Here is a 121,896-nt window from a genome sequence, read left to right as displayed (position 1 = left end):
CAGTTTGAACTGGACTACCCTGTGGGCACAAAGTCCTTGTGCAGATCTGAAGGTCCTGTTCCCTCATTGTGAGCTACTCAAAAAGTAGCACTATGATGCCAAAGCTATAGGAATGATTCATGAAACACATACAACAGAGGCTAGAATCCTAATACTGGACAGTGTTCTAGAACCTCCTGAGCCACTGTACAAGTAATTGTGAGTTTCTATGACAATTTCATGAAAGTTCTTCCCAAGTCCACATGGAGGGAGAAACCTAAGCCTACCCTGCCAGCATTCCACCTTCTCCTAAAACTCTGCAGTTCTATTACTGAAAGAAAAGTGAGAAGGGCAGCAGAGAGGACAGGGTTTATTCACACATAATTAGGCTTCAAAGGACAAGAAAGGTGAATTGTTTCCTATTTACCTAGTTGGACATTTCACAGCGTCTTCATTTCTGTACAGCTTCTAGTTCTATAGTTAGCTATATTGAGTCTGATTTAATTCAGAAACTCATGTTTTGTCACTATAGAAGAAGGACTGAATCCAGTCTTTTTGCACTTTACTGCAAATTGAGCTTAACGGGATAATTTTAACAAATCATTTTCTCTCTAACCATAAATGCTTTAATATTTCCAAGCTGGTATATTTAAAACTGTTTTCTTAAAATAATGCATTAATGTATTTTCTTTTCAATACAGAACATTAACAACAAAAAGTGTTGCAGAAGATAAAAATCATGGAAAAGGTGTAAAAATGCTATACTCACACAACTGTCGGCTGTCCTATAGTAAACTGCTGTAATTTGCTAGGTAGGGTACACAAGAAAACACAGTTAAGTCCAAACCCACCAAATTCCAAACACAATCTGCTAACATCTGACACTTCATTGTGCAGACTCAGAATTATTTTTATTTAGGACACCATCTGCGTCAGAGAAGTAGCTTTATAACATAGTTGTAAAGCATTTGCGGTCCACAGAAAAACTCTTTGCAAGTCTTCAAAACTCTACCAGACAGTCTAGAATTGCATTGACACGCTGAGCATTTTTTGTGGACTGCTGGTGTGCCAATAGTGAGATGGTTTTACATGGAATTTGGAACTGCTAGGAAGACGTGTGCTTCCCTCAAACTCGACCTGCTGAGAATTCCCTTTAGAAAGCAATAAGCCAAAACTAGCTTTGTTTCTCCTGCATGTTGAATTCCAACATGTATAGCATCAGGGTTATAGGTTATCGTGGAATATTTTACTAGGTTATAGTTTGAAAAGTGAATGGAAAATGGCATCATGGTCTTCTATGTTTAAGGCCTGATCCTTCAATTACTCTTCACACAGGAGTCCTGTTGAAATCAGCGGGAGTTCTATGAGCGCAGTACGGGGCCATTATATCCAGTGGCTTTCACAGCATATCAGCTCAGTTTACAAACCCAAAGAAAAATCATTTTTCTAACATCCAGTGCTGCAAACTGAACCTAGGATCTGCCTCTTCCTGTACATCATTGCCAGTAACAAAAGATTCTGCAGTAGGAACTTAGCTGAGTTGGAGAGGCAGGATAACATTCAGCTCCCTTCTCTGTAACTATACTGGCTCTGAGATGCCAGCTGTAGTTAAAATTTTGCATCTCCCAGCATACCAGAAGATAAAAATCAAAGATGGACAGTTAGCAAAGAGTGTCATTTTTACATTGTCACTGTTCTCTCTGTAACCACATTTTAAAGTGTGTAATACATACATGTAATGTATATGAGGCACATTTAACCCTCTTGGACCTATACAGGAGAGGAAAATTGCAGTTCTTACAGAGAACAGCTGAACCTCCAGGTTTGTTTGGTTAATTCCTTATTTTAAATCTGCAAGTACATTGTTATGCTAATGTTATTTCTTCATTTTTCATTCTTGTCTCCAGCTTGCTGAAGAGCTCTTAGCTTTTGGGTTTCAGGCACCTGTGTCAGTCCAGACCAGGAACTGTTTTAAAATAAATCTCCTGAGTCATAACATATTTAAAAAGGAACGGCAGTAGACAGGGTGGTTCACGACTCAAAGCACAGCAAGTTTCGCTGCTGATACAGAGAAAAGAGAGCCACACAGCTGATGCTTAAAGCACCAAAGAAGCAAGTACAGGCGAAGCTCAGGTGAGCACACAGTGTCCGATGAGTGAGATACCAGCAGGTGCAATAATGACTCTGCAGAAGAAAGAGGTAGAGTGAGCTGTTTTCTAGCAATTCCTTCTTACCATAGTGCTTAGGAGCCCAGGACCTCACTGTGCAAGAAGCTGTACAGACAGAACAGAAAGACAAGAGGCAACAGATAGATACAGACAGGCAGAGAAGAGTACAAGGAAACTATGCAATAATATTGGTCAGCATGAATAGGCAGTGGTCTCAGCACACTGGTGGGCTAACTGCTGTCAATTTTTTGTAAGCATCAAGGCAAAGGAGAGTAATACAGAGTAATTTGAACAGGGATAATGAGGTAGCTTACCTGAGGGCCTGACAGCCCAGTTATTCAAAGTGTCCTACAGATGAGAGCAGTGTAATCTAAAAAGTCCCATTACACCATGTGAGATAGGGAGATATATAGCTAAAGGAATGGAGGCAGAGGGCTAAGTGCACATACTAGTGAATGGGAGTGAAATCCTGGCCCCACTGAAGACAATGGCAAAAGTCCCATTGACTTCACTAAGGACAGGATTTCACCCCTAGTATGTGTACAAGTTTAGGGATAGGCCTATCCATCTAGAACAGAACTGCAGCCTGGGGGATTCTGGGCTCTGCTGAGATACTGGCTAATGAACAACCTGCAGGAGACCTGAGATTTTTATTAAGTTCAAACTCTGACAAGAAAATCTTAGTGGCAAAGACACTGTGAGGGAGGATCCTACAACTGCTGTGGATACAGGATGTGAAGGTCACTAGCAGTGACCAAATAAAACCAGGGTCTGCTTTATAACACTTCTCTGATAGGGGAGAAAACCAGACCCTCTGAAATGTCCGAGGACTCCTTATCCTGGATTCAGGGATTTGCCCTGTCTACTGCATTGAAAAGATTCTTAATATCACAGGCATCAAGTTTCCTGTTCCTATTCTCTAGGGGATTCTCCCTCTGGTAAACACGATGAATCACACTGATGGAAAACACCTACAATTTCCCTTCCAACATCTGTTTTAGTGCCTCAGTACCACCATGCTACTGGTAGCAGCAGACACCCAGATACCAAGAGGTTTCCAAGATACTCCTACTACAGTACTTATATGCTATAACTTCGTCAACACTTGCCCACTGTCCTATATCCATTGTCTCAATTGGTTTGCTTATACATTGGAGCTGACATGCTGGATCGGACTGTTGGTCCAGTGCATTTAGCTGAATATCTTGCCTCCATCAGGGCTAGAACCTGATGCTTCACAAGAATGCACACCCTCACCCCATATTAGCCTATTGGGCATATTTCACCAGCCATTGTGCAGTGCTACCAATGAAGGAGGTCCTCATAGAAAGGTCCACACCTTGATGTCGCCCTGCTCCTCACCATACCATAAACAGGGTAACGGGTATAAGAGAAAATGCATATTAGCAAAACAAGTAGACCACTAAGTTTGAATATGTTAGTATCAATGGCCTAAAGAAGCAGATAAACTAGGTATGTACTATATGAGCAGGCATCCTTTATTCCTGATACAATGCAATCTATAAAACAGCATGTCTCTCAGTTCCATTAACATGGAGACTGGAGTCAGCGGATGAGGCTTCAGGTGTGGTACAATTACAGGGCCAGACTCTTTTCTGCATTTCAGTGAAAAAATTCTCATATAGAATTTTGCTTCTTTAAGAGAATCCTGCTATTAACCTTTCTACTCTCCCTTTAGGCTTTGTAACCAGCTCCCACCATGGGTGACAGTGCTTGGGTGGGCACCTGGAGGCCTCATCGTCCAAGGGGCCCAATAATGGCCCACTTTACCAGCCCAGGACCAAAGTACTCAATACAGGGAACAACAGGTAACAGGACAAAGACACAGAGTTTCAAGAAACACAGATGATAACATGAGTTAAACACACTAAATCCAGATCAGTTTAAACAATTAATTTAGTACAAACTCACATATTTTATTCAAATAATTCCACTTTCTCTGATAAAAGAACAGGAGTTCTTGTGGCACCTTAAAGACTAACAAATTTATTTTAGCATGAGCTTTCGTGAGCTACAGCTCACTTCTTCGGATGCATAGAATGGAACATACAGACAGGAGATATTTATACATACAGAGAACATGAAAAGGTGGAAGTATGCATAACAACAGGAAAAGTCTAATCAATTGAGATGAGCTATCATCAGCAGGAGGAAAAAAAACTTTTGAAGTGATAATTAAGATGGCCCATAGAAGGTGTGAGGAGAACTTAACATAGGGAAATAGATTCAATTAGTGTAATGACCCAACCATTCCCAGTCTCTGTTTAGGCCAGTGTTAATTGTATCTAATTTGCATATTAATTCGAGTTCAGCAGTTTCTCTTTGGAGTCTGTGTTTGAAGTTTTCTCTGATGTGACAGTTAATAAAAACCTCCTATGGGATGTCTGTATTAATTTTCATTATACCCTAGGAAATAAGACAGGGTGAGACTGCTTAGTACAGACTTATGCTGAACCGTTTCAAATAGTGTTTTCTTTACTATCAATCATTATTTTAAATCTCTCTGTGGCGAGTAGATTTTGTCGGTAGGCTGGTAAATTTTCATGACATCACAAAGCTAAACTAGAAACATGTTTCCTTGGAGTAGAAATTACAAAAAGGAGAAGTTTTTGGGAAATTCATAAAGAATATCCCTGCTGTGATTAACCTCACTGCCAACCACCTATGGCTGTAGCTCCCCAGAAAACTGGAGCAAAGTGTTAGATGTCTGACTGTGATGCAAATGACAGTCAGACATTTGTAAGAGTCAAGCTGCCTCTTACATCACCTCTCACTACTGCTGCTGCATACCTTTTGACTTCCTCGTAATAAACTGTCAATATTTAGCTAAGGAATTGTATCACCATCTAAATTATTTGTATTATGCACATTCTAAGGCATCAATTAACTTATCTAAACATCAATAAGAATATAAATTCAGGAGGAATTTTCAATATAGATTTTTAGAAATAATGTCACTAGGAGGTTGTTGTCACTCTCACTGGGAAGCTGCCATTTGAATAACTGTATTGTACTTTCCAGCAGCAGGACACGTGGTAGGTAGCATCCCCATTAGAATTCATTGGAAAACAAGGTTTAAAATTAGTGCTAAGTAAAAAGTGTTCTTTACATTTGAGTTTGGGTGTGGTGGTTTTTTGTTTTTGTTTTTTTGGTTATTTTAACAGCTTGTTGTTAAATAACCCAAGTATTTTGTAGTTCCAGAATTTACTTTACAATAACTTTGACATAGTCCAATCACCAGTGTTTTCACATGGGGAAAAACAATGTTTTCAGTCGTACTAGGAATCCCATTGTCACTATGTTGTCTTGTTTTATCCCAAATTATTTAAAACTAGTATTTCAAACAAATTTTGTTTAGGAGTTATTCTTCTGTGTAATTGGAAGTAATTTTTAGAATCTCTTATATTACAAGGGAGTTTGAAAGAAAATTCTCTTGGCTTTAGGGTATATCTGTGCTGGGAAATGTACCAAAATAGCTATTCCAGAGTAATTATTCCAGGGATAGTTATTTCAGTATAAGCTCCAGAGCATCCACATGAGGGCTTATACTGAAAGAACTATTGGAATAATTATTACCTGAATAGCTATTTTGGTAAGTTTTCTGAGGTAGACAAGCCTTAGTCACTGTCCTAAGAACAGGATAGTACAGCTCACTTTTGCAATCCTTGGGTGAAATCCTGGCCCCACTGAAATCAATTAGTTTTGCCATTAGTTAGTGATTCACCCCTTTTGTCCAGTGACACAACTTCTCAGAAGGTGACAGCTTAGGCTTAGTTACAAGAGAGAAACCTCTGACGTACCCATAAACTGAGATGAATGGGCAATAATAATGACCATATGTCCATCCTACAAACCAACAGTAAAGCCAGCATCTTAGAAATGAATCTCATGGTCCAAAGGCTTTAGCAACAGGACCCAAAGGGGAATTAAAATAAAACTTGACACATGCATATGAAATGTAGCCCTTCTTCCTAGGTTACCTGAAGCACAACCCCACCAAAAGGAAAGCCCCTGCCTACACTTTTAAGGGGGCAAGGCCCTTGCTCCATGAAGCCTGTTCTCCAGGTCCTCGTTACTATGTGGAGCCCTCAATGACCAGGAAGGGAAAGGAAACTGCCCCAGCTTATACCATGTGTGGGCGCCCCAACGTGAAAACTGAGGTCACACCTGGCCCAAGTGAGTAATATTTCTTTCAACCGTTTATTCGAGGTGAGGATAATCTGCCTATGGGTGTCTTATGTTAGGGGAATATAAACCACACCAGAATGAGGTATGGATGTTTTCAAATGGAAAGTAACAGCTCCAGCATTTGAGGGTAGGATGTGGGAGGAACAACAACATGGGTGGTAGGCTCAGGATTCAAGGAAGGGCAGGGCAACAGAGCTGGGAAGAGGGGAACAGCAGTGCAGGGGGTTGAGAGCAGGATGGAGGAGAACTGGCAAAGCAGGACAATGGGGCTGGAATGTAGAGGGAAATGGCAGTGCAGCATGATGTGGTTGGTTGGGACACTGCAATTTTGCACAGACTGAACCTACAGATCAAGCCACCTGTTTGGCATGAAAGGATCACTGTTGTTGCTTTGCTCATCTCTTGTCTAGGCGATTATTCACCAGAGAAGTCAAAAAAGCATGTTTATGAATCTGCTCCTGTGCACTCCATATCATTCAGGACTAGGAGCTTCAGTGTAGACAGCACTCCAGGTAAAAATCCAACAACTAATAAAGGAAATCGATCTAGGAGTCCTGTTGTTGCCACCTGGCCTAAAAGCCAGAAAGAAAGTGAAATTCCTGAGCCTGACTCCACAGCAAAGTATTATAATGAAGGAAGAAAGCTTTGGTAATGGCATATGTAGTTTGAACTTGAGGCTCTTAAAAGCCATGAACTAGAGATGGTCCTGAGCTTAATATGGTTGTCCTCTACCTGGTTACAATAGAGTTCCAATTTGTAGTGCAAATGGAACCTTAACTGTGTTCTGTAACTGGGCTTAAGACTTGCTCACATCCAAAGCTTTCGTTCAGTTGCAACACATGGTTAATCATAGATTATTAGGGTTGAAAGGGACCTCAGGAGATCATCTAGTCCAACTCCCTGCTCAAAGCAGGATCAATCCCCAAATGGCCCCCTTAAGGATTGAGCTCACAACCCTGGGTTTAGCAGGCCAATGCTCAAACCACTGAACCCTGTCTACGCTAAAACAGAAATCATGTCTTAAATGAGTCAATGGACATGCATGTTATAACAAGACTGTATCCCATTTGTATTTGTAGTGGAGATGGGCTCTTAGAGACAATTTAACTGATTCAGTGTCAAAAGATGAAGAAACCAAATTCTTCCTCTCAATTAACAAGGGGTAATGGGGGACAGAAACCAAAAGGAATATTTCCAGGGGAGGGAAAAAAAATACTGAAAAAACACTCAATGCTCATGTGACAACACTCAGAGTTAATAGACACTGATACCACAGCCAGGCAGCTTATGTCTCAAAATTGAGGAGAACTCCTTTGGCACAGAGGTATAAAAACTCACTAGAAGAGAGTGTTACACCCAGACTTTGAGACATACTATCATCAAGATTAGTAGGCCAAAATATGACCTAACTTTATCTTCCTATGTCTGTTTGAAATGCATATGCAATTCCTTTTACCTACACTTTAAATATCAGCAAATAATTAGCAGCACAACTATCAAGAGGGGTCATCACATGACAAACTCCATAATATGTCTTGAAAAAATGTCCCATTATGAGTATAGTTTTAGAAAAATGTTTGTGTTTTTTATGAAAAAATGTCTGAAAAACCCAGGTCGCTACAGATGGTTTAGGTTTACTTCATCAGCAAGAAAAGTATCAAACATGCAGAGATGAGACAGAAGAGATACAGGTTGATCAAAAATAGTAGCCACGGATCAATCATTTAGACAGATCCAAAACATAATGCTTACTGTTGTACCACTTTCAGAGCAATGTCTACATATCATCACTATGCAACTACTACTTTTGGTTCCCTCAGATAGCTAACACCCTGTCTACAATGTTTGTGTGCTAACTGCAAAATAGATGTGCCCAAACCTTGTATAATACACTTTGGTTTTCTTTGCATAGACAGAACCCAAACATTACTGGGTTAGCACCTCGGAGCCCCAGTCCTGGAACAGGACCCCCTTGTGCTGAGTGCTGTAGAAACACAGAAAAAAAGGTTGTCACTTCCCCAAAAAGCTGACAATCTAAGTATAAGATGAAAGACAACACGTGGACACAGACAGAATGAGGAGCAACATTAGTCGGCCTGATAGTCACCACCTCAGCATACCAGCTTTCCATCTGTTATCACATTTTAGTGTGTGGACATCACAGTAAAGGAGAGTTTTAAGGATGGATTTGAAAAAGGACAAAGAGGTGGCTTGGCAGATATTTCCAGGGATCTCCTCAGGCATGATGGGCAGACTGGTAGGAAACACAAAAGTGCTTGATTGAAAATGTAACAAGAGAGCAATAAAAGCTGGTATAAATGGCAGAACAAAGGCGGGCATCGTTAGACATCTCAATAGCGTATGAGAGGTGATGGGTAGCATGGAGAAAAGTCACAAACAGCCTTGAAAGTGAAGACAAGTAGTTTGTGTTTCATGTGATGGAGAAGGGAGAGCAAGAGGACTGATGAAAAGAGAGAGGTGGCATGGACAAAGCCAGGAAAATGATCTGTACAAGGGCAAAACATTATGATCCTGTTACATGAACTATGTTACAACCTTGAAAAGATAAAAATAAGTCCTGTTCAGAGGCAAAAACCAAACCGCATTACAGCCCCATTAAGCCACAGCAGGTTTGTCATTTGCTGCCCCAACATAGGTGGGATTGTTGTATAGATGGGACCTGAGATTTATGATAGAACAATTTATAATGATTGCATAAAATAACACTGAAAAATAATAAACATTATACAATTTAAAGAGAAGTTATGTGAAGTACATCCTCTTATAGCCAGAATAGTTATCAGGGGCAGCTTTAAAAGTGCCGCTCTACTCTCAAAAACCACTATAGCATCCCAAGGATTCCAGTGTAAATTAGATCAGCCCACAATTAAAAGATGTGATTTTTTGTTAAATTGCCAGCCCTACAAACTCAGCCTGGCTTCTAAACTTCAAGCAGTATCCTTGGATGGAGCAGAAGGCTTTTTAATTCCATTGTTCTTTGAGTGATTATCCACATGGATTCTATTCTTGGTGCACATGCACCCTATGTGTACGTTCTCAGATTATTTTGCCCAGCAGTATTTGCTGGAGCTGCACATGCACCCTGAGGTCCCTTGTGCCCCTAACCCCAGGGCATAAATCATAAGTGGTGAACCAGGTCCAAGAGTTTCTCATTTCCTTCTTATCATCTGTGGCAGTGAGAATGAACCTCTCACTGTGTCCACCTGCTTCTCTGCAGCATCGGGTTTGTTTTGTTGCCCACTGGCAACACACAAAAAAGTTCTGATTTCAGTCAGGTTCTGATTTTTAGGCACCCCTGTATTGACTGTTAAAAGAGCACCAATATTAGCCATTAAACCTACAGACAGCATCTCTTGTGGTAATGATCCTTCAGCAACCAGTGCTTCTCTACAGGCAACCTTTAAACTATGTTCCTTAGTGCCCAGCACTGGTCCCTAGAGTGTTGGTACTCAAGGCATATATAATACTGAGTGATTTATCTGTGGCTCGGTACCAGTCTCCTCTCCTTGAGTGGCTGAGGATTCACCAGCTACTGACGCATCAGTACAATAGGTAAAGGAGACAGCTCCAGTACTGACCTCACCCCCTATCCAGCTGAGGAGAGCACAACAGAGCCAGGATGTTCCTGACAGTACAGTCCCTCCTTTGGAAGAAATGTACTCCTTTACTTCATCCCCATCAGGGCATATTAGGGACTCGACTCCTTTGCACTCTCCTTCTCCTGCTTTGGAAATGCCACAGGAGCCACAAAGAAACTCTAAGGAAGTATGTGTAAGGAACAGCAGGAAATGACCTAATGTTCATAGGGAAAATCATTCCTGGTGCCACCTTCCCTAGTACCTATACTCATATCAGCCTGTGTTCTACTGGACACATGGGGTAGGATACATGACTCAGTTCCAGACTTCACTTGTGCTCCATGAAAGAGTATCTACTCAATAGACACTACATGCTCCCACAAAAAGTCCTCTCCCCATTCAACTGGTGATAAGACCCAGTTCAGATATGCAAGGGGATACTCTGTTCTGCACCTCTACCTACCAAGATTTTAGCAATAAAAACCTTCACTTGGGGATGGAGGACTCGTCTAAATCACCCTCAGACTAAGGGCCTATGATCCCCCCAGGGAAACTCATCTTCACATAAACATCCTAGAGCTCAGAGCTATCTGCCTTCATGCAAAGTACACCTACCGCTACTCTAGGAATCTATGATCCAAGTGCTGACAGACAACCCCACAGCTACTATGTTAACAGACAGGGGGAGCAAGACTGTCTCCACTGTGGAGTTGGGTGCATTCCAGATCAAATCACACCAGTGGTGCTGCACCTTCCTGGCCCTCAAAACATCGTGGCAGATTGACTTAGCAGGTAGTTCTCAAACAACCAGGAGTGGTCTATCAAAGACTCAGTTCTGCAGAACATCTTTCACACGTAGCAATTCCCAGAAACAGACGTGTTTGCTACAGACCAGAGCAACAAAACATCAGGCATTTTGCTCCTGAGGTGGTTCAAGCCCAGACTCCTTGACACTGGGATGAACATACCTTTCTGCCAATTCCTAAGATACTGAGGGCTCTGAGAAAATTCGGGCAAGATGCAGTTGATTATGATGACACATCTTGAAGAACTGCAGTTAGTGTAAGGTCAGTAACCATCCTTTTCTGTTTGTTTAATTCAGCATGCCAGCCTCACCACCCGTGAGCATCAGCAGTTCAGACTCCAGATGCCTACCCTTATTCCAGGACAAAAAAGGGCCAGGGAATGTGAAAAACAAATATCCCTCCTTCTCTCCAGCCCCTGTTGAAAACCCTCTCCAATATGATGCTCCCTCTAATCCCTGGGGATTCACACTGTACATAACTATCATGGTTTCCCCCCCACAGGTCCTGGCGCATACACTATTCCTCGGGTGATGGGACCCAACACAGTAGACAAAACTGCTAGCCCTTGTTATTCCATGAAATGGAAGAGTAAGCTTGGTCGCTTTGATGAGGATCTGCATAAGGTAAGCTGCTTTTCCATTTCCTCTTCAGCTGCTCTCATTGACAATCAGTGGTCAGTCACTGCCTCCAAGACCGAAGGCCTCTAAGCACTGGTGGGTTCTTTCCTAGTTCTTGAAGAGATACAAGTGTTCTGCAGCATGAACAGATATAAGCGCTGCAGCTGAAGACTGGCAGCAAATATGGCTGTTCTTAGTAACTGCATCATTGGCAAGTCAGGGCTCTAACTGTATCTGCAGCAAATACCTGTCTAAGGGCTTGATCCAAAACCCAACAAAATCAATGGGAATCTTTCCAATGACTACTATAGTTTTCAGAGTAGGCCTAGTTCTTGTGCTATGCCTAAGCACCATGTTCCCTGAACTCCATCTAGAAAAGGAGTTGTAATTGGGATGAGGACAAGAAATGTGTTAAGTAACAGAAGTTCAGATATGAAATTTCACATCAGGACACACATATTGCAATATATTTTTTGTTCTAGAGGAAAAATCTTTTGCTCCAGTGTTATAATTACTGAGTATTTTGACACCTTATTGTGCATATGCAGTAGCAACATTTCAAACTCAAAGTTCGCTGCCATCTCCAAAGAATTTTTCTTCCTGAAATACCTACAGTGATCCATGTCCCCAGACAACAAGTATGTGTAAAAATTCTTTCTAAAATACCCAGTAATAGTCATTAAAAATGTCAACAATTGCCCACGGTAAACACAGCAGCATCTGAAGGACCACAGCTTTCTTACAATAGGAAATAATTGTTACGTCTCAGATACTGCTGTGTGGTAAGAGTTGGAACATGATTTTTTTTTAAATGATTGTGTTTAACAATGATGGGTGTGAGGAAAAAAATTGACATCTTGCTCAAACTTATTTTCTGGAAATAACGATCCCTTTAGGTAGAAGGCTGTAGCAACATTCCTAGTGCCACCTATCAAACTAATCATCAGATTTCATGCCTATGATAACATCATACTAAGTGAAATAAGACTGTGTAGCTGAATACCATGGAATGTTACATATTTACAAAATGATTATTTTTGTATTAGATGAAAAATGATCATGTACAGATTCTTGCTAATTATCTAAAACCTACTGAAAACACTGGGCTTTTAGACAAATCTCTTACTGTAAGCCATATATAAAAACCAGTGAAGATCACAGGTGCCTAATGCTTGCAGAGAAAGAACAATGGCACTTTCATTTCAGTTTGAGCCACTGTCCCCTTGCAGTCTGTCAAAAGTGAAGTGGCTCAGGCTAATAAGACTTCAGACATCTAATATAAACTTCTAAAGGACATGACACTGTTGAGAGGGAACCCTTCTGCAAAAAAAATAAAAAATTGTTAAAATTAATTAATTGTTGCAGATAAACCTATGCAGCTCTCATAGGAAATTGGGGATATTGAATGTAGCCATTTTCAATGGAAGATTCCATTGACTCTCTTACAGACCCCGGGTCCAGCTGCATATAAAAAGACAGAAGTTGATGTGTACAAAAAGAGAGCCCCCAAGTACAGCATGAGCTCCCGGACTAAGCCTGCAGGAACTGTTAGACATCCTGGACCAGGAGACTATTATCCCGGAAAGGTAAGGCAGAGAGATCTAGAGGGTAATTTACTTGAGTCAGAGGACAAACAGTCGCAGGCTACAGGGCTGGTTTGTATTTAAACTCCTTGAGTTGACACGTCTTGATTTAGAGCTATCACGAAAACTTTTTCCAGCAGAGTTCAACATATAAAAATCCAGATTCATATAGCAAGGACAAGATCCTTCAATATATCAATGCATTAAGATGAGTACTGGTAAGAAGGGACATCAATCTGCATGGAAGAGCTACAATTAATGCTTTACATTACTGCCCCAAAGAGGCCATGTTTGAACAAGTCAAAGTTAAATTTAAAAAAACCCACATCCCACAATATTAATGCATTATTGAGACAGATTAATTGCAGAGAGTCAAGAAACTGGACAGGTTTCTTTGAGAAATCCTTGTGCATATCAATGCCAGCAGGATCTTTCATTCCATCTGTCTAAGTATGTATTCATCAGATATCTGAGCCTACATGAGCACATGTACAAAACCAAAAAATATTATATTTGTGCACCAGGGATTAAAGAAAAAGGTATTGTTTAATCAAATAGAACTCAGTCATTTCACTGTCAGCTGTTGTTGTAGAAGCATAAACTTGTATGATTGATACATGGACTCAAAGACAAACCATAATGATTCTATTGCTGATTGAATTATATCCAAGCACACACTTTGAGGTCTTCTTGGATAACTGCGACCCCATTTTTTCAGATCCTGAGTAGTAAACTGCATATCCATCCACTGTAATGAAACAGCCACAACTATTCCATCACAGATCTGAGATTCCACATATTTCTTATATCTTTTCAATTCTCTGGCCAACATGGAGAGATTCCTTTCACCCATGTGTCTATTCTGATCATTCATTTACAAAGGTTCACGTCACTCTTCCTTGGTGCAAACATCAGGCTCATCCTGAAGGATTTGGTACAGCACTATCATAGCTGCAACTGGTACTCTTAATGGCCAGAACCTCCTCCCCCAGTATAGTTTGTTGTGCTTTCTAACCTTGAAGTCTTGCCATCCAGCACCACGTGGAGATTAATGTTTCGCCTTTGTTCTAGCATGGAAGTACAGAAGGTGGTTTCTTGTTGACTCCCCTCTAGTTTTTAGCTGCTGTTGATTAAATACTTGATTGAACTTTTCCACCTTCTGATGGCACTTCCTCCATCAGGATTCCATTACCCTCCCCAGGGCACTCATCCAGCCAAAACACTGGCACAAAATGTGCCAAGTTACTTGAATGCCACTCTACACCCAGCACCAGCCAGCTGGACTACTTTTTGTCTGGTCCTTACCCTTTGACTTGTCCAGCTTGGGTGGCCCTGTCTGGAGCTAAAGCTCCTGCTGGCATAGTTACCAAGCTCATTGGAATATGCAAGCCTTCCCACCAAGCCAAGGTGCAGTGCCCAGGGAAGGGTTCTATGAATGGTGAAGTTGGAAGTGTAAGCTCTCATGAAGCTTACTGAAACAATGGTTTTGGTTTATAAAATGAGAAAGGAGGCATTTAGTTGAATTCTGCTGCTCTCATCACCTGGTCTTTACAAACACCATCTTCACCCATCACCCTACACATTTAAACACATAGAAGTCACCTGAAAGTATGTCAAAGAACCAAATTGTCTATGTAATAGAGCATCCAATGGATACAGACTGACTCCCAGTCTGCACTTGGGAGACCACCAACCGTTAGCCTCAAACATAAACTGAAGATAAGATGTTCGGCAGGTCCGCTACATTTGGATTGGTCCAGAATCAATAAAAACTACATGACTTCTGTCCAAAATGGGTTTGAGGGGTTGTCACAGGTAAAAGAGAACAACCTGAATAAACTTTGGAATAACATGAAAACTGTCATGCCCAAAGCTGCCAAATTATACATTCTGAAACAGTGCATCACAGATGACTGAGAAATGGCTTGAGCAGGTGGAACAATAATGCAGAATGAAAAAGAATATCTTAGAGACTTAAGAATGAAAGAGAAAGTACAAGGAACTAAACAAATCCAAAGGCAGATTAGATGAGACAACAATGGATACAGCAGGGCAAAATGCATGGAACTTGCGAATCACAAAGAGAGTAATAATACAAAAAATTTGTTCACAGAGATTAGACTTCTTACCAAAAAGTTTTCCCTGCAATTGAACATAACAAAAGATCATGTTGGCAGAATCCTCACTGAAAGGGATATCAAATTCTGAAGGAGAGATTACTTTGCCAATCTTTATGGTTCATTAGAGCCACTCAGAATATAGGGCAGCAGAAAGGAGGGTACAGAGCCAGAGCCATCAATCCCACAAGAGGAAGTGGTGTGTACTATTATGAAAATGAAGCCAGAGAAAACACCCTGGGAAGGTAAAGTACCAGCAGAACTGTTTAAAGTGACTCGTGCCTGCAGTATTGATCTCATGTGGAAAATTTCCAACCATGTATGGACAACTAGAAATTGGCCAGACAACTAGATGAAAGGGAGTCTTTCTGCCATTACTAAAGAAACGAGACATAACAGAGAATAACAATTGTATCCTCAGCCTAATATCACAATTGACCAAAGTTTTGGCCCACATAATCCAGGATCGCATGAAGCAAATGACAGAAGCAGAACTACCACCACCACCAAAAATTGTTTTCAGAGAGGAATAAGACACACGTGATCAGTCGGTCAGTCACATCATTGAAAAATACAGGGAGTACAACCACCCATTGATCATGTGTTTCATGGACTACTCAAAAGTATTCAATACTGTCCAACTTGATCATCTTTGTAGGATAATGGCAGATTTGCCAGTCTCTACCTTCAACAACAGACCACACTGTTGCAGGTAATAGCTAGTGGTTTTCCACTGGGCTGTGCGCAAGACAAGGGTGTATTCTGTCCTAAACTTTTTCAAGAGGTATGCAGAATGAAACAAACCCTGGAAGATTTTGATAAAGTGGAAGGAGCTGGGATTTCCATTGGTGGACCCCCTCTTAACTGACCTTAGATATGCCAATGACAACACCTGTTGCTACAACCAGTGGTGGAATGTAATCAATGCTGGAATCTGTAAAAAGTTAGTGAGGAATATAGACTATCTCTGAATACTGTAAAAATGAAGTGCATGTATGTTGACACGATTAACAAAAACATGATGAAAGTGGACATCATGATTAACAGTCAAATTGTAGAGGCAATAGATGAATTCAGTTACCTGGGATCATACATATCCAACCAAGAAGGCTGTTCAAAAGAAAGTGGAATAAGATTAGGAATGGATTGCTCAGCCATGGCCTCCCTTACTAAAGTTTAGAAAAAGCATGACATAGAACGCTAGGGTTGGAAGGGACCTCAGGATGTCATCTAGTCCAACCCCCTGCTCAAAGCAGGACCCACCCCCAGACAAATTTTTTTGCCCCAGATCCCTAAGTGGCCCCCTCAAGGATTGAGCTCATAACCCTGGGTTTAGTAGGCCAATGCTCAAACCACTGAGCTATCCCTCCCCCATGTATGAAGGTTTGATTGGTGAAAAACTTAATTTTCTCAAGAGCGACCTATAGATCTGAATTATGGGTAACAAATGTTGGAAAGTAGATGAAAACTGAAGCCTTTGTGATGGGATGCTGCCAAAGATTCCTGTACATCTCCTGGATGGAAAATGCAACAAATGCTTAAACTAGCAGCATTAGTAGAGAGAAGCAGACCATGTTGTTGGAAATCAACAGGCGTAAATTTATGTCCTTTGGTCACATCAGGCATAGAGATAGTAATAATCTTGATAAAGTTATCCTGGAAGGAATGGTGGGAAGTCCTCATAACAGGGGACGACTGGGAAGGAGATGGAGGAACGGTATGTGCAGGGCCGGCTCTAGGTTTTTTGCTGCCCCAAGCAAAAAAATTTTTGGCTGCCCCCATCCCAGCCCTGGGCTCCCCCCCGCAACCTCCCTGCTGCCCCAGCCCTGGGCTTCCCTCTTTCCCCCCCCAACAATGCCCTCCCCTCACCCCACTGCCACCCCAGCCCTGGGCTCCCCTCTTCCCCCGCACCAGTGCCACACACACACACCTCCTGCTGCCCCAGTCCAGGGCTCTCTCCCCTGCCACCTGCACCCTCCTTCCGCCACAGCCCTGGGTCACCGGTAACTCGCTCCCAAGGCGGGTCATTCAGCAGGAATTTTGGATGTGCACAAAACACAGACAGGATTGGTTTCCATATGGGTACAGAGCTGCAGTAAAGTGGAACAATTTTCAGCTTGTGTGATTGGAGGATATCTGGATGCATATTATAAGACTGACTTCGATAAATGAGGAAAAGTTGAGGTGCCTTTATTATTCTTTTGTTCCACTCTTTCTTTCTATGGGGAATTTGCCAATGCAATATCACTGTCTTCCTTTTAAACAAACAAACAAACAAACAAACAAACAAAAAGGCAATGGCTGTTGAAAATTGCAATTCCAGTCCTAATAACCACTGGGAAGCATTTCTTGCTCAATTTTCTACAGAAATCCTACTTTTCTACAGAAAGTTACAGTGGATCAGTGTATTTGATTTGGGAGAAACGAACTAACAGCTGCCCAAACTGAGCTTGAGCACTCCTGAATTTTGAGGTGTTCAAATCTGGAAGGCAGGTGCTGGGTGTGTGTGTGTGTGGGGCTGTGGGCTCCTCAGGGGAACACAGCAGCATGTATGCAGCAGCGTGTCTGGTGCTGCGCGGAGCCAGACACGCTGGTCTGAGTGGCATGGTAAGGGGGCTGGAGAAGGGGTAGGGGGTTCCGGAGAGGCAGTCAAGGGACAGGGAGCCGGGAGGGTTGGATGGGTCAGAGGTTCGGGGGGGGGCAGTCAGGGGACAGGCAGTGGTTGGATAGGCATGGGAGTCCCAGGGGTTTATCAGGGGACAGGTAGGGGATGGGGTCTCAGGAGTGGGCAGTTGGGGACAAGGAGAAGGGAGGCTTAGATAGGGGGTGGGGTCCCAAGGGCCAGTTAGGGGCAGGGGTCCTGGGAGGGGGCAGTCAGGGGACAAGGACCAGCAGTGCTTAGATAGGGGGTGGGGTCCTGGGGGGCAGTTAGGGGCAGGGGTCCCGGGAGGGGGTGATCAGGGGACAGGGAGCGGGGGGGGGAGTTGGATGGGTTGGGGTTTCTGTGTGGGGCAGTCGGAGGGAGTGGATGGTGGCAGGGTGGGGCTTCTCTCCCCCTGGAGTGTCCTGTTTTTTGAATGTTAAAATATAGTCTCCCTACCATTCACAGTGCAGCTCTCCACTCACAGCATGCTGCCGCATGAGGTCCCCCTCCTTCCTTTCCAATTGGTAGTGGCCAAGGGAATGCTGGGAAATGTAGTTCTTTCCCTGCTCCAGGGCTGGCTCTATAGGCAGGGAGCTAACCAAGAAACTACAGCTCCCAGAGCCCCCTCTTGGTTCTCAGCTCCTATGCCGCCCCTGCAAATGGGCTACCCCAAGCAGGTGCTTGCTTTGCTGGTGCCTAGAGCCGCCCCTGGGTATGTGGCAGATCAATGAGAGGACAGCTACTCAGTGTTCGAAGGTAGTGATGGATTGAGAAGGCTTCTGAAAAGTCTGCTGTGATGTCACTAATATTCAGACATGAATAAAGAGATTTTATTTACTTAAACAAATGCACAAGTTTATTTACGCAAACACATTTGAAGAGCAGCATCAAAATTAGTGCAGCTTCTTTTACCTGTATTGATTTTTTACAATTATAAATCACATTAGCCTATATATAGAAGTGCCAGAAGTATCCTAAAGTGGCAGCTTTAGAAATTTACAAACTAGTTTGGGGATCATTTTAATCTGCCACTGCTGTCCCCTAATGATGAAATGTGGCAACTATTTTTACAGCATATAATATTGTAACAATTAAAAAAGGAAGTCAGAGATACTGTACCCTATTGAAACTGCAAGGAGGAAGGCAGAATTATCCAAGTTGGAAATGTGGCCAAGATACTGCAAATTGCAAACTGTTTCATAAAGTGCCAGTGGAATTTTTATAACCACACAGAAAAGCCCTAGCTTAAGTTTCACCTGAAAGACACACTTGGCAATTACTATGTCACTCTGCCCTGTTCTGCGTCATAACACACACACCCCTTTCTTTGAGTAATGCACGTTATATGTACAGGGGGACATAATTAAGAATAATTAAAAATATTTCAGTTAGAAGCCTGCTCAAGCTGGCATACAGGATTGGAAGTATTTTGAAATTTGGGCAAGTATCGATACAGACTACAACTTCACAGCTCATCCCTAATGCTAATTGTGGGGGGGGGGGAAGGGGTATTAAATAAAAAAACAAAACTGTTTTTAAAGGGACCATTGAAATAAGAGATATTGAATAGATTTTACACCAATATTCCTAAAATACTCATCTCTGTTCTAAGAAAAAAAGCACAGGAACTTTAAACCCAAATGGCGGCAATGTCAAAAGTTATTATAGAAACAACTGATTAGAGGGTGTTGGAATAAAAATACCAACTTAATGGGAACAGTTAAATGCATTCTAGCAACAATGAAAGGAGAGAGGCATAAAGTGGACAAGGTGGGATCTATAGGCGTATCTGGGTAAGTAAACCTCACAAACTTATCATTTATGAGAACTCTATTTCATAAAGAAACTGATGCAGGGTGTGGTGCATCCAGAAGCAACAAGGCTACTTATCTAAGGGAAGAAGCTGCACTTTCAGACTGCCAACATGAAAGGTCAAACCCCACCACACATCCCTCATCTTATTAGGAAATTTTTGCAACATTTAACCCAGAGTTCAGAGAAACCGATTGCTCTTCAACCATTCTAATCTGGCTGCGTAACAGACAGTCTGTGCACCTTCAGTTACAAACTTCTTTTCACGGATAGGAAACTAGTAAAAGGGGCACGTGTGTGACAATAGGTGACCTGGACTGTCCAGATCTAGTACTTGATTGGGGAGGGCATGTAGCACAGAAAGTAGAAACTAACAAACCTGATGCTAGTTAATAGTGAATATCCTGATTTGTGGTATTTACTTTTCCATCTCCAGGTAACACTGACCAAGCCTTGCGCCCCAGTTGTTAGCTTCGGAATCCGACACTCTGAGTATACAATGCCTTTGATAGTGGATGTCTATTGACCTTCACGCAAGCTGCCTTACAGAAACTACATTTATTTTTCTATATCATGTTGCTTTATATTTTAAAGCTGCCAGTTTTTTATACAAGTTCTTATAATTAACGATCATCTATCTTCAAACAAATACGTTTCTACAAATTCTAGCACTAAAGGATGACAAATATTCAGAAAATGATCACTTGCAATATTTTAACTTGCCTCTGGCTATGAAGGAATTTTTCATATCCCCCCCTTAATGAAGAGGACATGTTGAAGCTAGCAGTATTACCCTGGCGTTTGGATCTTGCTGTATCTACCTGCTGAGAGTCTGAACGCTGGCATTAGCGCATTGAAGCATCTGGATCCTGTGTTTCAGAAACTGGGAATTCACAACTGTATACATAAAGAGTCACTCAGTTTTGTACTACTGAACTATTTTGTTTTACTCCTGTGATGACCCTCACTGTATGTGTCATTTATCCCTTTGATTGTGTTCTATTGCAGTATCAGCATGTAAAGAAAATAAATCAGGGAGTCACTATTTATGTCAAAGTAGCTGAATACTTCACTCTACCTTTAGATGGAGTTACAGAGTAAAATTTAAAGGGATACTGGGGGGTTAAAACAAGTTCTTAGATATGTTACATCTTTAGATTATTAAAACAAAACTTTAAATGGGCTTTTCACCACTCATTCCTAGTTTACATTCTCCTCTTCACTAATCTTGGATAATGGGGCGGGAGGGAAGAGCTGGGGGAGAAGAGAAAATTAAAACCACTTCTGGTTCTCATGCCTTAGCAAAATATTGCCATTTTAGAATTGCTAGAAAATGTTAAAATCCTAAATTAAAAAAACCTTTTCATTAAATTTAAGAACAAAGTTTCATTAGAATTTTTTAAAACAAAGTAAGCCTAGATTACCAAACAACATCCCCTTAACCTAGGAGAAGCGCTGTTCTTGCTCTCTCAGCTGCTGTATGCCAGATGGCTGTGAACATGCAGTGTCTTGCAAGGTCCACATGCAGGCTAACCATAACTGCAGGCTGCACTCAGGAAGCACAGGAATTATTTCAGAGAAGCATACTGCCCTAAAGAGGAGGTGGTGGAGCTATGGACACACTGCAGCTACACATCACCACTTGGAGCAGGCCTGACAGCACAGGGGAGGGAAGTTGCTCCTGTTGAAGTGGTATAGAAGTAGATATTCTCCTCCTGAATTATAGAGGGAAATTGTGTGTCTAAGGCTTACTCCTCAAGCTCCACACAGAAGTGGTGCAACTCTGCACCATCCCTTGCTATGAGCAGTGCTTGAGTGCCACAGCTGAGCCCAAAGGTTAACACAATTATTGGGAAGGACAAATTGTCTGCCCCACTTAACCAAGCTGGGAACCCCAACAGTCCCTTCCCCCATTTATTGTGTTCTCTCGGAGTTTTACTTAGCCTTTCAAAACAGGTTGGTGTGAAGGTTGTGATGGGGAAGCGAACTGTTGGACTCCAGGAGGACAATGCTGACCTTTATTTTAAAAATATTTTTAAACTAACATTTCAAAACAAGAAGTCACTGTGAATCAAAAATCAAATACTTCATTCCAAAAAGGAAAAAAATTGGAACAAAAGTGTCAAACAATCCATTGAAACCCAGGGGAAGTTTTGGTTTTGACAAATCAGGATTTTCCAACAACAAAATTGTTTAAAAGTTCCTGACCAGCTCTATTATTGACTCCTGAGCAAGATGGGTGACTTGTACTTTAGTGGTCATTTTTCCTCTTCATCCCAGAAGTCAGTAGGGGCCAATTTCTCTTCTTCTTTATGGATACATGCAGATCCCATAGGGTGCTATCTTGTCACACCTTCTGGTCTACTGCATCTTAGCGCTTGGATGTAATCTCCACTGTCCCTTATAGTAGTGAGTAATGTATTATTGATGACTGTTCATCAATGCAGGTTCCAAGGCAATAAGTCCTATAAAAAGTTAATCATGTACATGTTTGGAAACTGGCTAGTATAATACAGCTTTGGACCATGATAAGTACATACATATATAATTACTGGTGCAGCATCTTAAGACAGTACAACTTTATTCACACTTCATTCTGGCAAAAATTAGAGTGCTTTGGAGTTTTTTGGTCATGAAAGATTTGCTTAAGGGAAGCAGATGGAATAGTCAAGTGAGCCACCCAAATTTTTTAAGCATGTAAAATGAGCTCAGAACAGCCAAGTCTTACCAAAGACAAGAATCAAACAGGACTGAGTCAACTAGTCAACTGAACCAAGAGCCAGAATGGATCATCACTGCATCCTTTTCCCTCCATCCCTATTGCACATTCTACCTTTGGAACAGGATAAGGACACAAGTTACAGTACATCAACTAGTACATTAGAAGATCAATATTCAAGATAAGAAGCAGATTAAGAAAACTGGATCTAAATCTGCAGAAGGATCAATGTTCTGTGGCTTGTAAGAGAGGAATTTTTCACTGTCATACACAGTGTCATTTGTCAGGATCAGACAATATACACAGGGATTAGGGAATATGAGTTTGTTTAGGGAGAATAACAGTATAGAGGATATGTTCTTTGGTCCTAGACAGGTGGCTACATCAAGAGGAATAAGAGATTTCCTTGCTTGATGATTGGCTTTCTTACAGAAAAATCCAGATCAGCCCTTGGAACAAATAATATACACTACAAAACAATTATGGTAGAGTTGTTTTGTACCATAAAAACCTTTTAAAATAATGTGTAGCGTTTGGGGTATTTTTTTAAAACAATAGCAGTATTTTTAGAATGGTTTATTATAACTGGAGGCAGATATAAATAATTCAGATGGGAGAACATACATGCGTTGGAATGAGAGGGGAAGCGACAAGGTCAATGAAAGGGAGAGAAGGGTGATTTGGGATGAGCATTCTTAACCAGCATACAGTACAGAATAAAGATGTAGTGCTGAAAGATCATAAATGTCCTTCATCCACACAGCATTCTAATGCACAGAATTATGTAGAACAATCACAGAGCAGGGTACATACTGTATCTCAAAGTGCTGCAAGTTCTGGAGTGATGGCTTCACAAACAATAGACAATACTTGCTCAGGTATGTATCCCACACAGTTACCCAGTGACATGTGGCGTACCTACCAAGTGATGTACTGTGGAGGGGACAAAGAATTGGGAATTCTAAGGTGACCTCCTATTTTAAATCATCCCTCTGATCAGACCACTTAAGACGACAGATCTAAACTCCATCTTTACCTATGGAGTGGAAATGTCTTCCCAACAATACCAAAGTGCTGTATTATGGGAATGCTAGTGCCAATTGTTCAAACAACTTCCCCTTCTAGATTATTTAAACAATAGTTTCCAGCCTTTTGTAAAGTAATGTTTTTCCTCCTCTTCAGTTTTTCAACTGTCTCATGTCTTCTACAGTTCCAACTGAGCATGTGTTTACTTGTTACAAGACCCATGATATTCGTGCTACTGCCACCAGCCATCTTTTCACTGCCTTTCCCCATCCTCCGCTATGAGACAAGCAAGTCAGTAGAACCAAGCTATCATGGTGGTAAAATCCTGCTCCGATACCATGAATGGCTGATGGATTTTTGTAACAAGTAGTAACTACTCAACTCAGTAGCTACCACACACAATTTAGTTCTTCAGAGTGTTGTACAACAATTCTAGCCTGAGATGCTGCTGGTATTAATGTATTTCAAAACATAAAATGAGATTAACTGACTTCCCAAGACCACAGAGCTAGCCAATGACAGAGCTGGATTAGAACGCAACAGCTCCTGCCTCCCAGTCCCATATTCAGACTAAACCATGCAGCCCCTCCCAGCTCTGCTCATTTTTGAATGGTGCACAGGCACATTGCTACTATGGGCTGAGTCAGACACTTTCACATTAACAACACAGCACGTCACTAAGGTGGACATGACATGGTTATGAGCCAGGTAATAGATGAAGGCTAAAGGTCATGGACAATAAAGCAATAAATGAAGGCTAAGTGTCAACAAGGAGATCAAGTTGCAGTATACATACATTTAAAAAGATCAAAATGAACTATATTCATTTTATGAAAATATCTGATGAATATGTCCAAGACTGATTAGAAAAGTGACAGTAACCTGGAGTCCAGAGAGGTTATCTGGTCCTCCAGGAATATCCCAACAATCCTTGACAGGGTAGATTGAGGATATCTTTGAGCAAGTCTCTGTTTATCATGGCCACAGTTTTTCTTTCCATAAAAATTCCAACATGAGGACCCCACTCAAGTCCGTGCTTTTGAGATCAGATAATAGAGGATGAAAAAGACAACCACCAGTCCAGCAGAAACGTAACAAAGCAGTTTGCGATTATCCCTTCCCGAGCGTGTCATGGTGGAGAAACGCTTCACACTTCCCGTCAGCAGGCCTGTCACACTCATGAAATCTGAGTCCTGAGGGAGACAGAAAAGTGAAATGGAGAAATTATAAAACAAATGGGGCTTTCCCTAGAGAGTGCTACTTTTTTAAGCAGAACCATTTCAGTCACCAGCTGCCCGGGGAACTGACTAACTGCTAAGTCTAGAATCAAAAAAAGGAAAAACAAAATACAAGCAGCAATCCGTCTTTAAGAAATCACTGTCTGCTACTCTCACACTCAGGCTCCAGGGACAGACTATTACCTTCAGTTCATTCAATGCGGTTAGATATTTGAAGGGCAAGTAAAGTTCTATTAAATGCAATGCCCCCCCACCCCAAATATAACAACCACCTAAGTCAATGCAACTTTAGGTATCTTAATTGCACACAAACCAGAAAATGCAGAATTAAGGGTTCTCAGAGCAACCTTAGTTTTGTCCTACTCTATGTATGCATTATGACAGGGTCCTCAATTATGTCATACAACACACCACATACAGTATAGCTAATAATACAGAATGTTACTTATCTATCTTTAAGGGCTTGTCTATACATGGAATTATTCCTGATTCCAGGTATGGAAACTCTTACTCTGGAACAAGACTTCCCATACATGCAGTTAATCGGGGATAACACCATGCATAGACAAGCCCAAAGGTTTAGAAAAAGGTGCAGTTTCTTTCCATTAGATTATAATGTTATTTGCAGACTGGAACATCATATTGCTTGGTGCTGTGTCATCAGACCCTACTGTAATGCAAATTCTCTCCTCTCAAGCTCCCCTTTTCCTCTCCTAGCTTTTGTTTCTGCCTTCTCACATAATTACCATCATCAGCAGTTCCTTTTCCTTACCCAAATCTCTAAAGTCTACTGCTGTTCACTCTTCTAATTAAAGCTTCTCCTAACCTGCAACCTTTCCTTTCTCAAAGTGCTTGGAGAAAAGGCTATTTTCTCAGTCACTTCTCAGAGAACCATATTCTTGAAGTCCGGCAGTCTAAAGTGCGACTCTGGATGTAGCACAGAATGTACTTTCCCTTGATTAGTTCAATGATAGTCTCCTTTCTCATGATACCTACTTCTGCAGCATCAAGAACCCTCCTATATAGAACTTAGCAGGGCTCAGTTATTGGCCATATACTTTCTTCCTCTCCATTATGATTTTATCGCTCCCATTTTTATCCTTTGCTACAGTTTTTCTGCCACACTCAAATGAACATGTTATCCAATAACTTTAATGCTGCATCCTTCCCTCCAATCTTCCTTAATTACACGCAATTTGTGGCTTCTGCTCAAGTTTCCTCCAAGACATTTATTTGAAATGCTTCTCTTAGGTAAAAGCACAAATTCATCTCCTGAAAATACCTTGTTGATTTAAGAGTTATATGAAGGCCTTTTGCCCATAATCTTGCTGCTAACCTTCACCATCAACCTCCATTCTCCTCTCCTTCCCAATTCTGACTTTGTATGACACTGTATGGATCCCATCCCTGTTGAAGACTTCATATATATCTTCATCCCATCTTGCTTTCAATCCTGCAGTTACCTTCTCTATGGCCTCCATGTCGCAGCTTCTCCAGACTTCAACATGTGCAGAAAAGCCACTGCCTGCTTTCACTCAACAAGTAACAGCAGGACCACCTCAGTCCCATCCTCAAACATCTGCATTGGATTCCTTTCCTTTCAGAATTTTTCCAAAAGCCTCAGTGGGCAAGCTCTGTTACAGATCTTCTCTCTCCGTTGCTACCATACAATTTGTATAACAATTTAAGATACAAATGGGGGGTGAAGTTAAGCTTGTTAAATAAAGGGGAAATCAATTGGACATTAAAAATATGGAGGTTAGAAAGCAAGGTCTTTCTCCCCCAAGAATGATAAATTAGGGCATCTGCTAGCCCACACACTGCACAGTGATTTCAGCCTTTCCTGAAGTTCCTGGATCTTCCATCAGCAGCCAGAGTTTAGAATAGATAACCAGATTTTATTTTTGTTTTATAAATTACATTTGTTTTTCATAATACCTGTAGAAGTGAAGGTGGTAAGTGGAAGGGTAAGATACTTGATAACATGAACAGATACCCATTTGCACAGAGTCCCAGCCTCAGCACTTCCAAAAAGAGTAGTGAATACAAAGCCCTGATTAATTCTATGGGTTTCAGAGATTACGGGAAGTAATCCTGACATATTTATAAGCACTTCCAAAGTTTACAAACTAATGACCAAGAAAGGCCTATATCTGAATATTAGCTTGAGGCAGAGGTTTTAATCCCAATAAGTAGATAATCACCATCTGTATTTCTAAAATACATTGTCCTATTCCAATGGTTTCTGTTACTAGTTGCTAGCTGTGTTAGTCTGATCAGACACAATGATATTAGCAGCTGGTAGGTATCTGTTGGACTATGTACCAAAAAGTCCATATAAAATAGCTTCACATTTATCACCCAGCATTTGAGACATTGCCAAACCCAAATACTAGAATTTAATTTGGTGCCATTTATTGGGCTGCTATGAAACTCAAAAAATTAAGACAACTCTTGAGATTCAGCGCATACATTTTCACCCCTTATGGACTTTTAATCAGTTTCTTACCGTGCCATCCAGATAGCGGTTTTGATCCTCAGCGTCTTTGTCAATATCCAGTGCCAGCTACTCAAGACAGAAGAGAGCAAGTGTCAGCATCTCCAAGTGAAACAATCAACTCTTAACATACCAGAAGCTGGTGAAATTCCAAGCACACAAACAAGAATGGCCATCACTCCTACCACCTTCCACACATACACACAATGTGTTTGTTCAGTCCAATGTACACACCAACAGTTACAGTAGAAATTCCTGAAATCTCCAGAATCAGAAATTCCACTCTACAACCAACCACAGACAGAAACTTTTGCATATGAAGTCACCATGCAAATACTGGAAAAGTGAAAATGGAAAACACAGACTCCAGTATTTTGCTAACACTGTGGTCTCTGCATTAAGAAGTGTATTTAAATCAAGGTTTTTCAAGCCAATGGAACTGATTTAGTCTCAGGAATATTATCCTTAGGGAACACTGCGCACACACGTTTTTCATGAATATTTTTAATATGGCTTTACTGAAACCTTCCAAAGACGGTACCCTTAACAATATATCTCTGCATATCTTGACCTCACCCCCCATTCACTTACCAAACCTAATTCCTTCTCTGGATGACACTAAAACCAGACAATTTTGTACCCAATAATATAGTTAAATCCCAAACAAGGAATGAGGATTTCAATAAAATTCTCCAGGACATTCCAATAGCAAAAGTTAGCTACCTGACCGGTCAGACAGTGATGTACTTTAAAGCTTCTCAAAAGCTGAATAAATAAGACAGCACCATGTAACCTATTATGTACTCTCAACATCCACAATGTAAAACAGTAAAGAAAATGCATGATGTGAAGTTAGCAACTAACCGATTTCAGCCTGGTGACCTTGGTAGCTAGATTGTCCGCCATGCGCTTATTCTCCATATCTAGCATATCGTCCACAGCATTTGGACTCTGACCTGAAAAAGTCCTCTTGGTTATGATACAACAAGTGGCAATGTATTTTACTGGTTAAAATTGAGGAATGGAGTCAGGATTTCTGATTTCTATTTTCAGTTCTACCACCGACTTGCTTTGACACCTTGGGCAAGTCACTTAACTTTTCTATGCCTCCATTTGCAGAGTTGTAAAATGGGGATAATAATGCTTATCTACTTTATGTGGGTATTGTAAAGATCAATGCTTGTGAAAAACTTTGAGATCCTTTGATGAAAAGGTACTACTAAAACCTTATGGAGATTGCAAGAGTAATTTACAAGAAAGTACAGAAAAAACACCATACCACAGCTTTTGGGAAAATGCCTTCTTTTTAAGGCTGCTTTTCAGACAAATGCTAAATGGAAGGTTATGCAACTATGAGCAATAATATTTCAGAAAACTGTTTCTCTCAATCCTGAACTACTGTGCCAGGTATCACTGGTCTGAAATGAATAGCAAATTCATCAACCATTTGACAGACAAACAGACATTTTCTACATCTGAGTCCCTGCTCTAAAAAAAATGATTAATTCTGCCTTTAGCTGCACAGGTGCATATTTTGGAAAAGCTTGGGCTTAAGAGTGTGTGCGTGTACATATGCAATAATAAATAATAGTAGTTTGTTCTTCTGTAATAATTTCAATAGGAGGATGTCTAAGCCAGATATTCATGCCAACTTAAGTAAGGAGTATTACTTAAATGGAGGAACCACTGCTGAAATCTTGGGGTGGCAAGGGAGCCTGTAGTTCATAATGAGCATGCACACACAAGTTCAAAACACCCCTCACCAGTCCTCAGTCCATTACACAGCTACACTTCAACCTATAGGGATCCAGGCAGTATCTGTTTAGCATTAAATACTCTGAACCCCTACTGCCCAAATGGAAGCAAGCAGAGTGGTGCTTGGCAGACCCCCCTGAAACCTGCTCACTCCCCCCCCCCCCGATCTAGAAGAGACAGCCCCATTGGAGTATCCTTCATGGCAGTGGTTGCCGGAGGGAGGTGGAGGAGTAACCCACTTCCTAGAATGTTAACTTTAAAATTTGTTTTATGAAATTACTATTTAGAAAACCCCACATACATAAGATGCTTAAACAAGAAACCAAAGTGACTGCCTGACATACTGTCGTATCCATTGATCGCCTCCTTAAATACAGAACTACCAGCAAACCAAGCCAATCCCATCCACGGCTATTTTGTACTGACATGCCCCTTGCTGCCCCACAGACCCACACCTAAGCAACTACCCACATCTTACCAACATGGGCTGCATTGTCCTCCCACCCCAATATCTTACTGACAAGCCCCTCCCCACCCCACCCCACAGAGCTACCCCAAACCCACCCTCCACCCCATACCTTACTGCCACCGTGCCATGGGACTCATTGTCCCCCCAGCCTCCCCCAAACAAACCCCAGCAACCCCCACCCACTGCCAGGCCCCGCTGCCCCCCACCCCACTGCCAGGGCCCCCACCTCACTCCCAGACCCCCACCAATAGTCAGGCCCCGCCGTTCCCTTTCCCCAGACGGGCGCCCGGGCCCGGACAGATGGCAGCGGCGGCGGCCCCGAGCTCAGAACTGAGCTGGGCCCGGGGTTCCCGGTTGCCCCGGGGGAGGAAGCAGCGCGCGAAACCGAGCCCGGTCTCACCTCGACCCCAATCCGCCATGGCCGCGTCCTGTCTTGGTGCCTCCGTATCCGGCTTCGGCCGCTAGCGGGGGCTCCGATTGGCCGGGGCGGGGAGTGACTCCGCAGTGACTCCGCCTCCCAAGGCGGGGCCTCCCCTGCCACCGAGCCCCGGCTGCAGCGGGGGAGGAGACACCGGCCCGGGAGCGTCCCGCCCAGCAGCCTCCCCGACCGGACAACTGGGCCCCTTCCCCCTTGTCCGGACAGTCCCGTTCCCAGCCGGCCATAAACACTTGGCTCCGATCCAGCCCGCCGGTGCCCCTTGGCTGGCCGGGCAGAGAGGCCGGGCTTGCCCATGCCCGGCAGGGTAGGGGGTCATGCCCCACCGGCTGGGGACCCATGGGCTAGAGGGTGGATGCTAGGTGTGTTAGACCCATTGCAATGGGGCCCCACACCGCCCTGCGTGTGTCTAAGTCAGCAATACACCTGTGTGATGTGTGGGTCCCTGTAGGGCTGTAACCCACCCCGCTCTCTCACCCCTTCGGTCAGTCAAGCTTAGAGTTGCCAGTTTTGGTGCCAGGTGTTCTGGGAGGTTTCATCACATGACATGATGGGCTTTAATTAAATATTAATCTTTAACTCCTGGAGACTCCAGGACAATGCAGGAGGGATTCCAACATCCTGATTGGCTGCTCTCCTTTCCTTAGGGTTTGTAGATTAGGTAGTGTCACGCCTGGTGGTAGGCCTCAGTCCTGCAAACCATCCCCTCAGGGTTTAGTTTTTAAACCTGAGTGATAGTACTGTAATGCTCTTTTGTTTGGGCTTGTTGTAACATCGGAATTTTTACATTTTAAAAAATAAGCTTTGAGTGGAATGGAAAACGTTTCAATAGTTTATTTTAATTAATAAAGCCTAACATCCTGGCCTAAACTTCCTGGGTCTCCTTCTCACACTGACAAAATATTATTTATTTAATCCCTGAGGCTGCAATTTGATCCATGTGACCAGATGCCTGCGCCTGCACAGAGCTCCCAAGAGATGCAAGGTCCCAGTGATGGGGAACAGCTAGTAGGATCTAGGCTTTAGAGAACTCCATTAGTGGGACCACGCAGGGAGGAAGCCACTCCGCCTGGCAGTAAGTATTTACACCATTGGTGTTGCCGGCCCAAAGGGCCCGAGGAGGAGCAACAGTGGGGGTTTGTTGCCTGGTGTGCGTCACACTAATTAACACACCAAGGTGGAGAAACAAACCAAGTTTATTTGAGCTCAAAAAAGGTGCTAGGGAGAAAAAGCATTCTCAAATCCTGCACATCCGCACGCAGGCGGGGTCCCAGCATTTATACCCCCCTTGTTTTTCCCCCTTTTCCCCTCCCCCTTGCAACAGTTACACTTAACACTATAATGTAGCTTGTTAGAACTGTTCTCATTCGCATATTTATCTATGGCCTTCACAGCACAGATGCATGCAGATTTTCCTCCCCCTTCTCCCCCCCCCCCCCCCGTCTTACTGCTGCTTTTTGCTGTTTCGAGCTATCCTGCAGCTGCAAGCTAAGAAAGCTGACAGTTACACATTGTGCTTGCTGTTTATTAGCATCTTAGGCTGGTTAAAGTTCACAGCATGGAAGAACTTTGGTTCACTCAGGCCCAAAGTCACAACTTTGGTTTACTTAGGCCTAGGGACACCAACATTGGGATACCGAGAATGAACAGATAGGGAGATGGGATAGACCAGAAAAACAGCGATTGAGCAGTGATATTTAGCACATGCCTTGTTTGTTCCATAATGTTTGCTATTTTATATTTCATAGCTTTAAATATTACATATTTTTTAAAATAACGAATAGGAGAAAGAACAGGTTTGCCTAGCCCTGCTTCATTAGTTTACGTTAGGGATTTTTTTTCCATCTCTCACTCTCAAACACAATGGGAGAGGAGAGGATTTTTCATTATTTGTCATTAATCCTACCAGGAAAAGGTGTTCAGCGCCTAAAATATTTCCAGATTGCATCCTTTGTTTAACGTTCTTATGGCAGATCCCTGGAAGTTAACTCTGTCCTTCCCCCGATTCCAAACCTCCCTTAACGCAGCTTTTCTTTTGTCTGTGTCTTCTTCCCTACCCGAGCTGCTGCCACCCACCCCTTCTGAATCGGTTCTCGGATGCAGCGTTAACAGCACGGGTCACAACTTCCGTATGAGTCACACACACACAAACCCTCCCTTTCCCGCTCGCCGTGGATAGTGGGGAGGGGGAGGAGAGAAAGATCTCTACCCTGCCCTAGGAACAGCAGCCCAGCCGAGCAAATGACACCGCATTCCACTCTGCCGCTGGCGTCCGAGCTTGAAAGAACAAGTTTTTTAAAAAACAAACAAAGCAGGTGCCCTCACTAAACGCTGCATTGGAGGAACAACTGCTGTGTTCAGGAAATAAGGCAGGAAACCTGAGCAAGGAAAGCTAAAGTAAAGGTAATGTGCTATATATATATATATATATATATATTTAACATATAGTAGTTCCTAAGGTTTGTTTATACCCTTTTTCATTGATCTGGATGGTGGAGTTGTTTCAACTGATTTAGCAACATTTTATCATTTAAAGTAAAGCTAATCTAATAATTATTATAATGGTTATTGTTAATTGTTGCAGACATTTTGCTTCTATGCCCTCTGTCTCAATTGCGGAGTCCCAGTCCCTACTTTTAGTAAAATAGTTATTATTTGCCCCATTCTGTCCCTCCAAAGTGATCAGGATTTCTGAAAAGGTTGATTTATTATGAAAGGTTAAAAAACATGCACATGTGTAGTTTGGCTAAACAAAGACTAAGGCCCTGATTCTGCAAAGACCTTACACATGCTGAACTCTACTACCAGGAGTATTTCCACTGATTTCAAGGGACTGCTCACAGAACTAAAGGTGAGCACGTGTAAATGTTTGCAGAACCAGTACCAGAGGGAGGAGCACAAAGACCAGCTTCTATATATTTATGGTAGGTGTGGGCATCAAAGAGAGAATGGTGCTGGGTGTGGAATTAAGACTAATGGGATGAGTTCCTCATGAGTTAAACAGAAAAATGCAAGATGGAAAACAGGATGAAAATTCCAAATAGTGAGGTCTAAATGCCCTAGTCCCATGGGAAGTGGTGGAAGCTCCATCAGACTGGCCTGGACAAAGAGCTGGAGAATACACTGTAGGGAACAATCCTGCACTGGCCCAAAGAGGGTGGAATTAGATGAGCTGCCTTTTCCAGCTTTAAATCTACAACTGTATAGAATTTCTTTTAGGGTTTTTTTGTTTGTTTGTGGTTTTTTGTTTTTTTGAGGGGGGGGCGGGATTGGGGGGTGGTTGGTGCTTCTTGAGAGCTGTGTTCCTCTCTGTCTTCCTAAATGGCCCTATTAGTAGCTCTCATACTTCAGGATGCACATCATGGTGGATGGTCAGTAGGAACCCTTCAGCTTTATTGTGGTAATGCCATAGCATTGGTGCACACCCTGCAATGAGCTCTGGATGAAGCCCCACTGAAGTCGGAGGTGGGGGACAAGGGTTTGCAGGGGACTCATTGCAGGATCATGGCCTTACTGTGTAATTTTACGCTACCAATATGTAGTGCAGAATTGATATCTAGCTATAGAAAATATAAACATACATAAACTTATGGAATTGTACTCAATGTATTATATTATTTATTAACTATGTCTCTCAGCACCATATATCAACACAAGGCTTTACAAACAACCTTAAACACATGCCTAGCCCCGAAGAATCAATGAGTATTATCTGCATATAAATACACAGCTAATTATTTAATATAATTGTATAACACATTGGTTTCCTGGATGATACAAGCCTACTGTGACTTTGGCCTATAGAGGCCTTTTATCTGTCATCAAGACAGGCGTTTTTATAGTGTGTTTGGTATATCCCCCCATCTTCCTCAATTACAGAGCCTCAGTATTCTAGATTCTTTGTTGAACCAACAAAGCAAAACCCCAGTGCTTTTAATTGAGGAACTTCTTCATGCCACCTTAAAGGACAGCTCCACCTTAACCCAGCCTGGATGGTGCTTGTCTGTGTATTGTGCATCTCTTTTACTCCACAGGGTCATTTCTGGGATTTTGCTGTGTGATAACAGAAATCAGGACAGTGGGCGGAGGAGGAGGGCTGCAGAGAGCTGTAGTTATCTGTTCTGTGTTAATCTTCCGGCTGGGAAAGGGAGGCAGGTTTCCTAAGTGCGTTGGTGGGAGGGCATTTATTAAACATTGGAAAGCAGAGAGAGGAGGAAGAGGATTAAAGGGCGAGAGAAAGAGAGGGAGTTAGTGTCTGATTTTACAGGGGTCATCCATCTGCTCTGCCCTTTGGATATAACAGAGTGAGCCATTTCACTTTTCTCTCTGTGTTCCTCCCCTCTCCCTCCCAGTTGTCTGTGTATCAAGGTCCCCGTGCATCCGTAATTATCCGGGTAATTATCCGGCAACGCTGCAAGGCCGCCCACCCCACCCCATATCGTTCCAATCCATATCCAAGCTGCTGGGGCAATGGAGCTCAAGAATGTGGTAGAGACTGTGGAAAGTGGGGAACAAGACGCGATCCTCAAGGTACTGCAGATCTACAACCAGGAGGTGAGTGCTGTGTTTGTGCTTGGCCTGAGCCAGTCCTCAGCTTTCCCTGTTTACGTGTCTGGGAGCAGGTTGGCTGGAGAAGCCATGCTGTGGGATTTCTGTGCCACCCAGCTGTCCCCGTCTGTCTCCTCTACCTACATCTGTCTGTGCATTGCTTCAATAAAACTGCCATTAACCTGCTTAGCGGGTAAATCTTTTGTTTGTAGCATCAGTGGTTCCTGCATGTTTTGACAGTGACTGTTCCTAAGCATCTAGTAAATATCTCCCCTTCCTGCTTCACTTATGTACTGGAAATAAAGCACTCAGGCTGGATTTTTAGCATCAAGGATGCAAGGGAAGCATGGCAGGGAATTGAATGTTTGTGCAGGGGCTAAATAGTGAGCGATAGAAAGGAGGAGCCCTTTATGGTAAAGGAAGGTTTGGAGGTAACATATGAGGCCTAAGGAGGAAGCTATGAATGGAGTAGAATTATTATGGTTCACAATTAAAGATAATTAAAGAAGCACATTGACAGTAGGGATTTGCCACATATGCTTCATCTGAAAGTTGATAAGATGATAAGAGGAATCAAAAATAGGACGTGAAAAGAACAAACTGGTAGGAATGAGCGATTGCTGCTACCAGCTTGGAAATGTTTCAAAACATTACACGAATAGGCTCACATGATGTTTTCAGCTCAGGAACCAATACGCAAGTGCAGGTGAAATTCACCTCAAAGGAGTCACCTTAGGAATGAATTTGGCCCATCAGATCCTACATGACTCATGCTGCATCACGCAGAAGTAGGTGGAAAGCGAGCAGAGAAAGCTGCAAATATTGTTGCACAAGTGTCATTTTCCAGGGAAAAATTGTGCGTGCTACATCTGTTCCAACCGGGCAATTTTAATCCAGTGAAAGTCTCGACTAAGAAACAGTAGAACCCCATAAAAGTGATTTATAGCAGAAATAACACAAACCGTGGCAGATGAAATATAAGAATTAAGACGTTAAGAGGAAATTTGAAGAGCAAATAGCTAAACATAGCAGAACAAACACCAAGACATTTTTGAGAGTATATCGGACACAGGAAGCCTGGGAGAGAGTTAGCAAGTCAGTGAGACTGTCAGGGAGCAAAAGGAGCAATAAAGGAGGATAAGACATTGCAGAGAAGCTAAGGCAATGTCTTTGTGTTGGTCTTCACCATGGAAGATGATGGGAGATTCCTGCCCCAGATACATTCTTTTCAACAAATAGGCATGAAAGAAAGTTAACATTAGGGTGCCTGAAGAATTCATGTCAGGCTGTTTAATACGTTTATAAAGGATCTGGAAGACATTGCGAACAGTGGAGGAGTCCAAATTTGCAGATGACAGACAATTATGTAAATCTCTGAAGACTGCAAAAGAACGTCAGGAATTCCTGAAGGACCCTACAACAAACCGGATCCCCAAAGCCCATTGAAGTAAATGGCAATACTATCACTGACTTCAGTGGGTGCTGGATCAGATGCCAAAAGGCAGTTGAGCAACATGGGGGCAATAAAAATTCATTGTGTACTGGTGCAAAGTGATGTACATTGGAAGGAACAATTTGAACTATTCATACATGTTGATAGGTTCTAAACTTAAGTATAATCACTCTGGAAAAAATCCTAGAGCCCCATTTGTAGGCAGCACAATAAAAACATCTGGGCAAAACACAATGTTGGTCAAAAATATATTAGGGAGTATTAAGAATGTGATGGAGATTAATAACAAAAATATGATGATACTGTTATGTAAACTGATGACATCCTTGCCTTAAGCAGTGGATCAAATTCTCTGTTGGTGTAAATTGGGATAGTTCTATTAACTGCGATGGAGCTGTGCCAGTTTATCCCGGCAGAGAATTCAGGACCTATTATAATCTGTGCTGGTTACTGCATCGCCAAAGGATATAACAGAAATTTCAAAGGTCCAGAAAAGGACGACAAAAAAGTGATTAGGAGCATGGAAGTGGTTCCATATGAAGAGAGAGAGGACTATTTAGTTTGGAAAGGGGATGTGAGAGAGGTCCTGTATATAAAATAATGAGTGATATAGGACAGATCAGTCAGGAGGTCATCCTTACCTTTTCTTGTCATAAAGGCACAGTCTCTGTGCCTGTTTTATGCAGATCAGACTAGATGATCATAATAGTCCCTTCTGGCCTTAAAATCTATGATTCTATGATCCAGTGAAATTAAAAGGTAATACCGTTAAAACTGGTAAAAGGAAATGCTTTTTATACACCTTGCACAATTAACCTGTGGAACTCACTGCCACAAGGTATAATTCAGACAAGTAGCTGAGGAGGGTACAAGGACTGAACATTTACAAATGTAACAGGGATATCTGCAGTTACATTAGATAGGATAAAAGTCTTTAAACCCTCTTCTGTTGGGGCATAAATCATAACTTCCCCCATGGAAATGCTAGTTTATAATTGTCCATTTTACCCCTTCCTCTGAAGTATCTGGCATTGGGCACTGTTGGAAGCAGGAGCTTCCGGAGCTGTGGTCTGATCCAGTAAGGCAAAGGTGGTGGGGAACAAGGGAAGGCTATGTGCACCCTCCACCCCTTGTGCAGGGTGCAGCCACAGTTGGGTGCTGTAGTGTTTTCCTTTATCTGCTTCAGCAACCCCTGTCTGATTTGAATAGGATAATAAGCTTTGAGAGACCTTGGAGTTACATAAACTGGGCTCATCTTGGTTTCTGGCTCAAACCTTTGAATGACGCATCATGTCGAGGTATGAAAATTGTTTAGTTCTTTAAAAGATTGGATTTGAAATGCCATTCTTTGGATGTTCGAGAGGGATTCCTCGAATCCGTCTGCTATGGTGAGCAATGGGCCAAACCCTCTGATCCTTCCTCACTGTTATTCCTTCCTTATCACTTAACACTCCTATTGATTTCAGCAGAACTCTGCTGGAAAATGACTCAGTAAAATCTGAATAAGACCCTTAGTTTGGCCCTGTATTATTGAGCGACTACGTGAAAGGTACCAAAGACTAGATGAGAACATTTTCTAGCCAATGCACCCAGAAAGTCTGCAGTGCATTATAAAGCTGACATGGTCTACTTGTTGTTAGTTATGTAATTTAAAATGATCTCCATTACAAAGTGACTCAACGGTAGCAAATACAGGCTGTAATAAGCTATAGAGAGGGTGTGTTTACATATGCTAATCAACTGTGTTTAAAGAACACGTGGTAAATAACTGACAAGCTCAGATACTATGGTAACAAGGACCTCATAATACCTAGACAGATAGACTAGAGAGAATGAATGGGTGAAACAGTGCACTAGTGAGCACTATATATCAAGAAGAAAAAATGTATGCACCATATATGCATGATTTGGGGTGTAACTGAGTACTGATCTGCATGGACATACAGCATACCTGGATCAGGAATATCGACTTCTCTGCTTCTGCACTGTAGTCTTTTAAAATGTCAGCTGGTCAGACAGGCAGTTAGGTGTGTGTTATACACAGTACTAGGCTAAAATAACTTACTCATAGACTTGATTTTCAAACTATATACATATGTGGACAACAAGCAACAAGAATAAATCAGAATTTTATAGACATTATTATTATTATTCCTTATTATCGTGCAGCACCATACCTTTACGTGGTCCTTTACAGACAATTAGAAGAAGACCCAATTCTCAGCTCCAGCTTCATCCCCTCTGTACCACTCCTTGAGTGCAAAGAGAACACAGAGTTATGCTAACAGAGTAGCTGAGGGTTCCCTTTGCATAGAGGAAACCTTGGGTGGCAGAAAGTCAGCGTAGGCAGTTCTACCACATCACGTGTTCCTGGGACCACCTTCCGGGTGCAGTGGGTGTGCCGGGGGGAGGAGGCATGGCAATCTTGGACTGACTGAACTGGCCTTAGAGCAGCTCCGGAGCTGCTCCAATTTGCACTGGAGACCAGAACAGTCCCCCTCTGCCTCCAGGAGTAGAGGCAGAGGTGGAAATCCACCTGTGTCATCTCCCCATTTCATAACACCTAGGGATCTGGCCCAGTGCCCTAGCTTCAAAGAGATTAAACATAAATACATGGCTTCCTTGCATGCTTTATAAAAGAGTGAGCTGAGAAGAAAGGAATGTCTTAACTTAGTTTTGAGTAGCGTAGAGGACTTCCCCACCTCTATGGTCCAGTCAACAGTGCCAGTAATTCTAGTTAAGTGTGTCAATGAAGTTAACCTGATTGTGAGGAATCTAGAGACGAATTTCACAGAGCCAGTTGTGGAAGAGAGTGTAAAACTGAGGTTAATTAATAAGGTTGAAGCAATGGAGGAGCAAGACATAACTTGAATGTGATGGAAAGGATCCTGATGGAGAATAAAATGGACAAATTCTGTGTGCCTGCCACTCAAAAAGTAAAAAAAAAAAAAAAAGAAAAAGGAAAAAAAAAGTCCAGTTCAGGAAAGGAACAGAATCATCCGGGGTAAGAAGGAGGAGGCACTTTTGAGCTATAAAATATCAGGGTCAGGAGAGGAATGGAAAGGTTATAGAATGAAATTAGCTGCTTCAATGCTGTCTAACGTACCTGGTTAAAATGCATCAATGAAATTCTGATGTTCCATTGCCAGCTTAGCACTTAAAATAATGCTGCATTTAGCTGCCATACAGAAGTGGCATCAGGGTTCAACAGTGAAGGGGTTAATTGTGCAGTAAAATTGCCATGAAAACCGAAACCAGAGGGATGAAAAGCAGAGGCAAGATAAAACAAATGTTTTCAGAGTGAAGGATGAGAGGCAGATGGAGACTGTGGGGCCTCAGGGATGGCTCTTTGTGTTCCAGAAGAATGGGAAATTCCCTAAATCATAGCATTGAGAACCAAGAGCAAGAGACAGATCTATACGCGTTATTGATCGTATCTGAATTGCCTGGAATCCAAGGGGAGAAGATGACATGCTGAAGGGATGGCTCAGTGATTTAAATAATCCATTTTGAAGTCCTTAGACATCACCCAGCCTCCTCCCACTTTCGTACAGTGTGCTGATTGTTTGCCTGGAATTCTTCTTTAACCCAGCTGTGATGCTGTATATGTTGTTTAGACTGTGGGATGAAGGATACATATAAAATTATATTGAAAATCAAGATCATGTCCAGAATAGCTAATCAGGAATTAGAAGATCTGAAAGCTGAGAAAACCAAAGGGTGGGGACAGGATCAATGTGAGGCTAACAAAGGAAGTGAGACAGGGCAATTTATGCTTCTATATTTTAAACCTTTTGAAAACAAAGGGGCTGGAGAGAAGCTAGTATAACAGCTGTATTAAGGAATTCAGAGCAGATTGAGGAAACTATAGGACGTGGCTGTGGAGGAGGTAATGGAAATAGTCACCAAGGAGAGGGAGTAGGGCCAATACCTAGAATATTTAAGATGCAACAGGGTGTATAAATTCCTAAGTGTCTGGTGTTCACCTTAGGTGCCTTGTTAAGACCAAGAGCCTTCACCTAGCTGCCAAGCAGTCTTCTGTATTAGGTGTTGGGTGTATCTCTTGCTTTCCCAGTCTGGGGAGGTGGTCCTTTGCGTCTTGCATCTTTTTAAAAATTGTAGAAATAGGATCTTTCTTGGGAGAGGTCTCTTCAAAGAAAGATGTGCAAAATAGAAGCCTGCTCAGCTCCTGGCATGTTTTACAGCCAGTCGACATGCATCAATGGGGCCTATAGAGCTGGAAAAAGAGAGCAGAGTAAGGCTATGTCTACGCTACAGTCTTCAGCTGGCATAGGTCAGGCACGTGAAGAGGGTTGATCCCTGACTGACATAGCAGAAGCCCCTCATGTAGCTGCAGCTATGCCAACAAAACCCCACTTTTACTGGTGTTTTTCTCATGGGGAGTGTTTTTACTGTATTGGTACAAAGCGCAGCTTTGCCAGTATAAGTTGCGTCCGCACTACAGCACTTTGCCAGTGAAGTGTGCTGGTGTTCCTATACTGGTAAAGCATTTCTAGTGCAGCCGCAGTCTAAATGCCCATGTCACTTGCAATGTTAAAAATACCTATTTAGACAGATCTCAGACATTTCTGATCCAGTGTGAAGCGGCCTCGTGAAGAGGGAAGGTGCTGTACAGTCTGGGTGTGGTCTTTGTTCAGGGTTGCAAATAAGAAGGTAACTTATCAAAGTCCTGGGCCAGTTGCTTGCTTGGATATTGAAAGCATGGAGCAGTCCTTGTTAGCTGAAGCCCTTTGGGATGGAGGGAACTGGGCTACAGAGCAGCAGAAGCTTTGCTGTTACACTAAGAAACTGGTGCATGTGGTGGATCCTGAGAATCTGTTGGACACTGGCAAATTCCTAAACTTGCTTATTGAAAACCTGAACCAACTGAGAGGCCAAGGAGGAGAAGAACTAGCGCTAGTGCTAAGCACTTCCCGATTGTGACTATAGATATTAGCACTGACACACCGTGATCCACCCTGGATCACTGTCATTCTCAGCCAACCTAGGATGAAAGAAGCAAGAAGAAACTCAGGCATAAGTGGTGGAAAATGTGTTCTGATACAGCCAGCTTCCAGTACCAACTTCTGCCACTGCTATGAGGGAGATAGAGAGCCTGCCTCTCCCTGGCCATGGAGGTAGCAAAGCAAGTCCCGTAGAATTTTTCTAGACTGCAAACTCAGCTGGCCGCCACTCAACTCCAGAACACAGCACCTCTCACTGCAAGGAATTATCCTCTTAGTTCACCAAGACAATCACTCACATCCTGGATGTCCTCATAGACCACAGAATAAAGAGCCAGAAGCAGCTTATTCTCACAAGAAATAACATTTCTCTACTTTAATCAAGGCACTAGACACTCAACACACCCACTCTCACAAGCAAATAAAAAACAAACAATGAATCAAGCTGTGTTTCACCCAGGCCTGGAAAGAAGAAAAGGAGAGAGAGAGTTTGTTACTGTTGTTTCTGTATTTAAGTGCTTGGGAAGTGCTCAGAAACAACCATACAGTAGTGGGAGAGACATAGGTATCACAATAGACTTTAGAAAAGAATGGATTTATTGGCAAAGCTGGACACAGGCCTCTCCTACATGACAGCTCCCATCCCTGCTCATCTGTTCTTTCCATAACTCTTCATGTTGTTTTATAGAGTCACGCATTTTAAGGCCAGAAGGGACCATTGTGATCATCTGCCTGACCTCCCGTGTAACACAGACCACAGAATTTCACACAGTGATTCCTGCATCAAATTTAACAACGTGTGGAAATGTTTGTACCCAATACAAATCAGAAACCCATGGCCGTCAACCTAAGAATCCCAGGCTGTAGGTTAGCAAGCTAAATGGGGAGCTGCGGGTTCCACAGAGGATCAAGCCCAGGACCTTGTAAAGCAGACATATTACAGGAACCTCCTGCATATACAGATTGCTAAGGGATCTTAAAACTCCACAGAGAACAAAAGAGAAATCCGTTTTTGAAGTGTCATCCTAAAAAGGTATTTACATTTCAGTGACCTAAAAGAAGGAGCATGCAGTGAAGGATGAAACTTGTTAATGGTACAAAACCAGAGCAACTGTAGATCAGGGGCTGATCAGTACAAATATGCCTGTTAATAAATCGCAGAATGGCTTGGACGACAGACAAGGAGCAAGATCAGGGCAATGGAGAGAAATGTGAAATAACGAGGCTTAGATTTAAGAAGAAGGAAGTCACACAAAACTGTGAAGGAATGGCAGGAACACGGAGTGGGAGGAGGGTTAATAGGATGGATGGCAGGAAGCAGAAGGAGGACGGATGACATGGAGCAGAGGAGTGTCTGGAGAACAGTCTGGGTATGTAAGTGGTCATTAAAATGTAATGCAAACTCCAGGAAGTAGAGGTCTGATCCAAAGTGCATTGAAGTCAGTGGGAGTCTTTCCATTTACTTCAGCAGCTTCTGGATCAGACCCTAATTGCAACCATGTATAAAGGACTTGTAATGGTATCTCCAGTTCATGTGACTCCTGCTCCCCCTCCGTTGTTTTTTTAATTTGGCTGGAAACATGCCTTGTGGAGTGCCTGCGGGTTGGCTCCTTGAACATATATAACCCTGAGTAACAGTTTTGCAACAGAGTGCTAGCAGAATTGTCTCCTAGGCATATAAGTATCTTGCCTCTTTCAGTGGCTCCTACGTAATGCTTCAGAGGAAGGTGAAACTCTCCATAATGAGTCTAGTCAACTGTGCTATACCGTGGGGGGAAATGATTTTCTGAACTTTTGCAAGCAATCCTGATTTCTCTGTTAATTTTTTGCCTGGTTTCTTAGTGACTTCAGCTGCTTGTGTTCTACTTGTTTATGTAAATATCTTAAACGCTTTTAATATCCTCTGATAAACATTGCCATACTGTAAAAGCAGCAAAGAGTCCTGTGGCACCTTATAGACTAACAGACGTATTGGAGCACGAGCTTTCGTGGGTGAATACCACGAAGCAGTTAGTCTACAAGGTGCCACAGGACTCTTTGCTGCTTTTACAGATCCAAACTAACACGGCTAGCCCTCTGATACTATTGCCGCAGTGAGTTCCATGAATTGGCTCTTCTCTGCAAGAAGAATGATTTCCTTTCTCATTGCTGCCTTTCAGTTCAATGACTGGCCTGTAGCTCTCATATTATGTGTCTGTCTGGGTAGAAGCAACCCAATGGCTGTCCCTGAACCATTCTTTGTATACTGTAGAGCAAATTTATTTTCTCAGTTTGGTTTTTGCCTCTTGAGACTGGTAATTTCTGGTTTGTTTTCACAGAAGTCTCAGTGTTTCACCTTTGAAGATGAAGAGCGGGAGGAGAGGAAGGTATGTCCTTTGTTTCTTACTATGGCTATCCAGAGGCACCTGAATGCAGAGCAGTGAATGCCAAAGGGCTTGGTGAGAGATGGCAAATCCCAGAGAAAAGCTAGTGCTCTCTCACTGGGACTGGGTCACTGATGGAGGAGCATTGAGTTAGAACAGTGGTCCCCTGAGTCAGTTTGTCAGTAGTGTCCATTCCTGATCCAAGGGCAGGTTCTACATAGCACGATGCCACGTCTGCTGTCCTTCTCCTTCCTCCCCAGGGCCATGCAAGTTATTCCTCAATGCTTTTTCATAAGACGTCTTTTATGGTTCTTGATAATTAGTGTGAAAAAGCTATTGCCTCAATCTCATATTTCAGACATTGGAATAGAAAATCACTCTCTGTCTCAGTCTCCTCTGTCACATTGCCTGCACCTTCTCTACTTTGGGTTTGGATACAAACCCTACAACACTCCTGCCACCACCCCTACAGGTAGACAAATGCCCACCATGTGCATGCATGTACACACGGCCACACAAACATCACCTAAATAGACATACCGTACAGGAAAACGCTTGCCACCTATACTGACACACAGACCAAAGTCATGCCTTCTTTAACTCTACCGCAGTCAATGAAATTATGCCAGAGTTGAATGTGGCCTGCAGAATGTAATATACACAGAGGCACACACCTGCCACCACCCAGGTAGCCAGAATAATACTCTCCACCTGCATAGACACACTGAGGCCTTTATCTATAGTGGAGAAATGTATTGTGGTACAAAATGATTGTACCTCCTCAGTCAGTGGAAATGTCTTTTGTGTCTACACACAGAAGTGACCCATAGATAGAGGGTGAGAAATATGCCAAATACCCTTGGATTTTATAGCAGTAAGTAACAATGAATCCTATGGCAAAGAGCTTTTAAGAGGAGCAATCTGATCAACCAGAGACAACCCCTTACATACACCACCCTGCCTTACAAAAGGACAAAACAGTATTAGGACCCAGTGGAGACTCCAGCTACCTGCAAGAGAGCAGCTACTCCATTAGAGAGGCCCAACTTCCCTCTGTGGAGTTTTTGATGCTACACTATTTGTCGGAGGGGGGAAGGGGGTGTTTTTTGTACTAAATGGTTTTTATAGCCTTAAAATATACAATATATATATATAAAAAAAAAACCTCCAGTGCTTCAAGAACTCCATCATAAACCCTTTCTTGGGTGGCGGAAGGATCCTGCTTTTTGAAGGTCTTATCTTGCAACAAAGCATGAAGTGATCATATATCCATTATTCTTCATAAAGGCTACCTCTGCAAGGCTCTCTCCTCATTCAGTTCACTTTGGATCATCCCCAGAAAGGCTTAAGATTTACTGTAAAACCCCACTGATTCATGCACCATTGATCCGCAGTCTCCAAAATTCACTCACATGGCAGATGACTGTCTCACCTCTCATCACAGATTGAATGGCAGCGAGCGAGCTGTAGTGAGGTCTTCTCTTGCTGTGGCATCATTACTTATGCAACATATGCAGAACATTTACTACTGTCATATGAAGTGTAATACATTGAAACAAAACTATGCAGGGTTGTACCTTTGCTCTTATTGCTGTTTTGTTTTCTTACTCGCTGATCTGCAAGATATCAGCAATTCACAATGGGACAGATCCTCAGCTGGTGTAAATTAGTATTGATGGAGCTATCCCAGTTTACCCCAACAGGGAGTCTGGGCCAATGAGTCTCCTAGTCATCGGTGAGAATTAGTGACATTCTACTACATCTAAACCTTCTGAGAGATTTTCCCTTCTTCCCACCCTCTTCTCAGCCCAGCTAGATCCTCCATCCTTCCCTTAACCTTGTATTATCCTTCCCTCAGTTCCTTCAGCCTGCTCCCCCATCCCCAGTATCACCTGCTCTCTGACCTTGAGACTCCCATTACATTCCCCCCCCCCCCAATTTTGTACTCCTTTCCGTGCATTATTGCTAGATGTGGGTCAGAACCCACACTCTGAAGCCAAACGCCCTTGAGTTTTGGAAAGTTCATGTCTTGATCTGAACTTTATGATAGGCCCATCTCTAGATACTGCTTATCTGTTTCAGCGCGGTGCATTACACAGTGCCCACTCGTGAGAACAGCAGTGGAAATGTCAGAACTAAGGCATTGTTTGCCATGTCTTCATTTTTCCCTTCCAACTCCCCAGAAAATGGCCCAGCTGCTGATCAAGTTCCTGGAGAGAGAGCTCCAGCCCTCCTGCCAAGTCACATGTTTGGAAAGCATCCGCATCCTGTCCCGTGACAAAAGCTGCCTTGACCCCTTTACCACCAGGGAAGGCCTGCAAACCTTGGCCAGACATGCTGGCATTGATTATTCAGAGGAGCTCATTCGAGAAGTCCCAGACCTAGATGTGATCCTGGAGGCCCTCAAATGCCTCTGCAACATCGTCTTCAGCAGTCCCCGGGCACAAGAGCTGACGGCTGAGGCCCGGCTCGTGGTGGGTCTTATGGAGCGCATCAAACTCTACAATGAGAAGAACCTCCCCCATGAGGTCAAGTTTTTTGACCTGCGTCTTCTGTTCCTGCTGACAGCACTGAGGGTGGACATCCGGCAGCAGCTGGCCCAGGAGCTCAGGGGTATCAGCCTGATGACAGACACCCTGGAGCTGACGCTAGGGGTGAAATGGCTGGACCCCCATGAGGTAGCCACTGAGGGGAGCCCTCCCCTACCCCTGCCACGCCAGGAGACAGAGCGTGCTATGGAGATCCTTAAGGTGCTCTTCAATATCACATTTGACTCCAGCAAGAAGGAGGTGGATGAGGTAAGTTTCCCAGAAGTCACTACCCATGCCTTGGTTTGATTGTGGTTTTCCACCTCCACTTAGCAATTCCTCCCTGTTGCGTCTGATGTTGGTGCATCCTCCAGTTTGTGGACTCATGGTTACATACACATGTAGGAACAGAAGCAGCCCATGGGGCCTTCACTTCTAGAATAGTTTGATGACAACTCTGCTGTCTCTGCCCTATACACTGTAAAAAGCAACAAAGAGTCCTGTGGCAGGTGAATGAACCAGTGATGATGTGGGTGATCTGGTTAGCTCTGTTGATTTGTTTCCTTATTTCCTCGTGCGGGAATCTTCACCAAGCATCCTCAAAACTACGATACCCGCACGAGGAAATAAGGAAACAAATCAACAGAGCCAGACATGTACCTAGAAGCCTCCTGCTGCAAGACAAGCCCAAGAAAGAAACCAACAGAACTCCACTGTCCATCACCTACAGTCCTCAGCTAAAACCTCTCCAATGCATCATCAGGGATCTACAACCCATCCCGGACAATGACCTCTCACTTTCACAGGCCTTGGGAGGCAGGCCAGTCCTCACACACAGACAACCCACCAACCTTGAGCATATTCTCTCCAACAACCACACACTACACCATAGTAACTCTAATTCAGGAACCAATCCATGCAACAAACCTTGATGCCAACTCTGCCCACATATTTACACCAGTGACACCATTACAGGATCTAACCAGATCAGCCACAACATCACTGGTTCATTCACCTGCACGTCCACCAATGTAATATACGCCATCATGTGCCAGCAGTGCCCCTCTGCCATGTACATTGGCCAAACTGGACAATCCCTACGTAAAAGGATTAATGGACACAAGTTAGACATTAGGAATGGCAATATACAAAAACCTGTAGGAGAACACTTCAACCTCCCTGGACACACAATAGCAGATTTAAAGGTAGCCATCCTGCAGCAAAAAAACTTCAGGACCAGACTCCAAAGAGAAACTGCTGAACTTCAGTTCATTTGCAAATTTGACACCATCAGCTCAGGATTAAACAAAGACTGTGAATGGCTAGCCAACTACAAAAGCAGGTTCTCCTCCCTTGGTTTTCACACCTCAACTGCTAGAAGAGGGCCTCATCCTCCCTGATTGAACTAACCTCCTTATCTCCAGACTGATTCTGGCCTGCATATTTATACCTGCGCCTCTGGAAATTTCCACCACATGCATCTGACGAAGTGGGTATTCACCCATGAAAGCTTATGCTCCAATACGTCTGTTAGTCTATAAGGTGCCACAGGACTCTTTGTTGCGTTTTACAGATCCAGACTAACACGGCTACCCCTCTGATACTTGCCCTACACTCTGATACTTGTTAACACTTAACAAATTGTAGCATTTAATAACTCTTAATTTTTGTAAACTTTTTTATGACTTTAAAAATAATTTCTTTGTGCCGGAAGAGGGCAAAACAGTCATGTAACTCACCTTTGAAATGGCCAAGGCATGGCCCTTTTCCGCCTTCTGTATTAACTAATGGATATGATGGAGGTTGCAATGGCTAACTCTTAAGAATGTCTGTGGCCTCTGCTGGCCCCTGGATTAACCGTGTAGTGTGAGGGAGGACTCAGGAGGGATATGGAGCAAGATAAAGGACAAGCAAGTACATGAGCATGGCAGGAAGCCAAAAGAGAGTTCTGGGGACATTGCCATGATTGGTATCTTACTCCAGTTTACCAAGATTTGGTTGTTCTTGGTATCAATGTACAGAAGTGTTCTGTTCCCAAAACAGTAGTAGAGAGGCAGAACGGCAAACAGACCCTGGGATTTCAGGGACTGCAGAGATGTGCTTCCCTTTCATAATCAGGTTTTTTGTTTTCTGTTTTGGGGCCAGGAAGATGCTGCTCTGTACCGACGCCTGGGCGCTGTCCTGCGTCACTGCCTGATGATTTCAGCTGATGGAGAGGACCGGACAGAAGAATTTCATAGGTGAAGATCATTGTCCTGGCATAAGACTTGAACCCACATAACCTTCTTACCCAGACGAGAAGGTGCTACTATCTAAGCCATCCTGACACTAAGGATCAGATTCTGATACCCTGACTCATGCTGAATGCTACCTTTCTCTACACGTAGTTCTGCTGAAGGGAATGGGACTACTTATCAGAGCAAGAATTGCTCACCAACGTGAAAAAGGTCTTCACAATCTGGCCTTAAATATCTAACCATATCCTGAGTCATACTGAGCAGTTGCCATATATTGTGCAATTGACATTGACAGTTGTCATTAGAGAGAGAGAGCTGAGACCTCCCAAAATCAGGTCATGTTTGACCTTTGTGTGCACACCCTTTGATTAGTTTGGTTGTAGAAGAGTCCATTTGCAGGTCCCAGCAAATGATGTTTTTTTATCTTACCCTCCGGCGCATCATATTGCTAGAATTTAGAAATTAACTTGCTCCTTGGAGAGTAAAAGAATCTACATTAACACAGAGCCTTGGATGTCTCTTTGTTCCTCCTCTCCCTGTATGTTCAGCCACACAGTTAACCTCTTGGGCAACCTCCCGCTTATGTGTCTGGATGTCCTGTTGACTCCGAAGGTGCGGCCAGGCTCGCTTGAGTACATGGGCGTCAACATGGATGCAGTCAGTGTCCTGCTGGATTTCTTAGAGCGACGACTTGACAGGGTAGGTAGAGGAGATGCTGTTCAGAGTTTTTCATTGTGCCATCTTTCCATGCAGTACCTTCTCTTCTCACTGTAAGGCAGATTTGGCCCTCCATCCCTGACCAGCAGAGCTACTTTCTCCATTTAAAAAAACCCAAAACACCTCACGAGATGACCACAGGAATGTCAGCAAGTGATGGCTGGTTTGGAATTCGCCAGAGTAGTTTGTAGCTATACCTTTAATAGAAGTGGCAGATATTTTCCTGACAAAGGCAAAAAAATTATGGTTGGTGTTTGACAAGGTTCACTGGTTGACTGGACAGTAGGGTGATTAACTTGTTGATTAAAAAGTAATAGATTTATTGGCTGTTTGTTTGCATGGCAAGATTCATTGGATGGGAGTTGGTTAACTGACTGATCAGGGTGCTGAAAAGCTGATTGAATCAGAAACCCTGGCACTGGTTAGTTACCAGGTGTGTTGGTCAGCTGTTTGGATATGACAGTGTGAGTTGCTGAACAGTAGGCAGTTGATTGATTGGTTAGCTGTTTCTTTCCCGTGACTAACTCAGCAGCTCTGAGGACTGATTGGTGACAATCTCACTTTGAGGTGGAGGGCTGGTGGAGTTTTTGTGAGCTTCATTAAGGCAGATCCATTGGGATTAACACCCAACCCCCTCTCCCCCTCAAATTCCTGGATCTACTATTCCAGCCGCTTAATCTGAGTTTTCCCTGAAGCCAAAAATAAAATTGTTTTTAAGTTCTCAGTTCATTTTCAACAGAAAGGTGTTATATGAAGCAAACCTGTTAAAAACGTCACCAACTCAGCAGAACATTGGGTGTGATCCTCAATCTCTAGAAATACATTGAGAGCTTTTCTGAGCATGGCTGCACGACTTCTCAGCTCTCTCTGCTGTCGCTCCTGTGTTCCATTGTACTTCTGGCAGCCCCATGCCATACAGCGGATGCAGAGAGGCTGCCAGCTCTGAGCACTGACACAGTGGGAAAGCTGCCGTGGCACAGAACTGGAATCCTCCGTCCTCATCTCTTTACCTGCAGGCCTGCGCTCTCGGGATCTGTCTCTGTTAGGAACTGGACAATGAGAACTACGTGAGCTTGTGATGACTAGTTGTTGTTGTTTCTTCTGGGCTCCTTCACAGGGTCACAAACTGAAGGAGACCCTGACCCCTGTGCTGAACCTGCTGACAGAGAGTGCCCGCGTCCACCGCCAGACGAGGAAGTTCCTCAAAGCTAAGGTACCGTATTGGTGTAGGGAGAATCCAAATGATACTCATTCCTGATTCCTCTGAGGTGAGAGAAGAATAACACAAACTTTATGGATACCACCAGCTTCCAGACAGATACCCCGCTCCCTCCGTATATAGATTCTGCTATCCAAGGCTATGAGCCCCACAATACCTGCAACATTTGCCTACACGCTTGCTGCACTCCCCATAGTTTATTCATTTAATTAATCTGTAAATTGCATTGTGGTATTCTGGAAATCCCAGTGCTGTTCCAGCTTCATCCCTCTTGCTGTGGCTTTGCAGGTGCTGCCTCCGCTGCGGGACGTGAAGAATCGCCCCGAGGTGGGGAACTTGCTGCGGAACAAGCTTGTGCGCCTGATGACTCACATTGACACCGACGTGAAGCACTGCGCGGCCGAGTTCCTCTTTGTGCTCTGCAAGGAGAGCGGTGAGTAACGAAAATGTCACAGGATGGATGAGATCCTCTGGGATCTTAGTGCCAGGGAGGCAGGGCATGGAATCCAATATCTGGTCAAAGCCAATTAGAGCTTACACCACATCAGACCTTCCGAGGCTAGAGGACACACCTTGCCACCCCTCAGACACGCTGTCCAGACATTCAGTGCTTGGGGCAGGTAGTACAGGAGTGCACTGTGGGAAGGCGGAGTTGCCTTCCCACCTCCCAGACATACCATATAGATGAGCAGTGCCAGTGGTCAGTGAAACACTCTGCAAGGAGACAGCTCCTTTCCACCTCACAGGCACACTGGGCAACATTCAGACCTGCTGTCAACAGATGCAGCTCCACTGATCCATTGTTCAGCCCCTCCAGTGTGGGGAGTCAGATGATAAATCTGGTGTTGTTTGCTTTACCCTCTGCTCCACTGTCACAAAGTTCAGGGGAAGAATTGGTACTTGGGGATTTTGTCTGAGGGAGGAGGACCCGGAGCTGAACTTGCTGTTTGAGCATTCAGGAGCGGTGTATTGACCATCAGTGCCACAGGCCTGGTCTACACTATGCGTTTAAACCGAATTTAGCAACGTTATACCGATTTAACCCTGCACCCGTCCACACAACGAGGCCCTTTATATCGATATAAAGGGCTCTTTAAACCGGTTTCTGTACTCCTCCCTGACGAGAGGAGTAGCGCTGAAATCGGTATTGCCATGTCGGATTAGGGTTAGTGTGGCCGCAAATCGACGGTATTGACCTCTGGGAGCTATCCCACAGTGCACCATTGTGACAGCTCTGGAAAGCCATCTGAACTCGGATGCATTGGCCAGGTAGACAGGAAAAGCCCCACGAACTTTTGAATTTCATTTCCTGTTTGTCCAGCGTGGAGCTCTGATCAGCACGGGTGGCGATGCAGTCCCAAATCCAAAAAGAGCTCCAGCATGGACCGTACGGGAGATATTGGATCTGATCGCTGTATGGGGAGACAAGTCTGTTGTATCAGAGCTCCATTACAGAAGACGAAATGACAAAGCATTTGAAAAAATCTCCAGGCTATGATAGACAGAGGCCACAGAAGGGACTCAGCACAGTGCTGCGTGAGAAGCGTAACGGAAAGCCAAAGAATCAAATGGACGCTCATGGAGGGAGGGAGTGGGGACTGAGGACTCCAGCTATCCCACCGTCCCCGCAGTCTCCGAAAAGCATTTGCATTCTTGGCTGGGCTCCAAGTGCCTGAAGGGTCAAAAACATTTTCCCGGGTGTTTCAGGGTGTATGTCGTCAATTTATACCCTTCCCCCCCCACCGAAAGAAAAGGGAAAAAAATCGTTTCTCTCCTTTTTTCAATGTCACCCTATGTCTACTGCATGCTGCTGGTAGATGGGGTGCTGGAGCGCTAAACAGCAGCATCCTCTCCTCTCCCCTCCCTGGTGGCAGACGGTACAGTGCAAAAGGACTGTCCTCGTCATCAGCCCGTGAGTGCTCCTGGCTGGTCTCGGTGAGGTCGGCCGGGGGCACCTGGGTAAAAATAGGAATGACTCCTGGTCATTCCCAGCAGATGGTACAGAACGGCTGGTAACCGTCCTCATCATAGCAACTGGGGGCTGAGCTCTATCAGCCTCCCGCCCCCCCCCCCCGTCATGTCTAAAGAAAAGATTCTGTACTGCCTGGACTATCGTAGCAGCGGAAGGCTGGTCTCCTCTCCCCCCTACCCTTTAATGTCCTGCCTGGACTATCATAGCAGCTGGAGGCTTCCTCCCCCTCATTTTATCTCACTAAAAAGTCTGTGTTTCTTATTCCTGCATTCTTTATTACTTCAGCACACAAATGGGGGGACACTGCCACGGTAGCCCAGGAGGGTTGGGGGAGGAGGGAAGCAACGGGTGGGGTTGTTGCAGGGGCACCCCCTAGAATGGCATGCAGCTCATCATTTCTGCGGGATCTCTGGGGCTCTGACACGGAGCGGCTGTGCTCTCTGGTTCTCTAGTACACTTGCCCCATATTCTAGGCTGGACTGACTCTATTTTTAAACAAAACATAGGAAGGGAAAGACCCAGGGAGTCATTCCCATTTTTGCCTATGCGCCCCTGGCCGACCTCAGCAAGGCCAGCCAGGAGCACCCATGATAGCAGCAGATGGTACAGAACGACTGATAACTGTCATCTCATTGCCAATTTACAATGGCATGGCAGACGGTGCAATATGACTGGTAACCGTCTCTGCTATCTTGCAAAGGCAAATGAATGCTGCTGTGTAGCAGTGCAGTACCGCGTCGGTCAGCAGCATCCAGTACACATATGGTGACAGTGACAAAAGGCAAAACGGGCTCCATGATTGCCATGCTATGGCGTCTGCCAGGGCAATCCAGGGAAAAAGGGCGCGAAATGATTGTCTGCCGTTGCTTTCCCGGAGGAAGGATTGAGTGATGACATTTACCCAGAATTACCCGCGACACTGTTTTTGCATTGGGATCTCAGCCCAGAATTCCAATGGGCAGGGGAGACTGCGGGAACTATAGGATAGCTACGGGATAGCTACCCACAGTGCAACGCTCCGGAAATCGACACTAGCCTCGGTATATGGACGCACACCGCCGAATTAATGTGCTTAGTGTGGCCACGTGCACTCGACTTTATACAATCTGTTTTACAAAACCGGTTTATGTAAAATCGGAATAATCCCGTAGTGTAGACATACCCACAGTATGCATTTCCCATCTGCTTCTTCCACATGAGGGACATCCAGTGGATGTCTGTGCTGGCTGGTGCCTCTTGTTTAAAACTGGTCACTTTCTCTCAGTCACTCCAGCCTGTCCTCAGGAGGGCTGGTGGGCAGCACAAGGATGTGCTGACTCTCGTGTGTCTCTCCCCATCAGTGTCACGATTTGTGAAGTACACAGGGTATGGCAATGCAGCTGGGCTCCTAGCAGCACGAGGTCTTATGGCAGGAGGGCGGGCAGAGGGAGAGTATTCTGAGGATGAAGACACGGACACAGAGGAATACAAGGAAGCTAAGCCCAAGTAAGGACCCCTTTTCCTCCACCACCTCTTCCCACAGTCCCTCTGTCCCTACATACTCACAAATCCCTTTCTCCATGCCCATCCTGTCCCTATGAACTCCCTTCCCCCTCCTGTCCCTGTGCTCTCACCTACCCCATTACCCACTTTTCTCACCCTATTCCTTTCTGCTCTTCCCCATCCTCTCCCTACATCCCCCCCCCCCCAGGGCTTCACCTACTCTCTCCTCCTCACTACTCACTTCATTTGATGGCATTTCATCCAAAAATTACCTACTTCCTACTCCAGTGCATCACCCACCTCGGGAATGGCTCCCCTCGTGTGACAGCTGCTAGCGTGCCCATATCCACTCACTGGCAGTAGGGCACGTCTTATTGCACCTCTCCGGAGAAGCATGGAGATGGGGTAGCATGTGTAATGAGGGTTGGGTTAGAGCTCTGGTCATACCCACCTCCAGCTGCTGGGTCCCTGTCTGCAGCCACAGTGATTGTTCCTCTCTCCTCAGCAGTGCTTAGCAGTGATGCTGTGATGCGGGGTGGACAGAGGAACTCTCGGTAGAGAGTCCTACCGAGCTCTGGTTGAATGTAGGATTGGCCATGTCAAATCAGGCCATTAGTCCACCAATTTTGGAATCACCTGGGCCACATGTATGTGGAAGAGGAGGGAGGTGAGGTCTCTACAGATGGAGGCCTCTGGAAGGAAGTGACGAGGAGAGGGTGTATTCCCCCTCTGGTGGCCAGAGAAGGAGGGGAGGGCTTGGCAGGACTCTCCTACCAAAGGAGAGTGGGGGCTGATGCAGTGGAGCATGGGCAAGTGCCAGGAGCACCTGGCTGTCCCCTGTGATACCTCCAGCGCTAGTATCCCAAGGAGAGGCGAGATCATGTGCTCTGTGGGCAGCTCTGCTCTCATGCTATTGTAGACGCATAGACACAGCCTGCTTTTCAATGAACCTGTTTCTCTCTTCTGTCTCTCTCTTTTTCTCTATCTACCTCCTGTTCCTATCATTGCATTCAGCATTAACCCAGTGACAGGCCGTGTGGAGGAGAAGCTCCCCAACCCCATGGAAGGGATGACTGAGGAACAGAAGGAGTATGAAGCCATGAAGCTGGTTAACATGTTTGACAAGCTGTCCAGGTATCAGAAGAGAGAACGGAGTGTGCGTGGTTGTGGGTTGGGGATGCAGGGGAATGCACTAGAAGAAAAAGTCCTGGCTAATATAGGTCAGACACAGATTGGGGAGACCCAGGTTTGTCATAGAGTCATGACTATGGCAGGTCAGTGCAGTAGGATAGTCTTAATGGGCAACTACGTATATGCCTTGAGGAGGAGGGGAATCCCAGCTCCGTGCAGTGAGTGAGTGGTAGAAGTCCAGGGCCCTGGAAGGTCATAGGGGATGGACTTGGGGTGATTGCTGGGAAGATTTAACACGTGAATAAATTAACAGAGCTGGATTCTGTTACCCCAGCAAAAGGAGTTCAGGGGCCTTGGCCAAACCTCATTGATACAGCAACAGACTAAGAAACTACCACATAATGTGTTCTCCACCTCCCAGTGCATCGGGAGTTGTCACCTCACCAGAGTTCAGCCTGGGAGTTCTCTAGCAGATGGTGGCACTGCCCCTGGGTGGCTGCTGGTAGGAAGTAGCATTTCAGCCACAGATGGCAGCCAGTGGCACCAATTCTCCTTCCCCACAGGAGAGCCTTCTCCAGTAGGCGCTCATCCATCATTCAGGGGCACTACAGACAGGGGTCCGGGATCTACCTGGAGAGTTCAGAAGGCACCGAGATGGGAAGGAAAAGGGCAGTTCATTTAATGCTGATGGCACATGTGTGTCAGAGAGAGAGAAACTCATCCTGGTGCCAGTCCTAACATTACACTACAGTGGTTCAGCTAGCACTCCCTGCCTCTGCCCAGTGCTACTCCGGACAGTGCCAGGAATGCCCAGGAGATTCTAGAACCCAACCAGTGTAGCAGGAGCTTAAAGTGGCGGCTCCTGGGATCTCCAATGCTAATTCCAACATGACTGGGGTTCTGGGCCCCTAGCACGCCCTGCCGCAGGGGCTGCACTCTTCGGATTGCTTGAGAAGAGGCATCAATCCATTCCTTGGACTTGATTTGTTGGGCTGTGGGATTCTTTCTGCTGCCTTTTGAAGCTTTGCAAGTGGAAGTACAGAGCCGGATATTCAGAGGTGGGGAGCTCAGTGTGAGTTGTGGATGCCCAGAACTTCTGAAAATCAGCCCCTCATTCTTTTCACAGGTTTATTCCTTCCTTAGGTGCATGGGGATGTTGTTGCTGGAACCAGGCCTGTTTCTTTAACTAGGGGGCCTCTACTGCACTGGTATCCCACAAAGCATTCTCCCTGGCTGCCATCTGGAGGTGCCCACAGGTCCCTCAGAGGATGGACACGAGTGCTCCGCGATGTGAGCGTTCCCCAGTCTCCCAGTTCTGTAGCCCCTCCAGTAACATGTGGTTTCTCCTGGGAACTCCTTTTGCCAAAATAACTCTGCTCTTTCCTTCTGTATTGCAGACAGCAAGTCATCCAGCCGATGGGGATGACTCCAGGGGGCAATCTCACCTCTGTGGAGAACGCTGTGCATGAGCTGGCAGAGGAGAGGTCATCATCTGACTCTGACTTGGGGTTGGACTGATTCACACCTCTCCACCCGCCCCCCCAAGGACTGTGGGCTTTCCACTCTCCCTCCAGAACTGGTGCTGCATCCAGAGGATAATACTGGGTGAGGACTCTCCCAGTGGGATCTGAATCAGGACTGGAGTCCACTGCCCAGACGGATAACAACCACCTCCTCTCCGGTCCCATAACCACCTCTCCTTTCCCAAAGAGCTCGCCACAGCTTGGTTTCATCTTGGTCTCTTTCCCTCCATGTCCCTGAGGATCTCACGCTCCAACCCAAGCCCAGGATTGTCCAGTAGGACTTTTATAAAGAAAGATTGGGAAGGGGGAGGAGGGAATATCTTCTTACACCAATGGGGTCCAGTAGCATGTGGAGCATTGTGTGTGCTGACTTATGTGTAGGCACATCACTGTGTGTGCATCTGGGTGTTTTTATGGGGTGTGGGTGTGTTTATAGTATGTGAGGCACTTGTGCAGCGTGCATTCATTTGTAAGGGCACATGAGGGTGTGCCTATGTCAGAGAACATATGTGGTAATTTGGGAACATGAGATGTGTGTGAATGTGTATATACGAGTACATGCCTGGAACATGTGTAGTGATTAGAAGAGTGGGGGCATTACATGTCTACATACTGATGGTATGTACTTGTATGGGTGAGCCTGGGTGTATTGGGTGTATGCAATTGTATATGTACAGATGGCACATGTCAATATGTAATATTTAGGTACACATATAGATAATATTTGTGGGCATATGAGGGGTGTATGGAGTATACAGGTGGGGATGTGAGTGTAATATTTAAGCACATCTGCCTGTCAGTACTCGTGTTAGGATACATGTGCTCATTCTGTGTGGGGAGCACATGTGGGGGTATGAGAATATAGCTCTTGTGAGAAACTTTCAGCACTCACACTGACTGCAGGATTGACATTTGCAGGTGACTGTTTGCCAGCAATGCTTTGATTTGTAGTCTATAGCACTGTGCAGTGTCCCTGTTTCCACTACCCTCAGTTTCCTGGACTAACTTCTCCCATTCTGCTTTCTGAACGAAAGGCAGAGACCCATTGCGTAGTTTCTCGCTGAATCATCTGCTTCAGCTCCCACAAAGCCGCAGCTCTTTGCACTCCCAGGCTGGTATCAAATCCCCTCCTGCACTCTGGCGTAGACTTTTCTGTTTAAAGAAGAGAAACTATCTTCCAATTTGTCTCCTGTACCAAGAGTTTCAGAACATATTAGCACAAATAGAAAGAATTACATTAGAATAAAGAAAACCTTCTGACAGACGAGTGTGTGTCAATGATTGATCTGAGTAGTGTCACAACTCTAAGCAAATTAGAAAATGGCCAGTGTTTCTGGGGGTTCGTCATATAGCCATGATCATTCCACACAGTTTTATTCCCAAATAATAGGCAATATTAAGAGACAGTTAAGGGTGAAACTAGCTCTAGTTTCAAAAAAACCAAACATATCACTGAATGTTTAATTTGAAACTTCTAAGCACCTGAGATTCAGGAAATTCTAAGTTAAGATTCCACTAACACCCTTAACTCTGCCCCCTGTCCCTCGCCACATGTACTGTAGCTATAGGAGCATGATAAGTATTCCAATTACTTTTTAAATGGTTGTAATTATTAAAAATAAGTAATACAGTCCATGCATGTTAGTTCCCTTTTCTGCTCTGTGTAGAATATCTAAGGGCATATACCGAATTGCAGAATGAGGTTTTCAGCTAGTGTTTGTGGAGTGGATCTGGGCAAAATGGTTACCTGCTTGTATGTAGATAGTGGGGTTTCTGACCCATACTGAATGAGAGAGTAGGTTAAGCATAGCAGTGTTTCTCTCCTGAGAGGATGGTCAGGAAGGGTTGGGCCTTGTGGCTTATCGCTGAACAGGTTGTGGTCCAGGAAATCAAGGTGTTGTTGGAGCCCTGGCGGGCAGAAGTGCAGCTGTGGAGGGCAGTTGTGGGGACTGGAGAATTGGGGATTTTTCCTAAAAATGTGTCCTACTGTGAACTTTTTAAGGGGTGAAAAACAATTCTAAATATACTTTGCAGTTGGTTTACATTTTAAAGGCTGTCTCTGCAAGGGAAAAAGGCTAGAGATTTACTACTTTAAAAATGCAAGTTTAGTTCTTCACCTAGTGAAGAACTTTGTGGAAGTTTTTAAACTCCAAGGAGTTTAAAAGGAGAACAAAAATTGAATAACTCAAAAAGTTAACCCACTAAACTTCACGAATAGACAGCAGGCTCCCTGAGGAGAACAGGAGAAATCAAGTGTGGAGATTCTGGGTCAAGCCATTTTATTTTATTTATTTTTCTAACATAGAAGTTGGCAAAAAATAATAGTGAACTTTCAGTGCAAACCTCTGATCTTTTTCAAAGTGCTAGATCTGGCAGAAACATCACCCATTCAAGAAATTAAAGAAAAACATGGTGTATTTTACTCACCCCTCGCCCATTTCCTTGTGTTCAAATTCCTCAGAAATAGGCCATGTTTAAAACTCAAGCTTGCAATGGACTTAGGCACTGATACTACAAAAGCTCCACCCATGTGCTCAACATTAAACATATGAGTAGTCCCACTGACTTTAATAGGGCTTCCTAGATTTGTAAATCTTGTGCATAAGGTTTTGCAGAATTGAGGCTCATGTCAGGACAAGCACCTTTGACGTGTATAACAAAATATGGTTGAGAAGCAACATATGCTATTTTGTAGTAAAATGTTAACTGTACAAATGGGCAGAACTCCAGATAGGCTAAGTATCTGGTGCGCTGTAAAGAGAAAGAAACACTTCTGCTGTTATTTAGGCTATGAATTCAAATGACATTTATTTCAATGGCTGAACCTACAGCCATGTAAGAACATTCAAATATATTTGAATCACACATTCAGATAAACAAGTCTGTTCAACTGAATGTGAGCTCAGTCACAGACCTCATTTAAAAGAAGTGCAAGGGCAAAAAACTCTGTTACTGTAATGGTTGGAATGACAAGGCCAGATCCTCAGCTAGTGTAAATCAGGATACATCCATTGAAGTCAATGGAGTGCTGTTGAGTTACGCCAGCTGAGGATTTGGCCTGAAGTTTGTAAATGCATAGAAGACAGATAATCCAAAGCTAGGTTTCATACCACAACCGTAAATTAGCCACATTGCACATACATATTAAGGTGTAAAAGTTAACACAATATAAAGGGAGACAAATGTACAAAGACGCAGAGTTACAGTAGCTATGGAAGCCTTAACATTCAAATTCCTTGACTTTTGTGCATTTCAAAATATTAACCATAACCACATCGAGCAAGGTGTTTTGCATCTCCTCTGTTGTGCTTCTTTAGACGTAGTATTGGGCAAAGGTCACATCCAGAAAAATCATTGTAATAGACGAGCTAATTATTGCTGCATTCGCCTCTCGGGGAAGGGGCCTCTCACTGTTAGTAGTGCTCTCTGATGAGACATTAAACATGGAGCCCTTTTGCCCAGCTGTGATGTGCAAATTAAATATCTCATGGCACCTTTTGAAAAAAGGAAATAACCCTGGTGTCCTGGCAAACATTCCCTCCCTAGGAGGCTCAGTGAATAGACAATAAACCCTTTACTGCTCCATATGACTAGAGCATTCAGTGAGCTGTAAATCTGTGCAAGGAACTGAGCCAGCATTTAAAGGGTGAATAGTTGCTAAGCGAATAATTAAGAGAAATGAAGGATAACAAAGGGCATGAACCAAATTGGGGGAAGTGCAATCAAAGCACTGACCCCGGGGAAATGTGTGAAAGAGACATTGAAATATCATGTGTAGACATCCGCAAAGGCATTAACACTTACTAGTATTAATAATTATTATTGCTGTGCAGCTATCAAACCATGTTCCATTCAAACAGCATTTTAAATTGGCACATAGGGTTGTTTGCTCAGCAGGAGTGGGGTTTCCAGGCATCATCTCTAGACACATTGATACCTTTCACCTCCTGATTAGCAGCAATTTCACCCATATAATAAACACTACAAATTTGCAACAAATAAATAATTGAAAAAACCCTGCTTGCATTCGAAATCTGCTCTTTCAAAGAGCTGGTTCAGGGAACCAGACAATTTCTATGAACCTGTCTGATGGAGCTGGGTACTTATCCCAACAGCATTAGAATGAGACAGATCAACTAACATTTTCCAAAGTGGACTAGTGACTTTGGGTGCCCATCTTGAAGTACTATAAATAGGCCTGATTTTCAGGACATTCTGAGCTCTCACCCTCTGACAGGCCACTCCAGGGTATTTCAGGTTGGGCACCCAAAACTTGGGGCACCCAGACTCACAAGACACTTATGAAAATTTGATCCTGAATTTCTGGTGAGAGTCCAGAATGCCTGGTGGGAGGGAAATGAGACTCTGGCCCAGTCTAATAGTGAACATCGCAAAGTTGGATGATAGTTAATACAGCTGTTAAAGGATCTACGTGACACAAAAGGAGAGGCAAAATCTCTCCAAATGTGTGATCTGGGAGAATGGAAGACAGGAAAACGTTGAGGTCACAGTGTTCAGTGGGCACATGTGCCAGTCTGAGGTGTCAGATTGGGAAAGTCTCCTGCAATAGTCAGTCCACATCTGCCATTTGGTCTTCACTTCCTACGAGTCTTGTGTGATGGTCTTTTCTGTACTGCGGCAGGGCACTCAGATACAGCCAAAGAGGTCCTCAGTAGCCACTGCAAAGCTGGAGAGCATTTTCCCCAGCTCTGTTCTGTAACCTCTTCACAGCTCGCTGGGGATGACACCTACCCTTTTTCAAGGTGAACATCATTTCCTAGCAGCAGGAGGGCAGCTGTCCTAGTTGTCTTTTGCATCCAGCTAAAAATAGAAAGAATGTTCATGGCTCGTCAACGTGATTCACATGTTCCAGTGTTCATCAGCTCAGCTGGTGACACTCAGGCCAAAAGCCCAGGGTGATATGAGAGAGCGTACATGCCACAATTAACTGGATTTGCTTCATTGAGTTACAGCAGCACAACCATGACATGAAGGGCTGTGCACTCTCGTGTTACCCTCAGATGGCTTACCATGAAAAAAACCCTGACAAATGACTAATCAGCCTTTCAGTAGATGATCCATAATCTGACAGTGAAAAATGAAACAGCAGTGTTAATATGGGGTCTGGGATCTCCATACTACATTATGCCCTCTCACAGCACTTTGTTTAAAAATACAGGGCCAAATTCTCTTCTGGTGCAAATGGGCAAAACTGTACTAACACCAACGGAGCTGCACCCATTTATACCAGCAGAGTTTGATCCATGGAGTTAAATGCTCCACTAGACTAAAATAAAATACTACTACTAATGGTCCCTAATTAATGTTAGTGTAAAATAAAATAATAGCTTGCTTTTTTATAATCTCTCTTATGAAGATCTCAAAGGACCACCTGCATCAATGGGACTTCTCAGAGGACCGAGGGTTTGCAGGATTAGGCGCTTAGCATTTCATTACTACCAGACTAGACAAATGCTTTTACTCCTGTTAGTAATAGGGATGACTGCACAACCTCATTATTTCATACAAATGACTGGGAGAGCCATTGCAAATGAACTGATTCTGTAAATCAGCAAATAAGAGAACAACCCCATGAAAAGGCAAAGAGAATGTTATTTATTTTGGCAATTATAGGTTAATTTTATTTATGGTAACACTTCAGAAGGAATCAATACAATTACAGAGCCAGATCCTCTGCTGGCACAAAGCTGCTTAGCTCTGCTGCCTCTCCATTGAAATCAAGAGAGTGATGTCAGTTCACACCAGCTGAGGATCTGACCCACCGTGAATATTCTGTAAAATGAATGAAGTTTAATACTGAGACTTCACGACAGCCTCTGCTCTGAAAACTGAGAGGAGGAAAAAAGCCACCACTTTTTTGTGTTTATAATGTGCACAGATTAGTTTGGCAAATGTCAGTATTTCTCTTGGCATGGGGAGTGATACTGGTAACATTTCAGTCCTTCAGAATCTCTATGGAACTTTTGCAGTCTGCACCCTGGAGTTTGTGTTATCCTGGACTTGGGGTCTGATCAAAAGTCTGTTGAAGTCAATGGGAGTCTTTGCATTGATTTCACTAGGCTTTGGATCAGACTTGTGATGATTTGCCTTTTAAATGCACCTAACCCTTTCTGTTTTTTGTATGCTTCTTAGCTGCACAGCTGTTGTCTCTGGTAAACTGATCCCTGTCTTAGGCAAGTCTCCATCACCCTCTTCACTTCTTTAGGGGTTGAAAAGTCTATCTGGACATGCATCAGTAAATAAACAGAACAGACTTCCCTTAAAACAGCTTGTACTTTTTAAATATCCACATCATTCTAGATCAGGATGACCCAGATATTCAGTTAAATACTGTTAAACTATTCCATCATTAGGGAACTATACTCCACAGTCTTGGTCTTCTCTTTGCTTGGTTGAGACAAGTATGATGTTGGCTGAAAATGTACTTAACAACTCTGGCTACTTCCTTATCTCTTGATATAAATCCTCTGCGTTCGTTGCTAAATGCCCTAGTGGTTCTTTTATCCTTTGGAATGTACTCTCCCTTCTTCCCTCCCTCCCTCGGATTGTAGACATGAAGATGGCTTCTGTGTGACTTTCTGGTCCCCACAATTCCTATTACCTGTTGGCACTGCAATATTTTTTGACACAAAGAATGAGGAGGTTGAGGGAGGCCTCCATGAGCCTTTCATACCTTTTCGGTTTCCCTCCGGATTAGCTCCTGCATCTCCTCCTTCCAGCCCATCAGCTCCACAAACTTCTCCACCCCACTGATCACATCTCCCAGCAGGGCCACATCATTGTACTGTGGCTGGTACGCAAATGGTCCCACCAGGTCTCGATTGATCAGCACACGAGGAATAGAGCTGCGGACTGCATCTGCCAGACTGGCAAAGGGCTGCACCTAAAAAAATCCCCCCACAAGGAGCAAAGAAACAGAGAGCTTCATCCCAGGAGTGGCAGTCAGCAGGGGAGTCCAAACCCCCACAAAATGAATTCACTGCACTCCACAAACTGAACCTCAGGGATCAAAATGCAGGGTCTCAGAAGGCCCCAAACCTCGCAGCCTGTCTCTTCCATATTACACAGACCCTCTTTTAATAACAAAGTTTACACTGCATCTCATAACCTGGGCAAACTGGCTGAGAGTAATATCCCAGACAAAAGCTATTATCTACTGTACCCCTGCTGGCACATCACTGAATTGGCAGAGGGCATCTCTACAGCAGAGTCCTCCCCAGTTATTACTGTTGCCTCCTCAAGTATCCACAAAACTCATCTCTTCCATCCCCCCATTCTTACCCTGAGCTCCATGGACCTTGCCTAGCTCTCTTCTGTTTCCATATACCCCACCCCCCCAAGTCTGAGTACTCCGCTCCTCACCCTATGTCCTCAAATTCCTCTCTTCATTTTCCTGATCCCTGAATCTCCCCCTCTCCATTTCCCCCAACACCCTGTTCAATTTTGCATTATTTCCCCAAGTCCCAAAGTGCTGAATCCCTGTAGCCCTCTCATGATCTATGTCACAGACCTCGAGGGAGGTTCCAATGATAAAGAGCACATCTGCCATGGGGAAATCTGTCACGTGCAGGAAGAACCGGTGTGGGAGCTCCTCTCCAAAGAACACAATGTCAGGTTTGATGAGTCCAGTGCAGACTGGGCAATGGGGGATTTTGTCTGCCATCACATCTCCCTGAAACAAGAAAACCCATCAGCAGCCACATGCTTTACCAGGCAGCATGGCAACTCCACCATCACATCTTCCATCCATCCCACAACCACACATGGGTTTGCCATCATATCACATCGCAACAAAACAAAATTTGTCCTGGAACAGGAACCTTGTCTCTTGGCCATGAGGACAAGGTAACTGGCTTGCAGGCCCCCTTCGAATTTGCTTCTGTTGTCTCTGTGTTGATGCCTTCGCAATTGCCACTCACCCTAAAGTCCTCACCCGGGTAGGATCTCCGACAGGTGGTACATGTGGCAGTGGTGAAGGTGCCATGAGCTTCTACCAACTTATCAAGAGGGATCCCAGCAACTTGAACACAAGATGGAGAGAAGATCAACTCAGTACAAGGAAATTGAACCTACTGGCCCTAAATTCATCTGATGTTTCAACAGCCCTACTCTCATATTCCACCCCACCTTGTTTTTCTCTGCATTCCATCAAGGAGAGACAGGAAGGGGACACTCACCTCTTTCTAGCCCGTCGATGTTCTGAGTGTACAGACGCAGAAGGAGGCCCTTGTCATGCAGGAGTCGCAAGAAGTAATGGGAATAGTTGGGCCTGTAATTGCCAGGGTACAACTCCTTGGCCAAAGTGAAAAAGGGCTTAGGATTGTGGAAGAAGTAGGCAATTTCAAAGATGGCTTCTGGATAGGGAATGTTGTACTGCTGAAGGTTACTGTATAGGCCACTCCCAGGAGACCTGCAGAGGGGACAAAGGGGGCCTATCAGTCAACTAATGCCACAGGAAAACAAACCCAGCACAGATGTTCTAAAGACATCTACCCGTACAGTGTGACATATGACACCTCTCAGAGAGAGAATGACCAGATTCTTGAGCCCTATCTGGTTGCTTTCTGCAGCTGAGGCAGGGCAAAGGAGCCTTAAGTGGGCAGCTGAGGATTTCCCTTGCATGTAAGAGGAACCCCTCAGGCAGAGGTGAAAGTAAGCTGGTACGGGCCGGTATGGAGGACCGGTAAGAAAAGGAGACTGAGGGAGGGAGGGAGAGAGAAGCCTGCTCCCTGCATAAGAATAGTTTAGACTCAGCTGTTCCCTGATGGTTCAGCCCCCAGAGCTAGATTTCTGGCATCCTTGTTAATTTCACTCACAGTAGCTGTGGGGACTGGGAGGGTGTGTTTGACCATGACAGGGGCAGTCCTTTTCTGCCCCTGGGATAAGGGGATCTTGTCTCCAATACTAATATACACAACAAATACAAGCATTTGGCTGCACAGCTTAAATCCAGAGCTAATAAAAGCAGGTGGAAGGGGAAAACTCACTGTCACATTGGTTTCTCATCTCCTCCCTCCCCCTCCTCCAGCCAGGCTGCAGACAAGGCTCTGCATTCCTCCCCCCCACCCCAGCAGGGGTTCTCCTCTAGGCTCTAGCTTGCAGTAGGGACACTGGCTGAGATGCCTGCTGCTGCTGCCTACAAAAGAACAGTTTAAACTCAGCTGTTCCCTGTGCAGTTCAGCCTGCAGGGTTAGAAGCCAGTTTCTGGCATCCTTGTTAATTTCACTCCCAGTTGTTGTTGGGTGTGTGTGACCATGGCAGGGGCAGTTCTTTTCTGCCCCCGGGATGAGAGGATCTCCTAAACACAATCAAAATCAGGAACCATTTCCAAGTTCAAATCTATCCCATTCCCTCCCCAGCAGAGGATCATGGTTGTGATGGCCAAAGTGCTTGCAGATCCTCTTTGAAATGTTACTGATTAAAAAAAAAAACAACACAAAAAACATGGAGAACATGGTGGAAAGATGTGTCATGATGATTAGAGTTTATTTTGGGCAATGCAATTTTGCTAAAGCAACTAAAGATTCACAGGGAACGCAAATAGCCCCCATAGACAAAACAACAAAGGGATTGGAGGGGAAAACTGAATATTCAGGGAAATTATTGTGTTTCCTTTGAAAGAAATAGTAGTTTTCATTCCAATCCACCCTCTTTATATATTGATTTAAACACCTGAAATGTCCTTAGGACATTGGGTGCAATCTCAAATCTGTTTTGTCCTGGCTGCAGAGTGCAGAGGCTGAAATTGACAAAACTTTCTCTAAATATCTTGTCTATTTCATGAAGGCTATTCCAGTTGTCCTTCATTCACCCCAACTCCCTCACCCCCACCCCCTCCCCCCCCCCCTCCCTGGCTGGCTGTGGTTTTTGCCTTGGTTATTTACTCCTTGGCAGACCCAGCCCAGCGGCACCTGCTGGCACTCTGCAGGCAGCAGCCCACAGGGGCCGGTTGCTGGGGTTGCTGCTGGTCGGTGGCAGGCTGCAGCTGCATTGTTTGTGACACATTCATACACATACACATACATACAGTATGTATTACTATCCCGTGGGGAGGGCGCTGGTGCCCTTTTGAGGGGTGGGGGGACAGGGGAGACAGTATTTCTGCTGCTCCAGAGGTGAAAGTAAGCCGGTCCGGTCCAGTCCAGCGTACCAGCAAGAGCCAGTACACCGTGCTGGACCGCATCGACTTCCACGGCAGGGATTGAAAGGGCTCTGGGCTGCCCATGGCTGCGGGCAGCCCAGAGCCCTTTAAATCCCAGCTGCAGCTGAGATTTAAAGGGCTCAGAGCTCCCCACGGCTGCGGGCAGCCCAGAGCCCTTTAAATCCCAGCCATAGCTCTGGCGGCTGGGCTGGGGCCAGGATTTAAAGGGCTCGGGGCTTCCCTCAGTGGCAGGAGCTCTGGGCCCTTTAAATCCCTGCCCCAGCCCCACAAAGCTCGGGGTTCCCCCTGGCGGCTGGAGCACTGGGCCCTTTAATTTGCCCCTGAGCCCCATCTGCAGCTGGGAGCCCCTGGTTGATTTAAAGGCTCTGGGTCTCCCAGCCATAGCTGGTTCCCCAGGGCCTTTAAATCTTGAGATGCCACGCCCCCCTCAGGACTCCGGCAGTATCGGTAAGTTCTGTAAGTTACTTTCACCCCTTCCCTCAGGTGACGTCAAACTGGCATCGCTGGCTCTACACCACCCAACTCCAGACCCCCTGATGTATGAGGCATGTTCAGGATCTGCTGAGGATGGGAAGGGCCACAGCAAGTACACATGGGCGCCAACTTATATGGGCTCTTGGAGCTAAAGCCCCAGGAATATTCATAATCAGGGGCTCTGCTCCACCAATATTTGGAGCTAGATTTTTCCCCCTCCCCGGAGCTTCCCTGCCTGAATGTAAAGAGAGCGCACAGCGCATCTCTCTCTCCTTTGCTGCTGCTGCCATAGCCTAAGGGCTGCAGCATTAGCATAAGAGGAATGCTAACCACTGCTGAAGCACTCAGGAGTGGGAGGGGAGTGGAGGGGGCCTCCCCTCTCCTGCCCCTACCTGGAGGAGACACAAACGGGCCAGGAGACAGACATCATTCACCTTAGCAGCTGCTGGGGCTTCCATGAGTGTTTGACCCTATGATTTTTTATTAGGTTTGAGTGTTTGACCCTATGATTCCCCCCCTGCCCCAGCCCCAGTCCCAGCCCCTACTCCTACCCCCAGTGAGGCACAGCAGGCTGCACAGGGGAGGCAGGAAGCCACATGTGAAGGCAATGCCCCCTCCCCCAGCACCCACCAACCCACCCGCCACAGGAGGGATGGGAGAGGGAGGCTTCCTAGACCTGAGCAGCTGGGGCTTGGGTGAATTTTATGACACCCTACTCCCCCGTCCCATAGCCAGCCACCACCCTGCCTACCCCACTTCTGCCCCATGCTGGGCAAGGGGCAGCCCCATCCACAGTGAAGTTATGGTGAGGGGCAGCAACATGGAAGGCCACCTGTGCCCCCCCCCTCCCAGTACCCATCATAGGGGAGGGGAGTGAGCTTTCTGGACCTGAGAGGGGCTCTAGGAGCATGTGCAGAGTGTGTGTGCCGTGGGGGGCAGGAGGGGTCCCTCCCCTGGAGCTTGCTGCTGCCTGTGGTGGTGATGGGGAGTCCTCTCTGGCCCTAGCCCTGGGGCAGCCTGTCTGCACCCCAAGTTCCTCATCCTCAGCCCTGCCTCACCCCAAAGCCTGCACCCCCAGCACCGAGCACGCTCCTGCACTGTGAACCCCTCATCCCCAGCCCCACCCCAGAACCCTCACCTGAGGGGAAAAACATGCAACTTAAATTTGGTGGTCAGTTTGGAGTATCATTGTATTTAGCACAATATTTGCTTATTTTACACCCTTCAAAGTATGTAACTGGTCGTATACAGGTGTTTTCTCTGAATACTGTCTGTGTGCCTCAGTTTCCCCAATGCATTTCTTAAGGCTCTAGATGGTGGGATAAGGGGGTGTGATTGTTGTAAAGCCCTAGAGGACCAGTGTGATGCTGTCTGCACAGAGAATGGCTGATACCCTGTCTCCAGGCAACTGATGGTCTGGGCCACTCTCCTGCAAGGTGCCAACTGAAGGTGTTGGAGAACAAAGAGATCAGGTGGCCTCCTAATGCTTGGAAAAGAGACAAAGGCCAGAGGAGGGACTGTCAGTGCCTGTGCAGACTTCCGGGAAGCGCATGGTGTGGAAGGGGATGCTGGGATGCTTTGGAACAACTCCATACAAAGCCAGTCAGGACTCTGGGGGAGCCTCCTCTCTGAGCATACTGTCTCCAGGGCAAGAAGCTTACACCTTCCTGGGTCTGACCTCGGAGCATTCAGCATGCCCTTCCACACTGTGCACTTTCCGCAGCGAGTCTGCCCAGGCAGGTCCTGGGGCAACCAGAGGTCCCTGCACCCCAACTCCGCAGTCAGATGTGACTCTCAGCCAGACAGTAAAACAGAAGGTTTATTAGATGACAGGGATACAGTCTAAAACAGAGCTTGTAAGTACAGAAAACAGGACCCCTCAGTCAGGTCCATCTTGGGGGGTGGGGAGCCCAGACCCAAGTTCTGGGCCTCTCCCGATTTCCCCAGCCAGCTCCAAACTGACACTCCCTCATCTGGCCTTCGTGTCTCTTCCGGACAAGGAGGCCACCTGATCTCTTTGTCCCCAACACCGTCAGTTGGCACTTTGCAGGGGAAACTGAGGCACCCACACAGTATTCAGAGAAAACATTAAGAACATTCCCACTTTGTCACAACAGGTGCAACAAAATTTAATACCGTATATTAGGTATTAATAGGCAAGTGCTGCTTCTGACTTTCCACTTTTAATTGACCCTTGTAATCTTGTGGTGCTGACGCATTGTAGCTTCATTTTATATCAGCTTACAGGGTGAGAGCGGGGGGGGGGGGGACCACCATTTTGGGCCCCACCAAAAATTATACGAACCTGCCGCCTATGCAAGTACACTGTGATCCTGGGCTGAGGGAGTGGCCCCTGTTTCAACTCTAGCTTACGCCATGGCCAGACTGACTCCTGGACAGCCCCAGAACTGGGGAAGTGCAGAGGCAAAATCAAGCAATAAGCATAACTCAACTGGGCCTGAGGATCTGGATCAAGGTGTCATATAGCTTCTGAGCTGCTGAAGGGAGCACTCATCTTAACTGTGGCATTGTCCAAGCTGGCCAGGGAAAGAGAAGCAGCAGACATGGCATGCCACAAACTAGCACTAATGAGAGGGTTGTGGTGATAGCTGGAGCTAGGATCAGTACCCCCAGTACTAGTGAGAGGGAGAGGAATGGTAAGTGGCAGCCCCCTAATATTACCTAAGTTTTGAATATCATCAATTCAAGCTCTGGCTTGGCTCCAATAAGCATCTGTGAGAGGGGTGAGGTGTTACCTAAAATCTGGGATGCCGCTGGGTGTACTGATCCCAGCTCCAGCCATCACCACCATCCGGTGACACTCCTTCTTCTGAATTAATTCTGCCACGTCCTGCAGGGTGAGCTTCCGGTTCCCACTGCCATCTCCTCCTCTGCCGATCCCAAAGATGCCCATAGCAGCAGTGGATAAGGAGACCGGTCTGACCCCCTGGATCCTTCTAGGAGCAGAAAGGAAACGCAGCAGGTAACAAAAGGACTCAAGCTGCTCAAATGGAGAAAAATATCCCAAATGTTTCCTAGGAAGCCAGGAGCTGATCTTTCAATTGTAGGTTCATGTGCTATTGTTTGGTAATTGAGGGGAGAAAACATAGTAGCAGTTAGTATGAAGCCCCCAGGAGCACAATATATTCCTTTGCACTTACAGCCCCTTTCATACCAGGATATCAAAGCACTTAAAATACATCTATTATCTATTGTTTTATTGTGCTAGCACCCAGGCCTGGACCATGACCCCATTGTGCTAGGTGCTGTACAAACGCAGAACAAAACGTCAGTCTTTACCCCAAAGATGTTTTCAATCTAAATAAGACATTAAGCATCACAGCTCCACCACGTGTGTATTTGGGTGGATTATGGACAACACACTGGGGTTAAGGGAGCTTTGAATCTCCAAATTAGTATATGATTCCCCAATGTTAATGCACACGGGAGCCCCTTTTGCATCCTGGCTGGCAATAAGAAAGCACTTGGGATTGTGTTTCCGGGCTACTCCGACAGGGCTGCCCAGTTTAAGGACTGAAGAAACCTCAGCCCTCCCTAAATCCCATCCAGGATCCCTCCTTTAGTAGAGTCCATGTGCAGATGGCAGATACCTAATTGAATCACTGCTCAGCCTTAAGTGTGGAAGAAGAAATGAGAATCTACAATCCATCACATGAGAAGAATATTGCCCCAAACAACCTAAGCAATGTTTGCTCACCCAGGGTGTGACATTGCACTCCATATGATTTTATGAAAATATGCTAATGAGTGTAAATATAATGTAACTGGAATATGCTTCATGCAAAAAGTCTCTTGTATCATTACAAAGCTTATAATCTACCGAGTGTGCTCATCCTATTTGTATGAATGTATCATTCTTGTATCTGAAACTAAAATATGAAATATAACTCTGAGGTCCTATTGTAATTATGCAACGTGTGGGCCATTAATGCTGGTTTGGAATCTTGATGGCTCCCATTAACCAAGAAAATTGACTGTGGATAGCTCTGTTTACTTGCAAGCCTTCCTGTGAGTCAGGCCAGGAAGAATGAAGGCTTGGGGTCTCACAGAACATGAGACCATGTCACCTGGTACTGGAATCCATCTTAACCCTGGTGCTTTTCCATTTAGAAGGAGGGGTGGGGACCCAGAGAGACAAAAGATTCCCGCCTTGTGCCAAAGCTATAAAAAGGGATGAAACAGACCAAAGGGGGCTGCAGTCATAAAAAGTCCCCTAGCTACCACCTGAGCTGGAACAAGGGCTGTACCAAGGGAAAGGATTGGGCCCTGACTAGGAAGGAGTCCAGTCTGTGAAAAAAGCTTATTGGAACATCTCTGAGGGTGAGATTTCATCTGTAACCAGTTTCTAAATGTATTAGTCTTAGCCTTGTGTGTTTTGCTTTATTTTGCTTGATAACTTACTTTATTCTGTCTGTTATTACTTGGAACCACTTAAATCCTACTTTTTATACTTAATAAAATCACCTTTGCTTATTATTGAACACAGAGTTAGTGACTAATACCTGGGGGAGCAAACAGCTGTGCCTATCTCTCTATCAGTGTTATAGAGAGCAGACAGTTTATGAGTTTACCCTGTATAATCTTTATATAGAGTAAAACAGATTTATTTGGGGTTTGGATCCCATTGGGAGCTGGGTGTCTGAGTGTTAGAGACAGGAGCACTTCTTAAGCTGTTTTCAGCTAAGTCTGCAGCTTTTGGGGGACATGGTTCAGACCTGGGTTTGTGTTTGCAGCAGGCTAGCATGTCTGGCTCAACAAGACAGGGTTCTGAAGTCCCAAGCTGGCAGGGAAAATGGGCTCAGAGATAGTCTCAGCACATCAGGTGGCAGTCCCAAGAGGGTTTCTGTGACCCAACCCGTCACACAGGGCACTGACTCTGATCAGGGCAAAATCCAGACAAGAAAGCAGAGCCCAGAGGTTCTTGATGACTCCTAGTGGTGGTGATTATTAGGTCACAGAATCACTGAATCTGGCCTCCAAGGGTTGCAGCACAAGACTAAATGTCCCATCTCTAGCAGTGGCCAATATTTCTCTTCAAAGTCTCTCTGCTGTTTGATCCACTTGCAGAGTTCCCAGGGCAGCAGATACTGCACCAGCGTAGCTCACAGAGACACAGAGCCTGTGCATTTAGATGGTAAACACTGTTCTTAGCTCCAAGCTCTCAGCATTCTTTACAGTATCTGGTGAATTTAATTATAACAGCCTCATCTCCTCCTTCCTGGGGGTGGGTATTTCTGAGACAGTGAGAGAGTCTGATGAGTCCATAAGATAACAGAGCCCTGGTTTGTGGAGAATTATCAGGATTGTGCTTGAGAGTGACAGGGACCAGCACGAAATGAGAAAACAGCCATACCTCACTCCACAGGCAATTGCCATCTCTCCAAGGCATTCCAGAGGCTCCCTCTGCAGGGAAGTTCCACTTGTGGGGATGAAGCCAGATCCCAAGGAAGCTAAGGGAAGATTTCTGCCCCCCATGGAGCCAACGGACCTCCTAGGATGATTTCTCTGACTGCATATCCAGAGATTCCTCCAGGCTGAAACAAAAGATAACAGCCTGGACCAGCTGACAACAGTCCCTTAGAAAGGCAGGGCCAGGGGTGACCGATTTAAAGGAATCTATCCAGAGTTATGGAAAGAACATGCATTTACCAGGAATTATGGCATTATGAGTGACATCCCTCTTACATGCAGTGTAGCTGTAGCCATGTTGGTTTCAGGATATTAGAGAGAGATGGTGGGTGAAATGATATCAACTTTTGTTGGTGAAAGAGACCTGAAGACAAGCTCAATGTAGCTCAGAAGCTTGTCTCTTTCTCCAACAGAAGTTGGTCCAGTAAAAGATATTACCTCCCCTACCTTGTCTCTCTATCACTCTTACATCTCATTTAAAAGAGGGCACCTCCAAATCCACAGAGCTTCCTAACACCACACTTGGTACAAGCAAAGCCGGTAGCTTGGCATGCCATGCAAACTCAGCGCCTGGCTCTATCACTGAAAAGCCTGAGACCAGGCAGGTATGGCTACAGATGTAACATACACTCTGCCATACACAGTATGGCACTGACATTGATCTCCCACAAACGGCCAGCAAGCTCCCCTCCCCACGTGCTACAAGCTCATTTACTGTACTTTGCTCTCCCCAGTCCCCTCTGAACTCTGCTGCCCAAGCCACTCCACTCTCCCCGTCACCTCTGAATTTTACCAGCCAACTTACCCTGCCGTTCCCCTCCCTCTGAACTGAAGTCTTCCCAAATCCGCCTGCCCCCGCTCCCTCCGATCATTTTCACCCTCTCCCCCCACCTCCCTCGAATATGCTGCTTACCCGTGAATCCCTGAAGACTCGTAGCAGGAAACACATTTCTAGCAGCCGCGACTCTGAACCGTAACCCCAGGCTCATGCCCCTGCCCCTGCCCTGTAGCAGAAAGTGGAGACTTGTGCGACGTGGATGAGAACGAGTGAGGTTGCTGTGGCTGCTTCCCTGCTTTTCCCTTTACACACCCCGACGACTAAGTGACAGTCTAGCTGCAGGGAGCTTGGCACGGGGCGGTCACTCTCTCCTGCATCCCCCTGGGACTCGCTGCACTAGTGACCTGGACTAGGCTGGAGAAGGGGGATCTACGGCACGAAGCAAAGCACCAGCCTGTTTGCTTAAGGTGATCCTGAGCCAGGCAGAACAGCTGAAAGAATTTACCACAATGTCCATAATAGAAGAGCCCACAGCAGTTCACACTAGAATAACCATAGCATGTAATTTTATAGTTGCTGTCACTCATACAAACTGTGTCTAGAGGGATCATACACCTAACCACTGAAATGGAGTAGAGCACAGCAGCCTTCATTTCTAGCTATACTATACAACAGTGTCTTTAGGTCAAGGAATGATTATGATTTTATTGCGAGTCTCGGGATATTTGAGCAGTTCCAGCTGCTGGAGACAAGTGATGAGGTGAAAATTCAGCTTTTTTTCTAAAGTACATTTCTAGTCCTCATGGTAGTGGAGAAAGGCTTGAAAATCTGACCTGAGAACATCCTAAAAGCCCCAAAAGCAGAAGGCAACGAAAAAGAAACCAAAATGGTTTGTTTTCAATCTCATGATTTTGGGGGCCCAGTTCATGATTTTCAAACATGTGCAGTTGGCAATACTGAATATAGGTCCTGCAAGAGGTGCTATCCTGGATGGGAAAGTGTCCCGGACATTGTAATTAACACCAAATCTTTCAAAATGTGCCATGGATCTTTCATAACCATGCGTGCTCTGAACCGTGTTATCTAATCTAAGAGGTGACATCTCCAGCAATTCAGTGTCCTCATACTGTAGCATTGGGCACTGTTCCTATCATTCAGATATCACTGTCACCATTCCTAATTTAGGCCTGAAATTAGGCAGCAAATTGATCCATTTATCAGTGCCCCAAAAGCTCCCCTTGCATTGGTTCCTATCCATTTTATCATCTACCGAAATTACTCAGAGATCCCCACCTGCAATTCTCCTGCTGAGCCATTATTTTCCCACTGTAAACCTCTGTATTTGATTCTCTCTCCCCATGTGAAATTGCTGAACCTCATTTTACTGATTTTATGCCATTTAAAAAATTTATTTAGCTCTTACTCTATTTTAATTCTGTCATACAACAGTATTTGCTGTGCTTTCAAGCATCTTTGTATTTGTCCACTGCTGCCATTAGTGTACTCTCTCCTCCATCCATCGAGTTGTTAATAAATGCACTAGGATTTCCTTCTTTTTAGAAAGGAAGGGACAGAGGCCAAATCAACTAACTGTCTCTGTGTGGTCACCTCCCCCAAAGTTGGGGAAATGTAGAATTTCAAGTAAAAACACTATAATTTGTTTACTTTAGTATGACTTTCAACTATCTTCATGGTAATGGTTGGCCTTCAGAGCAGGGTGTCCATTGGGCAGGGAAAGAAGATGAGAATGGGGTACTTTAGTGAAATGCTTAAAGTGGTCTGAAAAAAGTGGGGCTCTATCATTATCTGGAAGCAGCAGTTTTGGTAAGACAGCGTGTAAAGGGCCACCCTCAAAAGCTCAGCTTTATTTTTTTTTAGGGGGGCAGGTCTGTGACCCTATGTGACCGCCTTCAGGGACTTTTGAGAAACATTGCCACCCTAAACAGAATCAGTTACACTTTTTGGGGAAGGGGGGTAGGAGACCTTCACTGCTGAATGCAGTAACATGTGTTTAGCAGGGGCAGGAGGGAGTCCCGAGAGCCACAAAGCTGTGTCCATGACATGGTCCCGGCTGAGCTAGAGGTCTCTGAAACGTCATGGCGCTGAGACACAGCATCCCCACGCCATGGCGCTTCGATGCACCACGCTGGACAGACTGGCCACGAGTTAGTGTTGGCCAAGGGCGCTTGGTGCAAGGCGCTGCCATGGCAGCACGTGGAGGAGCAGCTGTGATGGTGCTGGGAGGGCAGATGGGCTGCTAGAGATGGAAACACCCATCCCGTAGGCTTGGGCTGCCGGGGCTGCGGGGGTCACAGCCGCTCCAGGCAGCTCCCATCACTGCTCCGCGCTGCGGGGCCTAGGCGTAGGCCGCGCCTGTTGCCATGGCTACCAGCGAGCACGCCTGCGGCCGCACCAGACCAGCGGGCCCAGGCCGGGCAGCGGCTCCTCCCTCTCGAGGGCGGGGTTTCGGGGCTGCACTACGCGAGGCCATACGGTACCCGTCATGCCGCGCGCGCGCACGCGACGGGGCTTCGTTACCGGAAGTGAGTGTGCATTTCCGGCGGTAGTAGCGGGGTGGCCTGGCCTCCTGCTCCTTGGGGTTCTCTTGTCTCGCTCCCCCCCGCCCCGCTCTCGCCCCCTTCCCCGCCCGCCCGCCGCCATCATGAAGGACGTGCCGGGCTTCCTGCAGCAGAGCCAGAGCTCCGGGCCGGGCCAGGCCGCCGTGTGGCACCGCCTGGAGGAGCTCTACACCAAGAAGTGAGCGGGCCTGGGAGGGGGGCGAGGGCTGCCCGCTGCTGTGCGATGGGGCGGGGGTGGTTCCGTCCCCCCGGGAGAGCTGGGAGCCGGGGTTGCGCTCTGCCCCGGTGCTGGGAGGCTGGAGCGCTTTGCTTGAGGGCTGCTCCCTGAGCTGGTGTTGGGGCTCTGCCCTCCTCCGCCAGGAGACCCACCCACCCCAGTCTCCTCTTGAGACCCCCCCCCAGGGGAGCAAATCCTGCACCTCTGTGCAGACCCCCCCTCCCCCGTGCACTTACCTGGGGGGTTCAGTGCAGCGTCAGACGCGCACTCTGACATCTCCACTGTAACTGGGTTACACTGCAGGGGTTCTCAACCTGTGGCTTGGGATCCCAAAGTGGGTCGTGACCCCATTTTAGTGGGGTCGCCTGGGCTGGTGCTAGGCTTGCTGGGGCCCAGGGCCAAGGCCGAAGGGGCTATGGGCGGGCTCGGGCTCCAGTCCCCCCTCCTGGTAATGTTTGTTGTCAGAAGGAGGTTAGGGTGCAATGAGGGTTACAGGAAATGACTGTGCTCAAGAAATGCAGTCCCCCTTGTAGTAGTGCCATTCAGTACTCTTCAGTTAATGTCATATTGAAGAGACACCTTTAACTTAAAAACCACACTCATCTTATGTCTTTTACCTATAGTAGCTACAAAAAACGCCTAGGATAATTATAGCACATTTGAGATGCTTTTTCAGTTTTATTTTGTTTGACCGCACTTTATACATAGTCAGTTTCATTGTTTCTCTGTTAGTGATTGTCACCTGTTTGTCGGCCTTGCTCACAGCAGCAACAGAGAGAAACCAGTTTTAAAATATAGGAAAATGTGATTGTTGAAACCACAAACATTGTCATGAATGGAGGAATGCATGTAGAATATGAAACCATAGTGCAACTTTTAAAAAATAATTGACAGGGTTTTGAAATAGGCTAGAGATTGCTGTTTTCCCTGTGACTTCTTGCTGCCTGTTTCTTCATGTGTAAGATGAGGAAAGTAATAATTTCCCTTGGAGGATGTTTTGAGGGTTGATTCATATTACTTATGTGCTTTGAGATCTCTTGCAGAAAGCTGCACTCAGTTTTTACTATTCCTCTGAACTATGCATGAGGAAAAGGTTGAAGAACATATTTTTTAATTGAAGTCTGGTCTAGAATAGCACCAGGCTGCTGGTCCTGGCCAGTTGAAGTCTTTAACTTTTTCAGAACTAGTCCTGAATTGAGTCATAAATTATCCTTTATAGTAGTCCTTATGGATTAATTGAAATTAGCTTTATAACATTTGCCTCTGTATTTCAGTAGGTGTCCATCTGATAGTTTTGCTTATTGTATTGATGCTTGCTTATGCCAGGGACCTCTTTGTTTTTTCGTTTTTTCAGACTCTGGCACCAGCTGACTCTGCAGGTGTTGGACTTTGTGCAGGACCCCTGCTTTGCTAAAGGAGATGGACTCATCAAGGTAAATAGATTGATTCGTAAGCAAGTGTCAGTGTAAAGATGACAGTGTGAGCATTCTTGGACTGATATAAAATAGGTGTGCGAAGGCCTGCCAAAACATTGTGGGATTGGAAAATATGCTTTAAAACTTCCTAACCGCACCTCATCTATTTGGAAGGGTCTGAATATTTATTTCAAAATGTCAACAAATAGATACAATTTATTAGTATTACAAATTTATGGATTGGACTTTGGGCATAATTTGGCCATGTTTTATAAACATTCTGAAGCTTGAAATGGGTTAGATAAAATAATGGTGCTTTAATGTAAGGAATGGAATGAGATGAGTTTCAGGTAGGATTTTCTTCAGTCTTGGCAACAAAGGGATTAACTGTGTATGCGCAGAGTGGTTTTCCTGAGAGTTCACAAACTCAGGTATCAGAGCAGATTTCATTCCTATCTTCTAGCTTAGGCATATTGTCATATTTAAGAATGCAACACACAAATATCTGAACTTAAATGAATCTAGGTACTCCTGTGATTAATTTCTGCTCATTTCCCTCTTCTTTGCATTTTTATATCAAATTATGATTCACCAAAAAGACATGGACATCAGTGAGGAAAGCCCTGAGCTTTTGGACATGCCCTGCATATGGGATGTGTGGAAAAACCTGAAATAGATAGGCTTCTATTGACTATATGGATACTTAGTGGAATAGCGGCCCCTCACAACAAAGAGGGGTAAACAGACCTAGGTTAACCCCCTCTTGGTAGAGACTAGTCTTCTTGTCTCATGAATCTATTAACTGGTGAATCACTCTCCACAGCAGGGAGGAGATCCTGGAGACTGCTCTCCATAAGATGAGCATTTTTTGGCTTCTTTAGTCTAGTGTCAGTACATTTTAGATTTCTCCACATTGGGTACAAAATTACTTTGAAGGAGGAGTTTATATTGAATGATGGGCAAGTTGCCTATTTCACTATAATGAAATATTCTGTCACTAACTGGCTGTCACAATTTTTTTTTTTTTTTGCCACTCACAGCTTTACGAGAACTTCATCAGTGAGTTTGAACACAGGTGAGATTGGCTACTTGTACATAAGTGTGTAGCTTGTGCACTCTTAATTTTAACTGTTCTGATGCCATGTTGTTCATTTCAGGGTGAACCCTCTGTCCTTGGTAGAGATCATTCTTCATGTAGTTAGACAGATGACAGGTGAGTAACTTGTCTAGTATTAATGGTGACTTTTTAGGGCTATTAGACCTAGGATTTAACTGGCTGATCGCAACAGCCAAGACTTCAGTGTGAAAATGAGGCAACTGGTTTCCATAGTATTGAAAGTAAAAAGCATAAACTCATAGAATTTACCAACTAATGGTGAAATTACTGCTGCAGAAGATGGAGAGATGACTGATGCATACGGAGCCAGATCCTCAGCTAGTGTGAATCAGCATAGTTCGTATGATGGCTTTTACCGGCTGAGAATCTGGTTCTGAGTTCTGTGGAGCCAGTCAAGGTACTTTCTTGTGGTAGGTTCAAATATTCTGCTGTTTGGATCCTTAATATGCTTTCCTTCTTGCTCCCTGTTAGATCCCAATGTGGCCCTTACTTTCCTGGAAAAGACTCGAGAAAAGGTATTTGTGAAATCCAAGTTTTTTCCTATTGGCACACAGTTAAATAAAATAGCTGCTGCTTGTTACATGTATATGTAGGTCTGTGTGGGTAGATATGTTTACATCTGTGTCTATATTCAGTTCATACAATTCTCTGTGAACAAGCCAACATGGATTTGGATTTGGGAACACAGCAAGAAACACAAACTCACTAAATTAGCACTTGTTATGCTTTAACTGTAGTAGCTGCCTGCGTGGCTGGAACAGTTATGTTTTTCTGATATGTAACTGTGTTATGGTTGCAGGTGAAAAGCAGTGATGAGGCTGTGATTTTATGTAAAACAGCCATCGGGGCTCTGAAGTTAAACATTGGCGACCTACAGGTTACAAAGGTGAGATTATTTAGGTTCTGTCTGTTTGAGCGCACTCAATTCATCTGGACGCCCATGCACTTGCGTAGCCTTTAGAGGCAGCCCCTCTCTTTCTGTGTCTGTTGAATTTTGTGAATTTAAGTTAATCTGTAACCTCTCTTAGGCAGTATGGGCAGGTCTCCTGGAAATCCAGCTCTATTTGGAAGGCTGGAAAGTGTTTGCTTAGTTCTGATAACACTGGCTGTTACTTCCAGTGTTATTCCTTTAGCTGAGATGCTAGTGGCATATACTTCTAGTGTATGACTATCACCACTAATGAATGACCCATATGGAGCCAGATCTTCAGTTGGTGTGAATCAGCAGCTGCCTCTGAGAAGAGCTAGAAAAACACTTGAGTTAACCCTTCTGTGTCTCGAACTGCAAGTTCAGGTGGTTCTACGAATTTAGGATCATGTATGTGGTTTGGCAAAGAGCTAAGTAGTATTGTATATCTGTGTTTAGCTTCTTGGTTGACCTTTTTTGGGGGAGAGGGAGCTTACTGACATAAGTGGGGGTTGGAGCGTTTGGGTAAGAGGGAATCCACTTTGACAGATGGGTTTTTCCAAGGAAAGTTGTGGAATCCCTATCATTGGAGGTATTTAAGAACAGGCTGTACAAACGCTGTCAGGGATGGTCTAAGTTTACTTGATCCTCTCTCAGCGTGGAGGTCTGAATTGATGACTTCTCAAGGACCCTTCCAGCCCTACATTTCTATTATTATTAAGCAAAGTTATGATATATTATTTTCACCAACATGAGCCAAATGGGGATCCCTCAGTTGTTCATGTTCTTGTATTAATGGAAATATGAAGTTTCAAGGGTCAAGAAGTGCACTTATTGACCAGTGTTTGTAAATATGAATGAGACTTTTTGGGAGAAAGGGAGTTGTCTTGCTTTGTTTCAAATGCTGTTACTAATGTTCTCAGCTGCACTCTCATCTGATTCACTCTGGATGGGATTTCTGTGCCAAACGTGTGAATATAATTTGTGATAAGCTGTAAATTTCAAAACTAACTAAAATAGTGAGTGGTGGAGGTGAAAGGTACAGGTGTGTATAAAATGTCTGTGTGTCAAGAGTTGGACTTTCTCCTTTCTTTAGGAGACCATAGAGGATGTTGAGGAGATGCTGAACAATCTCCCTGGGGTGACATCTGTTCACAGCCGTTTCTATGACCTTTCCAGCAAGTACTACCAGACAATTGGGAATCATGCCTCTTACTATAAGGATGCATTGCGGTTCCTGGGCTGTATTGATGTCAAGGATCTGCCAGGTAAATCTGCCTTCTTGTGCCAGATATAGGGGACAGCAGTTTCCATGTTCATTCAGTCCTGGCCTATTCCACCAGTGTAGTCCAGGTGTAGGCACGTAGCACATAGGGAAGTCAGCTTTCGTCAGCATTGTTGTATTATATAACTCCAGCATTATCCTAGTAGAGTGCACCCAGAGAGATGAATTCTGCTTGCTCATTCATCTCAGGGCTACTCTACCCAAGATGTATGGGGGTGGGGAGACTGTCAGTGAGGTAGCGGAGAGTAAATGACCGTTTCTCAACTCTTGTGAGCTCCTTTGCGTAGCTGATATGATAAATGATGATATTCCTCTGAATTTCCAACCGGGGGTGGGGCTCTGCTGCAAGCAGATCACTGTGGTGGTCAGTGACATCAAGTAGTTCAGACTCTCAGGCTGTACTGGAGTGAATTTCTGTCACACACTGGTTCTTGCAGCCTCCAGTATTGGCATGGAACTGCATTTTACGTGGATTAAGATTAGATTTGATCATGTTTGCAGTCTTGAGTAAATGTGGACGTGGTGATGACCAAAAAATCTGAGAGAGATCATATACACATACTGAAAGAGGAAGGAGCAATAGGGTTGAAGCTGTCGCTTTACACACACTGTTCTTCCTTGCAGTGTCAGAGCAGCAGGAGAGAGCCTTTACCTTGGGGCTGGCAGGACTCCTAGGAGAAGGAGTTTATAATTTTGGGGAGCTGGTAAGTAGACTGTGGGTTGTCTCAGCTGTTGAATGGTGGAAATTGGTTATAGTCGGTCAATAACGCTGTCCTGCCTTATTTATCACAGCTCATGCACCCTGTGCTGGAGTCCTTGAGAAACACTGACAGACAGTGGCTGATTGACACACTTTATGCCTTCAATAGCGGTAATGTAGAGAAATTCCAGGCTCTGAAGACTGCCTGGGGCCAGCAGGTGAGTGAGTGAGATGGGAAACACAACACAACTTCATGTGCCCTGATAAATGCATAGACATCAGCTAGAATAATAAAATAATGTGGGAGTACAAAGGGACAGAGTTACGGATAATATACAACCCATAACTCTAGTTTTCCTGACTTCAGTCCATGTAAAATCTCCACTATAACGTTTCTAACAGCACCTTTCCACCATAACTAGATTACTTTCATGTATTTATTCTAATCAAATATAAAGGATGGAAGAAAGTCTTCTGTAACCAAGGAAACAACAGCAGAGGGCTCTTGCTGTGCCAGTCTAACTTACCTGGGACACACTTAAATATAATTTTCAAGGTACTATGGAAAACACTAAAGAGAGTGCCTCTCACATTCCCGAAACACTTGCAAAGTAATGATTGTCAATACTAATATTTCAGTGATTATGCAGGAAGTTATCAATACGGCAATAGCTCCCAGAGATCTTTATTGTCCACCTAGACAGCCCTTACTTAAGGACCATGATTTTACATATCATGCAGAGGATAGCAGTTCACAGTACACCACCCTATATGGAGTGGTCAGCCAGTACTGGGTTTGAATCCAGGGCTTTTTAGTACAGAAGCAAGACAGATGAGAGAGTATTTACCCTCTGTGTGGCTCATTTCTAGTGCACAGGATGTTTCTTTAAAAAAAGAAAGAAACAGAAGAAAAATTAACTTTATTCATAGACAGCTGCTTAATGTTTTTATCATCTCACAGCCAGACCTGGCTGCAAATGAAGCTCTTCTCCTGAAGAAGATCCAGCTGCTGTGCCTCATGGAGGTAAGCTGCTAGCGGAGACCCTGATTGGGCACCCCAATTGTCTGTGTTATGGGTCTGGAAGGTGTCCCCATGATTAACTTCCCTGTAGTGTCCAAGTAGATACTGTTTGTGAGTTGAGAGCTGTGTGCATGGTGCTTTCAGTCTACTGCTATTTTATATAGTTGCTCTTTAGATATAAATCACTAATGGTGACATTGCATGATTTTGCCTATTGGTGGTGCTCAAAGACCAATGCTGCTGGAAGAAAGTGCCTGTAGATGCTAGTAAGAGACAGCGAGAGCCAAAAAGGTTTCCAAAGACAGCATCTGAAGGGATTGTTCTTAAACTATGTCCCAACATAACTGCCTAAAGAATAGCCCAAATTCTCACCTCAAATGGATAAGGGTTGAAAACCCTCCCCATGCAAGGAAATCCTTTAACATCTAAGACACAAATGCTTGTCCTGGCATTCCTTCTATGTACAAGACCTGGTTTCATTGTCACCAATGGGTATGGGTAACCCTAACCTGTTAAAAGTCCTGTCGGTGGTGCTGTCCAGTTAAAGCAGGCTAGTGTCTACCTTTTCCGATACCGCGCTGTGCCCCAGAAGCAACCAGCAATGGTCTGGCTTCTAGGCAGGGAGGCCACGGGGCTCCGCATGTGGCTTCTGCCCTGAGCACCTGCTCCGCACTCCCATTGGCTGGGAACCAGGGAGGGCCACGCCTGCGGGTGAGAGCTGCGCAGAGCCGCTTGTATGCCTCTGCCTAGGAGCCGGACCTGCTGCTGGCTGCTTCCAGGGCGCAGCGCAATCCGTGATGCCAGGGCAGGAGGTAAGTCTGCCTCTGCACCCCATCTGCAATGCTGACTGGGAGCTGCTGTAGGTAAATCCATACCCCAATCTCATGCCCCAGCCCTGAGCCCCCCCAAACCTGGAACCCCTTCCTGCACCCCAAATCTCTCATCCCCAGCCCCACCCCAGAGCCTGCACCCAGAGCCCTGAGCCCTCCCCCCAACCTGGAGCCCCTCCTGCACCCCAAACCCCTCATCTCCAGGCCAGAGCCCTGACCCCCTCCTGCGCCCCAAACCCCTGCCCCAACCCTAAGCCCCCCAACCCCTCATCCCTGGCCCCAGCTCAGAGCCTGCGCCCCCAGCCCAGAGCCCTGACCCCCTCCTGCACTCCAACCCTGAGCCCCCTCCCACATCTTGAACTCCTCATTCCTGACCCCACCCCGCAGCCCTCACCCCTGCACCCCAGCCCCGAGCCCCTCCCACACCCCAAACCCCCCTTATCCCCAGCTCCGTTGGGTCACAGGCATCAACAGTTTTCTTCAACTGGGTCCCCAGAAAAGAAGTTTAAAAACTACTGGTCCTTAAGCACTTGCAGTTATGCCAATAACATGATGTGCATGGAGAATTTCCATCTTCAGGATTAGAATCTTTCTTTGAGCGATTTTTTCCTAGGGAGCCTACTGTTTGGGGAGGTAGATGGCAGGGGGGAGTGACTGCTGCTTACTTTAGCATCTTCAATAAAGCAGTCTTTTTTTAAAAATAGAGGGAGAACTAGCTGCTGTTGGCCCTTTGTTATCAGACCCTCTGATTTGCACAGGTAGAGATGAGGTTCAAGTCTGCAGGTAGATCTACACTGGAATAAAAGACCTGCGGCATGACTGTGGCCGGCCCGGGTCAGCTAGGTTGGGCTGTGGGGCTAAAAATTGCTGTGTAGGCGTTTAGGCTTGGGATGGAGTCTGGGCTCTGGGACCCTCCCCCCTTGCAGGGTCCCAGAGCTCAGACCCCAGCCTGAACATCTGCACAGCAATTTTACATCCCTGCAACCTGAGCCCCTGGAGCTAAAGTCAGCTGACCTGGTTTAGCCACGGGTGTTTAATTGCTGTGTTGACATACCCTGTGGCTTCTGGAGAACAGTACTAGGGAGACTCAATACATCTTGTGAGAAGAAATCTGAAGAGTGCTGATTTTCTGCTTGCCTTTAGATGACTTTCACCCGACCAGCCAATCACAGACAGCTCACTTTTGAAGAGATTGCTAAAAGTGCCAAAGTCACCGTGAATGAGGTGAGTTGTGTTAATGCTAATGATGACAATAAGTAACTTGATTGTGAGGTTCCTAACAATATCTGCGGAACAGATTCATTTCTATATGTCATCAAATAGTGGGGGGAAAATTCATTGCGTTAATGTTTGCAAATTAACTGCAAAGAATCCTTTGGCTGTAGAGGAAGAATGAATTGCCATCTCCTGCTCTGTCTCAGACACAGGTGGCCCTCATGTTCCTTGGTAGAACAAGCTCACAGTTTTCATTCCTGTGGATCCAGATGTTTGTGTAGAATGCTGCCCAGCTTGGTCAGAGTGATCTGTCGTGGAGATAGTTGCCTTGTGCCACTTTTCAGTTTTGTTTTGTGCTGTGGTGAACAGTAGTCTAATGACTGCATTATAATATGACTCAATTTAAAAGAATTGGGGAGTCTTTGTGAAAAGTGACTGGTTCTTAATCCCTTTCTTCCTATCTTCAGGTGGAACTGCTGGTGATGAAGGCTCTCTCAGTAGGGTTAGTAAAGGGCAGTATTGATGAAGTGGATAAGAAAGTGCACATGACCTGGGTCCAACCACGTGTGCTGGATTTACAGCAGGTAATGTCAGCTGAAATACTTAACCAATGGCAACTCTCCTTCTCAATCTGTGATTGGCCTTAATACTGACATGAGAGCTGTTAATAAGATTGTAGTTCTCAGACCTTGACTCTGCCCATTTCTTGCAGTGGTTTGGAGAAGAGAGTTAGCAAAGGTTCCCCTTCCAGTGGAAAACACTATTTGAAAAGTTCCTGGTTTCAACCCAGATATCCATAACTAAGCTTTGCAGTTGTACTCACAAGCCTTCCTTGGGAACATGATGGATGGAATAAGTGTGAGATTCTGAGAATAGGGCCATGCAAACTATAGGCATATCACACATGCACACTTGTGTATATAAATTGACAAAAACTTGGGTTAATGTAACAAATTTAAATTTAATGAAGTGAAAACTTAAGGTTTCAGGTTAATAACTATGCCATGTTGCGCATCCTCTATATCTCAGACCTTGCATCTAACAGGGATTGACTTTGGAAGAAAGGTTAAGAGCTAAATAGTCTCCCAGGGTTGGTCCCTCATCATTTGGGGCCTATGACATATTAGTAAATGCTATAGATAACAATCCTGCCTGAGGAGGGGGATGGGCTAGAAGACCTTATGTCTGTACCATCCCTCCCTTCCATGATTAATTAGTTTTTCCCATAACGAATGTGTAACAAGAAGGTGTTAAGAACTCTTTGAATAGCTTTTCTGAGATATAAAAACCTTTAAACCATGAAAAACACTTGGTTGGGGAGAGGGAAATAATGTTTGACTTTGCTTTGAGGGAAACTGAAATGCACACTGCTGTCCTAATGAGACAATATCACAGCTGATGGACGGCTTCATTTTACAAAACTTAAAATGATTCTCCCTTAAAATTTCCTCCCTCATTATCCTCATTTTCTAAAAGCTTTCTCAGAAACCCACATACTTAGAATCTTGGAGTCCTATCACACCATATCTTGAGGTCAAGTTTGGGATCTTGATGTCATATGTTTAGGGCACTACCAAATTCACAGTCCATTTTGGTCATTTTCACAGTCATAGGATTTTTAAAATCCTATATTTCATGATTTTAGCTATTTCAATCTGAAATTTTACGGTGTTGTAATTGTAGAGATCCTGGCCAAAAAGGAATTGTGGGGTGGTTGCAGTACTGCTACCCTTACTTCTGCGCTGCTGCTGGTGGTGGCGCTTCCTTCAGAGCTGGAGAGCAGTGGCTGCAGGCCGGAAGCCTAGATCTGAAGGCAGAGCCACCACCAGCAGCAGTGTAGAAGAAAGAATGGCATGTCATTGTCACCCTTCTACACTGCTGCCTGCAGAACTGAGCCCTCGGCCAGCAGGTGCCATTCCCCGGCCGCCCAGCTCTGAAGGCAGCAGCACAGAAGTAAGGGTGGCTTGGCATGGTATTGCCACTCTTATTTCTCTGCTGCTGCTGCTGGCAGGGCGCTGCTTTCAGAGCTGGGCCCTCGGCTAACAGCTACTGCTCTCTGGCCACCCAGCTCTGAAGGCAGTGCAGAAGTAAGGGTAGCAGTACCACAACCCTCCTAAAATAACCTTGCAACCCCTTGCAACTCCCTTTTGGGTCAGGACCCCCAGTTTAAGAAATGCTGGTCTCCCCCATGAAATCTGTATAGTATACTATAGGGTAAAAGCGGACAGAAGACCAGATTTCACGGTCTGTGATGCGTTTTTCAGGGCTGTGAATTTGGTAGGGCCCTATCCATGTTGAATTGGTTTCACTCTTGGTAATGCTTTTCCTGGGGCGCTGCCTTTGATTAGCCATGTTTGCTTTCATGTTCCTCCTTTAAATGCAGTGGATGTAGTGAGAAATCTTCTGCTCCAATGTAGTTGAATTCAGTGTGCAGCATGCCCAGTCTCGTGCTAGTGCCCATTCCTGGGGAGGTGCAATTACTTTTCCCCTTCTATGTCCAGGCTCCTAAAGCTGTTATGGATTTGCTTTCCAGATCAAGGGGATGAAGGACCGTCTGGAGTTCTGGTGCACAGATGTGAGGAGCATGGAAATGCTGGTGGAGCACCAAGCCCACGATATCCTAACATAGAAGACCTTGCACTGCCTGAGTGAATAACTCTTGCTGCTGCTGAAACTGGTGGCGCTCAGACCACTGGCTCTGTACAGAATTATATTAAAGGGGGGGCATGGGGAGGTCGGGAAGAACTACTTTTTGATGCTTGTACAGAGGAGTAAGTGGCCTTTACTGTGTAACCCTTTGGTGCTTAAGTCAGGAATTCCCTGTGCGCCAACAGTCTGCTGCACTGACCATAGGAGCTCCTGTCCTACTGTCACCAAGGGGGATAAGGGCTCAATAATGGTGGTTGAATCAGTCTTAGTGTCAAACTGTTGCACTGGAGGGTGCTGGTGGTAGCTACATGGTAGAGTCATTAGCCCAGTAGATGGGTGCTTCTGTCCTAAACTGTGCTAGAGAGAGAGATGCCATATTCCCACTATCAGGCATTGCTGATGTGGTGATTGGACTTTGGAGAGCATGACTTTCTCCCCCGTAGCCCCTCCTCCTAACAGCCCAAAGGCAGCATTACCAAGACACCTGACCCCCACAGTTGGCAGTAAAGGGAGCTGCTCACCCCATCAGGGGGTTTGCCAGGAATAAAATCATTAATTTAGTGCATTTGGTTTTATATCCTTTTTGGGTTTATTCTTGTCTTTCATGAACACTTTATTGTGAAGTGTGGTGCAGCAGTATTGCTGGAATAAACTTCTCTGCCTTCCCTCTTCTACAGTTCTGTTCACATGCTCTTGTGCTAACTCTTGGGTTGTGTCCTGTTTAAGGGGGAACTGAAATATTCTTTAAAATCTAACTGAATAACGTAAGATCTTACACGGCATGCCAGGTGTAGTCTTCATTACAGAGCAATACATCTTAACAATGAATTGAAATATTGGTGACTGCCAAGAGCAGCATTCAAGGATCTGTCTTGTTAGGAGCTGTGTTTCTGACACGTTTCTCAACATCTGACTCTGTCACCCATACTCACATGGAGTAGCAACTTTCGGTGAGGAAAGATGACAGAACTAGGCTGCAGATAATGAATGTTTTTCTAATATAGTTTAAGCTTCATTGCTTTGGTTTAGTCTGCCTGTGTATTCTGGCACTGTCCATGGCTCTTATACCAGTGTTTAGTTAAATAGTCTTTCAGTTCAATGATAGTCACTTTTCCGTAGTATTACTAGTAGTGTGGCCAGCTTGGGTCTTTCATGGGGGGGGGTGGATTTTTCATACAGCCAGGAGAGAAAGCTGGTAAAGGGGCCCGTGACCAGTCTATTTGAAAAGACACCTTTCTTGGGCTACTACTTCAGCTGGGGGAATGAATGGAGTGATTGTGGGGGTGGGGCACAGGTTCCACATCAAAGAGATGGCTGCCTGCTGCCCTAGGCTATGATGGTACAAGTGCCAAAGGAAATGTGATGTGTGAGCATAAACACTAGTCAGGATGATACCAAAGCAGGTCTTTAATCTCCGCTAGGTGGCTGGTGCTCTTTTGTGTGTGGCACTGACTTCAGTGGTTGCTGCTGCAGACAGCAACTGAGCCCCCTTTCCACCTGTCAATTGGGCAGATGGTGTCAAATGAAAAAGAAATTATAGTGACAAACTTCCAGGACGATTTATAAAGTTAGCTTTAAACAGTAAGATCCAGTACTTATATTCTTGCACCATGTGCTTGGGACAGTATCCTAGGACTGGCTTATTCCAAAAGCTGGCATGCTATTCACCAGTGCTTGTGCCTATAGTTCATCAAAGTATACAAGTTGGATTTCTTCACCAGGCAAAGACTCCTGCCAACACAATAGGATTTCCCATGGTTGTAGTTCTGCATATGCTTTTCAAGTCTTTCCTCACACTCGTGACAAGCGCACCACAAATAGGGTGCATGTTAGTGCAATAATAGTGAACAGAGGTAGAGAAGATCTGAAGGTGTGAGACTTGATTAGATGTACACCAGTTTCACCTGTGGAGTTTGGTTATAAAATGACTTAATCCTTTTTACTCTTTGACCTCCATGTTCAGTTGAACAACCTTGCCTGGCAGTAAAATCCTGCATAAATAACATTTCCTTTTTTATAAGTTCTAAATTATTTAATTTCAGCAAGTGGCCCCTTGTTTTCACATCTACCATCATGTTCCCTAGCCACGCCACTCTGTCAAACCCTATTTGGAGAGTCTCTCTCTCCTCCCTTGTTTTAGCCACTGAAATAATTCTGTGATGTTTGCAAGTGTCATGGTCCATTTCCTCCTCCAACCTTGTGCAATCTGAAAACTTCCCATATTTATGCCCTGAGTCATTAATATATGCAAGACTGCTCGCAAACCTAATTCCTAAGACACCCTCACTATGTACTGCCACTTCTCATGATTCAGTCTGTGATGCACAGGTAAGGAGCAAATAACCATGGTGATGAATATATTTTCTGTCATATTTCAGGGTTGGGCTAAGTGGAGGGCTTTTAAAAATAATGTAGAACCTCACTAGTTCATGCTGACTGAGAGCCACTGGAAAGTAGAAAGTAATGGAACAAACATCATAAAGCAGAGTTAATGTATGACTTGGCAGTTTAGTTTTAATTGCAATACTTAATAGGTTCCTAATTCTCGAAGCAGTGGAGCTCAGGAGACCTCATTACAGCCCTTTCAGTAGTGTGGAGAGAGGGCTAGGTTTGGCGTGAGATGGGGATAAGGGTGGGGGGACCAACAGAAGTGGATTAGGGAGTTTCCCCTATCCTAGTGAACCATGGGCTTTTATTGTATTAACCTTTTCAAATAACTCCGGTAGGTTTCGTAGACATGATATTCACTAAAGAAACTAATCCCTCTTTGAGACGGGGTTGTCATGATAGAAGCAGAGTTACTGCCCCCTTTCTGAATTACCCTTGCAATCAGCTTTCCTGGAGCAGCCTTGGCTGTGTTTGCTTGGCACTAATTCCCCGTTAGCTATTTTGTGAGGGAGGGGGGAGAAACGACATGTGGCCTAGATCCACAAAAGTATTTAGGCTCCTAACTTCCATTGACTTCAGTGCGAGTTAAGATCCTACATAGTGTTGTGGATCTGGGCCAATGGGCCTGGTTTTTCAGGCATGTGGAGCACCTACAACAGCTAAAGTCTGTGAACTATAAATGTGCAGAAGCCCCCACTTAACAGCTTTCCAGTCTTACTGAACAGTGAATGGCCATGTAGCATATTCTTGCCAGTATCTCTGCTCTATTGCACTTTAGTGACTGGGCCTGCAACCTGAGTGCACTTGAGCATAGTAAGTTGTTCCTCATGGACTTGAGTTAAGGCTACACTGTAAAGCTGGTGAGTGGGGATGCGTGAAATGTCCATCTTAAGAGGAAAATCCCATTGTGCTAGGTGTAGTACAGATTAGGGTCTACTCTAACCAGCATATACAATCCAATTCTTCTACTCAAACAAAAACCCTGCTCAGCCCATTGTGGTTTTTTTCATGGTGTTTTAATTATAAAATCCTCAAAGGTTGCCATGAAGGGGTTTGTTCAATAGTCTCCTCTTCCCATTTTCCTGAACTAGGCAGGATGCAGCTTCATCCTGTGTCTCACTCGCTAGGCTTGTTCTTGTAGTCCTCCAGATGTGCCAGAATCCAGCCCGAAGGGATCAGGAAGGCTGCAAACATTGCAGTTAGCGCGATGGCTTGATCCTGCCAATGGGAGAGAAACCAGAGGTCATATAGGGTCTTCTGCAGCATGAATCAGTATAGAGATGGGACATCATATTGGGATTTAGGGATTCGAACTGTAGCTGGCTCCAGTGCATCTCCATTCTAGGTGCACCCCAAACTCCTACTGCCTTCAGTCAGAAGTTTGGGTGTCCAGGGAACATGGGAACAGATTCACAGAGACGGGGGGGAGGAGCTATGGGTAAATGTACTGATTCCCTCTAGCTCTAGACTAAATGTGGTTTGATATGTCTGTTTAGTTCTGTTGCTGCATGTTTGTGTACAGGTCTGTCTCCGCTTACGCTGGGGTTACGTTCCATAGTCAGTGCGTAAAGCAAAAATCGCATATAGTCAAAATTACATTGAGTGTAATGGCGGGTGGAATCGCCCGCACTACAGAAACAGTATTTAAATTGTTTTTCTCTTTTTTTCTTCTTGTTTTTGCCGACTGCGTAAAGCTGAAATCGCGCATGTTAAATGCTCCTAAGATGCGACAGACCTGTATTGCTGCATCTCAGTTTGGGCACGGAAATCAAAGTAACCCAGCTCCCTAGCCCAGATCCTGCCATTAGCTGGGACCTGGTTTGGGACAACATGGTTCATAAGCACTTGCTTCGAAAAACAGAATGACTCCAAGCTCCACCTGCTGGCATAGAGCCGAGCTTCCCTGTTCTGGTTTGGTTAGTTCCCATAAAATTCATCCCACGCAGGCAGGGCTCGATCTAACGTCTCAGCAAGGTTCCAGGTGTAGGACATATTCAAAGCAGCCCAGCAATAACTGCTCGCTCTCGGCCTTCCAAGGTCACTGATCAGTGCCATGAGCTCGCCAGCTCCTCAGATTCAGCAAGAAGGTCATGGCCTGGGACTGCATTCCTAAAGGGCACGGTGACAATCAGTCTGACTTTCAAATCATTTTGAGGTGCCAAGAACAGTAGCAATGGCCTGGACAAAGTTTCACCTAGTACCAAGTTATCTGCACTGGCTGCAAACAGTCTTAAGTTAATTCTACATACAGCTGTAATACATTAACCCTTTGTGCTCTGTTCCTGAGAGCAAAGCATATTAATAGAATAAATCTTCGGACCAAAGTTTAAGGCTCTTATTCAATTTTTATTTAGACCTTAATCTGGAAAAGCTTCTCTGAGGCTCCTGAGTAAGGAATGGGGAACTGAGTAGCAAGTCAGCACCTCAGGATTGGACTCTCTTGAGTTTAGTATAGGCCTGGCCCCAGCTCTCACACAATCTCTTGGAAAAGGAGAGGAAAGCAGGAAAACAACAGGATTCTGCACAGCTACACGACGGTAGCGGATGCAATTTCAACTGGTGAAATTCCCATTTTAAAGGCTTAACTAAAATGAGGGTTTATTTGGAGGCGAGGAGAGGTGATCTTACAGAGGGAGGGCGGGAGGGGTGAGATAGTATCTATAGAAATACAAACAAAACAAGAGTAGAGTGAAGCAAACTGCGACACAACCTCTTATGAGACACCCAGATGCCCTGTCGCTAGATCTCAGAGCTAGAGCTAAAACGGTAGGCAGTTGCAGTATGACCCCTCTCTTGGCCCCACCCCCAACAAGGGGAATGTTTTTTATAGCCAGAATGAGACAGCATCTTCTTTCCATATGACCTTTTTTTTGTTTGTTTCTTTTTATTATTGGCTCGTTGAGAAAGAGGCGCCCATGTTCACCTCTGAACATGGCACGCCTGGTAGGCTCCACAAAACAGGGAGCTGGGTTATTTTAATAGAAGGAACAGAGTTTAGTTTCTGCCACTGTCTGTTTGTTTAAAGTTACACCATAAGTCAGCCTGCAGGTGACTGATCACCACCGTTTCCTGGTACGTGTAACAGATCTGACCAACAATGGATTCTGACTTAACCAATGTCACAGCCTCCAAAGAGGCTTCTTTTTTTAACCCGGTAGATGCCAAACAGATTCAAGTTGAGTAAAAAGTAGAGAGATTTTTGTCTCTGTTCACACAGTTTGTCCCCGATCCCTCAGTGAGCTCCATGTAGGCAGATCCCTGCATCTGTGCAATATTCCAGATTCCAATATCACACATGGAGATCTCTGCAGGATCAGAGGTCTTTCTTTGGGGTCTTCACCTTACCAGCTATGCAAAGCAGTTCACGAAGCAGGGAACTGCTTCTGCAGGGAAAGAACATTTCCTATCAAAATCAGGAGCAGCACTAGTTTCTGTGATGGTACTGAGTGGAGTAGAGATAAGCCCAAGCCACACAGTGCCGGTCTGGATCCCACCCCCCATGCAATTAGAAGTGGGATTGTGGTTTGGCCTGTTACAGGCTTAGGCCTGCTGGGCATTCACACCCAAAGCGGAACATCTGCCCTGCCCACTGGTGCAAGCACAAGATGAAAAGAGGCCCTTTTCTGTCCTTTGACCGATGAGAGAAGAAAGTAGAGTATAAAGAAAAATAACCCCTGGGAATCAAAGTGAGTCAACCTCAGTTACAGCCAGGCAGCCCCATTGACTTCAGTGCGGTCACTGAGAGCAGAATTTGATCCATCATGTGACCTGATCGGCAATTTGTAAGAAAAGGGTTTTATTCCTGAGTGAAACTCATCATTTCCCTCTTTCTTTATACTTTTACTTTCATGTCCAAATGAGATTCAACAAATGGAAAAACACCAGTCGCAACGTCTCCTATCCCCACCCCAAGGAAAACTTACTTAAATTTCTCCTTTTCTTAAAAGGTATTAACTTTCTCCCTGCATGATTTATATTTTCTTTTCCATCAGAGCCCATTTTTGCTGTCACACACAGGAGATACTTGTCCTTTTAGGTGATCCCAATGATATCAGCTATATTTTTTAATCAGTTTTGAGTGCCCAGAAGTCAATACATTGCTACATTTACAATAATAGATTATCACTAGTCCTCTAAACAAAAGGTTACTCACAGCTGGAGTGACAATCTCCTCTGGTGCTCCAGAAACAATATTTGCTCTGGGAACAATCTGATTCCTCACTGTTGCATTGAGCAACCTGAATGCACGTTGAAAACCCGACATGGCCCTTCTACTGTGTTCTCTTCCAATCCAGGCTCTGTACCCTTTGTAGGGAGTGTAGCTAGTCCCAGCCTGTGGGCTGTGAGACTGCAGCTGTCTGTGTCACAAGTTCCTTGTGTGAAGGCAGTTTAAGATTTGCAAGTTTTTGCTCTGGTGCCAGATGTCAAAGTGATAAACAAGTTCAGTTGCTTCATGCCTGCAGAATTAATTTGGTTCTGATTGGCTGGGGAGTTGCTTGGTCACACCCTCCGATAAGAACAGGCAGCCACATATGGTTTCCTAAGTTTAGTACAGGGGGACTTCTGGATGACAATGTCTGAACTTGCTTCATTTGTCAGTTTGCCTGTGTGAGATTAGTGCTATTTCACAGCTGAAAGGGAGACAACAAAGGCTGCATGATGGAAACATTCAAGTGCATTGGAGCAGACCTTTGAAAAGCACCTCTATGAGGGAGAGATCTGCTTAAGGAAAACATTTAATCTACAGAAATAGAATAAAGTCCTTTTAAATTAGCATCAGAAAACAGAATTAATGTTTCTGAAGCAAGAGAGTCTAGTCTAGTGATTAAAGTGGGGCGACTAGGAATCAGGAAATCTGAGTTCTGTTCCTGGCTTTGCCATTGGTGTGTTGTGGGACTTTGGGTAACTGAGCCTCAGTTTTCCACTTTGTAAAATGGGGGTAATCCTACCTGCCTTACAAGGGTGGTTTGATGGTTGACCAATGTTTGTGAGGTGCTTGGAGCTCCTCAGAAGAACGGCACCAGAGTTAGCATGTTTCAGATGGGAAAAAGCAATAGAAAACAGACCTGGCCGACAGATTAAATACATCCAAACCCAAATACAGTCCACAACACAGTGGAGCGCTCTGCAACAAACCCCTCTGTTAGGAGCACATCGTTCTGGGATGTGTCTGAAACCTGACTTCTGTGAATGAGTCAACAGGAGGGAGTTAACCAAGCACACGCTGCAGGTACAGTTTTTAGGAGGGGCGAGTGGATACAGGGAAATGAGTGCTTAGCTGTCGACCACAGAGCACGCTGAACCTGAACCCGTCCTCCTCCAGCCGGTGCTGCTGGGCCAGGCCCCAGAGTGCAGGGGCTTTGGAGCCTTCAGAGAGGCCGTTGCTGAGTCTCTTCTCATGGCACCATGGGAAGACAGTTGTTGTATAACCTGGTGACACAATAATCTCCCCGATGGTACTGCAACCCTCAACGTGCTGTAGTGAATGTGCACTGTTGGGGGTCAGTCAGCAGCTCTTAACGTGGCTGGTGGGGAGGGCTTGGATTTCTGCCCAGCCCCAGTTTTTATGGCCAGGAGCACATAGAGACCCAGGCTTTGGGAGGTGGAGTCCCCCACCTTTTTCTTTCCCATCCTGCTGCCGATCAGAACCGTTTGTTTTAACGACCTGAGCTGCTGCCAGGGGAGCTGCCGTACCACCCTTCCTCTTGCATTCCCTGCAGCTGAACTTTGCTTCCCCTCAGCCTTGCCAGCATTCTCGATGTTTGTACGATGAACAGGCACTTTCAGAACTGGAGCTGGGTAAACAAGGACTAGTCGGAAAACCAAAGTCCAAGGCTGATCCTTTACTCACAGGAAAGTCTGTTTCCAGGATGCTGCTGTCACTCCCTCTGGGTTACCCTGAATTTCTTCTCCTTTTCCATGTTTCATGGTTAAAAAGTGGGTTTTGTGCTGGACTTGAGAAGTCCTGTGCTCACGGAAAGGGCACAGCCTAGAGGCAGTGGCAATCTGAGCTTCTCCCCTCACTGCTGTGCTAACGTGCTGAGCTGCAGAATTACCTGGTGGGCTGCAGGGCTGGCTTTAGGCTGATTCCCCTGATTCCCCGGAATCAGGCCCCATGCCTAAGAGGGCCCCACGCCTGCACCTAAGAGGGCCCTGCGCCTTAGACGCCTTTTTAGTTTTTTAATTTTCTTTTACTCACCCGGCTCTGCTCCGGGTCTTCTTTGGCAGCATTTCAGCGGCAGCAGGGGGAGGGAGGTGCGCTCCGGGTTTTCTGCGGCATTTTGATGGCGGGGTGTCCTTCAGTGCCGCGGAAGACCCAGAGTAGACCCCCCCGCCGCCAAAGTCCTGCCAAAGCCCCGGACCACCGCCGAGTATTTGAATCAGGCCCCACAGTTCATAAAGCCGGCCCTGGTGGGCTGAGAGAGTCGTTCAGTTTCCAGGCCTGTTGTATCTTCGCATGCGAGTGCCAGCCGTGCTGAGTATTACTGAGCGACGTGAACACCGCTCCATTAGGAAAAACTGAGCCCGTGTACTCATTCTTACTGGCCAAAAACCAGCCACTGGCTGGTTACAGCTACTGGTCATTAGTGACCTAGAGCAGTGATCCCCAACCTTTTTGTGGCCAGTAGCACATTCATGTTTTCAGAAGAGTGTGGCGGGCGCCAACAATTTTTCAAGGCTTATTTTGTATTTGTACATTAAATAATACGAAAACCATAATATTTAATATAACGATATATATGAATCCAGAGAGAAGAGAGAAGCCGCGAGGACGGAGAACACCAGCGCCCGCAGCCTGCAACCCTGGAGTTCTCTGTCCCCGGCAGGCGCAGGGCCGTGGCTTCTCTCTGGCTTAAGCCGCGGCCCTGTGCCTGCCTGGGACCGAGAACACTGGCGCCCGCAGCCTGCAGCCCCGGAGTTCTCTGTCCCTGTCAAGCGCAGGGCCACGGCTTGTCTCCCCTGCTGGGCACTAGGCGGGCACACATAAATGTCCCGGCGGGCGCCATGGTGCCCGCGGGCACCATGTTGGGGACCACTGACCTAGAGGTTTTCCTCTCTTTCAGATCCCTCTTTCCCTGAATTGCCTCTGAGCAGGGACAGGATTCCCGGAGCCATAATGATGGTCACCACTAGCCATTCCATGTATCGGGTTCCTACCCTTATGTATGTTGGGTTTGCATTTCACAGTAGTGAAACATTCAGGCTTGAAGCTAAGTGGTGTTCTCTGCACAGACTCAGTGAAAGCTTCCCGGTTCTATGAGGCATTGCTCACTGCCCGTGCTATCACCTTCCCCACTGGCACCCTCCCCTTCAAATTCCTGTCTAATAGGAGCTCAGACTGGAATGGAACTTTGGTTACTGATCTGGAAAAACACTGCTTTGTTAATCACATTGAGCCAGGCTGTGCTAGCCAGGGCCGGCTCTAGACCCCAGCGCGGCAAGCACGCGCGTGGGGCGGCCCTTTCCCGGGGGGGCGGCAGGCTGGGCTGGCGGACCTGCCGCAGTCATGCCTGCGGGAGGTCCACCGGAGCCCCGGGACGACCGGACCTGCCGCAGGCATGACTGCGGAGGGGGTGCTCGTCCCGCGGCTCGGCTGGACCTCCCGCAGGCATGACTGCGGCAGCTCCAGCGGAGCCGCCGGACCTGCGAACCGTCCGCAGCTGCGGGAGGTCCAGCCGAGCCGCGCGACCAGCAGACCCTCCGCAGTCATGCCCGCGGGAGGTCCGCTGCTCCCGCGGCTCCGGGGCGCCTCCCGGGCATGACTGCTTGGGGCGGCCAAAAACGTAGAGCCGCCCCTGGTGCTAGCGATTTCAGGGTTGATCCCACAATGGCCCCCAACCTACCTAGAGAAGTCACTGTGAGGGGAAGTAAATTCCCCAGACTTGAGCCTAGCCCCTGCTCAATTTTAGGATTAAGAAAGGAAGCTATAAACTCAAAGATCATCGCTGAGAAAGGGGAACAGCATCCCTGTAACTTTCAAAGGCCAGAAGTGCATATGATTATTAGGCAATCCAGTCTTCTACTCCCCACTCCCGTGCAGCCAGGTGTTAAAACACATCAAGGTAAAAAACCAGCCCTGTTTGTTTAGCTGCTGACAATCCACACAGAGCTCTCCCCTCTGGGCTCAAGAATCAGTGCCGTAACAAGGGTGAGGCGAGTGAGGCCGAGGGGCGCAGGGCAGCTGCGCGGCTCTCCTGGCTGCTGCTGTCTCTATGGCAACCAGAGACGCTGGTGGGCAGAGGGCTGAGGAAGAGCAGCCCCCCGCTGCATTTCGGGGGGGGGGGAGGCACACACGTGCTTCACAGCCCTCCCCTCCCCCGGCACCCACCTGGAGGAGACACCGAGGGAGCTTCCGGTGGGAGACAGGATCATCTGCAGCCAGTGGACCTCACCTGAGCAGCTGCTGGGGCTTCACCCCCTCGTGCACCCAGAGGCCCTGCCCCAGCCCAGAGCCTGCAACCAGCACCCAAACTCCATCCCAGAGCCTGTACCCCCACTCCCTTCCCACACACCCCCTCCTGCACCCAAACTCTCAATCCCACAGCCTGCACCCAAACTCTGTCCCATAGCCTGCACCCCTCACTCCCTCCTGCACCCAGAGGCCCTGCCCCAGCCCAGAACTTGCAACCAGCACCCAAACTCCATCCCAGAGCCTGTACCCCAAGGCCTTGCCCCAGCCCAGAGCCTGCACCCCAGACTCCATCCCAGAGCCCAACCTCTCAACTGTCCTACACCCCAGTCCCCTGCCCCAGCCCAGGGTCTGTAGCCCAGACCTCCTCCCCCCACCCAAACTCCCTCGCAGAGCCTTAGGGAGGTGGGGGACAGAGTTCGGAGTGGGGCAGGCTCTGAGTGTTCTGGGCACGACCAAAATTTCTTCAAGAGTATCCGCCTCTGATACTTGGAGGGGGTGGGGTGAGGAGGCGGGTGGCGAGTCGGTGGATGGAGGGGGGCATCCATTTTCAGTATTTTAATTTTTGGTACTGCATTGATTGACTGCTGTGTGCATTAATATAGTGACCCCCTGTGTCTTTGAATGAGGCTTTATTCTTGGGGGGAGGAGGCGAGCGGTGAGTCAGTGGCTGGAGTGGGGCAAATCTCCCAGATTCAAAATCTGGGACTGTGTCCATTGGTCCTTTTTGCTGCTTTTCTCTGGGCTGGGGGTTGCCCCAAAGGAAGGTGCTTGCTTCTAACCCCCAAGGCCATCAGTATGTCTGCTCTTTTCTAGTCAGCCCATTTGACAAATTTGATTGTCCTTGGTCTGGCTCCCAGCCCCTTTCCAAGGGTTGCAGCTGTCTGGAGGTGCCTGCCTTCCAGGCCTTCCTCATTCACACCTCATTCATTCAACAGTGCAATTGATTACAAAGTGAGGGGAAGATCTTATTCTACCTCTAGCAAAAAGACATTTTTCTTTTACCTTAAATATACTACCTTAGGGACCCACTATAACATGTTACCAAGGTTCAATATAAAGTCATATAAAAGTTATACAAAAATGCATAATGCAGAGATTTATTTACAACTGCATTGATTGACTGCTGTGTGCAGTAATATAGTGACCCCTGGGTCTTTGAATGAGGCTTTATAGTGGGGGGGCAAGGGGGTGAGCGGCAATTCAGGGGCAAGCGGGTGGGCAAGCAGCGGGTGGGCAAAGGTGAGCAGTGAGCCAGCAGGGATTCTAGGGGCAGGCATGGGGGTTTCTGGCAGGGGAGGGAGAAGGTGAAAGGAGGAGAGTGGTGGGTGGGGGACTGACTAGGAGAGATTCAGCAAGCCAGCGGGGGGCTAGGAGGTGAAGAGGGGTGTGATGGTGGGGCCGAGCGGGGAGGGGGCGGGTCCTATTTTACTGCTGTGATCTGATCACCCTAGGCGTGCTGTTTCTCCCCCTCCCCCCAACCTTCCTTTTCGGCCCACAGCTGTTTAGCGGGGCGGAACTGGGGAAGGAGGGTTTGTTTCCATGGGGCGGACGGCGCTGAATAGAGAGCTGGTTAAAATGATTTTTCATTAAAAAATGCAGTTTCATTGAAATGTGCGGTAAAAACAGTTTAATTTCAACTATATTTTCAGTATTTCAGTGAAAAATATTCAAACCGAAACTAAACAAAACCTGTAATTTAGGTTTTCATGTAAATTTTCATTTCAATTTGGTTTTTGAAAAAACAAAACAACAAACATTTCAATTTGAAATGAGATGAAAAATTTCATTTAATTTTTTTGTTGAAAAATCAAAATTGTCTGGAAGATTTTATTAACAAAATTGTTTCAAAATTTTCACTGCAATAAAATAGGATTTTTTTTTAAAAACCAATGCTAATAGATGAATGTATTGTCCTTGAGCTAACAATGTTGTTGGAATGAGAGCTCTTTGGTTCCCTCTACAGGTGAAGTGGGAGAATTGAGACTTTGTTTCTACCGGCTGGTGGATATAATCTGCATATTTTAGAGGAGTTCCAGAGATTGCCCAAAGCTGTACTGTCCAGAGTTTCCCTGTGTTCCACACTCATAAACAGTAATACAGAATTCCAGTTAATTGGAGATGAGTGAAAGGGGGTGAAAGTGTGAGACTTCATGGATGTTATCCAAGGGGGAAAGTGGGCCACTCTAATCTAGAAGTTAGTGCACCCAGACTAGGTAACCAGGCCCAAACAATACTCACTGGTCTGTGATGGGATGGATCTGAGTTACTACAGAGAATTATTTCCTGGGTACTGGCTGGTGAGTCTTGCCCACATGCAGGGAACAAAGGGTAGGAATTAATGGTAAATTCTCAGAATGGAGAGGGGTAACTAGTGTTGTTCCCCAAGGGTCAGTCCTAGGACCGATCCTATTCAATTTATTCATAAATGATCTGGAGAAAGGGGTAAACAGTGAGGTGGCAAAGTTTGCAGATGATACTAAACTGCTCAAGATAGTTAAGACAAAAGCAGATTGTGAAGAACTTCAAAAAGATCTCACAAAACTAAGTGATTGGGCAACAAAATGGCAAATGAAATTTAATGTGGATAAATGTAAAGTAATGCACGCTGGAAAAAATAACCCCAACTATACATACAACATGATGGGGGCTAATTTAGCTACAACGAGTCAGGAAAAAGATCTTGGAGTTATCGTGGATAGTTCTCTGAAGATGTCCACGCAGTGTGCAGAGGCGGTCAAAAAAGCAAACCGGATGTTAGGAATCATTAAAAAGGGGATAGAGAATAAGACTGAGAATATATTATTGCCTTTATATAAATCCATGGTACGCCCACATCTCGAATACTGTGTACAGATGTGGTCTCCTCACCTCAAAAAAGATATTCTAGCACTAGAAAAGGTTCAGAAAAGAGCAACTAAAATGATTAGGGGTTTAGAGAGGGTCCCATATGAGGAAAGATTAAAGAGGCTAGGACTCTTCAGTTTGGAAAAGAGAAGACTAAGGGGGGACATGATAGAGGTATATAAAATCATGAGTGATGTTGAGAAAGTGGATAAGGAAAAGTTATTTACTTATTCCCATAATACTTGAACTAGGGGTCACCAAATGAAATTAATAGGCAGCAGGTTTAAAACAAATAAAAGGAAGTTCTTCTTCACGCAGCGCACAGTCAACTTGTGGAACTCCTTACCTGAGGAGGTTGTGAAGGCTAGGACTATAACAATGTTTAAAAGGGGACTGGATATGGACATGGTGGCTAAGTCCATAAATGGCTATTAGCCAGGATGGGTAAGAATGGTGTCCCTAGCCTCTGTTCGTCAGAGGATGGAGATGGATGGCAGGAGAGAGATCACTTGATCATTGCCTGTTAGGTTCACTCCCTCAGGGGCACCTGGCATTGGCCACTGTCGGTAGACAGATACTGGGCTAGATGGACCTCTGGTCTGACCCGGTACGGCCTTTCTTATGTTCTTATGTTCTTAGGCTTAAGGTTTAACTGATTGCCATATTTGGGGTTGGGAAGGAATTTTCTTCCAGGGCATATTGGCAGAAGCCCTGGAGGTTTTTCACCTTCCTCTGCAACGTGGGGCACGGGTCACTTGCTAGAGGATTCTCTGCAGCTTGAGGTCTTCAAACCACAATTTCAGGACTTCAATAATTCAGACATAGGTTGGGGTTTATTACAGGAATGGGTGGGTGAGATTCTGTGGCCTGCATTGTGCAGGAGGTCAGACTAGATGATCATAATGGTCCCTTCTAACCTTAAAGTCTAAGAGTCTAAAGTAGATAACCAAGTTCTAATTACAATTTAATTAGTTGGATTCTGGTTATGTGTCTTTGGTGGCCTATATGGTATCTGCTCTAGGCTGGTGGAGTGGTGGTAGAGAACCAGAAAAGAGCTGGTAATTGAGAACTGTGCAAGAGCACACTAGAAGCAGCTAATATCAGTGGGCTGGAGTAAATCTACAGCGAAATGGACCTGCTGCATCCATTTGAGTTAGATGGGGATGGATTTAAGGGTGAGGCATTGCTGGTGCTTTGCTGTGAACCAGAATTGTGGACAGTTGGGCACAACCCAGATGATCAATTAGTTTGGTGATTGATTTGTTTGGTTACCCAAAATAACACTGGTTGTGTTCCACATTTACCAAGACTGTATGTGTGTGTGCAAAGGGAAGAAAACAGCATTAATGGTGATTAGGGTAATTATATTTGAACTTCCAAGAGTGGTACGTGTGAGTACGGTTGTAGATGGGGCTCAAATGTTTTATTTATTTAAAAGGAACTCTTAAATCTGACCCTTGCTATTCAGATTAGGATTCCGATACTGGATTGTCCGTTCACAGGGAGCTAATCTGAATTCTCACTATTCACTCCTACCTGCAATTAACCTCTCTATACCCACCGACGTTGATAATTCATTTCCATTCTGGCCTCCCAGCAGCCTTGGTTAATCTATTCCTAGCCACCCTCCTTCCCTGGACATGCACTTCTCTTATATACCTTTCAATACAATACATCAAAAATCCTTTCATATAATAGTAGTAGAAGGGGCTAATAATCCAATTTTACCATTTATCTGATGGGGTGCTGCATATTTGATTCATTCAGATATTCTATAATGTGTTTTTTTGGTCTGATCCTGAAGCACATTGAGTCCTCTTTACTCCCACTGACTTCATTTGGAGTTGAAGATACTCAGCATTTCACAGCACTGGGTCCTTGTAAATGGGAATGATTTGTGCTTGCAGAAATGTAGGGATCTGCCTGTGGGTTTTGTTAGCAGCAGCTCAGTCACTGGAGGAGGAGTTCCCAGAAGAGCAGACAAAAGCCAGAACCCTTCCTGCCAATAGATAAGAGGAAGAACCTTAGGTTTTCTGTTTAGTCTACTTAGGGCTTGGCTACACTTACAAGTTGCAGCGCTGGTGGAGGCTTTCCAGCGCTGCAATTACACCCTGTCCACACTTACAGGGCACAACCAGTGCTGCAACTCCCTGGCTGCAGCGCTGGCTGAAAACCTGGTCGGGTTGGGGTATAAGGAATGCAGCGCTGGTGATCCAGCGCTGCTCATCAGGTGTGGACACTCACCAGCGCTTTAATTGGCCTCCAGGGAATAAGGAGTTATCCCAGAATTCCTGTTCAGCCACTCTGCTCATCAGTTTGCACTCTACTGCTCTGGCCTCAGGTGACCCGCCCTTTAAATGCCCCGGGAATTTAAAAAAAAATCCCCTTCCTGTTTGCTGCAGCCAGGTGTGGAGTGCAATCAGTTAATCTTTCCAGGTGACCATGCCTCCACGCGGCAAACGAGCCCCAGCATGGAGCAATGGCGAGTTGCTGGACCTCATTAGTGTTTGGGGGGAGGAAGCTGTGCAGTCCCAGCTGCGCTCCAGCCATAGGAATTATGATATCTTTGAGCAGGTATCAAGGTCCATGCTGGATAGGGGCCATGATCGGGACGCGCTGCAATGCAGGGTTAAAGTAAAGGAGCTGCGGAGTGCCTATTACAAAGCCCACGAGGGGAACCGCCGATCCGGCGCTGCCCCCACGACCTGCCGTTTTTACAGGGAGATGGACGCGATACTTGGGGGTGACCCCACTGCCAATCTGAGGACCACAATGGACACTTCTGAGCAGGGTGGGGGACAGGAGGAGAAGGAGGAGGAGGCGGGGGGGTGTGGAAACCGCGAGTGAAGCTACTGGGATGGGGGAAGACACCCCAGAGTCCCAGGAGGTATGCAGCCAGGAGCTCTTTTCAAGCCAGGAGGATGGTAGCCAATCGCAGCAGCCAGCAGTTGCTGAAGGACAAGCAGAGGAGCGGGTTACCGGTAAGCGGCTTTTATTTTCTGGGTGGAAAAGTTTTGGGAGAGGAGAGGGGGTTAGGGCTGCATGCATGCCTGCCTAGATGTGGAATAGCCCATTGATGTGGTCTATCACATCGCAGTAATCGGCTGCAGTAATCTCCTCAAAAGTTTCAGCCAGAGCGTGGGCAATGTGCCTGCGCAGGTTTATAGGGAGAGCCGCTGTGGTCCTTGTCCCAGTCAGGCTAACGCGTCCGCGCCACTGTGCCGTGAGGGGTGGAGGGACCATTGCTGCACACAGGCAAGCTGCATAGGGGCCAAGGCAGAATTCGCATTGCTGTAGAAGACCTTCCCGCTCTTCCCTAGTGACCCGCAGCAGGGAGATATCTTCCAGGAGTAACTCCTGTGGAAAATGTTGGGAGACTGTTTAGTGCAGATCCCCCTTGCAGCTGTTTGCTGTTTGCTGTCCCCAATGCACAGAAAGCCCTGCACAGCCATGAAGCACCCAGTACCCCTCACTCACCATTTCGTGGCTTCTGTTGTGTTATGTGTGTGGGAAAAGTATGCTAAGGTGAGGACTGAAAACTCCTTCAGTGTGTGGGAATTACTGTCTGGATGAGATAATGACCTTGACTGCTGGACTGACCAGATCTACCACTGCACAGAGACTGCAGAATCTGAGGAAAAAGCCCCGAAAGACCAAGGAAGACATGCTGAAAACAGTTATTGATCACTCTGCTAGAGAGAGTAAACAGCTGCAGCAGTGGAGAGAAAGGGAAAGCATGATCCGCCAGAGACATTGGCGGAGAAACGCTGTGGCAAAGAGGAAAAGCACAAACCAGCTGCTAGACATCCTGTCGCGCCAAGCGGACTCTCTCCAGGCTCTCGTAGCCATGCAGGCAGAGCAGTCCCGTGCTGCCCCACAGCCCCCCCGTCCCAAACTTTTTTCTCTTCTGCCCCAATGTCAGCTCCAAACCCCCTTCCCCAGCATCCAGGTTCTTACCACCACCAGCTGCCTCCAACACCTGTACGTTCACCAACCAGCCCTGAGAACTACGACCCTTACCCTCTGCACTCAACCCCCATCACCATGCAGTATATGCACCCTGAAGTGCAGCAGCCATTGCACAGCACTGCAGACAGGACATATGCACAATTGTGACTGTACAGTTCACCAACCCACCCCCCTGCCCTTTTAGGTTCCTGAAATGTTGTGTGTCTGTCAATGAAGTTTTTTTCTTTTCAATAAAATAAATCTTGGCTTTGAAAACAGTCTTTATTATTGCAGATAGTGAAAGATACCTTATCCCAGTAAAGAAACAGTCACTGCAAATCATGTTACGGAATAATAGAATCCTAACAGTGTAACCACTGCACTTCACTCCCATGCAAGGCAGCAAACATTACTGTTGGCTTTCAGCCTCAAATTCTTCCCTCAAGGCATCCCTAATCCTTGTAGCCCTGTGCTGGGCCTCTCTAGTAGCCCTGCTCTCTGGCTGTGCAAATTCAGCCTCCAGGACTTGAACCTCGGTGGTCCATTCCTGACTGAATGTTTCACCCTTCCCTTCACAAATATTATGGAGGGTACAGCACGCGGATATAACCGCGGGGATGCTGCTTTCCCCCAAGTCTAGCTTCCCATACAGGGACCTCCAGCGCACTTTTAAACGCCCCAAAGCACACTTCACAGTCATTCGGCACCGGCTCAGCCTGTAGTTGAACCGGTCCTTGCTCCTGTCAAGCTTCCCTGTATAGGGTTTCATGAGCCAAGGCAGTAACGGGTAAGCGGGGTCTCCAAGGATCACAATGGGCATTTCGACGTCCCCTACTGTGATCTTCCTGTCTGGGAAATAAGTCCCTGCCTGCATCTTCCTGAACAGGCCACTGTTCCGAAAGATGCGTGCATCATGCACCTTTCCAGGCCAGCCTGTGTAAATGTCAATGAAACGCCCACGGTGATCCACAAGCACCTGGAGAACCATAGAGAAATACCCCTTCCGATTAACGTACTCTGATGCCAGGTGGGGGGGGGGGGCAGAATAGGAATATGTGTCCCATCTATCGCCCCTCCACAGTTAGGGAGACCCATTTGTGCAAAGCCATCCACAATGTCCTGCACGTTCCCCAGAGTCACGGTCCTTCTTAGCAGGATGCGATTAATTGCCCTGCAAACTTGCATCAACACGATTCCAACGGTCGACTTTCCCACTCCAAACTGGTTCCCGACCGACCGGTAGCTGTCTGGAGTTGCCAGCTTCCAGATTGCAATAGCCACCCGCTTTTCCACCGTCAGGGCAGCTCTCAATCTTGTGTCCTTGTGCCGCAGGGTGGGGGCGAGCTCAGCACACAGTCCCATGAAAGTGGCTTTTCTCATACGAAAGTTCTGCAGCCACTGCTCATCATCCCAGACTTCCATGACGATGTGATCCCACCACTCAGTGCTTGTTTCCCGAGCCCAAAAGCGGTGTTCAACGGTGCTGAGCATTTCCGTGAATGCCACAAGCACTGTAGTGTCACACGCGGCAGGTGACTCGATATCATCGTCGGACTCCTCACTGTCACTTTGGAGCTGAAGGAATAGCTCAACTGCCAAACGTGTTGTGCTGGCGACACTCATCAGCACAGTCCTCAGCAGCTCAGGCTCCATTTCCCACAGAAATCACGATTCACAGACAGAGAGTAAAAAACAGAAAGAGACTCACAATGGCGCCAAACGTGGCCGGAAAGACTGTGAATGCTGGGATGTGAAGCGATGCACCACGGGGCGTTGGCACAGGAAGCGGAATGAGCCACACACTTCCTTCCCCTTCCCACAATACTCAGCGCCAAAATGGGACGAGGTGCTCTGTGGGATAGCTGCCCACAATGCACCTCTCAATACAGCGCTGGAAATGCTGCAAGTGTGGCCACACTGCAGCGCTGGTAGCTGTCAGTGTGGCCACACTCCAGCGCTGGCCCTACACAGCTGCATGACCAGCGCTGTAACTCCCAGCGCTGCAACTTGTAAGTGTAGCCAAGCCCTTAGACTGAGCTCATCTCTGTGGCATGTGAGTTAGTACAGTGAGGGCCTGAGCCAAAGTCCATAGAAATCAATTGGTGTCTTTCCATTGACTTCACTGGGTTTTAGATTAGTTCAGGGGGAGTGGGGGGAAATGGATCCCCTGACAGTGGCAAAGTGGATGATAGTCAGTCTCCCCAACCATGTAGGTGGTGGTTATAATGGCTGAGTTCAGTCCGGACCCGGGAGATGGAAGGGAAGTGGCGTACAGTGGCTCAGTTACTGACTGTTACAGTGGGATGGCTGTTCAGCAGCATACATGAAATGAATTAGTTGGGGCTTGTTTCGTGGCCAGCAGACTGATGGCCATGCTGCAGAAACCACTATTACAACTGGCATTAACTACCCCCCTTTTAACACTCTCCACAAATAGAGCAGGGAGGGAATGGGGGGGTGGGTGCAGAATGACCTGTTCTTTAACCCCTGAAGGTGTAATGTCCAGGTCATTGCAGGGGAACACAAATGGTGTCATGGGGAAATTGTATGGTCAGTTCTGGTGCGGTACTAATTCTGTAGATTAACAATAGGTCTTCGATCACCCATTTTGTTAATCTGGCACTTTTCACCACCACTAAATTCACTTACATTCATGGCTCTTAGCCCTCATTCCCTGTAGTTAGAACTCAGGTAACAATATGCTCATGAGTCAAGTCATAGTCTTTATCTGTAAGGGGCAAGGACTTTCATTTATTATATGTTTGCATCATGCTCAGCACAATGGGGCCAAAGCCTGTCTGGTTTCTAGGCACTACCACACTATAAATGTAAAATAATAAAAGCAGGTGTGATGTTGCGCTCCATATTCTTTGTGGAAATATGCTCATGAATATGTCATAACTGGAATATGCTTTATGTAAAATGCTTCATGTAACATAAGTGAAAAGGTTATACTTTGCTGAATGTGTTTATCCTATTTGTATGCATGTATCATTTCTGTAGCTGAAATTAGGAATATTGACCTGTGTATCTGTAGTTCATATTTGCTGCTTTGGGTCTCTCCCACTGCTAACACGTCAGCTACAATAATGTAGAAGCCAGACAGTGCTAATGACTCATCAGCTAGTACAACAGGCTGTGAAAACATTTTGGCTTGCCTTCCTGCTGATGTTCCATGCTGCTAACTCACGGACTCCGGGATACTACAGTCAGGTGGTCTGGTCACCTGATACTGAACATCACCTGGAACTTTTTGTAACTTCTGGCGTGAAGAAAGGGGGTCATGTTTGGGAGGATTGCTGCCTTATGCTAATCCTATTTAAGGGAGAGGAATGAGGTAATCCTGGTCGTCAGTGCTCCCCGGCTACCCCACCCAAGATGACTGCTGGGAACAACTAAAGACTGAACTGGGGACAAGCCCTGGACCCAGACTGGAAGGGTATCCAGTCTGTGCAAAGATTCTTGGAACAATTGTGAGGCTCGGATATAAAAGGAGCTGCAGGCCGTGCATCTCATCAGTTCCTGGTGGGGACCAGGAGGGGTGGGAGACATTGAAACTCACTAGGCAATGAGGCCTGGGAGTGAGAGACCAGGGAACAGAAAGAGAGAACCCAAGGACTGAAACCTTAAGGAAGGGTGAAGGTGATGGAACTTGATAGGAAACAGCTCAGGGAATGCAGAAGCAACTATTAAGGGAAGCAGCACGTGGCTGCTGTTTACAGAGTCCCTGGATTGGGACCTGGAGTAGTGGGTGGGTCCAGGTCCTGATAAGAGGACTCTCCAATTGCAGCCTTTTTCTGGGGCTTTTAGTAAAAGTGGTCCCAGAGATGGAGCTGAAGACCCTAATGAGGGCTAACCATTTGCTGAGCTTTGTTACCCCAGAAGGGGTTCATCCATTCACCTACTGAGTGACTTAGACGGAGGGCTGAGCCACTGAAGAGCTGCCCAGCAAGGGTAACAGCTGAGGGGGGCACTGGGAGCAGATAAAGAGCGTGCAGGATTGCACTCTGCCAACAAGAGATGCTCAGGAGAGATGAGTGTTACATCCAGTCACTCGCATGGTGCTGGACTTGTGAACCTTAGCAATAAACAAGAACAAATAAGCAATGTGTGGGACTGGTACAATGCGCACAAGGGCCTCTGTTGAGCAAAGCATAGCTGATAGGTCTCATTTCAGGCTTACTGGAGTGTGCCATTGTGCAGAATATTGAAGCATTGTCTCTACAGTTAATCTCTGTAAATTCTAACTTTTTGCAGCAGGGGGGTGTAGGTGACAACTCTGAGGTTTACTAGTGTCTTCTATAGTGTTTTTGATGATGTGATTGGAATAACAGAGACCTGGTGGGATAACTCACATGACTGGAGTACTGTCATGGATGGATATAAACTGTTCAGGAAGGACAGGCAGGGCAGAAAAGGTGGGAGAGTTGCATTGTATGTAAGAGAGGAATATGACTGCTCAGAGCTCCGGTATGAAACTGCAGAAAAACCTGAGTCTCTCTGGATTAAGTTTAGAAGTGTGAGCAACAAGGGTGATGTCATGGTGGGAGTCTGCTATAGACCACCAGACCAGGGGGATGAGGTGGACGAGGCTTTCTTCCGGCAACTAGCAGAAGTTACTAGATCGCAGGCCCTGGTTCTCATGGGAGACTTTAATCACCCTGATATCTGCTGGGAGAGCAATAAAGCGGTGCACAGACAATCCAGGAAGTTTTTGGAAAGTGTAGGGGACAACTTCCTGGTGCAAGTGCTGGAGGAACCAACCAGGGGCAGAGCTCTTCTTGACCTGCTGCTCACAAACAGAGAAGAGTTAGTAGGGGAAGCACAAGTGGCTGGGAACCTGGGAGGCAGTGACCATGAGATGGTTGAGTTCAGGATCCTGACACAAAGAAGAAAGGAGAGCAGCAGAATACAGACCCGGGACTTCAGAAAAGCAGACTTTGACTCCGTCAGGGAACTGATGGGCAGGATCCCCTGGGAGAATAACATGAGGGGGAAAGGAGTCCAGGAGAGCTGGCTGTATTTTAAAGAATACTTATTGAGGTTCCAGGAACAAACCATCCCTATGTGTAGAAAGAATAGTAAATATGGCAGGTGACCAGCTTGGCTTAACAGTGAAATCCTTGCTGATCTTAAACACAAAAAAGAAACCTACAAGAAGTGGAGGACTGGACAAATGACCAGGAAGGAGTATAAAAATATTGCTCAGGGATGCAGGAGTGAAATCAGGAAGGCCAAATCACACTTGGAGTTGCAGCTAGCAAGGGATGTTAAGAGTAACAAGAAGGGTTTCTTCAGGTATGTTAGCAACAAGAAGAAAGTCAAGGAAAGTGTGGGCCCCTTACTGAATGAGGGAGGCAACCTAGTGACAGAGGATGTGAAAAAGCTAATGTACTCAATTCTTTTTTTGCCTCTGTCTTCATGAACAAGGTCAGCTCCCAGACTGCTGTACTCTGTGGAGAAATAAGTGGTTCTGGACTATTTAGAAAAGCTGTATGAGCACAAATCCATGAGGCCGGATGCACTGCATCCGAGGGTGCTAAAGGAGTTGGCAGATGTGATTGCAGAGCCATTGCCCTTTATCTTTGAAAACTCATGGTGATCGGGAGAGGACCTGGAAGAAGGCTAATATAGTGCCCATCCTTAAAAAAGGGAAGGAGGAGGCCAGTCAGCCTCACCTCAGTCCCTGGAAAAATCATGGAGCAGGTCCTCAAGGAATCAATTCTGAAGCACTTAGAGGAGAGGAAAGTGATCAGGAACAGTTAGTATGGATTCACCAAGGGCAAGTCATGCCTGACTAACCTAGTTGCCTTCTATGAGGAGATAACTGGCTCTGTGGATGAGGTGAAAGCAGTGGACGTTATTCCTTGACTTTAGCAAATCTTTTGATACAGTCTCCCACAGTATTCTTACTGGCAAGTTAAAGAAGTATGGACTGGATGAATAGACTATAAGGTGGATAGAAAGCTGGCTAGATCGTCGGGCTCAGTGGGTACTGATCAATGGCTCCATGTCTAGTTGGCAGCTGGTATCAAGCGGAGTGCCCCAAGGGTCGGTCCTGCGGCCGGTTTTGTTCAATATCTTCATTAATGATCTGGAGGATATCGTGGACTGCAACCTCAGCAAGTTTGCAGATGACACTAAACTGGGAGGAGGAGTAGATATGCTGGAGGGTATGGATAGGATACAGAGGGACCTAGACAAATAGAGAATTGGGCCAAAAGAAACCTGATGAGGTTCAGTAAGGACAAGTGCAGAGTCCTGCACTTAGGACTGAAGAATCCCTTACAGACTAGGGACAGAATGGCTAGGCAGCAGTTCTGCAGAAAAGGACATGGGGGTTACAGTGGACAAGAAGCTGGATATGAGTCAAGTGTGTCCTTGTTGTGAAGAAGGCTAACGGCATTTTGGGCTGTATAAGTAGGGGCATTGCCAGCAGATAGAGGGACGTGATCATTCCCCTCTATTCGACATTGGTGAGGCCTCATCTGGAGTACTGTGGCCAGTTTTGGGCCCCACACTTCAAGAAGGATGTGGAAAAATTGGAAAGAGTCCAGCGGAGGGCAACAAAAATGATTAGGGGGCTGGAGCACATGACTTATGAGGAGAGGCTGAGGGAACTGGGATTATTTAGTCTGCAGAAGAGAAGAATGAGGGGGGATTTGATAGCTGCTTTCAACTACCTGAAAGGGGGTTCCAAAGAGGATGGATCTAGACTGTTCTCAGTGGTACCAGATGACAGAACAAGGAGTAATGGTCTCAAGCTGCAGAGGGGGAGGTTTAGGTTGTATATTAGGAAAAACCTTTTCACGGAGAGGGTGGTGAAGCACTGGAATGGGTTACCTAGGGAGGTGGTGGAATCTCCTTCCTTAGAGGTTTTTAAGGTCAGGCTTGACAAAGGCCTGGCTGGGATGATTTAGTTGGTGTTGGTCCTGCTTTGAGCAGGGGGTTGGATTAGATGACCTCCTGAGGTCCCTTCCAACCCTGATATTCTATGGGTCTATGATCCTGACCCCCAGTTTGTGTTTGGCTTATTTGAATGCAAAGATTACCATTGCAAAAAATGCTGTAAATGTAGCCTTTGGTGTGTCTTTAAAATCATGCTATGTACCATCTTCCATTAAATAAGCAGCTTTTAGTTTCTGATTACATCAAAACATCACAGATGTAACAAGTTATGCAATTGTCTTTATGTTGTAATGAACTAAAAGATACATCTGCAGAACAAATTTTAAACTAATATCTAGATAGAAAATCTGTGGGTCATTTAACAAAGTTAAGTCAGGACCTTAGGTTATTTAACTTAAATCTTAGGACATAGTTCAAAGTGTGAATTGATGATCTAGAGATGGGGGAGTCGTTTTATCAAACATCCTCTTATTTTTCTTAACTTGATAGTTTTCCAATTATAATAAACCTCTTGAACCAGATCCTTGTGTCTACTGTTAAACACTTCTGTTTCTTTTATTGGACTAACTTCTGTTGGTGAAAGAGACAAGTTTTGAGCTTACTCAGAGCTCTTCTTCAGGTCTGAGGCTTTGTCTGCACTAGGAAATGAGGCTGCTATAATTTATCACTTGAGAGTAGAAAAATCCACACCCCTGAGTGACACAGTTACACCAACCTAACATCCTATGCAATGTTCCCTCTAATTTTTTCTATCCATGTGTGGAGTGCACCATCAGTAAAAACATAAAACATTATATATAAATTTTTAAAAGTTACCATAGGGATAATTACTACAGCCAGGACAGGTTAGGCATTTTAGAACTTCCTACTCAAAGAATTAAATTTAAGCATAAGAGAAATAAAAATTATGAAATGCATAGACCATTCAAAAAACTAAAATAACACACTTTGAAAGAATAAATTACAGAAACAATATGTGCATTGCAGGAAGTACCAAGGAGTCACAACAATAATGCAAGTATGTGTTGAGGGGTGTGTGTGAGTGATTAAGATTGTGTGCACTGGCTGCTGGGGAAGTCTCAGAGAGACCGTGCGCTGTCTCTTCAAGGCACTCCCTGCCTAGAGGGAAGGCTTGTTGAGACCTCAGAGCTGCTGCAAGTCCTGAACCCTGTCCCCTCTCTCCGGCTCTGTGGAGATGGGATACAGGGGTGAGGGATGCCCTGACATCAGCACCCCATTCCCCCTCAGCTCTGCACAGCCAGCAGGAGGGTCCCAGGAACAGCTGCAGGAGCGGGAGCAGCATGGCTGCAAAGCAGTGGTGGAGAGGGGCACCTGAACACATGCTGCTGTAGATGTAGCTGTGCTCATGCAGCATTTTAAGCGTAAATGTGCCCTGAGTGACAAAGTGATCAGGAAAACTTCCTAACTGTGGGAACAGTAGGACATTTGAATAGACTGCCTAGGGAGGTTCTTCACTGGGAGTTTTCAAAAGGAGACCGGATAGCCACCCATCTTGGATAGTTTAGACAAAACGAATCCTGCAGTTTGGCAGGTGGTTAGACTAGACGACCCCCGTGGGTCGCTCTAACCCAGTGATTCTATGACCTAACCTCCAGCGTAGACAGTACTAAGTCGACAGGAGAATTCACCTGTAGACCTAGCTGTTGCCTCTTGGGGTTCATTATAGATTGTGGTAGTGAACCATAAATCCAGTGGTCCTTATTGAGTCCATGATTTTTTGGCGTCCAGCACAGGTATGAATTTAAGCTCCCAGGCTCATTTTTGCAGGTGTTGTGCAGGTTTCTTTTGAGAATGAGGACTGAGAGGTCAGCTACGGAGTGATTGCTTAGATTACAGGAGTTTATAACACACTAATCCTTCTTTGTCCTAGGACTGCAGAAGCGTTAACTGCCCATTGCACCTTGAGTGATCTCTTGCAACGTGTTAACTCCTTATGTGTTCCTTGTATTTAGCTGTGATACGTTTCTCAGGGTATGGCTACACTTGCAGCTGTACAGCGCTGGGAGTTAAAGCTGTCTTCATACAGCTGAGTAGGGAAAGCGCTGCAGTCTGGCCACACTGACAGCTACCAGCGCACTGTCGTGGCCACATTTGCAGCATCTGCAGCGGCATTGGGAGCAGTGCATTATGGGCAGCTATCCCAGCGTTCAAGTGGCTGCAACATGCTTTTCAAAAGGGGTGGGGGTGGGGTGGAGTGTGACAGGGAGCATGGGGGGGGAGAGAGAGAGTGAATTTTTGGAGCCGACACTCTGTCAGCAGCTGCCTTGCAAGTTCCGACCTCCCTTCCCCACCCCTCCCTCACTCACTGAAAGCAAATAGCCCTCTTCGTTTTTTTCCTCACAGACCAGATAAGCAGCCGCTCTGAAACAGACCCCCCCCACCCGCCCTCCGCGCTGCTTCTCTCCTCAAGCCCCTTCCTTCCCCCTCTCTTCAAGCAAACACTAGCTGTGGGCGTTCCAAAGGGAGCTCCCTGCTTGCCTCTGCTCATTCACAGAAAACAGGAGCTGTGTTTGTTTTTTTGATAAGCAGGTCCTGGAGCCGAGAGTTCACAACAAAACAAAGAGCGTAATCTTTACTTAAAAGGATTATGGGAAGGTTCCGGAGGTCAGTTACAGCGTAGTAAGATTATTCCCTGTTTACACTGGCACCCCAGTGCTGCAGCAGCAGCGCTATTCTCTTTATTCCTCTCGTTGAAGTGAAGTACATGCAGCGCTGTAGCCAGGGAGATACAGCGCTGTATGTGCCTTGCCAGTGTGGACGGGGAGTGAGTTACAGCGCTGTAAAGCCACCACCAGCGCTGTAACTCTCAAGTGTAGCCAAGGCCTCAGAGCTGAAGAAGAGCTCTGTGTAAGCTCAAAAGCTTGTCTCTTTCACCAATAAAAGATATTACCTTGTCCACCTTGTCTCTCTGATATGCTGGGACCAGCACAGCCATGTCACTGCAAACACCTATTTCTTGTCACACTTCAGCTTTTCTCATTATTTTAGCTGCAGTTCTTTATCATTTCTAGGGCAGTGCTACTTATCAGTCACTAGTGTAGAGATTGTGAACCAAACATCAAATCTTATTTGTTCCCCTCCTTAAATAAGGTGGATCTTAGGGGCTGGCAGGGTTCTGGTCACGTCCTTCTCCAATTAATGTACCATGGGGTTGTGCTATAGAGTAAGTCCTCCAGATGTGTAGAGAATGCCCTACTTCCTGCATACATGGAGTCTTGGTTTTCCTGTGACACACTTCCTGCACACTTGATCCTTGGCTGATGCATTTCCTTCTGGGCAGTAAACACAAGCCCTACCGAGGACACAGCTGCGGCTGGCGTTGCTGCTACAGAATGGTAGAAAGTTTGTTTCCTCATTTCTGTACATAGCTCCTGTTCGTAATCCAGGGTTTACCTTGGCACCACTCTGCTCATCAGTAAGATATGACCTGGTACCATGAGTTGACAGCACAGCGTACTGGACCAGAGAGAGGTAACGTAGCAATGGTAGTAAACGGCATGTGCAACTGCAGGTAATGCCCCACTCACCCTGAAAATCAGGTGAAATGCTGAATGTGCCTGGAAAAGGTTCAAACTGTACATGAGAGCCCCAAGGGGAGGATGAGCAAAAGGTTGTTCTGCTCTTAATCATGGCAGGCACAGAAACTCTAGCTGCCTACAATGGATTCCATCCATGTTGTGGTGGAGGGAGAGAGAGGAAAGCCTTCTGGAAATAATGAAAATGTTTTGAGATCATTGTGTGGCTGTCACAGGCTGGCCCTTTCAGGGGAGTCAGGGACCAGGTTACCTGTGGCAGGCTCCAGAGAGAGAGAGAGAGCTAATGTGGATCCAGGTGTGAGTAGTTAATTGCCTGGGGGTAGTTAATTAAGGAAGAGCTTTTCCATGTTCAGAGGGTTGGGGTCATGTCCCATGCTGGACCTCCCCACACAGAGGCAACGGTTCCTGCTGGGCCATCCTTTTTGCTCCCAGGGCTCACATTGGACCCCCAACTTACCCCTCAGTGCCCTCCCCCCCCCAGCACCGCCAGAGCAGATTACTACGAGTTGCCCCTGGAATAAATGCTTCTGAGGGTTCTGTCAGTAGGCCCTTAAGTACAGAGGAAGCTGCTGAGGAAAGGGAGCTTTCAGGGGACCTGTTTAGAGAGTTTACCAGAAAAGGGGGCCTAGGAAAGGTGGTCCTGAAGTAAGCAGGTTCCTAGGGTTTTTCTTTCAGAACCTGCTCCCTCCATGAACCCAACCATATGCTAAAATGTACAGAGAAAGCCGGAAAGTGCAGGTATTACGTACAAAAAGGGATTCCTCAAGAAAAGAGGAAGAGCTGTTCTTAAGCACAAGAAAGGAGACTGAAAACTCAAACAACTGGCTACTTGAAATGTTTACAAATGGAGCTTATGTGATATACACGGTGGATGGCATAAGTAAATGTAATAAACTGAAATAGAGAGAGATCCAAGGAGCACTTAGAAGTAGGACAGTCAAAAGTGTCTTTGACTACTATGGAGAAACAATTCTGCTGTTGAGCAAAGTGCACACTGACCCTTAAATACAAAGGGGAAATGATAAAATTAGTTTGTGGTGGTACAGAGAGGCAGTTTAGGGCCTATATCAAAGGGAGGTGCTTGGTCTCATTAACAGGATGTATGCTATTTCAAGTCAGGGCCGCCGGGGGGTGGGGGGGAAGAGGGGGTGCAAGTGGAGCCCACGAGAATATAGTATTCTATCATATTGCAACTTTTTTTTTTTATGGAAGTGTCATAGGTTTATTCCCCACTTTGAACTTTAGCGTTCACAAGATGGGGACCTGCATGGACTCCTCTAAACTAAAATCCTAGTTTAGATCTGGTAAAGCTGCCACCAACCAAAAATATAGTGTTTTGGTACACTTTCCATTCCTCCCAAACCTTCCCTGGGAACACAGATCCAAGCTCCTTGAATCTTAACACAAAGGGAAATAATCCATTCCCCGCTCCCCTCTCCAAGTCCTTAGGAGAGATACCTGGATTCAAATTCCTTGAATCAAACAAAGAGGGATTCACTTTTCCCGCTCCCCTTCTCCTGAAAATCCAAACAAGGGAAGAAATCAATCAAGTTCTAAAAAGAAAAGATTTTATTGAAAGAAAGAAAGAAAGTACATTATCTCTGTAATACCAGGATGGAAAAAATTACAGGGTCTAACTTATAAAAACTGGAGAGACTTCCCCTCCCTCCTCCTCAGAATAATCAAAGTAACAGCAACAGAAATAAAGATATTTCTCCAGCAAACACACAATTGCAAATGCAGAAATTAAATTATAAGACTAATTCGCCTTTCTAATACTCACTATACTGAATAGAAGAAAATACTTCAGGAAACTTTGGAGAACTTGAAGAATATGTCTGGCCTCCCTTAAATCCAAGAGAGAACAAATTCAAAACAAAGAACACAGACAAAGGCTTCCCTCCACAGAGATTTGAAATTATCTTGTCCCTTGATTGGTCCTCTTGTCAGGTATTCATCAGGTTACTCAGCTTGTTAACCCTTTACAGGTAAAAGAGACTTTAACCCTTAACTATCTGTTTATGACAGGAAGGGGGCCCCAAAATTGCTTTGCCCCAGGCCCGCTGAATCCTCTGAGCGGCTCTGTTTCAAGTTCCCATATAGAGGACACTGCTGGGGGAAAGGGAGCAGAGTGCAGTTTCTACTGTACAGCTTTTCTACTTCAAATATCTAACATTTAAAAAAAGTGTAATGGTCTCAAATAAATGTAAGTCAAATTTAAATGTACCACCTTACATGCAGTCAGTTCTTTCCTACTGTGCTTCGTTCTGTAGTGTCCATGCATATTTCTCTGTAGAGCATACCTTTCTCAGCATGGTTGATTGCTCATCAAGTAGCCATGAAAGTCTTTGCAAGATGTGTGCCTGAAGTTGTACTGTACAAGCAGGATCCCTTTCTCTCCTTAATAACTGTAGATAAGAAATGACAGGGACTACATCTGTGTATGGACCCCCAAGGAGCTGAACAAAAACATAAAAAGAAAACACTTCCACTTCCTCTCAAGAAGCGAACTATTGTCTGAGAAGGCAGGAGCAAAATTCTCCAGCAAATTCGATGTATTGGCAGGATTTTGACAGATACCTTTAGACACTGGGAGCACCAAGATCTGCACTTTCTGCATGTGATTTGGCATTTCTAAGACTGACATTTGGAATAAGTTCAGCCCCAGTAGTGTTTCACCATAGAATAGCCAGATACGAGGGGGTCTAGCAGGCATGAAAGTGTGTACTGACAACATAATAAATTGGGGGGCAGTGCTGCTATTGAACATCAGGCATGACTGAGGGGAGTATTAGAAATTGTAAGAGCTGATAATTTTAAACTGTCTAAGGCCAAGGGTCAACTTCAAACAACATGCTTGGGAGAGGGACTGGCCTGAAAGGATCTTATACATCAAAGATTCAGGCAATACTGAACATGCCAAGACCTAAAGATAAAGAGGAAATTCAAAGGCTGCTAGGCATGTTGAATTATGTCAGCAAGTTCATACCTAACTACACAGCTCGCACAACTCACCTAAGACATCCCCTCCACAGGGCTCTGAATGGGCATGGATGAGCGATGAAAAAGAGCATGAAAAAGAGTTCAGCGATTTAAAGCATATTCTGATATCCGTTCTAGTGCTGCAATTTTTTGACCCATGGAAAGACATCAAGCTCTCCACAGATGCCTCAAAAGGAGGGCTGGCAGCAGGACTATTATGGGGCTAGTCTTATGCAGCTACGGTGGTAACAGCTGCAAAGATGGTGTATGCACAAATTGAAAAAATGACACTAGGTCTGGAATATGGATGTACAAGTTTTTACCACTTTCTGACCATTGCTTCAAAGTGGAAACCGATCACAAACCACTGATTACAACACACAAAAAGGGACTTGGTGAAGCACCGCTAAAGATAAAGATAGACTACAGGACCTCAAAAGCATAATCAGATACACTTAAGAGCTCTGAGGTTTGTTGGTTCAGCTCACAGTGTAACTCTGAGCACCCTCAGGCTGTTCTAATTGGCACCTCAATGCTAACAGCTCAAAGGGGCCATTCTAGCAGCCAGGGATTGCTACAGCACAGAGTGTTCTAGCCACCCACCTTTTCCACTGGCCATGCCCCTTCTGCTGGGGGTCAGCATTGTGGTGGCAGATCCCCTCCTAGGGATTCCCTCATGCTGTGGGAACCCTCCACTGGCTGGTTAAGTTGGCTTTCAGCATTTTTGCATCTCAGCAGGCCTGTGAATCCAACCCTCTATATTTAGCTCTCTAACTCTATTCTTATTGCTTTTGTAGATCCATAGACTTAAGGCTAGAAGGGCCATTTAATCATAAAGTCTGATTGGCCCTTTGTTATGCAGGAGAACATTCTTCACCAAATCCATGTGTATCTGTTTTTCTGATGTTGAGGCCTACAGAAATGTCCAAAGACACATGAAGTGAATAATATCTTCCCCTCTACTGTATATTCTTGTTAGAGATGTTGTCTAGTGTATTGCTGCACTGACTTTATACTGAATTCAAACTGGAACAGGTACAGAGAAGGGGCTACTAGGATGATCCGAGGAATGGAAAACCTGTCTTATGAAAGGAGACTCAAAGAGTTTGGCTTGTTTAGCCTAACCAAAAGAAGGCTGAGGGGAGATATGGTTGCTCTTTATAAATGTATCAGAGGGATAAATATCAGGGAGGGAGAGAAATTATTTAAACATAATGTTGTACAGACAAAACTACACAGGATCTTTTCAGGGGGCAAGACAAAGATGCCACATTTATTATGATAACAATTTGATTTATGACCAACAACGAATATCTTAATACTTATACACACACACATTATACCTAATACCTACACACACACACACACACACACACACACACACACACACACACACACATCAGATGTTCTGCAGCTGCTGCATAGTTACCAGTCCTGAACATAGCTTGAGTTCGTGGCTTGATTTTGCAGCTTGGGTTCATAGTTTGTGGCAGCTAACTGGCCAGGAGAGCCGGGCACAAGGACGAGCTGGGTCTCTGTTGGGCATGCACCATTGCCCTTGCATGTTGGCAGCAGAATGTTACCCTTCAAAATCTTCCATCTCACCCATTCTTTTTGTAGGCTCTAGTTTGAATCCAGAGTCTATAGGTCTTGCTGTGTCATGCTGCCTCTGGGTTTGGTGATTGATCACCCGTCAATTGCAGGTGTGACTTTCAGCCTCCGACCTGGCTTTGATCTTCCTTCTATTGTACCTTTTCTTTTTAGAGTGGACTCTTCTTACTTTGTTAGGGCTCTTGTCTGCATCTTCATCCGGTGGTGTTTGAACTCCATTTCATCAGAACAGGCTTGGGCTGGAGGTTGATTCTATCATCCATACATGCCTCATTCACACATCTAAACTAAACTAATAAATTACAGCAGGGTTTGCAAAAAATGAAGGTTGGAGGAAGCTTTTACAAAATGGAGTGAGCATTTTAAAATGGGGTTTGAATTACAATATGCCAAACAGTGAACAGAAGTTACAATATAGACAAGTGTAATAAATGGTGAACAGAAGTTACATTAATAAAGTGCACAATTAAAAACAATTTCATTTATCAGTTCTACATTGTCCTCCTTTTGACCCTTCAATCCAGGGGTATTGAATTGGTCACACTTTATGTAATTGTTTTAAGGCAGAACCAACATAACAGTTAGGATTACTAATAGGACAATGATGGTATGAAAAATTATATTTAGAACTGCTGACCAGATGGGTTGCTCCTACAACACTCTGCCCCTTGATCTATGATTATTACAGTTGTTGTTGTCATTGTAGGGCACAGGTGATCTGTTGCAAACAAACCAAACAATTATAACCAGGTGAATATAACTAAAACCATTACAACTGACTAAACACCAGATATAACCTACACACAAATGCAAACAATAGTAATTATAATAATTGGGAATACAATAAACCCATGCCCGTTACAATCATTGGGTACATTGACAAATAAAATGAGGTCCAAGTTTGATGCTGCAATAGCCATCAAACAATAAAAGTTACTGAGGTCAGGACCTTCTTAAGCACACACAACAAACAAGATTTTGTAGGAGTACCACAGTTGTCATGCAAGGTTAAGCTGATTTGGACTTAAACTAACATTTAGTTGCTAAAATGTTGCAGAATCCTCTATTTTTAACAATTCTTAAGAGGTTTCTTTAAGAGGAGCGAGTGGTTCCATGTAAGAACGGGAGTTAGACAAGGATGTGTTATTTCGCCCATCCTATTTCTTGTGGTTATAGACTGGGTGATGCGGAAAGTCACTGAAGATAGGCCAAGAGGGATCACATGGGGACCCTCTGGTCATATTGAAGATTGTGACTTTGCGGATGACATCGCCCTGATTTCAAGCTCTCAGATGGACCTCCAAGAGAAGACTGATAGAGTAGGTAGAGCAGCAAGGTGCGTGGGACTTAATATCCACGCCGGTAAGAGCAAAACAATGAAAGTAAAAACAGCCAGCTCGACGAAGACAGTAGTATGTGACGTAGAATTGGAGGAGGTGAACGATTTTAAATATCTTGGTAGTTACATATCGGCTGATGGTAATATTCAGAAGGAGATATCTACCAGAATCGGTCTTGCAGCAACTGCATTCTATAGACTTCAGAACATTTGGAGGTCGGCCATCTTGCAAATGAAAACCAAGGTAGAGATCTACAGGTCAAACGTCCGCTCTGTGTTGCTTTATGCGGCGGAAACATGGAGGACCAACAAGAAGATAGAAAGTCGGCTTCGGGGTTTTGAAGGAAGGTGTCTTAGGCGAATTCTTAACATACACTGGCCGCAGCGTATCACCAATGTTGAAGTGAGCCAATTAACGGGCATTAACAACATAGTGGATGAAGCCAAACAACGAAGATGGAGATGGTTGGGGCATGTGTTGAGAATGGGTGCTGATAGACACCCTCATATTGCCCTACGATGGACACCACAAGGAAGAAGGAGGAGAGGTAGACCATTGGGGACATGGCGAAGGACCATTGAAGAGGAAATGAAAGGCATGGGAATGAAGTGGGATGAAATTTGCTGCCTCACTCAAGAACGAAATGAATGGAGGAGAATGGTTGACGCCTTATGCTCCATTGGGAGTGAATAAGAGGAAGAAGAAGAAGAAGAGGTTTCTGGGGACCTGTAAGATGGGGCCCTACAATTATGGGCCAAGGTCTTACAGGTTATGGGGGCCCAAGAACTACCCTTCAGGGCTTGGGGAAGTAGAACCAGGGTGCATAGAGGAAAGTGTGGAATTAACAATACAAGCAAATGTAACTAACAGTACAAATGTATTAATAACAAAAATTAACAACAAAATGACTATTAGAGAACTTAACAAAAAATAAACCTGATACACTGGGGACCAAAGTCTTTTGGACACAAGTGGTGACTGATAAGTTGGATGGACATGGGGGAAGTAGAGAGAGGAAAAGACATTTGCCCTGTCTAGTGTAGTATTCCTCTTTTTCTGGACCTAATGCTAGCACAGGACACCACTAGAGACAGCCACAGAATATGCAACACAGAACACTGAACACAGACTTTGTTGCGACACTATAACCATGGTATTTTATAACTCTTCAGCTGGTACCAGCTCTCCTGATGTTCTGGTTTAGAGCCTGAAAGATAGACGCTTAGAAACAAATTAGCACAGTGCTCCCACATGGCAGACCCTGCTCAGTCTCTGCCACAGTGTGTTTGGTAT

At 45.4% G+C, this 121,896-nt stretch overlaps 5 protein-coding genes across 9 annotated transcripts; 3 read left to right on the top strand and 2 right to left on the bottom strand.

The window, feature by feature from the left end:
* Nucleotides 1-245: 245 nt before the first annotated feature.
* Nucleotides 246-20,705, top strand: ODF3 (outer dense fiber of sperm tails 3). Its single transcript, XM_045013786.1, has 8 exons — nt 246-386; nt 1,887-2,112; nt 3,847-3,976; nt 6,144-6,344; nt 6,767-6,868; nt 11,263-11,384; nt 12,827-12,964; nt 19,971-20,705. The coding sequence occupies exons 3-8, from the start codon at nt 3,868-3,870 to the stop codon at nt 20,058-20,060; spliced, it is 762 nt and encodes a 253-aa protein (XP_044869721.1). The 5' UTR covers nt 246-386; nt 1,887-2,112; nt 3,847-3,867; the 3' UTR covers nt 20,061-20,705.
* A 724-nt stretch (nt 20,706-21,429) lies between these two features.
* Nucleotides 21,430-29,889, bottom strand: BET1L (Bet1 golgi vesicular membrane trafficking protein like). 3 transcript variants are annotated; one of them, XM_045013788.1, is made up of 4 exons: nt 29,639-29,889; nt 27,879-27,970; nt 27,027-27,083; nt 21,430-24,472 (listed from the first exon to the last, which is right to left on the bottom strand). In XM_045013788.1, the coding sequence occupies exons 1-4, from the start codon at nt 29,655-29,657 to the stop codon at nt 24,305-24,307; spliced, it is 336 nt and encodes a 111-aa protein (XP_044869723.1). In that variant the 5' UTR covers nt 29,658-29,889; the 3' UTR covers nt 21,430-24,304. The 3 variants fall into 3 exon arrangements, with proteins under 3 accessions (XP_044869723.1, XP_044869725.1, XP_044869724.1); XM_045013790.1 differs by lacking the exon at nt 29,639-29,889 and adding an exon at nt 29,465-29,632; XM_045013789.1 differs by lacking the exon at nt 29,639-29,889 and adding an exon at nt 29,484-29,632.
* A 155-nt stretch (nt 29,890-30,044) lies between these two features.
* Nucleotides 30,045-57,073, top strand: RIC8A (RIC8 guanine nucleotide exchange factor A). Of its 2 annotated transcripts, XM_045013763.1 has the most exons (13): nt 30,045-30,158; nt 30,598-30,749; nt 31,737-32,077; nt 34,027-34,228; nt 42,958-43,005; nt 45,186-45,800; nt 47,670-47,770; nt 48,316-48,466; nt 49,602-49,697; nt 49,992-50,136; nt 53,016-53,160; nt 54,172-54,291; nt 55,686-57,073. In XM_045013763.1, the coding sequence occupies exons 4-13, from the start codon at nt 34,145-34,147 to the stop codon at nt 55,804-55,806; spliced, it is 1,626 nt and encodes a 541-aa protein (XP_044869698.1). In that variant the 5' UTR covers nt 30,045-30,158; nt 30,598-30,749; nt 31,737-32,077; nt 34,027-34,144; the 3' UTR covers nt 55,807-57,073. The 2 variants fall into 2 exon arrangements, with proteins under 2 accessions (XP_044869698.1, XP_044869699.1); XM_045013764.1 differs by having other exon boundaries at nt 30,045-30,749; nt 47,676-47,770.
* Nucleotides 57,074-58,085: 1,012 nt separating this feature from the next.
* SIRT3 (sirtuin 3) lies at nt 58,086-74,945 on the bottom strand. 2 transcript variants are annotated; one of them, XM_045013779.1, is made up of 8 exons: nt 74,100-74,945; nt 71,843-72,023; nt 69,225-69,425; nt 64,010-64,242; nt 63,752-63,852; nt 63,343-63,504; nt 62,506-62,715; nt 58,086-60,632 (listed from the first exon to the last, which is right to left on the bottom strand). In XM_045013779.1, exons 2-8 carry the CDS (start codon nt 71,962-71,964, stop codon nt 60,612-60,614), a joined length of 1,050 nt encoding a protein of 349 aa, XP_044869714.1. In that variant the 5' UTR covers nt 71,965-72,023; nt 74,100-74,945; the 3' UTR covers nt 58,086-60,611. The 2 variants fall into 2 exon arrangements, with proteins under 2 accessions (XP_044869714.1, XP_044869713.1); XM_045013778.1 differs by lacking the exon at nt 74,100-74,945 and adding an exon at nt 72,812-73,181.
* Nucleotides 74,946-75,226: 281 nt separating this feature from the next.
* PSMD13 (proteasome 26S subunit, non-ATPase 13) lies at nt 75,227-90,185 on the top strand. Its single transcript, XM_045013776.1, has 13 exons — nt 75,227-75,433; nt 76,827-76,905; nt 77,928-77,962; nt 78,045-78,100; nt 78,476-78,519; nt 78,804-78,890; nt 80,008-80,179; nt 80,821-80,900; nt 80,989-81,114; nt 81,858-81,920; nt 83,891-83,971; nt 84,430-84,546; nt 86,496-90,185. The coding sequence occupies exons 1-13, from the start codon at nt 75,339-75,341 to the stop codon at nt 86,589-86,591; spliced, it is 1,131 nt and encodes a 376-aa protein (XP_044869711.1). The 5' UTR covers nt 75,227-75,338; the 3' UTR covers nt 86,592-90,185.
* Nucleotides 90,186-121,896: the final 31,711 nt, after the last annotated feature.

Source organism: Mauremys mutica, chromosome 4, assembly GCF_020497125.1.
Source record: "Mauremys mutica isolate MM-2020 ecotype Southern chromosome 4, ASM2049712v1, whole genome shotgun sequence".
Taxonomy (NCBI): Eukaryota; Metazoa; Chordata; order Testudines; family Geoemydidae; genus Mauremys; species Mauremys mutica.
Note: the sequence above shows the minus strand (reverse complement) of the source record. Positions and strands in the feature narration are given on the sequence as shown.

What these genes read in the sequence shown, in the direction of transcription:
- ODF3 (XM_045013786.1), top strand. Translation starts at nt 3,868, where the DNA reads ATGGGTGACAGTGCTTGGGTGGGCACCTGGAGGCCTCATCGTCCAAGG. An exon ending in TGAGGTCACACCTGGCCCAA is followed by an intron (nt 6,345 to 6,766) that starts GTGAGTAATATT and finishes TCTCTTGTCTAG; the next exon opens with GCGATTATTCACCAGAGAAG. An exon ending in TTGATGAGGATCTGCATAAG is followed by an intron (nt 11,385 to 12,826) that starts GTAAGCTGCTTT and finishes ACTCTCTTACAG; the next exon opens with ACCCCGGGTCCAGCTGCATA.
- BET1L (XM_045013788.1), bottom strand. An exon ending in AGGTCACCAGGCTGAAATCG is followed by an intron (nt 27,084 to 27,878) that starts GTTAGTTGCTAA and finishes TGTCTTGAGTAG; the next exon opens with CTGGCACTGGATATTGACAA. An exon ending in ACCGCTATCTGGATGGCACG is followed by an intron (nt 24,473 to 27,026) that starts GTAAGAAACTGA and finishes TGTCTCCCTCAG; the next exon opens with GACTCAGATTTCATGAGTGT.
- RIC8A (XM_045013763.1), top strand. Translation starts at nt 34,145, where the DNA reads ATGGAGCTCAAGAATGTGGTAGAGACTGTGGAAAGTGGGGAACAAGAC. An exon ending in GCAAGAAGGAGGTGGATGAG is followed by an intron (nt 45,801 to 47,669) that starts GTAAGTTTCCCA and finishes TTTCTGTTTTGG; the next exon opens with GGCCAGGAAGATGCTGCTCT. An exon ending in CGGACAGAAGAATTTCATAG is followed by an intron (nt 47,771 to 48,315) that starts GTGAAGATCATT and finishes CTGTATGTTCAG; the next exon opens with CCACACAGTTAACCTCTTGG.
- SIRT3 (XM_045013778.1), bottom strand. Translation starts at nt 72,887, where the DNA reads ATGAGCCTGGGGTTACGGTTCAGAGTCGCGGCTGCTAGAAATGTGTTT. An exon ending in GAGTCTTCAGGGATTCACGG is followed by an intron (nt 72,024 to 72,811) that starts GTAAGCAGCATA and finishes CTTTTGTTTCAG; the next exon opens with CCTGGAGGAATCTCTGGATA. An exon ending in GCAATTGCCTGTGGAGTGAG is followed by an intron (nt 69,426 to 71,842) that starts GTATGGCTGTTT and finishes TTCTGCTCCTAG; the next exon opens with AAGGATCCAGGGGGTCAGAC.
- PSMD13 (XM_045013776.1), top strand. Translation starts at nt 75,339, where the DNA reads ATGAAGGACGTGCCGGGCTTCCTGCAGCAGAGCCAGAGCTCCGGGCCG. An exon ending in GAGGAGCTCTACACCAAGAA is followed by an intron (nt 75,434 to 76,826) that starts GTGAGCGGGCCT and finishes TCGTTTTTTCAG; the next exon opens with ACTCTGGCACCAGCTGACTC. An exon ending in AGACTGCCTGGGGCCAGCAG is followed by an intron (nt 81,115 to 81,857) that starts GTGAGTGAGTGA and finishes ATCATCTCACAG; the next exon opens with CCAGACCTGGCTGCAAATGA.